Source organism: Telopea speciosissima, chromosome 3 (genome assembly GCF_018873765.1).
Source record: "Telopea speciosissima isolate NSW1024214 ecotype Mountain lineage chromosome 3, Tspe_v1, whole genome shotgun sequence".
NCBI lineage: Eukaryota > Viridiplantae > Streptophyta > Magnoliopsida > Proteales > Proteaceae > Telopea > Telopea speciosissima.
This window is the reverse complement of record NC_057918.1, coordinates 30,729,581-30,853,260: the sequence shown is the minus strand read 5'-3', so window position 1 is coordinate 30,853,260 and position 123,680 is coordinate 30,729,581. Positions and strand designations below refer to the sequence as shown.

The 123,680-nt window shown below is 40.0% G+C and overlaps 4 protein-coding genes across 8 annotated transcripts in view; 2 read left to right on the top strand and 2 right to left on the bottom strand.

The window, feature by feature from the left end:
- The first annotated feature begins 2,162 nt into the window (after window positions 1-2,162).
- Window positions 2,163-58,583, top strand: LOC122654484. Of its 3 annotated transcripts, XM_043848591.1 has the most exons (15): window positions 2,163-2,390; window positions 16,716-16,843; window positions 17,063-17,195; window positions 19,269-19,425; window positions 19,521-19,599; window positions 28,204-28,244; window positions 34,326-34,442; window positions 34,620-34,700; window positions 42,067-42,129; window positions 42,247-42,298; window positions 51,088-51,162; window positions 56,971-57,018; window positions 57,562-57,597; window positions 57,698-57,772; window positions 58,273-58,583. In XM_043848591.1, the coding sequence occupies exons 1-15, from the start codon at window positions 2,231-2,233 to the stop codon at window positions 58,345-58,347; spliced, it is 1,320 nt and encodes a 439-aa protein (XP_043704526.1). In that variant the 5' UTR covers window positions 2,163-2,230; the 3' UTR covers window positions 58,348-58,583. The 3 variants fall into 3 exon arrangements, with proteins under 3 accessions (XP_043704526.1, XP_043704528.1, XP_043704527.1); XM_043848593.1 differs by lacking the exon at window positions 51,088-51,162; XM_043848592.1 differs by lacking the exon at window positions 56,971-57,018.
- A 4,891-nt stretch (window positions 58,584-63,474) lies between these two features.
- On the bottom strand, window positions 63,475-66,081 carry LOC122654485 (bifunctional protein FolD 1, mitochondrial). Of its 3 annotated transcripts, none has more exons than XM_043848594.1 (5): window positions 65,850-66,081; window positions 65,179-65,498; window positions 64,394-64,630; window positions 64,110-64,277; window positions 63,475-63,781 (listed from the first exon to the last, which is right to left on the bottom strand). In XM_043848594.1, exons 1-5 carry the CDS (start codon window positions 66,031-66,033, stop codon window positions 63,611-63,613), a joined length of 1,080 nt encoding a protein of 359 aa, XP_043704529.1. In that variant the 5' UTR covers window positions 66,034-66,081; the 3' UTR covers window positions 63,475-63,610. The 3 variants fall into 3 exon arrangements, with proteins under 3 accessions (XP_043704529.1, XP_043704530.1, XP_043704531.1); XM_043848595.1 differs by having other exon boundaries at window positions 65,179-65,495; XM_043848596.1 differs by having other exon boundaries at window positions 63,657-63,797.
- A 10,821-nt stretch (window positions 66,082-76,902) lies between these two features.
- LOC122655068 (uncharacterized mitochondrial protein AtMg00810-like) lies at window positions 76,903-77,457 on the bottom strand. The gene has a single exon (XM_043849309.1). It carries the CDS (start codon window positions 77,455-77,457, stop codon window positions 76,903-76,905), a length of 555 nt encoding a protein of 184 aa, XP_043705244.1.
- Window positions 77,458-122,804: 45,347 nt separating this feature from the next.
- The window catches only part of LOC122655067 (protein SCARECROW-like), a 2,604-nt gene continuing 1,728 nt past the window's right edge, over window positions 122,805-123,680 (top strand). The window contains exon 1 of the mRNA XM_043849308.1: window positions 122,805-123,680. This exon is cut by the window's right edge and continues 1,087 nt beyond it. Coding sequence (XP_043705243.1) covers window positions 122,819-123,680 — 862 coding nt within the window. The 5' untranslated portion in view covers window positions 122,805-122,818.

Sequence of the window (123,680 nt, the reverse complement as noted above, 5' to 3'; positions counted from 1 at the left end):
GCGGCCTCACCCGAGCGCGGCCTCCTCACCCAGCGCGGCCTCCTCACCGGGCGCGGCCTCACCCAGCGCGGCCTCACCCAGGCGTGGCCTCCTCACCGGGCGCGGCCTCACCCGGCGCGGCCTCACCCAGGCGCGGCCTCACCCGGCGCGGCCTCCTCACCGGCGCGGCCTCACCCAGCGCGGCCTCCTCACCCAGGCGCGGCCTCACCCAGGCGCGGCCTCCTCACCAGGGAGCGGCCTCACCCAGGCCACGGCCTCCTCACCAGGGCGCGGCCTCACTCAGGCGCGGCCACCACTTGGGCGAGGCCTCACCTAGGCGCAGCCCACACATCCAGCGCAGCCTCACCCAGCGCGGCCCGCACCCAGCACAACATCGTGGGCACGTGAGGTGGGGGCCACCCATCTACGATCCGATCGTATCGCTAAGACTCATGTCACTACCAGGACTCTAGACCGCCGCTTAGAGGTCACGTCATCCAGACGGATTCAAGCACCAAGGACGTTATCACCACACGCGGGTATCTATCCACCAAGGATCCTGATGCCACCAGGACACTCCCTCCCATGGGGAGATGGCCAATCAGGATAGAGCCCCGTTACCCAGGGCCTCTATCCACTCAACAGCACAATCGCCATCAAACGGGGACTCTCCACACCGCCATATGCTACTATCAAAGGCAAGGTACGCAACCCCATCAAGGGACATCTAAACGCATACTGAATAATCACTATTCATCTATTTGCGCCAGGAGATCTAACTTTGGCATCGGAGAGCCCTAGGCCGGGACCACACCGGTTCTCTCTGTTGACCCCTTTGGTCCACTTGCAGGTGACGGCACTCGCAGGACCGCTCGACGATTTCTTGACGCAACAGGCCCATAGGCCAACTACAAACTAAGGGGGAAGACTAAGACAAGCCAACAGTAGCCTACAACTACCAAGGGGGGATGGGGAGAGAGAGGACATGCCTTTTTGGCACAAATATGCAACCAGAAGAGTCGATCCTTTGACCTCCAGAGGGACATGCACTCCAACTGGCAAGCCACCAATCAATCGACCAAGCAGTTGTTTGTAGAGGTTTAAATGAACAAGAATTGCAACTATTGTCTTTTTTGAAGATTCCAATTGCCAAAGTAAAACAAGATAAGATGTCTCCCGTTAAATGGATAGCTATTAAGGATCATTTCTTCATGCTAAATGTAGATGGGGCACCTAAAGGTAATCCTGGTCTACGTGGAGGAGGAGGTTGTTTGACAAATAGAAATTATTAATTTTACTTCATCTTTTCCCATTACTATGGCACTTGTACCAATAATGTGGTTGGACTAAGGGCAAATCTGGATGGTATTAGATATTGTATCTCTTTGGGCATTACCAGGTTTGCTATTATTTCAAATTATAAAGACACCGTTCAGCCTATTTCTACCTGAAATAATATTCATTGAAGGGCTTGGTATTGGTGGACTTTTTGAACAAGTTGTTGCAACATATTTTGATTTATGTTCATCATTCAATATGTGAGACCAATAGAGTGACAGATGCTTGAGCTAACATTGCTATCAGGGATCAGAGTTTCATACTAATGTTTGTTACACTGAAGTCAACTTTTTTCTAGAGCACTCTATCAATCATGCGATATGGTATGAGAAGTTAAGAGTTCCTTTTATTAGGTTTAAATAGTTGTATGTGAGGATGGTCTACAAAGCCTTCTTTGCTTCCTTTTATTTTTCTTTTGTATTGGGAGGGTGTTAGGTTTATTTTCAGGTATGATTTTTGTTTTATGTGTAGGCTGGGCGAGGGGGAATCAGAAAATGCATTGGACATGGGAGGGAGAAGCGGTAATTTAAGGATTTAGAATTAATAGGGGAGAAAGAGAGATAGAAGTTTGTTTTTTTGGGAAATCTGAAAAGAAGTTTGGGGCAGTAGAGTTTGAGCAAGTATTTTTTTTTTGTTTGGTAAAGGAGTTTGAGCAAGTATAGGACAACAGACAACTAGAGGACGGTGATGGTAATTAGCCCAAGGAAAAAAGTGGGTTGGATTTGGCCTTTCGGTGAGTTGAGTATATTATAGACGTGGATCCTTCCATCGTTGAAACTCTCGCATAGGATATTCGCATTCTTCTCGGACGAAGCAATCTTACTTGTTAGAGAGGGAAAGGAAAGGAACGAGTAGAAAATAGATCGATCTATATTGTTTCAGGAGTTCACTGCAATACTATTATACCCCGTCAATGGCTTGCACAGAGGGATTGGTGCCGATCACGAGGACCTTTTTGGCACGTTACTACGACAAGTATCCTCTCCCAGTTTTACCGGAGGATGTATTTCGTTTGTCTACCCAGCTTCGTGAGATGACGAACGACTTGCAGAAGGAATTTCCCCTCACTGAAGGTGAACTCTTTTATTTCCCCCATTTTGTTTCTCATTAGACTGTCCATTCTTGAATCTTCCGATCATTATAATTCTGCTGTTCTCGATAAATCTAGAAAATTTCATATGTTAGAATTTCTGAAACCAACTGGGTTCGCGGAAGGGCTCGTTGCCATTTACGAGTTCCCTTTTTAGATTAACTGTGTAAAGATGTTACACGCACGTTTCTGGGACAACCGAGAGGTATGTCCTCTTGCACACAGCACACCACTGTTTTGAGGAGGGGTTGTTTATCAATTTATGCCGGTGCGGGAGTGTTGATGTACTTCTGCAGGAGGGTACCTCTATATGTGCAACGCAACAAAAAACGATTGAAGCATCATATATGGTCCCCACCCCCACAAAAAGAAGGTCAAAATTTTGGACTAAAACCCGGATTTTCATGAGAAGGAATTGTAGCTGTTTGTAGTTTGGGCTATACACCAAAACTAACCTACCTTTTGTTGACATTGAATTCTTTTTATATGATATCAAGCATCAATCACTAAAAACCCTAGGAGTCAATGAGAAATCAGTGACTTGGAGTTTCCAGGTTTCAGTCGGGAAGGAGAATAGTGATTGGAAACAAGTCTCTCAAAACGAAGATGAATTAGGAGGCCTGTTGAGCTTTGACAGAGATTTTAGTCCGTGAGAAACAATTGGCATTGTTGCTGCTAGAATCTGAACTGCCACGTATGGGGGTGACCTGCACACCACAAACTAAGAGTTGAACAAGAGAGATGGTCGGAGGTGGCTCCGAAGTGGACTCTCCGATGCTAAAGTCAGTAATCCGAGCAACTATAGTGTGAGCTGGGAACTGAGCGAGTAGTTAGGTGAGAGTAATAAATGCGATTAGGCATCCCGTTACCTTGTACAATACCCTTCTATTTATAGGACATATGGCGGTAGAATTGGGTATCTTGTTGAAGAAGAAAGGTAAGTTCCCCCGTGGAAGGTCCCTTGTCACAATGGCGGTTATGTGATGAGAGAATTCAAGCTTCGATGGATGACAACAGTGTTCACCTCAATCTTCCACTTTGACTGGACCTTGTGCCACCTGTCAATCATCCGCAAGTGGACTGTTTTTATGCATATTAGACACAAAGTGTGACCTTGCTCCGTTTGTTTTGGGTTTCCGGTTCTTTTGTAAATTCCGGATTCATCAGATACAATCCATTTTGGGTTGGGTTATGTATGTGTTGGGCCTTCATTCCAATGTGTTTTCATTGTAATGGGCCTATATTATGGGTAGAATCTAGGCCTAAGCAATTAGTTATTTAGTTGTTTTTATTTAAAGAGTCTTATTGTTTGGAGAACTCCTTTACCTTGCGTGAGGGAGTATCCTTTTGAGCTTGGGTTTCCTAATTGAGTTGTTATTGTGGGTAGACAGTTACCTAAACTGTTAGAGAGTTTTTTCATTTGAAAACATAGTTTGTAAGGACTTGCCCAATGATTTTGATGAATGGAGTTATTGGCTTTGTCTTTTTGCTGCTGAAATAGTATGCATGCTGTGAGAGACAGTGAGGTGTGAGAAGATCCGTTGATTGGAGGGATTCTGATCCAGGCCATTGGTGCGAATCAAGGTCATATCCTTTCTATACTCAAGTAAGTTGCTGTTTACTTCCTCTATTGAATGAACTTACTGGAATTTATTTGAATCTGTGATTTGGGAAGAATATCATCTACTTCAGTTGCTGTTTATCTGCGAATATTACTGAATTTAAAAGTACAGCAGAATCCTATTGCGAAGACCTGGCAGCAGCACTGTTTTTGACAGAATCGACATCCCCTATAAAAGGGAATCTGTCCATCAGATTCCAATTCTATTTCAGGGTACCAAAGGGCTGCTCAATTGGGCCCTTCAACCTTGGTTTGGTGGACATCAGATCTACAGATCTACTGCTATTCAAAATCTCCTTAAAGTTTGGTTTTTGAGTTCAGATTCTAAAGTTTTAAAGTCTGTAAGCAGTCAACCCTTGGATCATTGCAGTACTTTGGGAACTTGATATACTATTGGACTACTACATCTCCTCAGAATTTGAGCCCTGTTCATGAGGGATGATTTTGACCTTTTTACATCACCAAAATTCTGGTTTTTAGGGTTTCTTCAAATCATGTTAAGGGGTGATTAATCTGAAACCTAGTGTTCAGCCTATCCATCCCCCACCAGAGAGATAAGAGGTTGACTCCTTGAAGTTGTATATCATTGCTTGGTTTGTTTAAATGGAAAACTTTCCTCCAAAAAACTCATCTTCCATTTATAAATTTATTTTTTTTCCATATGTTATTTTTTTGATTGTACATTATAAAGAATCATATTTAGGCATGGTTGAATGAGGAAAAAGAACTGTATGGAAAACAGTATCTTCTCATTGCTGGGCAAGGAATAGTCCAAAAGACCTCTTCATGGGATAAAGAGGGTAGCTTATGTCATGACGGCAGTAAACAAGAAGAGGGGGGGGGGGTGAGGGACCATAGTTATCAAGGTGTTGCCATGGCGTCCAGATTCCTTGGACGCCTTGGGCGCCATGGCAGGCGCCTTGCCGCCATAGCGGTGTCGCCTTGATTTTTTATCCTCTAAAGCGCCATGGCCGCCTTCCCACCTTGATAACTATGTGAGGGACAACAGAGGGCTGAAGTGACCTCAGTAGAGGACAATATGGAAAACAATGTATTTCTTTGTTAGAGGATCTTAGAAGAACAGAAAGGCAATGCCTACAAGGAGAAAACTTTATATAGCCTTCACAGCTTGAAGAGAAAGAAAATGTACTAGTTGGGTCCAAACATTTACACTTTAAGCCCCTTGGGAGACAAAGTTGTCTAACAAATAAAGATCCAACAAAGATTTTCGGTGGAGTGGTATCACTTGCAGAAAAACTGGGTATAGCTGTATAGGGATTTATCAATATGGTTTTCAAATTCTACCCATTATAAATTTTTTATTTTAAATTCTCTCTCATTCCTGTCCTGCCAAATGTTCCTATTAATAGTGTCAGGTATCAGCAACTGCAATCTTATGCCTCTGGCCTGCATAAATGTATTAGACCCTATCTTGAAGAAGAGAGTGAGTCTCTGAGAGCAACCCATCTTGTAATCGTAGACTTTGACATTTGAACAGGAAAAAAATTCCTGAGAAAATGGGCCCAAATATGGTAAATGAGGGACAGTTCCAGGGTCCTGGTGACAGAATATAGTCATATACAGACAATTGGAAGCATGTAGCCCCTCAAAATGAATGATCAATAGTCAGAATGGTATCTTTAATTGTTTATATGGTGTACAGGATGAAAAATTGTATTTTGGATGGACATTTTATTAAGATTATTAGTCAGCATGGCTTTAAGGTGGAACATTCAACTGATTCAAGAAACCCCAATAAAGTTGTATTCGTTCAGATTTCTACAAGTGATGCAGGACAGCCTAGGGTTTTAAACATCTAGGGTTGAATACAGAGAAGAGGTGGTGGGGGAAAGAGTTATTATGACCAATAAGTGTCTAAAGGAATAGAAGAAACTAGAGAAGAAAGAAGTAAGGTGCTGCTATGGGGTTGTGAATTGTACCTGTGGGAAGTAATTTTTAACAAAGATAATGGCATAAGAGAATAGCGACAGATAAGTATGGAAACAAAATCAGCAGCAGAACACCAGGAAAACTTGACTGCAACCAAGAGGAAGTTTACTGGAGGGTTTTCTAACATTCAAAATATAAACTCTCCCTTCAATTCCGAATATCAAGCTCTGTATAAAGACACAAGGTTTTAAACGAAAAGGAAAGAAAATAAATAGAAAGAATTACTTAGTACTACAATTACAAAGTAATGACCCATTACTTTGAATCCAGTTACAAATTTAGCTACTCCGGTGAGTGCTTTCCAAATCACGAAAATATAAAATGGATAATGTCCTATTTACCCAAGCTTCCACAAATAAAATTCTGTCACGATATGATCACCTCCAAGTAAATTGCCGATTACTTCTCTGAAATAGCTTTGTTTTAGTCTTTTGAAAGACCTTGGTCTTGTTGGAAAGCTAACTGTGATTAAGCTTTCAAATGGCACCCAAATCGTGCCAACATGAGAAGTTTTGCCCTCCCAAAAATAGAACCAAAGATTGGTGATGGAAATAACGTATATAATTATAGTTGTCATGGCCTCTAGGTGACCCAAGGCGTTGGAGGGGGCCTAGACACAATGCAACAAGGTGAACATGGCGCCTACACAACGCCTGGTTTACAACTGTAGTGAGAGTGATGCAAACCCGAGAGGGTAAGCAAGCCAAGATCGAATCTGGAAGAGAACAGGGGTAGGTGTTGGACAGCTTGGGTCAGATTTGGTTTAGTTCTGATCCTGCTATGTTGGTGTTTGAATGATGAAGGTGGTAATGGTGCAAATGGTGATGGATGATGAATGATGAATGATGAATATTGAAGACAATAGGATAACTTTGGCAAGCTAGAGTCCCACTAGTTGCCCAGCCATAGGAGTCCCACCTAGGCCCGCTGTAGGAATCTCACCTAAGCCCTCTTGAGTCACACAAAAAAAATTCAGATTGTTTGCTTTAAAAATTCATTGGTGCCTTTGAGAGCAGCCCATGGTTTGCATTATATAGGAGTGGGGGAGGCTTTAAAAGCCTTGAGTACATCAAGTAGCATTAAAGTAGACTCTTAGAATTCAAAACCCCTTTGGAATTCCCCATACATAGATATACCAAATCCTAGACATGGAAAACTACACTTAAGACCTAAAAACTAAAACCAATAAAACATTAAAGACATAATACATGAATCTAGGAATATGAAAAGATTAACACTAGACTCTAGACTAATACTTAGAAAAATTAATAGACTAACTAACAGCTAGGAATAGGAAAAGGCTTATAAATATGCATAAGAAATATGAAGATAAGCTACTACTAAGCCTAATCCCTTATGCCTTCCTTGTACCCCATTTTAGGCCCATTATAGTGGCCCATTACAAAGAAAACACATGGAATCAAAGGCCCAATGCATACATAACCCCACCCAAGGCTTACTTCCAATAAAATAAGCCCATTATGTGACTTATCTGCATCAGAGAGCACCTGTTAGAGAACCAGAACCGAGAGATGGCAGAGAAGGAGGTGAGGAGAAGAATGAGATGGTGAAGGGAAGAGAACTGTCGAATATGACAGCCTCCCTCACATTGTCTGTATTTATAATAATACAATAAGAGGGAGAATTCCTAATCATGATAGGATTCCAAGTTACGATAGGAAAAGAAAAATAAAATAAAACTAGGACTAGAAAGAACAACTCAAACTAGGACTAGGAAACTAAGACAGACTCATACTCAAAATAGGAGAATCACATGAGGAGGAGAGGAATCTCGAGAATTGAGATATCCTCTTCTCCCCTGGACTCGATATACTTCAACACTCCCCCTCAAGCTGGAGTGTATAAATCACCTAGGCTTGGAACAACTTCGACGAAAAGCAGGTCTAAACAACGCCTTTGTAAACATATCACCAAGTTGATTGGTAGTAGAGACAAATGGAGTAAAGACCAACTTCTTCATAACAACATCTCGAACCAAGTGACAATCAATCTAATGTGCTTTGTCCTCTTATGAAAGATAGGGTTACTTGCAATATAGATAGCTGCTTGATTGTCGCAAAACATTTGCATAGGCTGATTGATGGGAAATCCTAATTCCTGAAGTAAGTATTTTACCCACATCAATTCAGCTGTAGTGTGTGCCATCGCTCGATATTCGGCTTCAACACTGGATCGAGCAACGGTGGTTTGTTTCTCGCTTTTCCAGGTGACCAATTTGCCACCCACAAAGGTACTATAACTAGTAGTACAACGTTTATCACCATCAACACTAGCCCAATCAGCATCAGAGAACCCAACCAAATTAGCATTTCGATTAGGACGATAAATAAGGCCTTTACGAGGAGCACTCTTCAGATATCGCAACACACGACAAGCAGCATCCCAATGAATTTTCTTTCGACGCTGCATAAATTGACTAATAACTTCAACGACAAAAGATATATCAGGGCGAGTGACTGTATGATAAATAACTTTGCCGACTAATCTTCTATATCGATGAACATTTGAAAAATCCTCACTCTCAACGGACCCAAGTTTTTTGATGAGGGTCCATGGGAGTATCTACTGGTTTGGAAGCAAGCATTCCAATGTCAGTCAAAAGATCAAGGACATATTTTCTTTGAGATAAGCTAACACCCTTCTTGCTTCGCAAAACCTCAATACCAAGAAAATATTTGAGAACGCATAGACTACCATCACCACTACCTTTGAATTCTGACAGCGAACAAAAACAGAATGGTCAGAATAACACAAGGAGAATCCAACCTGAGTGACAATGGAGTTGAACTTATCAAACCACGTTCTTGGAGATTGTTTCAACCCATAAATTACCTTACCCCTAAGCGACATACCCTGGAGTGGAAGTTGCTCCATATAAACCTCCTCTTGAAGATCACCATAGAGAAAAGCATTTTTGATATCCATTTGATATAAGGGCCAATCAAAGTTAACAACCAGAGAAATGAGGATACGAACAAAGTTCAGACGAGCAATTAGAGAAAAATTCTGAAAGTAATCCACACCATATGTTTGAGTATAGCCTTTAGCAACTAAGCATGCCTTCAACCGCTCAACAGAACCATCCAGAATGTATTTGATAGTATAAACCCATCGTGAAACCAGAGTCAGTATTTCGAGATAATAAAGCATCCATCTCGGTATCCATGGCAGCCTTCCAACCAGGGTGAGAGAATGCCTCATGGTGGGTGTGAGGGATAAAGTTAGTAGATAAAGCAAAAGCAAGGGGTTGATAATGGGAAAGAAGGTGAGAAATGGAAACAAAGTGCTCAATAGGATAGACAGTTAAGGTTTTGTGGAGTTTGTGAGTACAAGAGCGAGTACATTTACGAACAGCAATGGGTAAGTTGATGAAGCCTTCAATATCAGAGTTAGATTAAGTGTCGGGCTGATCGGTGTTCGCTGTAGTTGTAGGCAAAGCCGTAACATCAGAAACAATAGGGGATGGATTAGGTACAGTTGGCAAAATAGTGGAGGCCGGTATAGGAGCAATGGTAGAGGGTATGGTTGGTGGTTGATGACGACGACGGTGATAGACTTGAATTGGTTTAGAGAGGGGAACGGTGACAGGTAGTGGTGGACCTAGAAGATCTTCATTGTGCATTGTGGATGGTATTGGACTAGGAGAAAAATATGGAGTATTTTCAAAAAATGTAACATCAACACTAATAAATTGTTTATTTGAAATGGGATCAAAGCATTTATACCCTTTTCGAGTACGAGAGTAACCAAGAAATAGACATTTTATGGATCGAGGAGATAATTTATCCATGGAGGGATGAAGGATGTGCACACACAGCCAAAAATACGTGGTGGAGAGGGAAATATAGGGCGATCAGGATAAAGAATAGAAAAAGGAATTTGATTATGTAAAGCTTGAGGATGGTATGATTAATAAGATAACACACGGTGAGGATAACATCACACCAAAACGTTTGGTGACATTCATGTGGAGCATAATGGATCGGACAACCTCTAATAAGTGCTGATTTTTGCGTTCAGCCACACCATTTTGTTGTGGAGTGTAAGAGCAGCTAGTTTGGTGAATAATACCATGGGTTAGGCAAAAATCTGAAATTTAAGTTTGAGTGTACTCGAGGGTGTTATCGGAACGAATTTTTTTTTTATGGATGTAGCAAATTAATTCTTTTTTTCTTGATAAAAATTTTTAAATACAGCAAGAAATTGAGTCCGGTCTTTTAAATAAACCCAAGTGGATCGAGAATAATCGTCCACAAAACTTACAAAATAAGAAAATCTAACCTATTACGGACTCGACACGGACCCAAATGTCAGATTGAACTAAAGAAAACAATGAAGAACTTCTAGGTAAAGTACAAACAGGAAAGGAGGCACAATGATGTTTGCCCAGTTCACAAGCTTCACATTCAAGATGTGATGTGGACTTGCAACTAGGAACCATTAGTTGGAGTTTAGGTATGGATGCGTGACCAAGGCGTAGATGCCATTGCATAGGGGATGGTATGGTAGTGGATGTAGCAGCAGTGGAAGGTCGGGTGCCATCTAGGTAATATAGCCCATTACAACTTATCACACTCAAGCCCTCTACTAATCATCTTCTTTGTCTGAAGGTCATGTAAAACGCAATAAGAAGGATAAAAAGTGACAGAACACTTAAGGGACTTAGTAAGTTGATGAACTGATAAATAATTTAAAGATAATTTAGGAACATGAAGAACAAGAGAGAAAGACATGGAGGATGTTGGAGAAATAGTTCCATGAACAATTATTTGAGTAGAGGATCCATCAGCAAGGATAACTTTGGAATAGGTTTGAACAGAATTTATGGAAGAGAATAAACTTGACTTATCAGTCATGTGACATGAAGCACTCGAATCAATAAGCCATGAAGTAGGAGAAGGGAAAAAGGCAGTATTACCTTTATAGGCTAGAGTGGCGGTAGAGACAGATGCAACTTCAAGTTGTTGGAGGCGTTTGACTAGCTGGTTGTAATCATCCCGAGACACAGATGATGAAGTAGTTGAACGCTGGTTCATTTCACTAGTAGGTTTCTCATTAGCAGTGTCAGTTGTAGCAGCATTGGCTAGTTCATTCTCCCACCTCAGGTTTTACATGCTTGGCCCAACAAGTGTCTACTGTGTGATTTGGTTTGCCACAATAAGTGCACTGGCGGGAAGATTTGTCAATAGGTTGATCCTGTACCTCATCCACCAGAGCCACGACCACGTCCTCGTCCATGATTTGCAACAAAGGCTGTGTCGTCCTTGGTAGTATTATTAGGCTTGGATGGATTAGCCAAACGGTTAATACAAGAGGAAACTTCATTGAGAGAAGGAACCTTCTCTCCTACAAGCAACTGACTTTTCACAGACTGATAGTTAGGATGTAGTCCAGCTAGAAATTTTGCACATGGAACTCAGCTCTTTGTTGCTTTAATTGATCCAGATTAGTAGCTAGAGGTTGGTGTATCTGCAGTTCTTCAACCATGCCCTTATAACTTGCAAAATACTCATTCAAGGTTTTATCTCCTTGTTGGAAGGGTAAAGAATTTTTCATAATGATCATACATACGGGAGATATTCCTTTCTTGAGAGATGCTTTCACGTAAGTCATTCTAGACATTCTTAGCAAGGGTGTGAAACATCACATTGGGGGCAATAACAGGTTCAACACTGTTTCATAACCATATTTTGATAATAGAATTTTCATGCATCCACTCATCATGACCTGTGATTGTGGTAGGATCCTTAGGATCACGATCAAGAGGATCATCTGTAATGTATTTTAGTTTGCCCTTGGCATGTATGTAAGCTTGTACTGCCTGGGCCCATAATAAGTAATTTGAAACTCCGGAGAGTTTAGTAGTAGTTGTCTGTACTTGGATATTGTCCATTGGTGGTTTGAGATCGGCCATCAAACCAGATTAGGTTAATAGCAACAGCAATGTTGATTGGCTCGTAGATAGAACCAGACTAGGGGTGAAATAACCCACAAACTGCAGCAGTATGTGCATGAATAACAAGATTAGGTTCTGATAACCTAAATCAGTAGCAGCAGCTGTACCAATAATAACCAGTGCAGTAGCAGCACTCTCGGCAGAAGTAAAATCAGGGTTCAAGGACCCAAATATGCAGAATCAGCACTCTCGGCAGGAGTAAAAATAGGGTTTATGAACCCAAGTATGCAGAACTTAAGGAACCAGAAGTAGGGGACATTAATCCCAACTCAGATCAGCAGAATTAGATTGCCGAGTGGTATTCTTGGAGAAGAATAACAGAATTTAATAATTTACCAGGAAATTGGATCGATTGGAGAAGAGAAGAAACCCTGCGATGGTGCTGTAGAATAAATAAACTGATATCTCTTGGAATAAATTTCAATCTTCAATAAGTATCCATTGAATGGATAGGGAAAATAAGCAATCCTCAAGAAGAAATCGCAGAAGTGGTCTTCAAAAGTACCGCAGGCTGAGAAGGATCTTCTCCAATCGTTCTTACATCTAGATATATAAGAGAACCCTAGTTTTCAATTGAAAACTCCATCTAGGGTTTAAATTGTATTAATATGCAGCATAAGGTGCTGCACCCCTTTAAGAGAAGCTGAGTGAAGAAACCGTCAAACCAGAATCGCAGATGAACAACCAGTTTAAAGGTTGTGCTCTGATACCATGTAGTGAGAGCACCTGTTTGAGAACCAGAACCGAGAGATGGGAGAGAAGAAGGTAAGCAGAAGAATGAGATGGTGAAGGGAAGAGAACTGTCGAATATGACAGCCTCCCTCACATTGTTTGTATTTATAATAATAGATTACAATAAGAGGGGGAATTCCTAATCATGTTAGGAATTCCTAATCATGATAGGATTCCAAGTTACAATAGGAAAATAAAAATAAAATAGAACTAGGACTAGAAATAACAACTCAAACTAGGACTAGGAAACTAAGACAGACTCATACTCAAAATAGGAGAGTCAAGACAGACTCATACTCAAAATAGGAGAGGAATCTTGAGAATCGAGATATCCTTTTCTCCCATGAATTCGATATACTTCAACAACAACTATGAATAGCTCAACATCTTCTGAAGCTTGAGATGCTCTTGCATCAATCGAGAGGCCCTAGATGCAGCATCTGTATGGAATAATTAGTAGTCAGCTACTCTCTCCTCATTGTGTAATGTTAAACTCAAAAATAGCTGGAAACACATTATTGAAAGCCTTCCTCTACACCAAATATTATCCCAAAAGCTGGTGTGGATCCAATTATCAATCTCTCTTTAATCTCTTGTCAAAAAATTTCCTTTTGGTTCTCTGTGATCTCCATCAAACTAGCTCACCTTTGATTCTCACTGGGGAGTCTCCCAATTACATTGGGGACTTTGCTGCAAACACAGTCCTCCACAGGTTTTCTTCTTCTCCAAACCTCCACAACTTTTGAGAGAAAAGCTTTGTTAATATCCCCAACACTGAGAAATCCTATGTCCCTTTTGATTTTGGTGTGTAAAGCTTTTTATTTTTATCTTTCATACAAAGTCTTTACAGCTCTTTCAATTTTCACAATATGATAATTAGCGCCATCTTTCCAACATGCTCAAAGGAAATTAGTCTGAAAATTGATCCCCTCCAGATTGAATGCTCCCTTATTGATGCAGATTAGTCATCTAAAGGGCTTTTTTTATATTGGAAATAAGCCTTGGGTTGGGTTGTGTTGGTGTTGGGTGTTTAATCCCATGGATTTACTTTGTAATTAACCAATTTAATGAGCCTAAAATATGGCTAGAAAGTAGGAAAACGGGATTTGCATCATTAGTTTAATTAGAGTCCTGTTTTGAGTCTGTTTCTTGCATTATTTTAGTTTCCTAGTCAATTTATGCTACCTTATTAGTTAAGGATTGTGTTAGGTCTTTCATTTTTAGTGTTTGAGTCTATTTTTGAGTCTTCTATGTAAGTTTATAAGGGGCTTCAGCCTTGTACACGAATTTGATTAATGCGATTGAAAAAAGAAATATAGCTTTGTGGTTTGCTCTGTGAGAGAGTATGGTGAGAAACCAAAATACGGTGAGAGGCCGTGGGTGAGAGACCTCAGAGAGAGTGGGATACTCGATCCAATCCTATCCTTTTTCTATTTTCTTCTTTGTTTATATTACAATCAATTTTATTGTGTGATCTGCTCAGTTGTTGCCTAGTTTTTTGAAGACCAAATCAGCATTAAACTTTGTTCAAGAAGATCCTCCCTTGGGCTAGGTCCTTCGTGATCCAGCCTTACATTACCTATTCTGGATCTCTTGCGTAAGATATTCCAGCTTTGGAAGGGCAAGCTCCTTTCCTATGCCAGGCCGTCTTGTGCTGATCAGTTCTGTGATTCAGTCCTCCTGAATTTACTGGTCCGGTATTTTCGGTTTCCCGCAGTCCGTCACTCAAAGTTGGAGTCCCTCATGCATGACTGACCCTCATAGTCAGAGGTAGAGGGTAATAATGATGAAGGGCTAAACTGCCCAAACTGAGCATACCCAACATAGTGACTATAGTCGGAAGCGGTGCTCCCCATGCCATATCCATATGACGTTGCACATTACTGCTCCCCATGCATACCACTCTCCTCCATACTCATGCCTTCGAGAGTGTCAGGCAAGCTCCTGACATTGACGTCCATGGACTTGGTGCTATCATGCTCTTCGTCAAGTGGTGGTATGAATCGGCAACGTGGGCCTCTCGAGAAGCCTGCACTTCTGGGGGCACATGTATTGTGATCCTCATCTACTTGGCATGAGTGAACTGAGTCTCGTCTGTGAAGTGCACCAGCTCCGGCTCCTGGTAGTGGTACCTCTCATGCCATCACCATCACCACTGGAATGCGACCAATTGGGGTCCTCATCATCCCCGCCAGCCTGAGAGTCGAAAGGTCGGGGTGTCTGTGAATGAACATGGCCCTCGCGAGACGACATATACTCGTCGGCACCCATCTGACTAGCTATCTCACGGTTGGGCCTACCCCTAGCCTGGTCCATTACAAGGTTACCTCGATCCTTTAGCCACTGGTATAGGGAATCTTCCTCATCATTTGAGTTAACTTGGAAAATGTTGGCAAGTTCGATTTGATCGTTATCACCCTCCATGGCTTGACATATGTACTGCATCTTCAATCTCATTCTATAATGCACACACACCAAATGCTCCAGTCATTTATGACCCAATCAGTTCCGCCTTTTGGAGTGGATGAGTGAGATTGTACTCCAATTGCGCTTGCATCCGGAGGTGGAACAAGTTTGAGAAAGTACCTTGATTGCTATCTTTTTTCAAGTTAGGTACGTCTTTCCCATAGAGCACCCACCATTTGCTTGCATTAGAATATTAAGGTTATTCGTAGGTATATGAATTCAATGGAGACAAGATTACAAACAATGCAGTGGACCTAGCAGGGTATGCTGATTCTCTAGCAGTCACTGCGGCTCAACTACTGAAGCTCCCAAGAGCATCCCAGAAGTTCTTTATCTAGAGTCATTTCAAACATGCCTTGCAGTAGTACATAATTGATTAATTACGTTCCTTATAAACTAGTGACTTCCACGTCTCACGCGATCCTATTTGACTTACTTTTTGGAAGTTACATTCTTCTCTTAATACTTGTTTTACCGTCTCTTCTTCCCCCTTTTAATTTCTGAATTCAGTAAACTATTCACTCATAAATACAAGCTAGCATTTTGTAAATTGTAACACCAGAATAATCCCTCTTTATTGAAAACTGCATTAAACTTTTGAATCTATTTATTTCTTAGTTTTCCTCAAATCTTTATTCAGATCCTGGTCTGACGTGCGGTCCCAGCCTTGTCATCTTTTAGATTCCTGATGCAGGGAAGTTCATAACATACTCCTGTAAGAAGAATAAAGGCAAACAGGGCTTAGTCTGCTTCTGCATCAGATTTATACAATTTCGTTTTTTTAAATATGGTGGCAAGGTCAAAGAGAGCATATAGTCTGTGATTTTTTTTCAATGGACAGAAGTTAGGGAGGGGATCATCTGTTTCTTCTTTGCAAAAAGGAATAGAAAAAAAAGAAAAAAGAAAAAAGAAAATTTGATATAAATCGCATCTCTATTTTGGGTTTGACCATGTAGTGATAATCGATTATCTGGATCTGGTGTTGCTTTTCATCTAAGATCTATCTAACGAGTTATGTGTCATTAAATTCTTGAATGATAACAAGTTGACAATTCTATTGAGGTATTTAAATATCATTGGGAGCCTGTCAGCGTGATAGTACTCTATTGATGGTCATTTTTTTTCCTATATGAAGGCCATGTTTGACTAAACTTCACTGGATTTTTGGTTCTATCCCATGAATGGATTTCGATAAAAGGCGATATGCTTGGGTGGATTTTTCTGAAGGATTATGAAATTAGGGTGGGGGAGCCCCATTTTGGAATCTTCCTTAATGTAGATTCTAGGCTTTTGACTTATTTGCCTGCTTATATTCAAATCCAAAATCTTTAATTATTCAGGGATTTTAAAAAATGGATTCTGTGTTCTCCTCAGAATCTCATGTTATGAGAATCAGAGGTTAAAATAATGTGGCCTAGGTGTATGCATGTATCATCCATTTACTAACATGATCACACATTTTAACTTAAAACTTTCAACTGTTTTGTCTTGATGTTTTTAGTTTATTTAGCAATTTTGACAGGGTATACATAATTAAATATATACACTTTTTGATCTTCTAGCTGAAAGTGTCTTGGCACGTGAAGCTGATTGTCCTCCTCCCCACAAAATTGATCAGAACATGTGGAAGAATAGGGAACATATTGAAGAATTACTTTTGTTACTGGAGAAATCTCATTGGCCTAGAGTGGTAAAGTGTACTCCCTTAATATCCTCTTGTAAATTACATTTCTATTTCAACTTACAAGTGGGGAATATTACATCATCAGTCATGCTTTCCTGCAGTAATTCTTATTATTGGCCATGATGGTTGATGTCTTAATATTCTACTCTTGTAGCCTCTTCATCTTGTGAATTACTTTTCGTTTGTGAAATGTATCTTTGTTATACTTTTGTATCATTAATGCAGCTTCAACAGCAGTGTACACCTGAGGACATGGAAACTGCTATTGTTCTTGAAGATCTAAAAACTAAATTGCATAATTCTTTGAAGATATTGGAGTCATTCCAATCCAAAAATGCGGAAAGTGTATTCAACACAGGTTTGTCCATTATTTCTCAACTTCAATGCACATTTAACAAGTTTATCAGAATTCAAGTAATGAAAGGTGGTAAGGCAACGATTGTTGTGCCACCCCAGAGTCAATGGTACTCCTTTTGAACCATTGATAGTTAATGCATTCCATTGTAGCCTCTGTTGTTATGTGGGAAGAAGGAACAAATGTTAAAATCCACGTAATGCAGTGCTAACCTCAAACCGGTGTATGCCAGTGGGCAGTGGGAGATTAGCTTGTGACAGGTTCGCAGGTATAGGGTAGAACCAGATTGATAGAAAACCAGATAACTTGAGGAACTGAAACTGATATACAACTGTGGGAAAGGAAGAAATAAAAGAAAAGGAGGATATGATCAGGAATCATTACCTGATCTGCAGGGTTGGAATCACCACCAAGGATTTCCTGATATTATTTATTAGGAACCTACTGAATCACCACAGAACCAGAGTTTAAAGATTAACTCTCAACTTTCTATTATTAACACAAGTCACAGACTAGAAACTTTCCTAAATTCCTTATCTTGAAAATCGAGGAATCTGAAAATAGAAACTTTCTAGAGCTTCTAGAGTTTCTAAAATCAGATTCAACAGTTCTTTAACAAATCAAAAAAATCCTAATTAGTTACTCAATATGGACCCATTCTAACCTAAATCTTACAGAAAACTAAAAGGGCGTACCCAATGCACGAGGCTCCCGCTACTGCAGGACCTGGGTGGGGACATATGTATGGAGCCAACTAGAAATTAGAAACTAACACCGAATCCCGTATAGAACTCAAGGTGGTAAATGGGAAGGTTTGGTAGAACTGAGCCAGACACTAACTCAATAACATGCTTTATGTCCCTCATCGGTGGTAGCTCGTCGGGTAATCATCAGGTCTTAAGTCTACAAAATCAGAAAGTAATCCCCTTATAGGTTTGTGGAAATTAGTTTCGATTACAGGCACAGCTTCCTTAGTAGATGATGCAAATGTCAAGCCCATTTCTTCACTGGTGGCTAAGAACTTTTAATGAGGTAAGGTTAGTAGGTTTTGCTCTGTACGCTGCCCCTTACTTGTACTTACTCCGTCACGCTGTGTCTTGCCTTGTGGACCTTCTTTGGTGGGTTGTTTCTTGACTACAAACTTCAAAATCTGTTGTCGTTTGGCTTGGGCAGCTCTAAGCTTTGGCTTCATCATGGGTACATTGAGTGGATTCAGCACTAAGGGTTTTCCCTTAAAGTCAAAGAATCACTGATTTTTGGTGCCTCCTACCATCACATTATTATCATACATCCAAGGCTGTCTAAGTACAACATCGGTCAACACCATAGGTACGACGTCGCACCAAATATCTTCCTCATAACTTGAAACTTCAAAGGCACAAAACACTGTTGGTTAACTTCCAAAGTATCATTATTAAGGTTGGATACCTTGTACGGTAGAGTATGTGGTTCCAACTTCAGCTTTCCTTTAATGATGAAGGCTTGTGACACCACATTGACACACTCCCGCTGTCCACAATGACTTTTGTCATTGACGGTCCACTAGTCATCAAGGTATAAATGATACAATGGCATCGCCAATCTTCACCTTTAGCTTCTGCGGCCAGAATTCGAGTGACAATGTTAATCTCATAGAGATCATCATCAGTACCACCATCTTGAGTGTCCTCTCCCTCAAGGGCAGCATTAACAGCCATTCATCATCCAACTGTGGTTCACAAACAAGCATTTCAGAATTGGATTCAATGGCTGCAATGATTGAATTGGACTTGCCTCGTTGCGGACAGAATTTGGCATAATGACCGTACCCATTGCAATGATAGCACTCCGTAGCACTTCTATCAACCAAGGACATTACCCTTTTCCTGTGTCTTACAGTTGCATGTCCACTGGATTGTATTATTTTCCTCTTCTGGTCTACTGTTCCTCAGATTTCTTTTAAATGGCTTCCAAGGAGTTATCTATGTTCTTACTTCTGGTATATGATAGGGTTTCTGAAAGCGGTTAAAGTGCTAGAGGCAATCGCTGAGATAGTTTCTTGACAATTGATCAGGTGATATGTGAATATATTTGCAGTTATGACCTACGTGCCACAAGATTTTCGAGGTACAATAATTAGACAGCAGAGAGAACGTTCAGAGAGGAATAAGCAAGCTGAGGTTGATGCACTGGTTAATGCTGGTGGAAGTATACGTGATCGATATGCTCTGCTATGGAATCAACAAATGGAAAGGTGAGGTTTCATAGTTCCTATTTACTAATGATGGAGCAGTCGTGAATGGGTTTACAAATGGAACTTTTGATTGTTAACGGTAGTTCTTTTTCCAGACGAAGACAATTATCCCAGCTTGGTTCTGCCACTGGTATTTACAAGACGTTGGTGAAGTACTTGGTTGGAGTACCACAGGTATGCTCTTCGGCGAATTTTTTGGGCTTCCCTGTTTTCACATTTCTTTCGTTCCTTGCCTTATTCCTTTACTGTCTGATGACTTATCATTATTCAGTAATATTGCCACATTACAGTTTTGCATAGTCTTGTCCGTTTTGTCCTTTGCAAAACTCTGTGATTCTTATGTACGCACCTGCTCCTTCATGCTAACTTTCAACTTTCTCTGACTGACTTTTGTTTAGTTGTGTTATCAGTGACTTATAAGCAGAAACTTTCAGAGTGTTTTTTTTTTGGGGTGGGGGGTTGAATAAAAAATTCATTACGAAAAAAAGAAGGGATACAAGAAGCCTCTAAAAGGGGAAATGAAGAAAATTACAGGAGAGCCAATTCAAACTAAGCAAAACCCAACCGTCAAAGGGAAGGGACAGAGGACTAAAGTAAGGAGAGGGACAAGCCCCAGGATACAACAATTAACCTGTGCCTTGGGGAGTCAGCTACACTATGGGGAGGCACAAAAGATAACTTGGTGCTAACATTAAAAGAGATGAACTTCCAAATCTTATCAAAGGATCGAGAGTTGGAGGACCATCTTCTGAGGTTTAATTTCTGTATGGTGGATTTTTTTTTTCTGTACTTCTGAAACGAAAGGAAAAAAGATCCTATGTTATGTGGATATGTTACTTGTGTTGCTTCCTTAATGTTAGCCTAACACTAGTAGTAGACCTTGTATCTGTTTTAGTTATCCTTTGCTAACGACACTCTGATATCAGTTGTAAACTTTTGTTGATTTTGGAAAGATTGAAAGATCCAATAGCTGCGGTTAATAGGCCTCGAGAAAGTTTTCCTATTTATATAATTTTTTGGGGTAAGAGATTGCTGCCTGGTCGTGTAGCCCCTGACAAGCGTGGGGACCAATGAGAGCACGTGCAGGGGCATCAAGATGGATGGGATTTTTGCTTTCCCGGGGGTGGGACAGTAATTGCGTGTGCTTCTGTGTCTGGGGGCAGGATCCACACGACCAGGTAGCCTTCTTTTTCCCATTTTTTATGAATAAAATTATCCTAGCTTATCTAACAAGAGGATAAGCAAGAAAGGTTCTCAAATAAAAAAGAAGGAAATTTGAGCTGGGTTTCAATTCAGGGATTTAAGTAATGAGGTGATTTGGATTCACTTTCTAAGTGATGCAGCCATGGTCGAAATGTCTGGGTTGTCTCCATTAGGGTTATTATATAGAGGAAAACTATCAGAGTATAATATATGGTTGTTAAGGACGTAAGGTAGTTGGCTTGGAGGGAGTTGATAAAACTTGAAGGTTAGGGTTTAGGAACAAAACAGTGCAGGCTTGGTAGTATTAGCATGTCGGGAGATTCAACATCTAGAATAGTTCCACAGCAGGAAAATTATGAACAGAATAATCTAGCTATTTGTTGACCGTGAGCCTGAGGTTGAGAGCATTCATTGGGGTTTTCCAAGCTGGAGCCTTAGCAAATGGAATATCTGTGCTCAAGATATATATATATATATTTTTTTGGGGGGGGGGGGGCGAGGCGTTGTATTGACATCTGAATCTGATGCCATTTGAGTTCTTAGATGTGTAAGTTGTCAGATTCATCATCATGCTTTTGAGCTTTTCTAGTAAGATCCTTAGTCTCCATTGTAGTTCTAACAATGGAGGAAAACAGTCTGGTTGTTAGTGGATCAGAATTTTTGGTATTCCTTTTCGTGGATGGTTGTGTCGTTTATTGGGGGCTATTGGTAGTGTTTGTGGGATCTTTATTAGATCTGATCCTGAATTGCTAAGACCTGGGACTGCATGGCTAGAATGAGAATTTTATTGGGTTAGACTGGTCAACAAAGGGAATGACGGATTATGTTGAACCTGACCCATGTTTGGTTGCTGTGGATGATTTTTATATGGGACTCTCTCAGTGGGCTTATCTGCGTATATCTGACCAAACCCATTCAGGGGGTTCTTCTGATCTTGGAAATGGGATTTCTTGCAATCCCAGATCCATCCATAACAAAAACAGATGGGATTCTGGTCATGCAGCTTCTTTGGAGGGTGCATTGACTGTTACTGCTCCTATGCAACCTTTTTTTTTTGGGTGAATAAATAATCATTACCAAAGAGAAAAGAGGGAAGATACAGGGGGGTCCCCAAAGGGGAAAAGAGAGAAAAAAACTAAAGCAACCAAACAACATTGCACTAGCCTATCAAAGGATGGGGCCAGCGGGCTGCAAGAGAGAGGGGCAAACCCTAGGAGACAACAATGAACCTGTTCCTTGGGGAGTCCCTTCCATGAAGCAAGGTACTAAAACTCGGAACTCGGTCCCTGGAAAAACCGAGTAGAGTCGAGATCTCGCCGAGTTGGTGCATTTTTTTTTCAGACTCGAAGCCTCAACTCGGTGGGTTTTAGACCTAGTTTGGGTCTGAAACTTGGTATTCAACCTATTTTAGGCCATTTAAACACAATGGCACTATCAGATTTCCCAAAAACAGAGTCCAAATATGAGTTTCACTTCGGACCCAAAGTTGGTAGATCGTCCAAAGTTGTGTAACATATCTTAAAATGACATGAATCTACCAAGGATTAAACAAATTTTTTGAAAAAAATAGATTTGAGAAAAAATAATTTACTTTTGAAAAATCCTTCAAATTTGTGATGAATCTTGAAGATGTGTAGTTGAATCTTCAAATGTGCAGCTGAATCACCTCTCCCGAAGTTCATGTCTTAAAATCCATCCAAAAAATGAAGAAAGAGTAGTTTTGGGAAGAAGAGAGCTTATTTGGGGGTTTTGGACAGAACTCGCCGAGATATGGCGAATTCTGTCGAGTTAGGTAGGTTATTAAAGTGGTAGATGGGCAAAAATGTGGGTCAAACCGAGATATCGACCCGAGACGAGGTAATTTTGAATATCGCCTCCCATCTCGACTTGGGTTCTCAAAAAACCGAGAAACTAGGCGAGATCTCGCCGAGTCGAGACGAGTTTTAGAACTATGCCATGAAGGAGGGGGAGCAGGGAGAGCTTAGAGCTAATTTTAACGAGGATGGCATTCTGAATCTTATCATAGGAACTGGAGTTGGATGTCCATCTGCGAAGATTGCGTTCCTTCCAAATATGGTTGATAGTGGCACCAAAAGCAAGCTTGTCAGCTGAATCACAAAGAGATTTTTCTGTAAATGCTATCCACCCAAATCCACTCTCTCTGAATGGGAAGGATTATTCTATTGGCAGGCCATCATCTATCGAGGACTCTCTTCCACATAGAGGAGAAGGGTAGGTGAAGAAAAGGTGGTCGACGTCTCCAACTCCATTCCAACATATGAAACATGAGGGGGGAACCTGAATCTGGAGGTGAATGAGGAAAGACTGCGTTGGGAGGCAGTTGGATAGAGCTCGCCAAATAGTGAAGCTATGGTAGGGGATGTGGCCTTTGAACCAAATTATCTTTCGCCAATGGGATGGATGTCCTTGAGATCTGACGAAGTCTCAAGTAGAGGAGGAGGTGACCTAAGGAAGAAGGGACCCAAACAACATTATCTCCTCAAACAGCCTGAACAGGGAGGAGGGGAGGCAAGGCATTTCAAATATCTAAAAGAGGGGAGGGGGGAAAATCTCCATTAGAGATAATGATAACTACTGTGGAGTCCTTGCCCATGCCAGAGGAATAAACAGCTTGAGCATCTGCCATTGAAAGAGAACACCCATAGGAATGAGCCAGAGCGAGGTGGATAGGCCATCGATAATCTTGGAGGAGAAAGAGACCTACCCTTTAAAATCCTGCGCCAAACCCAAGAAGCTTCAGAGGGGGCGACTGTCCATAGAGAGTCCTTTCTGTACCTCAATCAGGGTTGAAGATGATTGCTCACCTAGTCTTCAGGTCAAGTACAATCCCTTGGACAACCCAAATAACACGTGCCACTCAGTGATTCTTTTCGATGTGGTTGGCACTCATTTTTACATACCGTACTTAGTGACTGGTCAACGAATTAAGGGAGTTTGAGATTGTGGTGTAGATCTGCCTGGGACATTAGGTTGGGACCCATCCTTGCTCATAATGGGCTGAACCAACTGCATGATGGAAATGGGCCTAATGTGTCTATCCTATGGTGGTCCAGCCCTTGAATCGGGGACGTCAGCCCAAAACCGAGACAACTCGGAGATTTCTGTTAGTTCCGACCGAGATTTAGTTCCATGGGTAGAAGGCAGAACACCCATCGGTTTTAGGAGGAATTTTGGTTAACTCATGAATATCATCGTTAGTGAGCCACATTGATGGGCCTTTTGAGAGCTTGATTTTTTAATGAGTGTGATTCAGGATTCAGCTGGGGACCAGTTTAACAGAGAAGGGAGAGCACCAGGGAACTCCCAGAATCTTGTCACTGTCGTGAGAGAGAGAGAGAGAGAGAGAGAGAGAGAGGACAAATTATCTTTCGATATTCAGTAACATGTCAAATTTATGTTCTTAATGATTGCTTTTGCTAATCTTTTTTTGTTATCTAAATATGAGCATTTTAAGTTTATAACTCCATAACTGAGAGAGCAGGAGTAGATATTTTTGTGTTAGGTTGGAAAACCAGGAATAGTGAACGCTGAGTTGGTAAGTTTAAGGAGAAGTTAGGGTTTATGGGGGGGAGTTCGATAATTTAACATACTGCTGACTTAGTGAGTTATTGAAGTCGGATTGAATAAATATTCATGAAAAACTTGGCTGAAACCGAGTCATCCCACAATTTAAGCCTGGATGAGTTTCTGCAACTCTTTACCAGGTTTTGAACAAAATTGAATCATTACCCAAGTCCAAACCTGGTTTCCCAACCGTGATTTTCTGGAAACTTTGAAAATAATCGTTGTTGTTTATGTTGCATAACCCCAAAAATTTCTAGATAGATCTGTAGAATTCATTATCGACCTTACCATATCCAAAAGTGTTATTCTTTCTGCCGGTCCACTTTTATATGGAGTTCTAGTAGCCATAAACTGGAGTACAAACTCCATTCTCTTTCGAATAATAACTGATCAGACGTTGTTCGCTACCGTTCCATCTAAAAGCTCGAACTGTTAGGGAAGGGCAGCATCAATGTATACGTCAACACTCCCCCGCATGTGCAGGCCAAGATCCCATGCTCCTTGCACGTGGAGCTCACGTGGCATTTACTTCGCGTGACACCAAGGGAGAAGAAATGTCGGGAAAACTCTTCCGATGCACTTCCCAGGAGTTGAACACTTGACCTTCCTGCTCTGATACCATGTTCGCTACTGTTTCACCTAAAAGCTCGAATTGTTAGGGAAGGGTAGCATCGATGTATACATCAACTGATGTATATTCTCTTCTTTCATCTGATTAAAAAGAGCGTCCCAGTGCACGAGGCTCCCACTACTGCAGGGTGTGGGAGGGGCAAATGTACGCAGCCTTACCCCATGCTTCGCAGGAGAGGTTGTTTCCAAGTTTTGAACCTGCAACCAACAGGTTGCAATAGCGCCACTTAACCGTTGCGCCAAGGCTCGACCACTCTTCTTTTATCTGATTGCGTCACCTTAATTGATTGGGTGTGAGGTTCCTAGAATGGAGGACAAGAAACAAATTCCTGGTTTGTTCACTAATATTGCCACATGACATGTTGTATGGGGCCGAAATTTTGTGGATAGGTAGACTCCAAGGTCCCCTGCTCACATGTCAAGTTTCAGCCCAAACAGGGTTTTCCAGTGGCAAAACAAAGCATCGAAGAATTAGGAGAGATCCAATAGTGGTTGGAGTACTAGTAGGCGTGCATGGACATACTCGGGAATTAGGATGCATGCCAATACACGGGAGGATATTTGATTGGATTAGGCTCTAAAATTTGACATGTAGCTAATCCAGACCATGTCCTTTTATTTAATTGTCAAAATGGCCACATCACCTTTCCACATGGTGCAAATAGGTAAGCTAGACGAAGTATTCTTCATATACCTGCTAGACTAGTGGGATTTTTCAATTCAACTAATACTCTTGGAATTTCGCACAATCTCAGATTTGTGCAGATCAAATAGATATATTCAAAATGAGAGATCATTTTCAAAGATGGTAAAGTATCTACAACCTCCTTTAGCCATCAATTTATGTTACAAATAGGAGTAATGACCAGTTATAATAAGTTTGTAGTCGTTTGTGCTTTTCCTTGGTGGAAAGAATCTTCTTGTCTCTTATCTTTTCTTATTTATAATTTGAGGGATTATTTGAGAAAAAAAATTGCATACAACTTTGAAATCTTGAGGCTTCAGAAGGCTGGGCTGATTGGTCTTGGGCTTGCCCAGCCTTGCTTTCATCTTTAAATCAGAAGAACATACAATTTGATTTTAGTTATCTCAGAAGGCCTACCTTTAGAAATATAAAATCTATGAACCAGGGAGAAGAAAAACCGATTACACTGTTTGAGTATAAGAATGGTTAGAGAAATAGAGAAGAGGAAGAGGAAGGAATCACAAGAGATGAAGTATGAAGAAGAATGTGAAGTTTGCCTAGCATATTTCGCATGTTAAGGGGTGGCTAGACTTATTTTAAGAAAAAGCGCTTATTGAGAGAGCAAAAAGGATCTTCACATGGTCTTTATTGGCCTAGAGAAAGCTTATGATAGAGTTCCTAGGGATTTAACCTGGCATGTGCTAAAGATGAGAAATGTTTCAAGTATGTGGACTTAATTAAAGACATGCATGATGGTGTGACTAGTGTTAGAACTGTAAGGGGTCAAGATAGTGAATTCCCAATTACAGTTGGGTTACACCAAGGCTCAGCCTTGAGCCCTTATCTGTATGCGCTTATCATGGATGAGTTAACCAGAGGCCTCCAAGGTGAGGTTCCTTGGTGGATGTTTTGGTGATGAAATTGTTTTGGTGGATGAGACAAAGGCTGGAATTAATACCAAACTGGAGCTATGAAGATCAACCTTGGGATCAAAAGGTTTTAAGATAAGTAGAAGGAAGACGAAGTATATGGTTGGCAACTTTAGCAACTCCGGTACGGATTATGAGGGGGTAAAAATTGATGAGATGGAGATCCCACAAAGTTACCATTTCAGGTATCTAGGATCAGTCATTAGTAAAGAAGGTGATACAGAAGACGATGTCTCTCAAAGGATTAGAGTAGGTTGGATGAAGTGGAAAGGTGCATCCGGAGTGTTGTATGATCGATGGATCCGCTTAAAGCTTAAACGAAAATTTTACAGGACAGTCATAAGACCGGCTATGATGTATGGCGCGGAGTGTTGGGCTGTCAAGAAGTGTCATATAGATAAACTAAGTGTAGCAGAGATGAGGATGTTGAGATGGATGAGTGGTATAACAAGGAAGGATAAAAAAAAGAATGATATTGTTAGAGGCATAGAGCTGGTCTGGGAGTAGCCCTGATTCAAGATAAGGTATGAGAAAGTCAGCTGAGGTGGCATGGCCATGTTCAACGGATGCCTTCGGATGCTCCGGTTCGGAAGAGTGACTCAATTCTGATTGAAGGTTCTAAAAGAGCTAGGGGCAGACTTAAAATGATCCTAGGAGAAGTGGTGAGGAAAGATATGCTTAATTTAGGTCTTGCTCCAAGTATGACGTGGAATAGAGCTGTTTGGAGGGAAAGGATCCGCGTTGCTGGCCCCAGTTACTGTGTATAAGACTGATTTGTTGTTGCGTTCCATTTCTTTTCCTTTATCTTTTTATCTTGTCTTAGCTAGGATCCATGTAGCTGACCCCATTTAGTTGGGATAAGGCTGAGTAGTTGTTGTTGTTGTATTGAATAAGGGTTTTTTTAACCACTTATTTACAATGAAATATGTTTGGGAACTTGCCAAAATGAGTGTTTTTTTTGGGGTTCCATTAAAGCTCATGCTCTTTTCCCTCTCTGTTAAAAAACTTTCAACTTCCCATGGCTTGCTAAAAAAGAAGAAGCAGAAACTTGGTTTATTAAAAAAAATATATGAGTTTGCCAAACAACTCAAATAAGTGGTTTTCTTCTTTTTCCATCTATAAGCACAATAAAGACTTATTTAAACCCGTCAGACAGCCACTAATTATCATCACATTATGAGAGGACTAAAATGCTCCTATCAACTTCAATTTTCCACATAAAATAACAGCATCACTTATGTAACACTGATTGCTGGGCCTTTGACTTGACCTGATTCCCAACTAATGATTCCTAATTAAATATTACTGATAATTTGTAAGAAAAGTAGCTCCCTTAGCATATCCCACACCTGAGTAAAAGAGATAAAATAGGATTTGTTTCCATGCTTCACATACATCACTTGTGCTTCTCATCGTTTTTCAAGTTTCAATCACATTCTCTTCTCTACTATTGATTGCCTCATGGGGTGGACCCTCAAGGGCTTGAAGACTCTTCAGAAGGCATATGCATTTTGTTGTCTCTTATTATGGACAATGAATAAAGATACTTTAACTTGGTTAAGCATCTAGGATTCTGTTTTCTCTATGTATATTTTCATCTGCTATCTTGTACTGGTCTGAAAAAGATGTGAACATATTTGCTTTTATAATTTGTTTTATTAGGCTTTTATGTAGTTTTTATCAATTGTTTTGCTCTTGCTTTGTCATTCCCGTTTTACTTTCTCCTGGTTCTTTTATATCATGCAGGTTTTACTAGACTTTATACGACAAATAAATGACGACCAAGGGTAATTTCGCCCTTTAGCTTTCATGATCTTGATCTGTTTTACTATTAGTAATTTATTTGTTTCCTTTCAGATTTTTTAAACATGAAAATGATTATTGTTTTCCCTTTTGTTGGTTTCACTCATAAATTTTTTAACTTATTCATCTTAATCCTTAAAGTACTTTTGCATTTGCACTTAAACTCACCTTAATCTGCCTTGCTGGAAGTACCAATATGATGCATCTCCAGATGAAATATTTTTCAAAGTAAAATAATGTCAATAGGAGGTGTTACAATGAAGAGGCTATGATTATTTGTTTTATGACAATGCTACTTATAAGGACTTTTTGTCTTTTTTACCCATAAATAAGTAAACTTGATGCAGATTCAGCACCAAAATAACCTTGTTTTATTAGAAATAAGTCTAGGGTTGGGTTCTATACATGTTGGGCCTTTGATCCCATGGGTTTTCAATGTAATATGTCACTTTTATGGATCTAAAATATGGGTAATAGGGTTACATACGGGATTAGATGTTTTAGTTCCATACTTAGTTTTATTTTGGTGTTTTTGTTCTTAAATGGAACCGGTTCTACCAGTGGTTCACTTTAAGTGACTTTAGTAGTTTTTCTTTTAAGTGTTTAGTTGGGCTGGATTAGGACTTTGTTTTGAGTCTATTTCAGTTTCGTAGTCAGTTTAGGTTACTTAATAGGTTAAGGATTGGGTTAGGCTTTTCCTTTTTAGTGTAGGAGTCTATTTTTGAGTTTTTTATATAAGGTTGTAAGGGGGCAAGTTTTGAACACGAATTTTGATATTAATGAAAAACTTTTTGCTGCTCTTCTTCTCCGTTGAAGATTTTTGCCTTGTGTTTGATCAAGGCTAGTGGGATTGGTGTTTGATCCGATCGACATCTTGCGGTGGGAAGCCTGGGTGATTCGTGTGAAGGAATCGGTGTTCGATCTGATTAACACCTTGTGGTGGGAAGCCCAAGTGATTTGTTTTGGTTCTCTTGGCATCCCCATTATTGTTCTACAGTCAAGCAATCTGATCTCTAGGTTCTCTTCATCAACTATCGGAACACATATTTCAAAGGTTTTGTTTGTGACATTGGATGAGTGGACTGATGATGAAATTGACCCTATGGTTGAGATTGGCGGTAATTCTTCTGCTTACAAAATCTATGATTTATTACTCCCATCCCTAACCTAATATATTTGGGTTCCCATTGTTCTCTTGGTTTCCTCATATGATTTATTTCCCATTGTTCTCTTGGTTTTACCCTAAAACTGATTCACCTTTTGATAAAAGATCCTGGTTTGGTTCCTAGTTTGACTATTGAAACCTAGGACTACATTAAAACTCAAGCAATGAAATAAATTAAAATTAAATAGCATCAAACATCAGATTTTTTTTACTTAAAAAGTGATGCAATTCACATCGCTTGGAAGAAGTTTTTTTGGATTTGGGTTTGGATCAGTTTTTTTGGGTCAAGTTGAAATCAAGGTTCAACAAGTTAGGCTTAAATTTAAGTCTCCAATGGGTTATATCTTATATGGTCATGGACTAAGTAATTTTGAGTTTTCTTTTGTAATGGGTCCATTCTATAAGCCCTAATATCAGGGATTTAAGGCCTATACGGAATTAAGTAGTTAGTTTCTATTTTCATCGTTTCTAATTCCATGTAATGAGTTACTTCCTGTGTAAGATCAAGGTTCAAGAAGTCTGTTTCAACCAAGGTTGAAACCGAAATATTTCGTAAAACCACCAAATTTCGGTTGGAACTTTGCACATTTCGCTGGTCAAATGACCATATTTTTGCCCGAAACCTTATGGAGAACCTAATTAAGCATCCCTAAACGCAATGGAACCTTTGCATTGTTAAAAAACACACTCAAAATATTAGTTTGTTTTTGTACCCTAGGTTGGCAGTGTACCTTGCCTGTATATTTCTCAAAGATAGCCTATGCTACACATAATTTTGTACTATAACATACAAAAATAAATGTATACAACCAAAATTATGCAATTATAATTCACAAATGGAGAAAAATATTTAATATTATTAAATGTCGAAATGTTACAACATCAAAAGGGTACAGTCAACAACATCAAAGGTGAATACTCAAAAGACCCCTACAAAGTCTCCTACTCAAAATGTTACAACCTCATAAGTTTGAATCTTACACAAATCTTGCTCAAATGCAGGAAATCCTTCTTGTAGATGCATTGTAGTAGTACCCAATACTTTATTCCACCAAATGTAGGTGACTTGGCAAAAAATATAAAATCTGGTATTTTTGATTTCCTCCTCCCCTCTAACAGGCAAAACCACTCTAGACCAAATCGAAACCGGAATTTGGATTGAAACACTGGTTTTTGTACCGAAAACGAGTTGAAACCGAAATTTCGGTCTCAAAACCCTGCATTCTTTCTGAGTTGCACTTAGTTTCGTTTCAAACTTTGTTGAAACCAAAATATTTCGTGAAATCTCAGTGGTTCCAACCGAGATTTTGAACTAGGGTTAAAATAGGTATTAAGTAGAAGTTTCTAATTTTGTTACTTTCTATTTGCATGTAGTAGCAATGGATCCTCTAGAAGTATCCATCCTAGGTTCTATTTTATTTGTAATAGCTAAGGATCCTTTTTAAAAGGGTTTCTTTTTTGTGTTTGCTTGGCAGCCAAGTAGTAAGGAGAGTTTCTATTCTTGTAATCAGTTCATTGTTTATTATAAAGAGCAAAGGGCACACCTGGCCCACAGATTTGATGTTCTGGAAAAAGAACTCTAGTGTGTCAGTGTGTGCACTGTAGTGATTCAGTTGCAGGCTTGCAGCCAAAGTGGTGAAGCTTTGGAGGGAGGGTGTTGGAACTTGGAACCCAACCGCAGGCTTTGGTGGTGAAGCCAAGCCATATCTTTCTCTTCTCCTTTTCTTCATCTTTCTTTTCTGTTCTGCAGTCATTCCAGCAGTTATTCTCTCTCTACGGTAGTTTCTTCTTGGGTGATTTTTAAACTTATTTTGTGTTTAATGTAATCCTAACTTGTTGCTTTTAAAGTTGTCATCTTCTATTAATTTACATACTGTTTCTGGTCTTTCGATTGGAGTTGTTTTCCTTTTCTAAGTTTGAAACTTCAGCCTGTTATTTCAGAGAATTTAACCATCAAATTAGACTGGATTTTGGATATGTGATTACCTTCCCCTTCTGCTCCATTTGACCCAAACTTGAGCACCATCGTACTGATGGATTGAGGGTTATGTTAGTTTTCTTTTCTATTTTCTGTCCATGTGCGTTTTTCCTAATCTAACTATCACTTTGCTTTGATATTTTTACCTCGTACTCAACCCATTAATACCTCTAACAAATGTTAGTTTGTTAGAGTCCACAACGATTGACTGCAAGCTGAAAATGAAACTCATTGGAAAGCACCCCTTTGGTAGCTGCTGCAAGGCCCCAATGCCAAGGCCATAAGTCCATAACAGACCTATTTTTGATGTTCATCAGACAGTGACTATGGTAAGAATGAAGAGATTAGCAGAATTAGAAATAAAGTTTGTGATCAACAGAACTAATTGAACCTAAGAGACCACAGAAAATCTTCTTTGACATTTAAAGAGCACATTGAATAGCTATCAAAGAGTAGATATTCTTTTTCTTTTCTTACTCTTTCGTCAATTCCTTCAATTTTTGGTCTTTTGCATCGTCAAATAACTTTGGAACTGCAATATGATTTTGTTTGATTCAATCTTTTGTTTCATCTCCTTCAGAACTGTTTTCAGTTCGATCTTTTCTGATCATTTGAGTTGCAGTTCCAGTTTGCCAACGATCCCTTATCTGGGTTGCTTCTCCAGCGATGGTTATATGGATGGATTTAGTTTTGAAGGAGGTTGGGAAGGGCGTGATGGCTGTGGCAGCCATGGTGAGAGAGGGGTAGAGTGATGGCTTCTTTGCTTATGGTTTGATCAATCTATGGTGACTGGGTTATGCTTGATTTTGGTTTTGAAACAGGCAGGGAGGCTAGTGACAGCCATGTGCAGCCATGCTGTAGATCGAAGAACGAAGAACAAAAGGGTCAAACTCTGTTCACTCAGCTACTGTTCATTTGAACAGTGTTGGGGGGCCCAATATCAACAACTGGCTTGGATGAGATGCTGCCAATATTCGTTAGGATATTATCTATTAGTTTTATTTCAGTAGTTTTTATTTTCTTGCATTGTTATTGAGTCAATAGCTAGAGTTTTTATTTTTCCAGCAAGTTTCTATTTTTATGTTAGGGCTTTTTTCTTTCCCAGTTTTATTGGCAGCTAAGCACCTCCTTATGCTACTGGGAGTTGCTAATTTTGTAATGACTATGTTAATCATTATAAATAAAGAGAATGGGCTCCTATTGCCTTCGATTTGATGGATTAGAAAAAAAAGGTTTGGTTTGTAAACCATGAGAGCTGTGAGATACAGCAAAGGAGAGAGTCCTTGAGGTATATGAGAGATGGATCAAGGCCATAGGTGAGAGGCCTTGGTCATGTTCCTCCCCCCCAATCTTCCTTTTCTCTTTTCCACTAATTCCTTGTTTCTATTTTCATTACCCTGCAATAAGCCCAACCTTTGAATAATCGAGGCACTGCTTTCCATCACTATTATTGCTGAGAGATCCCTTGAAGACTACCCCATCGAGTGTCCCAGAAGGTGGTCCTTGAAAGTGCAAACTGCAACCTTGCGGCTTAGCTTAGCTGTCCGGGAGATTATTGTTGCTGACTTCAAGCTTATGAAACTCCAGATCCGACCCTCAGTTACAGCCCATATTTTGATAGCAATATACCCAGCCTACCCTCCTTCGATGGTGATTGCAGCCTGATCCAATGGCTGGATATGGCTGTGCGCTGTAAGTTGCTATTTTGGATTTCTAGTTTCTAATTCTGAGACTCCCTTGTAACTTTTAATCCAGCCATCAGAATTTGCTGAGCTTTTGAAGTGTTAATCAGTCATAAGATCTCTACCCTCGACTGGGGGATCAGTTCCATCTGAGATTCCTACTTGCTAAATTTGAATCAGTTGCTATTTCTGGGGTTTATTCATTCCCTGTTCTGCCGATAGCACAACCTGTTATATTGTTCAGTTTCTCGGTGACCGAATATCATCTTAGAAGTGTGTTTCAGGCACTGAACTGTCTTGTGTGTGAAGGATCCTTTTGGTAGCCAATTATTTTGGGTGATCTTTATTATCTTGCTGCTGGAACCAAGTGATAAAGGCTACTGCTTTGTTAGTACCTATGATCCAACTCTAGGTTTGGACATCAGTACCCTATTCCTACATTAAGCCATTGCAAAAAGGTTGGATTGACTTCATGAAAAAAAGGAGGGGATTGATTTATTAAGCTCCTCCTATTTCTAAAGGTTAAAGCTTAGTAATAGTAAATGCATGGCTTTACTTTCTGTCCAAAAAATGTGCAAATAATGCTAACCCTCTCCCTAAGAGAGAATCTCCAGTTGATTGTCAATGGTCCACCATTTGGAGCACCATTTCAACTATATGGCCCACCATCTATTGAATTTCTGTATATTCAACAATTCACTAAACTACTAAAGTTGAGGTCTTGAGAAGTTTTCAAAGCTTTATCTCAGTGTGGGAATATCAAATGCTGAAACATACCACATATGCTCCTGTTGTAGCTGGCCGACGATTCTAATCCCCAGGAAAAACTACCTTAGAAGAAGACCAGGGTTTTCTCTAAAAGGGATTTGGGATTTGTGATGGTGGAACAAATTCGTTGAAAGGGGTTAAGCTCACCTTTCCGGTGTGGGGATTGTGGGAGATGGAGAAGAAATAAAATTGACGAAAATGAGCTTATTTCACTTTTGCTTAGTTTGGGGGGGAAAGGAATATAACGGTTAATTGAGAGTAGTTTCAGTCCAGAAAATGTGGGGTTGGTGCTAACATTCTCCTCAAGTTGGGGAGGTCAACATTGTGTGTGTGAGAGTTGGAAAAGCAGGGGCAGCAGTAACAATCTAATCCCTCCATCAATTGGTGGATTGCTTTCATTAATTGTAATCAAGCTTGTGCTTTTAATTATGTGATGCATGTGACATGATCCTGAAAACCATTTTGTATTTAGACCCATGGAAGAGCAACGTGAACGCTACGGACCGTCTTTATACAGTCTTACAACCATGGTGCTATCCATTCGACTGTTTCTTCATCTCGTATGGGGCCGGTTTGAAGCTCGAAAACTGTGAGTTGCACTTCTTGCTTGTTAGTTTGGAGAATTGTCCTTCTTGGTGCTTGAATTCTTTTGATACATCTTTGTAATAAAAGGAAAACTAATGTTACTCGTCATCCTCCTACTTGCTATCAAGCATTAATGTTTCTCTTTCTCTTTGTCCCTTTTGTTTTGTGTTTGGTTGAACAGACAGAAGGACGAAGTTTCTGTTTTGGAACAAGCAGTGCATGTTTACACTTCGGAGCTGGAAAGATTCATTAAATTTATTGGGTATCTTATCTGCTTATTAATGTTATTTTTGTTGATTTCTCACTTGGAGCGCCTGCTGTCTGCTTCCAACCTTCATTAAATGTTTACTTTATTAAGCCAGTGCTGTTTATGTTGTTGTTCACCCTTTAAAATTCTTTGTGAATATCTATAGTTTGTCTGATTAGGATTCAACCACCTTTGGGTTGGGGTGTTCCATAAATTATTTCAAGTTCTCATCCAACTTTCTTTCTCTTATATACGTCTGATGCTTCAGAAGACACGGTGTTTTTCATTTTAATATTTGCAAGTTATTGTCCCAGCATTTGGCATATCAGAAAAAAGTTGAAAAGATAGTAATAATCTGAAATACAGAAACTTAGAAAGAGCGCTTGCTAGAGTTAGTCATGTACCTCCGTGGTTGCATTTTTAGATAATCTATTGGTGGATTCAAGGCTCAAAAACTCGTCTAGAACAGCCGTCTTGACCCGGTCGAGTTTTTCGAAATCTCGAGATCTCGCAGAGACGATGCATTTTTTTTGGGGGGGGGTTTCGGAACTATGTTTCTGTGGGAAAATGGCCATAGTTGGCTCCGAAACTTTAAGAGAAGGTTTTTTTAGCCTTAATAAACATATTTGAAGCTTCAAATTGAAAAAAAAACAACACCCAATTTGGTGTTTTGGATTTGCACCCTTGGTTGGCAGTAAAGGCCGAACCCTTAATGTAATATTGCCTATTCTACACATTGTTTGAAAGTAAAACAAGTAAATTTTGCAATAATGGATGTAGACACATAATCTTGAAAAGAAATAGTTAAAGACTTGCAAGTTTCTACTACAAACTACATTACTTACTACAGTGAATAATAAGTCAATAATACATAAGTCATCCACTCATACGGACATAGACACCTTGCTTCCAACTACCAAGTACCAACTACCATGTACGAAGTACAATGAACAATAATACATAAGTCTCCCAAGTCCCAAGTCCCAACAAGTGACTGCCTACTTGCCTAGTGATATGAACTATGACCTGGTGGATCCCAGTAGCAAGGAGTGATGATGTGGCCAAAAAGTGAAAAAATCAAGATTTCCCCCTTTTCCAGACCAAAACAGCAGCTTCTATGTTGAAATATGTCAAAATCTCGAAATGAAGCTCGAGTTTGTGCCTTTTTATAAAAGGCATTGTTGCAGTTTACCAAAATCTCGGTCGAGTTTTTTGAAACTTTGCATTTTTCTATTTCGTATGGTATTTCGTCTCGACCAGCTCGAGTTTCTCGAGTTTTTCGAGATCTTGCCGAAATCTCGGCGAGTTTTTGAACTATGGGTGGATTCACTTGGTAACTTGGGGCTTTTGAGAGAACAACAAAGAAGTGAAAAACAAGGTAAGTTGAAACGAGACAAGAAAATTGGGGAGCTTGTGATTTCTCTCTTTCTTAACTTTATATTACAGAGATATATCTCTTGTTTGTTTCCTATAAGAGTCTTGTTGCGTTGACGAATTGAAAATGGGATGCTTTCATCTCCTTTTGTAGCGTTCTGCTGCACGTGTCAACTACTAAGGTGAGGAGGAATAGTGACAAAGACTATTTGGGAGCCGTCGGGTAGGATACAATAATGTATGACATGATGTAGCCTGTAATACAATCTCTTCTATGAGATCTGACTCCATTTCTATCAGTGATAAAATCCAAAAATCCTTGTTCACAACTTCACATTATCATATGCTTTCCACAAATCCACCCCCTGCTCTCCACTCTGTCTCTATAGTACTGACATGAAGAATTTCAATTTCTTATCCTCAACATAAGCATCCTGAGAGGGGAGATGAATAGATGATGGCATCCAGATTTCGTCCATCTTCTGAATATTGCTTTGGCTATCATCGTGCATATCGAATCACTTAGCTAGTAGATGTTCGCTACCGTTTCACCTAAAAGCTTGAACTGTAAGGGAAGGGCAATGTAAATGTATACATCAACATTCCCTTGCACGTGCATGCTGAAGACCTTTGCACGTGACACAAACATGTGCCCACACATGACACCGAGGTAGAAGAAATGTCGGGAGAACTCTTCCGATGCACTTCCTAGCATAGTTATCAAGGCTTCGCTTAGACGTTGCCAAGGCGATGCCATGGCGTCCAGACTCCTTGGTCGCCTTGGATGCCTTAGGTGCCTAGGCGGGTACCTTGCCGCCATGGCGGTGTCGCCTTGATTTTTTACTGTTGTAATATGGGTACAGGGGTAGAATTGTCCATAAGGGGTATTTTAGTCTTGTACTCATTCCAGAACATTCTTATTCATATTATAAATAAAGTTGGCCTGTGTCTCATTGACACAAGTCATTCTCCCAAATCCCAAGATTGATTTCATCATGGTATCAGAGCCAAGAGGAATCGACCTAGGGATTCGAGTCCTAATGCTTGAAAACACAACCGCCATTCTTCAGGTCGCAACACCACTACCACCGTAGCACCACCACCACCACTTCCGTCTCCACCCCCCCTTCCGCCTCTCTCTCTCTCTCGCCTCTTTCCCTCTCGCGAGAAACACTGCCACCACCGCCACTAGCCCCCTTCGTCCCCACCACCTTCCGCCTCCTCACAGCCCGGCCCCTCTTTGTCGGTTTTTAGGGGTCACCTTTCCCTATTTTCCGCCTTCTCTTTCCCTTAGGGGTGAGTTTATCCTACTCCATCTGGCAAACCTCTAGTCAAGTGTGACTACTGTGGCAAGGAGCATCATACAAAGGATAGGTGTTGGAAGCTACATGGTCGCCCATCGGAGTCTCGTGGGCATGGTTAGCCTCGGTCTGGAGGCAGTGCTGCATCACTGATGACGATTCTTCTGATGCACCTCTCTCTTCTGATGAGCTAACCAACCTGCGTTGTTTGATGCCTAGGTTGGAATCTCGGACTTCAGCATCTCGGCCCATGCCAGTGTTGCCTCTACCACTTCTGCCTCTCCCTCTGATGGTCCTGCCCTCCTACTTCAGGTATTTGGTTTTGTGGTCATAGCTCCTTCGTCAACCTTGTTCCATGGATTATTGACTCTGGAGCTACAGTCTACAGATCACATGACCGGTTCCCCTTCTTATTTTTTCCCATTATTCTCCTTTGGCTGGTAATGATAAAGTGAGGGTTGCTAATGGTTTCTTGTCTCCCATTTCTGGGAAAGGCCTTGTTAAATATTCTTCTTCCCTTCCCTTATCTTCAGTTTTTCATGTTCCTAATTTTTCTACTAATTTATTGTTTATTAGTAGTATTACTCGTGATTTGAATTGCAAGGTCATTTTTGCCCCGTCTCGAAGTGTGTTTTAGGACTTGGAAACGGGCAGTACGATTGCATGTGGTAAGATGGAAGGTGGCCTGTACCTGTTAAAGCAGCCTCTTACTGCGTTATCCACTATGGCTTCTCTTCCAGGATCTTCTTCTAAGGCACTTGCTAATTTGCATACTTGGCATCGACGATTGGGACACCCCCCTTTAAGAACTCTTTCTAGTTTATTTCCCGGTTTTTCTAAGTCTTGTAATTTGGACAATTTTCACTGTGATGCTCGCATTCTGGCCAAGAAAACCAAAAGTACTTATCCTATTTCAGATAATCGTAGTTTAATTCCTTTCAGCTTAATACATTCTGATGTGTGGGGCCCTGCCTGTGTGGTTTCCTCTCTTGATTTTCGTTGGTTTGTGACATTTATAGATTGTTATAGTCGTACTACTTGGGTTTATTTAATGCAACAAAAAAGTGAGGTGTTCCAAATATTTCAGCATTTCCACAATATGGTTCGTACTCAATTTGATGCCAAAATCAGAATTTTTCTCTCTGATAATGGCACTGAGTACTCTGTTGGGCCCTTTCAGTCTTATTTTGCTGCCCATGGCATTATTCACCAAACCTCCTGTGTTGATACTCCTCAAAATGGAGTTGCAGAACGCAAAAACCGTCACCTTCTTGAGGTTGCTCGGTCATTAATGTTCTCTATGAATGTGTCTGTTCGTTTATGGGGGGATGCTGTTACAACTGCAACATTTCTTATTAATCAGATGCCCTCACATGTCCTGAGTAACAAAAGCCCCTTGGAAACTCTCCTTGGTTCTGTCACTTTTCCTATTCCTCCCAAGGTTTTTGGGTGTGTTGCTTTTGTTCGCAACCATCATGTCCATGGGAAATTAGATCCTCGGGGCCTTTGTTGTGTTTTTCTAAAATACTCTGCTACCCAAAAGGGTTATAAATGTTATCATCTGGCTTCCCGGAAAATTTTTGTGTCCATGGATGTTGTTTTTTAGGAATCTGTTCCCTTCTACCTTGTCCCTCTTGAGGGGGAGTCTGTTCATAATGAAGGGGTCCTTTAGTGTATTCCTCCTATAGGGTTACCCTGGGAAGAAGAGGAAGTTCTTGAAGAAGGGGTTACTAGCAGGAACAAGATCAAAGCCAAAGTGTGATTTCTTCTCATGAAAAAACTTCTGTGGTTCTTGTTCAAGGGGAGACTCCTGTGTCAGTAGAAACCACAGTTCAGCCAGTATAGGAGAATAAGATTCAGGAAGATAAGCAAATTAAAGTGTTTGTCAGGAAGAGGAAACAAGAGCAGTACAGGCCTACTACCATCTCTCCTACTCAATTGACTGACACGATTCCAGATGCTATTGACCCTGTTCCTTCTGGTAAGCAACTCTCTATTTCTGTGAGTGATCCTACTCTTGACCTTCCTATTGCTGTTAGGAAAGGTAAACGTAGTTGTACTCATCATCCTATCTCTAATGTGGTCTCCTATGACTCTTTGTCTCCTAGTTTCCAGACATTTCTTGCTTCCCTGTCCCTGTTTCTCTTCCTAACTCTTGGCAGGAGGCAATTGCACACTTGGACTGGAAAGAAGCTATGGAGGAAGAGATGAGAGCCCTAGGCAAAAATAACACGTGGAATCTGGTTCAGCTACCACCCGGAAAGAAGCTATAGGGTGTAAATGGGTTTTTGTAGTAAAACATAAGGCTGATGGAAGCATTGAGAGATATAAACCCAGGCTGGTTGCTAGAGGCTTTACCCAGACGTATGGGATAGATTACCAGGAGATGTTTGCTCCAGTGGCCAAGATGAATATTGTGAGAGTGCTCCTGTCTTATGCAGTGAATTAGGGATGGGACTTATTTCAGCTTGATGTAAAAAATGCATTCTGGCATGGTGAATTGGCCGAAGAAGTCTACATGGATATTCCATCCGATTTTGATTCTCAGAAGACTCAGTGAAAGGTGTGCAAACTCAATCGAGCTCTCTATGGGTTAAAGCAATCCCCTAGGGTGTGGTTTGGTAGGTTCCATAAAGCATTGGTCTCCATTGGGTTCAAGCAGAGCAATGCAGATCACACATTATGTATTAAGAAGACTACCACATATATAACTATGTTGATCGTGTATGTGGATGACATAGTTATCACAGGTAGTAGCCAGGAGGAGATTGAGTTATTGAAGAAATTTATGGGCACTGAATTTGAGATCAAGGATCTGGGTAAACTCAAGTACTTCCTAGGTATTGAGGTTGCCTATTCTAACAAAGGAATCTCTCTATCTCAAAGGAAGTATACCATGGATTTATTATCTGAGACAGATATGTTTGGATGTAAGCCAGCTGAAACTCCTGTAGAGCCTAATTGTCACCTCAAGTCAAAAGAAGGAGAACCAGTGAATAGGGAGCAATACCAGAGATTAGTGGGAAGACTTATTTATTTGTCCCATACTCGTCCAAATATTGCCTTCGCAATAAGTCTGGTAAGCCAGTACATGCATGACCCCTATTCTACCCATTTGGAAGCTGTTTACAGAATTTTGAGGTACTTGAAGGCTGCGCCTGGGAGTGGGATATCGATTTCACCTCATAGTCACATGAAGGTTGAAACCTATACAGATGCTGATTGGGCTGGGTCATCCGATGACAGGCGTTCAACTTCTGGCTACTGTACTTATGTAGGAGGAAACCTTGTCACCTAGAGAAGCAAGAAACAAACCATTGTGGCTCGTTCTAGTCCAAAGGCTGAGTTTCGGGCGATGGCCCAGGGTATCTGTGAGGCTTTTTGCTTCTAAGGGTTGTTACAAGACCTTGGAATTGAGGTTGAGATGCCAATGCGACTATACTTTGACAGTAAATCTGCAATCAACATTGCTCACAACCCTGTTCATCATGATCGAACAAAGCATGTGGAGATAGACCGTCATTTCATCAAGGAGAAGCTTGACAGTGGTCAGATGTGTATATCCTTTGTTCCTTCAGATGATCAGCTTGCAGATGTTCTTACCAAAGGATTAAGTCTTAAGTTATTCAATTCTATTGTTAGCAAGTTGGGCGTGATTAATATCTATGCACCAACTTGAGGGGGAGTGTTGTAATATGGGTACAAGGGTAGAATTGTCCATAGGGGTATTTTGGTCTTGTACTCATTCCAGAACATTCTTATTCATATTATAAATAAAGCTGGCTTGTGTCTCATTGGCACAAGTCATTCTCCCAATTCCCAAGATTGATTTCATCATTTACCCTCTAAAACGCCATGCCGCCTAGGAAGGAATCGAACACTCGACCTCCCTGCTCTGATACCATGTTCGCTACCGTTTCTCCTAAAAGCTTGAACTGTTAGGAAAAGGCAGCGTAAATGTATGCATCAACAGCCTGATGTCTTTTATGGATAAACATTCATCCTTCTTTGGGAGCCACGGCTGTGGTAGTGAATTTCATACGCTTGGTCGATACTACATCTCTCATTAGATTCCTCAGTCCATTCATGCCCTCGGCTATAACCACCACTTACGAGTTCCTGGAAGAAGACTATTGTGAATCCATTGGTGTTGGAAGCCTCGTCTCCATACACCTCAAACACAGGCTCTAATTTTCGTTTTGAATCTCCTCTTTCCTTTCCATCCTTAAGTTTGCAAATTTTCTAGCCCAGTCTTATCAAACTTGCAAATCCTCAACTACAGGCTAATTAACTTGTTCTTTTTAATAACTCATCTCAACTGAACTAAGCCTTGAGTCCCAACTAAATTGGAAGTCGGAACATGAACCTTGTCTGGAATGCTCATCCTCAATGTTATTGGCTGATATAGAGCCCTCCAGAGATACTAGCATCTTGGGGGAACATGTGTTTATCAGTTAGGCATCAGCTGTGTGATATTTTTCTGGATCGTTGTCAGAGGTTTGATGAAGCTCACTGACAAATTTATTCTTATTTAGAAAACAAAAGGGATTCTATTGCCTTTTACAGCATTCTGTATTGATATTGTGTTTATTTTTTAGCCCATCCTATAAATCAGAGGGCGTGCATGTTTGTGGAGCCATAAAATAACCCTGCTTCAGGATGTGTTACTTTTTCCCCTTTTGTGCTGATAAGAAACAGTTCTGTAGGGACGTCTTTGCAAATTCCCCCTTCCTAATTTCAGCAGAGGATGCAGGTACTGCAGAAGCAAGGCAAGTTCCAACTCATTCTGTAGCTTAATCCACTTGTTTCCACTTGGACATGGTTTGAGGATGTAGTGGTTATTATATTTTGGTTCTATGGTTTTTCAAGTTGAAGTTTTTGTACAGGAAAGCTGATGATTACAGGGAGATCATCATTCCAGCGGGGAGAACACATGAGGTTTGATTCTTAGCTAGATATGTTTTGCTATTAGGACATTGTTCATGTTTTTATTTTCATATGTAGAATTATAGAAACTATCTGGTTAATTGGGTTGTTGATATGAAAAAGGGTGCTTTGTAATTATAAAGCGCAACCTAATTAATCAGCTTGTGTATTCAAAAATGGGCTGTTGCTTCAATGGCTGAGTGGTCGTTAAACCTGCATATCTCATATTGATCCTTTCCAGAGCACCTAAAACATTATTAAGTTCTGGCATCAGATGACTTTGTTTCTATATACTTGTATGAATATAAAGTAGTCTGAAAATAATGCATGAATGGAAGCTGGTGAAATGGAAATGAGACACGGGATATCTTTATAATTTCTAAGCGATATCTATGTTCATTTGATTAACATTGAGTTATTATAGCTACCTCAACTTGTTTTCTTTTCTTCCTTTTGTGATTCATCTTGAGAATAGGACAGCTAACTCAACCAAGCCTTATCCCAAGTAAATCGCTTTTTCTGCAAAATTCCTATTTCATTCATAGTTAAAAAATTCGCCGAAATCTCGGCAAAATTTCACTAATTTCGACATTGCCGAGATGAAACAGAAGGCAAAACCCAGAATCGACACTGTTTCGGTCGAAATTTCGGTGTTTTGCCGAAATTTCAACTTTGTGTTGTGTCGTTTCGATGAAATGACTTTTTCACTCTACTTAAATTTCGACCCGAACTTGACTGTCTTGCCTATTTCGCCTGCGGAAAGAGAAAACCCCTTATTTTCTTTGATTTAGGCCACCTTACCTCATCAATCTGCTGGAATAAGCTGTCAAGGGTTGCCACATCACTCCACATTCATCGGTTGCTGCATATTGGTGAAGATTTGACCACATTCAACAGATATAGGTAATGAACTTCCCAAAAATGATTTTTTTTGCAAAAAATATGATAAATGCGTGAAAGTTGGTGATGATATTTTTATATGTCACCGGAGCTTGATCTATGGCCTCACGGTGTTGGAATTTTTTTTCTGTATATATATATATATATATATATATATATATATAAAACAAACAAACAACTCAACCTTATCTCAACTAAATGGGGTCGGCTACATGGATCCTTGCCCTCCAATCAGCTCTATTCAAGGTCATACTTGATACAAGGCCTAAGCTATTCATGTCTTTCCTTACCACTTCTCCTAGGGTCATTTTAGGTCTGCCCCTTGCTCTTTTAGTTCCTGCAGTCTGAATCAAACCACTCCTCCGTACTGGAGCATCCCAAGGCCTACGTTGTACATGGCCATGCCACTTCATATGACTCTTTTCGTAGCTTATCATATATAATGGCTACTCCCAAACATAGTTACCAAGGCGGGAAGGCGACCATGGCGTTTTAGACTGGCAAAAATCAAGGCGACACCGCCATGGTGGCAAGGAGCCCAAGGAGCCTAGACGCCATGGCGTCGACTAGATAACTATGCTCCCCAAAAAAAAGGTCATACCCAGTGCACAAGGCTCGTCATTCCTTACTTTATCCTCCCTAGTTTTGCCACACATCCATCTCAGCATCCTCATCTCTGCTACACTTAGTTTATCCATATGACGTTTCTTAATTGCCTGATAGTCCGCACCAATACATCATAGCTGGTCGTATGACTGTCCTATAAATTTTCCTTTGATCTTTGAAGGAATACGACGATCATGCACCACTCCAGACGCACCTCTCCACCTCATCCATCCTATTTCAATTCTCTGTGAAATATCATCCTCTATATCACCTTCTTCATTTATGGGTGTGATGCAGCTCCAAGAAGGAAGAAGAAGAAGAAGAAGAAGCTCTGAACTTAGGGATTGAATAGGGAGCCATAGATTAGGATTATTATTTTCCATACTTAGTTTATTTTCCTGTTTTTAGATTGGACTGGTTTAGAATTGGTTGCATCCAATTGGTTCAATTGGTCTAATTTACGTGAAGTGTTCCTATTGGTTAATAGGTCCTTATATCCTATTGGCTAATATGGAATCTTCTTTTAAATTAGTTGTTTTAAGTTAGATTCTTTTATTTAAGTTAATAGGGGTAACTAAGTCTTTTCGGGGTTTTAAATTAGTAATTTTATTTTAATTAGGTTCCTTCCACGATTTTAAGTGAGGAGGTAGTTAGATTGTATTAGGAATTGGCCTTTGGCCTTTAATTATAAAAGGACAAATCGTGGGAGGCTCCCCCACATTGAAATTTGAATTAAAAAGACTGTTTTCTGCTGCTGGCCGACTGCTGCTGCTGTTCTGCTCCTTCGAGTGTGCATCCTTGTGGATTTCAAGGTGGAAAGGGTGGGTGGATTCCTACGACTCCTTACGCCGTGACGGTTGGGAGGACCTCTTTCTGAAGGTGACTTCATCCTTCATCATTCAAGCTGCTGCCGGTGGATTCCAGTGGTAAGTTTGAGTTTTAATTATGTTTTTCTTATTCCTTTTCCTTCCCCATTCGATCCCCCTTAATTTTTCTGTTTTACTTTCGTAAACCCTAGTGTTCTAAATTCTGTCCAGCCATAGCCTATCACCCAAATCCCTTCAAACTTCAGATACTGCATCACTACATTAACCCCTCCACTCGATCCTGACTGCTGCCCCCATCCCTAGTTCAAAAACCTAGAATCCCCTCATCCCCCCATAGACCTAAAAACCCTAAAATTCCAGAATCAGTACTTCTAACCATCAAAACCCTCCCATATTTGGATCGAGCCTTCCCCTCCCTGTTTGGTAAACTCGACCTTAGTCCCAGCCCTTAGATCCCACTCAAAACCCTAGTTTTGGTAATTTTTCTTAATTTCTAAAACTCGAAACCCTAACCCTAAATCTGCAGAATTATAAAACCTAATCAAATCCGAATTTTTTTTATATCAAATTAATCCCCTAGACCTGCTGATCATTACCATGTATCACATTCATCCCTAACCGTAGCCTAAACCCTAGATTAGCCTTAAACAACCCAAACTGCCTAGCCAAACCAGCAGCCTTGTTTGGTGATCCTATTACCTTGGTTCCTAGTGGGAATACTCCTACCTAGGACTACATTATTTTGGTATCAGAGCCATGGATGAACATGGCCATCCGGTACTGCCACAACCACCCGACCCCATGGCAGCAATGTTAGAGATGTTTCAGAAATTTACTGCTGATCAAAAGGCTACAACTAATGCAATCATGACTAGATTGCAACACTTGGAAGGACAGAGAATCCCCCCTGATAGGGACTGCAACCTGCCCATAGAAGAAGATAGGTACCAACTCCATTCAGTGATACAGAGATTGCCTGACAGAGATGGGAGCCCTAAAGATGACTACAGGGGTTATAGAGATAGACACATAGGTCACAGGGACAGACTTAGGATTGACCGAGATGACATGGATGATAGAGATTATTATAGAGATCGTCGGGACAGACCTAGATATGCCCGTGAACCTTCTCGGGAACACAGAGATCACCACCGAGGCTACAGAGACAGAGATAGAGAAGACCGGGATAGAGGCAGAGGTCGGCAACCTACTTTTGAGGAGTATATGAGGTCCTACTTCACTGGAGACCAGGGTACTAATCGGCGCTACATAGGCAATCAAAAGGTGAAGCATGAGCTGAAGGAATTCGATGGTCACTCTGACCCCCAGGTATTTTATGACTGGCTTACTGCAATAGAAGATTATTTCGATTGGTATGACCTGTCTGAAGAGGAGAAAATGAAGTTAGTCCGCGCTAAACTTGTCGGACCAGCACGTGAGTGGTGGAGAACCGCTGAAAGAGAGATGGACTTTAATGGTACTGCACCCCGCACTTGGGAAGACATGAAATATGACCTGAGTAAGCAATACTTGCCAAGGCACTTTAGGTCTCAGTTGCAGGATCAATTCAACTCCCTCAGCCAAGGGACCATGACTGTGACTGAGTACATGAGGAAATTCGATGCTCTTTCTTCTCGCACTGGCATTAGGGAGGAGGGCATCCAAATGCTTTCCCGATTCAGGTTAGGTCTGTCAAGTGAGATCAACAGGACAATTGGGTTGGTTGATGTTGCAGACGCTCGAGATTGTTTTGAGAAGGCCTTGAAAGCAGAGGAGTTATTAACTTCAAGTAAACAGCCGGGTTCCACTTCCAAGCCGGCCTACATCAACAATAGCACCTCAAAACAAGGTTCCTCTATAGGCAGCACCTCTCGCCCTGCTGTTCCCCCACGTGTGGATGATAATGGCAAGGCTTCTATGGGCCGAAATGACCCCTTCACTTGTTATTACTGTCAAGACAAGGGGCATATTGCTAGGGACTGCCCACACAAGAAGAAGCCTATCAACGTGGCTGAAAAAGAAGAAGTTCAAGGTGAAGATGAAGAACCAGGCGTAGTTCATATTCATGCACTCCCTTCTGATGATGAATATGATGTGGCTAATTATTTGGATGATGATGATTTACAAGGTGTTCATGTAGTACGTCAAGAGACTGCTGCCCAGCCAGAATTGCAGCCTTCTTCATCCACCAAAGAGCTGCTGTCCGCATACAAGCTTGAACAATCTGCTGAAGATGAACTCAAGAAACTTGATCCTGATTTGGAAGACCATTCTGTGATCTCCAGCCATTCATCGGGGATGAATGCTTTCAAGATGGGGAGAGTTGATGTAGCTCCAAGAAGGAAGAAGAAGAAGAAGAAGCCCTGAACTTAAGGCTTGAATAGGGAGCCATAGATTAGGATTATTATTTTCCATATTTAGTTTATTTTCCTGTTTTTAGATTGAACCGGTTTAGAATTGGTTGCATCCAATTGGTTCAATTGGTCTAATTTAAGTGAAGTGTTCCTATTGGTTAATAGGTCCTTATATCCTATTTGCTAATATGGAATCTTCTTTTAAATTAGTTGTTTTAAGTTAGATTCTTTTATTTAAGTTAATAGGGGTAACTAAGTCTTTTCGGGGTTTTAAATTAGTAATTTTATTTTAATTAGGTCCCTTCCACGATTTTAAGTGAGGAGGTAGTTAGATTGTATTAGGAATTGGCCTTTGGCCTTTAATTATAAAAGGACAAATCGTGGGAGGCTCCCCCACATTGAAATTTGAATTAAAAAGACTGTTTTCTGCTGCTGGCCGACTGCTGCTGCTGTTCTGCTCCTTTGAGTGTGCATCCTTGTGGATTTCAAGGTGGAAAGGGTGGGTGGATTCCTGCGACTCCTTACGCCGTGACGGCTGGGAGGATCTCTCTCTGAAGGTGGCTTCATCCTTCATCATTCAAGCTACTGCCGGTGGATTCCAGTGGTAAGTTTGAGTTTTAATTCTGTTTTTCTTATTCCTTCTCCTTCCCCATTCGATCCCCCTTTATTTTTCTGTTTTACTTTCATAAACCCTAGTGTTCTAAATTCTGTCCAGCCATAGCCTATCACCCAAATCCCTTCAAACTTCAGATACAGCATCACTACATTAACCCCTCCACTCGATCCTGACTGTTGCCCCCATCCCTAGTTCAAAACCCTAGAATCCCCTCATCCCCCATAAACCTAAAAACCCTAAAATTCCAGAATCAGTACTTCTAACCATCAAAACCCTCCCATATTTGGATCGAGCCTTCCCCTCCCTGTTTGGTAAACTCGACCTTAGTCCCAGCCCTTAGATCCCACTCAAAACCCTAGTTTTGGTAATTTTTCTTAATTTCTAAAACCCGAAACCCTAACCCTAAATCTGCAGAATTATAAAACCTAATCAAATCCTTTTTTTTTTTATATCAAATTAATCCCCTAGACCTGCTGATCATTACCATGTATCACATTCATCCCTAACCGTAGCCTAAACTCTAGATTAGCCCTAAACAACCCAAACTGCCTAGCCAAACCAGCAGCCTTTTTTGGTGATCCTATTACCTTGGTTCCTAGTGGGAATACTCCTACCTAGGACTACATTAGGGTGAGCCCAAATACCTAAAATAATCACTTTGCGGAATTTTTCATCAATTTTACCATCTCATTATCCGTCCTAGTGTAACTGAAGTTACACACCATATATTCCGTCTTTGTTCTACTTGTCTTGAAACCTTTTGATTCCAAGGTTGATCTCCATATCTCCAACTAAACGTTTATCTTTGCTTTCGTCTCATCCACCTAAACAATATCATCAACAAAAAGCAATAAAGCATACACCAAGGAACCTCATCTTCAATGTCCTTGGTTAAATCATCCATGATAAGTGCAAACAAGTAAGGGCTTAAAGTTGATCCTTGATGTTACCCAATCGTTTTTGGGAATTCACTACTTTGACCCCCACGGCTCTTGCACTAGTCACCACACCATCATACATATCTTTAATTATGTCCACGTATTACTTGAAACACTTCTCGTCTCTAGTACGTGGCGGATTAACTCTTTAGGACTCTCATAAGCTTTTTCTAGGTCATTAAAGACCATGTGGAGATCCCTCATGCAAACTCTAGTTCTTTCCATGAGCCTCCTAAGTAAGTAAATAGCTTTTGTCGTGGATTTTCCTGCCATAAAACCAAATTAGTTCTCCGTAATATTAATTTCTTATCTAAGGTGGGTTTCAATAACCCTCTCCCATGATTCATAGTACGACTCATTAGTTTTATGCCTCTATAGTTATTGTAGCTTTGAATATCACATTTATTTTTGTAAATCGGAACGACAATGTTTTTCCTCCATTCATCTGACATTTTCCTTAGGCTCATAATCTTGTTAAACAGTTTGTCTAACGAAGATCAACTACATATTCGAAAGCTCTTCCATACTTCTATTGGGACCTCATCTGGGCCTGGTGCCTTGCCTACATTCATCTTTCTTTAAGCTTCTTTAAATTTGAAACCTTAATTTTTTTATATATATCTATGCCATGTGGTGTCTTGTTGAGTAATGCAATCTTCTAGTCCACTATTATTCCAAGTGTTTGCATTTAGTAGGCTGTAGAAATAATCTGTCCATCCCTCCTTAATGTCCTCATCCCTTAGTAGCATCCTACCATCTTCACTTTTAATACACGAACATGGTCGAAATCTCTACTCTTCTTTTTCCTCATTTTAGCTATCCTCTAGATCGATTTTTCCCCTTTCTTTGTGTTCATATTGTTATATCGATCTTCAAATTTCTTCGCCGTTGCTTTCCCCACAATCTTCTTTGCTTCATTTCTGGCAAATTTATGCCTTTTTAGATCCTCTTCATCCTTAGTCATTTGCAATGTTGTAAAACTAGCTTTCTTAGTCTTAATGGGTGTCTAAACTTCATTTTCTCACCACCACGTCTCCCTAGTGGAATGACGTTTTCCTTTCGATTCCCCCAGGGTATCTTTAGCAACCTTCTTAATACAAGTCGTCATCTCGTTCCACATCATATTAGTGTCTCCCTAATAGTCCTACTTTCTTAGTTTGACCATTTTTTCAGTAAATGAATTCAAGGTATCTTTTTTTAAGCTCCACCACCTTATCCAAGGACAAACAATCTCCCCTTTCTTACGATTTTGTGAACTGAGGCAGATATCCATGACCACTAAATATAGAATTGACCCATTATAATAGAAAGTTCAAAAATACTAAATTCATGGTCTATATAACCCATTTGGCATTCAAAATTAAGCCTAACTTGACCCAATCTTGAACCATTGGTTTCGTTTGACCCAATAAACTGTACCATGAGTGCAGAGATCTTCGTAGATCTGGAGGAACCAGGTGAAAACAAGGCACCGGTCATCCACCAACACCGTCCTTTCACCACCAGTCCAGATCAGAGGGCGACACACAGATCCAGACTGTGAAGAGACAGATCCTGGCCGCACTTAGCCTGAAACTGCCAGCAGAAGCTAAAAACAGAGAAAAGAAAAGATCTCTGCAAAATGGGAGGTGAGGTTGAAGAAAAGAAACAATCGACCAGAGGCCACCACTGGGCATTCAAAATTTAAGCCTAACTTGACCCAATCTTGAACCATAGGTTTAATTTGATCCAAGAAACTGTACCAAACCCAAAACAACAGCCCCATCTTCTCTTCTGTCTAAAATTCCTCATCACAAGGCAACTGAGATTGTTTGACCTGCTTTCATATGCCAAAGCCTCTCATGTTTGTTCTGCTGTTTGGGGGGGAGGGGTTGGTTTGGATCCGGGGCCCATGGCCACTTTCCTGCTGACATTTTTACCCTTCCGAAATGGAGTAGACTATTAGGGGCGTTGGGCAATGGTGTAAGAAACATAGCCTAAAGACTCAAATATAGGGTTTTGGTGATTGTTTTGGTAATTGTTTGCCGTTGAGACAGCAAAAGATATGGGAAAAAGGAGGAGGAAAATCCGATTCATCATCCGTTAATTGTATGAGAAGTATAAAACATGCATTATACCAAGGTTAATATTTACTTTCTTAAAACACGGACAGTGGGTGAGAGAGAGAAGATCCCCAGTGGAGCTATCTATGAATCAACAACCTTTGTGGTGCTTCTTTGAAGTGAGAAGCTATAAGATTTTTCATTCTTCCATGCCATATCCAGCTTTTGTATTTGGTTTAAAGCTGATGGTGTAGGGTGGGATCTCTTGCATTGTCATTTTGAGTACAATTTTTTGGATTAATGAAGTCATTAGAAAATTTCCTTATGCTCCCTGTATAACTCAAATACACTTGAATAAATAGTTAAATACAAAGTTCAGATCAAAATCAACTTTATAAAATATAATCATTTAATATCTTCCTGTTGGCTACCACATCCTGACCTATTTCCAGTGTTCAAATAAAATGTTGTTTGCATCTTTCTTCATCAAATATTTAAATTTCAGTTTATGTTTCCAGGTCTCATTGACTGTCGAATCTGTGAACTCATATATTGCTTGGGATTTCTCATTGACACAAGGAAAAATGAATATGGTATTGTTATCTAAACCTTTTTATTAAGGTATTTTAATCACAAAATGTGGCTGCATGTATCGACCTCAGGTTGAATTGATGTTTCAATTTCTCATACATTCAGCCATTGAAGTTAAGGTTTGCATGCATAGAATGCCTTGGTTTCTGATAACAACTATTTGCTTGTGTACTCTAGAATTCCCTGCATTATATCTTCACAATATTAGAGTTGACATATAAAAGCACATCTCACTGTAGAATCTTTTTCGCTATCGCATGAAATAATCCTTCATCAGCAGGTACAGAAAAAAGGATAATGTCTTGCTATTATGTACTTAGCATCCCTCCTCACTCCCTCTTTTACCCTTTTTCTATATGGGGTTGGGAGGAATGATTATTCAGTCTCTTTATACTTTTCCAGAACTAGTTGAGGTTAATATCTATGCCATTCCATCATTTTGGTAGTGTAGAGATTCAGAATGCACCAATGCAGGTGCTGGTAAGCTTACAACAATTAGATGGGTATTCTGATGCAGTTGCACATCAATGGCTGGTCCGGCTTGACCCAGTCTGGAATCCCAGGCCGAGAAGAACCAGGTCCAAACCTGGATTCTGTTCCTATAAGGGTTTAAGAGTTTGTCAATTGATATTATCCTTTTTTTTATTCTATTTGGTCAGTCATTGTGTTTGAATCAAGCTGGAGTTGAGTTTGATTCAAACTCTACCTGAGTCATAGATTCTGAATAGGTTTAATTTCTGTTCACAAGTCTTAAATGAAAAAAAAAAAAAAAAAAAAGAATAAAATGTTTAGAGTGTTTCTTGTTTAAAAATTTAAATGACTACTGTTTTAGAACCAACAGGTTTAAAGGGTGACGGTTATTGCATTAAAAATAACCTTATTTTTCATTTGGCCTCTCCCTCCACTGCTTGAAATCTATTAAATGAGTTGCGGTAACCATTGCAAGGTGTGAGCATCATAAAATCAATTAAAAATCATTACCTAATATGGAAGGATGGACAAAGGATTTGGGACGGTCCCAAAATGGAAGTCCAATCTTTGTGTGATAGTGGAAGTAAAAAAAATGAGCTCTTGGTTCCTGTACAGCCCAAATTTTGTGAACAGGTTGTCCCCAAGGTCCTCTTGCTCACATGCTATATTTCAGCCTAAACTGAGTTTGCCAATTGGCAAATAGAGCTTTAAAAAATTTAGGATTATGGGAGAGTGCATAGTAGTGGTCGGTGTACCATATGCATTCATGAACTTGCATGGTGAGGAGGCATGGACATACAAGGGGGTATTTGATTTAATTTGAGGATGTAATTTGACACATGGCTAGTCCAGTCCGTGTCCTCTCTATCCAATTATTTGAACTGTGGGGTAGTGTCAAGGTAGTGAATTCCCACTTACAATTGGGTTACATCAAGGATCAGCTTTAAGCTCTTATTTGTTTGTGCTTATCATGGATGATTTAACTAGAGACATTCAAGATGAGGTTCTTTGGTATCATAAAAAAAAAAGAGATGAGGTTCTTTGGTGTATGCTTTTTTGTTGATGGTATTGTTTTGGTGGATGAGACAAAAGCAGGGATTAACACCAATTTAGAGGTATGGAGATCAACCTTGGGCATGTTCAACGGAGACCTTTGGATGCTCCAGAATGGAGGAGTGATTTGATTCAGATTGAAGGAACTAAAAGAGCCAGAGGTAGACCTAAAATGACCCTAATAGCAGTGGTGAGTGAAATAGTACCAAAACCTTTGATAATCAGAATGAGAGAGATGGGAGAAGAGAAGATGAAGAGAATGGAGAGAATCGAAGTGGGAGAGAAAGTCGGGCATTAGAGAAATAGGCAACAATTTATTTTATAGGCTCTCTTAGTAACAACCATAGTTGTCACAGCGTCTAGGCGACCCAAGGCGTTCAAGAGGGTAAAAAAGCAAGTCAACACCAAGTAGGCGAGCAAGGCGTCCAAGGCGCCCAAGTCGACCAAGCCTGGAAAGTCTAATTACACTAGGAAAGACAATGAAACATTAGCTAAACTACCATGACATAATCCTTAGATATAATCGCACAGTATAGAGATCCTTGGACACCATAGTGGTCGAGGCGGCAAAGCGACCCAAGGCGTTGGAGGGGTGTCTAAGCGCCCACCTAGGCGTCGCCTAGGCGACCAAGGTGCCCCCAAGTGTTATTTTTTATTTCCCCTTTTTCTAACATTATTTAGTATGCTACAATAATTAGTATGCTTCAATGTATACCTTATATAATCAAAAATCAACATTAAGCCTTCTCAAATCATAAAGAAATCAACATTAAGCCACATTAAGTCACATCAAGTCATCAAAAATCAATATTAAGCCACATTAAGTCATCAAAAACCAACATAGCACTAGAAGACAATAGAACTGAAGAAGCAAGCTATTGGGAGTTTGAAACAATCAAATATACATTTGGTTTATACTAGTCTCACATTTGGTTTATACTGTTCTTAGAAAATATGATCTTATCTATAAGTAATTAAATTGTTCTCGATTTAGAGAAATGTTCTTGTTCTCTAAGAAGTTTGACTAGTCAGATGATTTTATTTTTACATGAAACTTTTAGTATTTGGTAGAACACAAAACCAACTTTCCAACAAATTCCAAATTGCTTAAATCTGATATATATTGAAGAAGTTATGTTCCGGTCAATCCTTATTTGGTATGCGCGAATGCTGTCAAAATCGTGCTGAATGAAAATGTCTTTAGATATCAAAACAAATGAATATTTTACCGCACTTTTGGTTATTAGCAATGTTTACCCTATTAAGATTTATAAAATATTTAGATTTGAGAAAAACCCCAGCATTAGAAAGTTGAAAATTTTACCTACCGTTGAAAATCCAGTTTTTTGTTCTTAAACTGGGGGGTTGACTTTTTATCCTTTTGGAATTTGATTTTTTAACTATTTTTATTGGATTCAAATAGGGGGTATTTGCTTATTTATGAATAATATCTTAAGTAATAAATATGGGCCAATACCGTCTATACCAATAAAAACCATTGCAAGGTGCCTTGCAATAAGGCGGAGGTCGCCTAGGCCGCAATAAAACCGCCTGGACGCCTAGGCGGCGACTTGACAACTATGTTGGACACCCATGGACCCCCAACCAAGATATACTCTAATACTCCCCCTCAAGCTGGAGTGTATATATCTCCCATACCCAGCTTGGAACAACTACCAAGAAACGCAAGTTGAAACAGTGCTTTTGTGAACATATCACCAAGTTGATCGTTGGAGTTGAAAAACAGAGTTCATGGGTTGTTGCATAACTGAATTTCTCACATAGTGAAAATCAACCTCAATATGCTTGGTCCTCTCACGAACAACTAGATTACTAGCAGTATAAATTGCAACTTGATTATCACAATACATCTTTATTGGTTTAGGAACCGGGAACCCCCATTCTTGTAGGAGACTTCAACCACATCAACTTTGTTGTAGTATGAGCCCTAGCTCTATATTCAGCCTCTGCACTCGATCTAGCCATAGTAGTTTGCTTCTTATTCCTTCAAGAAACAACATCAGTGTAACCATTACAACAATAAATAACACCTGTTCCAGGAGCACCTTTAAATCATCTCAGAATGCGTGACAAGCAGCATCCCAATGGGCATATTAGGACTCCTTAAATTGACTGATGACTCCTACAGCAAAATAAATATCTGGACGAGTGACAGTCAAATAAATAAGCTTCCTAACAAGCCTTCTATACTGATGTTTATCTACGACTATTGTCATTACAGACCCCAAGTTTCAAATTAGGATCCACAAGATTATCAACAGGATTACAGCCTAACATACCAATTTTAGATAGAAGATCTAGAACGTACTTCCTCTTAGACAAATTGATGCCCATTTTGCAGCAAATCACTTCAATTCCCAAAAAATATTTGAGCATCCCTAGATCCTTCATCTGAAAGTGCTGGAGGAGATATGCCTTGACATCTTCAATGCTAGAAGAATCATTACCTGAAATTATAATGTAATCAACGTACACAACAAGAACGACGACCTTGTCCCCCGGCGATGAATGAACATAGAGTGATCAGAGAAGCACTAAGTGAATCCATAACTACCGATTACTTTGCTAAACTTGTCAAATTAGGCATGAGGAGACTGTTTTAACCCATAAATAGCCTTGCGAAGATGACATACCTTAGATGCATTTCCCCCTTGAGCAACATACCCCGGAGGTTGCTTCCATATACACTTCTTCAGATCACCATAAAGTAAAGCATTTTTAATATCTAGCTGAAACAGAGGCCAATCAAGATTCATTGCCAAGGAGATGAGAACACGTACAGAATTAAAAAAGTGCCAATGGAGAGAAGGTCTCAAAATAGTCGACGCCAATATGAAATTCTTGGAGTTTAATCCAGCCATAGACTTGGCAAAATGAAATTCTTTGAATTTTTTAGACTTTCAAAACCAGAATATAGTATTGATACTGGTTAGTTATTAAAGGTGCTTTGATACCATGAAATAGTACCAAAACCTTTGATAACCAGAGGGAGAGAGATGAGAGAAGAAGAAGAGAATGAAGAGAACTGAAGTAGGAGTTTAGGCTAGGCGATAGAGAGATAAATTCCCTATCGCAGGCAGCAGTCTATTATATAGGCTGACTCTTAGTAACAACCTACTTGGAGTCAAAGTCTTAATTACAAAGACAAAGTAAAGTAGAAATAATAGTCCTACCTAGCCTAGCATGTCTAATTACAATAGGAAAGACAATGAAACATTAGCTAAACTACTTAGACTTGGACATAATTCCACGGCACAGAGGTCCATGGACCCCCAACCGAGACATACTCTAACAGTGAGGAAAGACATGTATAGGTTAGGCCTTGTATCAAGTATGGCTTCAAATAGAGCTGATTGAGTGGGCAAGGATCCATGTAGCCGACCCCATTTAGTTGGGATAAGGCTGAGTTGTTGTTGTTGTTGCCATATCATCTGTCCATGTGGCACAAAGATATTTGAACCACCCAGGAAGCCTTTTCTAGGGGATCACAACAATGCCTTTTTGCCTAATTCTCTTTCCCCCCAAAAAAAAAAAAAAAAAAAATTTATACTCAAATGACCAGTGTAAAAAATGATTAAAAAATGTTTTAATAAAGATTATACAGCTTGTTTATAATACTATAGAAATGTGATGTCATAGCTTGTTCCAAATTATGATCCTAAGTTTATCGTTCCTCTGTACTGCATCAGGCCCGTCATAATATGTATTGGCCTGTACTGAAGGAAATCAGTATTTTAATTGGTGCATAAAAGTTTCAGCAAATGATTAAAAACGGTTATACCTCATTAACAAATGAATAACCGAAATAATATTAAGCAAATTGAATGGGAAAACATTGCCTATTGAAGTGCATTTTCAGAATGAAATATCAGCTTAACTTGGCAAGAAGAATCCTGTGATGCCACAGGATGCCCCCTCTGTTACCTTTAAATAGATAAAAGGTATGCAATCAACAATGGCTTCCTTCATGATTCTCCAGGTTTTGTAGGAAATTGCTTTTGCTAGACGGCTAAGCTGAGAGCAATTTCCTTATATTTGTACCTTATGACATTCTTCTAGTATCAACGAGTACATGATAAATTTTATTGTTGGAAATGCCTGATTTAATGAATTATATGCATTTATTTTTTGGAATTTCTTAGGCACCACATACATGTCATTATCTTCTGCATGCATTTGATGTATTCAGTGGTATGTTAGTTTATTATATTGGACATCATAAACTCTCTCTGGATAGTAAATGGATTTGCACTGTTATTGGACAGGATATCGGCTTCAGTGTGGAGTATATTAGTTCTTCCGAGGAACGAACGGTTGGTGGTTTCGTGAAGTAGATGCTAGTATTGTAGATACAGACTAATTCCTAATTTATTAGTTTATTTTATTAGGAATGCTACAGCAGCCACACACACACACGTGTAATTGATATCCAAGGAAATTTGTCCACAATTTGACTTCTTTCTGTCAGTGAAAATCTTCGTACAACTTACATGTTTTCCCCCTTCAGATCAGAATATTTCATAATCTAGCCAAAAATTATCCACTATTTGACTTTTTCTTTTTAATATTTCATGTTGCCTTGTTCAACTGTTTTGATACTAAATCTTTGCTTAAATGTATCGACTTCTAAAACAACTAAGATAGAAATTACTCAAGATGGTCTCAAAATTGTAACTCCTAGAATTGACGACTCATCTCCAAAATTCTGATTTCTGCCTTCAAATCCCCTCAATCGTTGAGTTTCCATTGGAACATATTGATTGCTCCTCTTGGTTACATTGTATGTTACTTTCATAGCTTGAATTCTATTGTTCTTTTCACTCATTTGAATCGTGTGATGGATGATAATCCTACAGCTGATCTTGCCTTACCGGCGTTGTGAATCTGACCAAGTGAGTTCATACTTATTCACTCCCTGTTGTTAATCACATCATGTCTTTTATGGTTGGTGCAATGATCTTAATATCGTTGCAACTATTGTGATGTTCACAGGGGAACTTCTGTACATGCATGGCGGGACGCTACAAACTCATCTGGGATAACTCTTACTCGGCTTTCTTCAAGAAGGTACTCTAGGTTTTCTCCCCCCACCCCCTCTACTATATTTGCTAGTCCATGTTTAAAGGTGATCAGAGACTGATCTAATGCTGTCTGATGTTTTACATGCCTTTATTTTTTTGGGGTTGGGGGAAGGTGGGGATGATATGCCTACATTTTTCTTTGCAGAAGTATTAGGTGAAGAAAATAAGTTAATATTGGAGAAATAACGATCATTTAAATGGATGGGAATTTGGGAAAAGATTAAGCAATTGACATAATTATGTTTGGGGATAGCAATAAGTACACTGCCTATGTACGGTAGCCTAGCGGGAGGCACCAATGGGGGAGCGGGATTGGGATATCATACAGGAGGGGCAGGGGGTAATTTCAAGAGAGAGAGGGGGGGGGGGGGAAGAGAGATGGACACGGTGGGCGCTAGGTTGCGGTACACCAGCAGTGCCCCCAGCCTTTTCCCATATGTTTGATTTGCTTCCTTCTTTTTCTTACTTTTGTCCTTTCCTGGACAGGGACTGCGTTACAAAGTAGATTCCATACCACCAGTTGCAGATCCAGCAGTGTCTGTGGGTGAGGCAAAAGAATGAGGAGCTTTTCCAGGGATGCCTACATGTCAACAGTGTGTCCCAGATTGAAGGCTCTGATGATTCATGTCATTCATTGTATTATTAATATTATTTTTGCATGATTTACAACTGCGTTCAAAGAAATCATTCTCATACCTGCATTTTGGTATTAATTTTGGACGAAGAACCTTTTACTTGTACTATAATTGTTTTGTCTATATTCCTGACGCCCAATGTAATCAGTTTCTTAATTTTTCGTTAAGATAACTCAATTGGGTATTGTGACCTGACCACCAAACTATTCCCGTTGGTTCTAGTTTATTTTATGCTATGAAAGCAGTATGTTCTATTCTCAACCATTGGAAATGGAATCGATAGAGATGCTGTTTAGGTGTTTCTCGGAAGCTTGATAATTTGAAAAAATCCCCCATGTACTCAAGGATGTCCAGTCGAAATTCTGTCTATATACCATAATGAAGTAAATCTGTTGTGCTGTTTATTGACATGAATGTGCTAGTCTCAAATTTCATGGGAGAGAATCCTCAGCTCAACGAATGTGCTGAAGCCAAATTTTATCACATTCCTTTGTTTGTGGGTCTATTCTTTTCCTTTTAATTCCCCTCCCCTTCCTCTCTTGCTTCTTCTGGGCACTATAGCTGTTGTCGCTTAATGCACAATTCATGTTTGTTTACGCAAAGCAGTCTCTGTATTAACATTGCTGCTATGGCCATTTTTTCTTCAAGCACACATGCTTAAGAAAATTTAGAGTGTTCACATCTCTTGCCGAGCGGACTTCATGGGATAGGAAAATAATTAAATAGTACTTATATTACCTATTTACTCACCTGCCCTTGCAATGGGGGAAATTGTTTATTGACTGGGACGATCAGAAGGAACCATTGAAGACCGAAAATAAAAATGAAGGGAAAAAGGTGGGCAAGTAATCGCGGTGTATAAGGGGATCAGGATCGTCTCCAGGGAGCCCAGCGCCCAGGGCGCATCCAGCGGTTGAGCTGTGCCGCACACATCTCGGCGCACGCCTAGGGATGTGTACAGCACAGCACAACGGCTCGATGCACCTTGGGTGTGCTAGGCTCCCTGGAGACGAGCTAAATTCTGTATACGCACCCTTATAGGCTCTCCCTCCTCTCATATAATGATGCCAATGTCTATCCCTCTCTAAAAAATGAATTGTGAAAAATAAACTTATGATGCGGATAAGTTTTTGTTGCATGTTGAATTTATACAGTTCTATTGCCCTTTACAACATAGGTTACCCCATAGTAAATGTGTGTAATTCATAATAGTTACATTGTCCTCCAAGCAATCTGATGAAACCGAATTGAGCCTAGAATATTTGATAAGCCTATCTACAGGTTCAAGATAATATCTAGGTTGTTTAAGAATTATTACAGAAACAAGTTTTGTACTGAGCTGAGAAATGTCAAATAACCAAGTATAAAACTGATAAGGCCAAGGATGCTGCTCCGGACATGTAAGCCATTCTGCAATCTCCTTCGAATCCGTCCACACAATCACTTCTTGTCCTGCCAATGGAAGTGCCTTTTGGAGCCCTTCTTGGATTCCTCGCAATTCTGCTTCTTGTGCGGATCCTACATAGCCATAGTTCATAGAGCAAGCAACAAAGTTTTGGTTATTCATAATGAGGCACCCCCATCCCCATGCTTAGTTAATGGGCAATAGCTTCCATCCGAAACTATTAGACATGCCTCAGGTTTAGCCAAACTCAGATATGAAGATTGAGCAAGTGGCGGGGAATAATCAACAGTGTGGTCATTAGAGGCAGGGTTAGGATGTGTCAAAACCCCATAATTACAAAGGTTTAGATCATGAACCCATCTCAAAATATTCTGTAAGACCAACGACGGATTGACTTGGTTCCCCAAAAAAAAGCACCTGATTCCGATGGGTCCAAATGAAATATAAAATGATGGCCACCATACTTGGAATGAGAGTAATATGGGAGCTTGAAGTACCCCCCGCCTGTACAAGGTTAGTCAAAGCCTCAATAAAATTATTGCCCATAAGATTTTCGGTCCTAAGGCCAAGTGGAATGGCAGACCAAATTCTCTTAGAAACCTCATAGGAGAAAAACAGATGCCAGGGGGTCTCTGGTGCAATTTGGCACAGTGGGCACAGCTTATCCCCATCATTTTTCAAAAACAATTTGGATTTGGTGGGTACCCCCTCATTGAGTACTCTCCATAAGAAAAGTGGAAACCTGGGAGGTATTTTCAATTTTCAAATCTGAGTCCACAGGCAGTGGGTGGGTGGAACCACAGTAGGTGAGAAAGTATACTTGAGAGCAGAGGCAATGTGTTTTATTGTGAGCTTCCCTGTTTTAGTAATGGGTGAAAAAATGTGATCAATGAAGGGGTGAACAGAGATTGGGATGGATGTAATATTTTGCACAATGGATGAAGGGGAAATCGAATTTAGCAAGGGTGCATTCCATGATCTATTGTTCAAAAGTTCATTAACAGTACTAAAGAGAGGATTCCTTGGAACAACTTGGTTTAGGGTAGTAAAGGAGGGTGAAGGGATCCATGGGTCATCCCAGATATTGATTGAGGATCCAGTACCAATTTGCCATCGGACCATTTTCTTGAGGGTTGAGAGAACAGTACGTATACTGTTCCAAGTCCAAGTTCCTGGTCGAGAAGGTGTCCTAGGATTGAGAAGAGAATGATTGGGGAAATATTTACCTTTAAGAATTTGGGCCCAAAGGGAGTGAGGTTCATTCAGTAACCGCCAAGATAACTTTACAATAAGAGCACGATTATGGTCCCAATGAGAGCGAAGCCCCAGCCCACCTTTACTTTTATGGTGGCAAGTAGAGTCCCAAGATATAAGTGATAGACCTCTGCCTGGTACTGATTTACCCTTCCAAAAGGTAGAACTTACAGAATCAAGCTTTGAGCAAACAGTTTTTGGAAAAAGAAGGTAAGACATATGGAAAGTGGGTATAGAATGGAGAACCGATTTGATGAGAGTGAGGCGACTAGCTTGGGACAGAAACTTGGTTTTCTAGTCAGCCAATTTTGATTGTACCCGGTTTAAAATGGGTGCCAAACATTTAGTTTTGGACCTTGTAGGGAATAAGGTAGTGGCCAGGTATTTGGATTCCTCCCCCATCACTTTCATGTCCAAAGCCTTGTAGATCTCCTTTCGACCCGTGGGGAAGTATTTTTGCTGAAAAAAATGCTACTTTTTTGCATGTTAAGTTGTTGGCCTGACAGAGATTCAAAAAGATTAATGATGGCTTTAAGAGTGTGGACATCCTCTAGGTTGGCCCGGCAGAAAAGAAGGGTATCATCAGCAAAAAAGAGATGGGTAATTTCAGGTCCATGTCTTGAGATTTTTATACCTTTAAACAAGTTGAGTTGTCTGTAAGTGTGCAACAGCCGAGATAGGCATTCCATAGTAAGAAGAAAAAGGTAAGGACTAAGTGGGCATCCTTGTCTAAGACCTCTTGTCGGTTGAAAATAGTCAAAGGAACTGCCATTAAGTTTGATGGAAAAAGAACATTGTAGTAAGGTGGAAAGAAGACGAATCCAATGAGTGTCAAATCCCAAGAATTGAAACAGCTGAAATAGAAAACTCCATTCAACTCTATCATAAGCCTTAGACATGTCAAGTTTGTGTGCTAGAAAGCTAGGACCTTTTCTTTTGTTTTGCATAAAATGAAAGATCTGGTGGGCAATAATATTATTGTCAGGACCCTTAACAAAAGCATATTGGTTGGGGGAAATAAACAAGGAGAGAATAGGCCTTAGGCGGGTGGCAAGGAGTTTAGTGAGAATTTTATATGAGACATTACAAAGACTAATTGGTCTATAGTCTTCAAGCTTCAGAGATGAGTTGGTCTTTGGTATCAAAGCAAGAAGGGTATGGTTAACCCCCACTGGTAGGTGGTAGGGAAAAGAAATCCTGAACAAAACAATAAATGTCCGATGCAATAAAATCCCAACAGTGATGGTAGAAACCAGCCGATAAGCCATCAAACCCTGGAGCCTTAAAAGCTGCAATATTAAACACTACAGACTTTATTTCCTCAATAGTCGGAGCCATGCCCAAGAGGTGAGTGTAGTGGTTTGAGGTAGAGGCGTGACAAGACATTCCACAAAAGAAGGATATAGAGGATTAGAGGTCATAATGGATTGAAACTGGGAAGCAAAGAGATGTGCCATTTCCGGGGGGTTAGAGATGACCTTGCCTGTGGGGTCTCTTAGAGTAATTCATGTATTGTTCATATAGGTACGTATGAATTAAGATAAAAAGGTTTTTGAGGAATTTTACCATAATTCACGCATTTTCTAAAGCTGCGTATTATTATTTTTTTTAAATCTAAAGTACAAATCCCCCAATTTCTTTGCCCCTTCTTCCTCTTCTCAGCATAAGACTTCATAACATTTCTCTACTGCCCAACTATCAATCTCGATCTGCCAGCAACTCTCTTCTTCTCCATCTCTGATGGCCATTGCAGCTGCCCAGAGAGCTCCACAATTGCCCCTCTGACCAGCAGCCATTTGTGTACTAAAACCAACTTCATATGTTCCTAGTGCCTCTGAGTTAATACAAGGTAAAAGATTCTACATTAACTGTTTAGTTTTACTCCACCGAAAGAATTTTTTTGGTTTTTGTTTCAGCTAAATGCACTTCTTTAGAAAAGTGAAGGAGTAGCGAAGGTTAATATTTGATCTCTGCATCTCTGCAAATTGAAAATTCATTTTTCTGTAGTAGTTCATTTGATATACATTTTCTGAAACCGGATTCGTGTTTGTTATTGAATACTCTCTAAAATTTTATAAGCTTTAGTTACTTGAAACACTAAACTGCAGATAAGGAGTTACATATGATGCTTGCAAGTTTTGTGTTAGCGTGTAAGGATTTACATATACATTTCATAGACTTGGGATTTCCTAATACGGCCTGTGTAAACAAACCCTGGTATTTTGTATCTGATATTCATCATAGCAAAAGAAAACAAACTTTCAGGTTGTTGCAGTGTCTGCATTGTATAGTTTTGTAACAACCACTCTCCCCCCCCCCCCCCCCCCAAAAAAAAAAAGAAAAAAACATACAAACACCCCTTCTGTTGAAAGAAGAAGAAAACCAATTGTTTTAGAAGAGATTTAAATTGGATGTTCAAAGGAGAGAATATAGTTACAATTGTAGTGACAGGATGGGTGAAACCTACCCAAACTGAAAATTTCAGAGTATCAGACAACTCCAAAAACTCTCTAGAGCAGTCAATAAGAGGCTAACCAAATACGTATGTGCGTTTGGCAGAATCAAGAGTGTTGCCAAGTAGCATCGCAATTGTCATGGGTCCCACTCCTCCAGGTACAGGGGTAATAGCAGACACCACCTTCACTGCTTCATCATAGCAAACATCTCCTGCAAGCCGGTAACCATGCTCACTATCGTGGTCCTGCCATTATTCATAGCTGCAGATATGTTATATCTGACACCACATATATTCATGTATGCATTCAAATAGCTTATTGAAGCAATGATTGAAATGTAAGATACATTTTGGAACTTTCAAGTTTCAATTAGTAGGAAAGACATATTCCAGTGTATAAAAAAAGGCTGCTGCTGAGAAACCTGATCCAAAAGTATTGCAACTTTCACTAAGTAAAGCCAGAGGAGGATAGACACATTCCAATGCATTGAGGCTGCTGAGACCTCTGACCTCCAAATGCATGCAACAGAAACCCTTGGTTCAAGATAAAAATAGGCTGGGAGGGAGTCTTTACCTCAACTGGGTTTGTGCCCACATCAATAACAACTGCTCCTGGCTTTAGCCAACTGCCTCGGACTAGGTTGGCCACCCCTACAGCAGAGACCACAATGTCGGCCTCCCGAGTAATCTCTTCAGGATTCTTTGTGAAAGCATGTAAAAGAGTAACTGTTGCATGGTGCCTCTGGTTGAATTTTTTTTTTTTTTTGGGGGGGGGGGGGCGAGGAGGGAGGGTTGGAGTTAACACTTTTTGAGAATGACTAAAACCTTGAAACAATTAATTAAACAAAATGTTATTACCTGCAGTAGCAAAGAAATAGGTAATCCAACAACATTACTCCTCCCGATCACTGCAGCTTTCTTCCCCATGATTTCCACACCAGACCTCACCAACAACTCAATGCAACCTTTTGGAGTGCAAGGGATGAACAGAGGCTCCCTTCCCCTCATGGCAAGATTCCCAATATTCAGGGGATGGAAACCATCCACATCTTTTTCTAGGCTCACTGCATTCAAAATTTTCTCCTCGTCCATATGCTGCTTCCAGAACCATGTGTTAGCCATCCATAACTAGACAAGGGATTGATTACCAGTGCCAAGATGTCTGCATAGTTAACCTCAACCTACAAATGCTTTGGAACACCTCACGCCAGAGGTCAGGATCCACCATTCTCGGTGGATACAAGCAAGAGAGATTCTTCTTCTAGGCCAAAACTTGATTCAGATGATCCTAAGCATTTGGATCCATCTGATTCCTTTTTTACAGTGAAGAAAAAATATTCAATGATCCAAAAAAACCAGATTGTTATATGACCACCACCTGCCAAAGATTTAACAGCCCTACTTTTAGTGCTGCTATCCACCGGAATGTGAAGGTACTAGGCCTGGATGCAGACTTCTAGCATAAGCATTCCAAAGGAATCAAAATAAAATTGCCCTAGAATCCATTATTCATCAAGAAAAGCTTAAAGTAGTTTAATTCACACTATCAAAGAACCAAATCCTTTACTTCCATATATAATTGGAAAAAATTTAACGAAAAAGGAGCCCAACAATATAGATATACCACAGTTTCAGAAAATTACTTGAGGTAGAGGAAGTTGCACAAGAATTCCATGAACTGATGGATTGTCATTAAAGTTTAGCACGGCATTGAGAACTTCATCTTCCCCACAGTCATCAGAAAGTTCTTCTAAGAGAGACGTGATCCCAACTTCCTCACAAGCTGTTATTTTGTTACGGACATAAGTCTGAGAGTCCCTTCTTTGACCAACCAAAACAACAGCCAACCCAGGAACCTTTCCAATGGAGTGCTTCATTCTTCTTACTTCACCAGCTATTCCTGATCTTATCTCGTCTGCAATTGACTTCCCATCAATCACTGCAGCAATCTGATCACTACCTTCTGCATATCACATTTCAAATAGATGTTTATAGCAATTATTCAAGAAAAAGCTTTTGACTTGAACATTAGATCCCCACAAGCAGTTCACGTTTCAGAACCCGAAGAATCTAGGTATTAGTTGTGAGATTATTACTAGAGCGTGATAAATAAGTTAATTTGGATCTATTTTTTCTTAACCTTTGGAATCTTTTAGGTTTAATAAACCTCCCCCCATCCCCAACCAAAAATAAAAATCCATCAGCATCATTCTTGAGGAAAAACAATAAAAAGTGAGGTCGGCGTTGTTAACAGCATATCAAACCAGATTTGTCAAAAAAATTTATTAGCAGGATATGCAAAGAAGAGCTTTACCGCCGTTCCGCCGGAGTGGAAGATGATGGTTTGTCGTCTCAGTTGGATTGGAAGACCAAATGTCAGGGAGGTCTAGGTCGAGGAGGGAAGGAGCTTTGGTGACTCGGAATGCCCTTGATTTTAATGCTGTTGATGAAGAAAAGGGCTTCTTTCTTAACAGTCGCCCTACCACCATTCCCTGCATCTTTTTTTGATTCTTCCTCTCCTCTTCCTCCTCAATTTACTTGCTTCCCTCTTATGCTTTCGCTCAGCCACACAGCATTGAGATTCATTGTCATCACCTCTGCCCTATCTCAACCTCAACAAGCCAAATAGCCAATACAGCGATGTACGAATATCTGGATCAGAAGCTCAGAGCAGAGGGCAGGCTTGAAGCTAGGTAGTTGTGTCAACTGGTCCGGTTCTGAGCTATCGATCTAGTTTTCTAGCGGTTTCGGTTCTAAAGGGTCAAAACCAGATCTGGACGAATAAACTCATCGGTTCCAAATCTGAAATCTAGGACCATCAACTAATGGGTGGTTCGGTTTCGATTCTGAATTGGGTCCAAACATGTCCTTGTTGAGTAGTCAGTCAAATGTAAAACATTTTTCCTTTTGGAACTAGAAATCTCAAGCAAGCTAGAATCTTTTAAAAGCAATTCATTAACTATTGGTGTTTGTCCTCTATGTGCAACAAATATAAGAGGGGTAGAATACTAGAATTTGAGGGGTCAAGTGTCTTGCTTAGTCTTGGGTCATGTTCTAATAGCAGCTGGACAACAATTGTATAATAAAAGTCACTTTAACTGTAAGTTAAAATAGCAAAGATCATCTTTTAACATTTTAAAACAGAAAAATTGGTGCAAGACAAGTTCAAGTGTATGCATTTCTTTCGGTTCCAACGGTTCCGGGGACCAGACCAGATTTGGACTAAAAAGCTATTGGGTGGGTCGGTTCTGGTTCCTAATGGGACGATTATGGTCTGGTTATCGGTTCTGGTCCAAAATTGACACCCCTATAGCTAGGGGTATCAAACCGTCTATTTGGATCGGTTTTGGTCTAAGAATGAGAGAACAAAACCAAGGAAATTTGGTTTTTGATCAGTTGGTTTTAATTCGATACGATTTTGATTTTATTTCGATTTTTCAATATCAGGTTATTACTGGTTTAGATTGAGTTATTATCAAGCTTGAACCCCAATAAAATATTACATCCATAACTTGTAGTGAGGAAAGATTCCGTAAAATACTTTAAATCATCTTCCTCAAACAAATAAATAATTAAGATTAGTTGTTGGAATTTTTAATTTTTATAAATTAAAGACTCAAAATATGATATTATTTTATAAAAGGTATGTCATTTGCAAACAATTGATGGTGATGTATCTTCCTCTCCTATATAAAGAGAGGAGGTCGTGCCCATTTCTATAACCTTTTTTTAAGTAATACCAAATTTTGTGTTCTTTTTCACTATAGTCTATCAATGTCAATGAGTAGTGAGTATAGCATTTGGTTGATTCAAGAACGATGTAAATCGATCCTCTCCTAAAACTAGCTTGAAACTCACGTAAACTCCAAGTTTTGAAAAAATTATACGTACCTTTCCACTTTTACAAATTTATAACAAATAGATCAACTCCATTAGTTGATCCACGTTAGCAGGTTTGAGTTTACTATGGGCCTGCATGATAACAGAATCCCGCTTGATAACTTTACGAGAAACAGTTTCTAGAATTTTGTTGTTCTGAGAAACAGAAAAGCATCTAAAAATCGCTTGATAACGAAGTGTTTTTTGTGACTGTTTTTGAAAACATAAATCAAAATTTATACTCCCTGGAAGACTTTTGACAGAACATGTTGGACATGTTCTGTCGTTTCTTGGTTGAAAATTGGAAAAGTGTGCCTGATAAAAACTCCTATATTCGTTTACTATGCTCTTTTTTAAAATTGGAAAAGTGTGCCAAACATATCATTTTGTTAATTTTATTTATTTTTTTTTAAAAAGAAAGGGTTTTACTTGTTACCAAGAACAGGTTTACCAAGCGGGTCAAAAATGGTTTATCAGCACAGAAAATGAAAAAACTATTTTACTGTTTCTCAGCACATAACCAAAACAGAAACACCCGTAAGGTTATCAAGCGGGCACTATGTCTCTGTTTTTTTGTTCCTCGGAACAAAAAAATAAGAGAAATCCATTTGTTAACACCGATTCATTTTTTTGTTCCTGGGAATGAACCGGAACAAAAAAGTTGTTGAGAAATAAAAATAAAAAAAACAGAAACTCCAATTTGAAGCTTCTTTGTCCCAGAAATAAAAGGAAGACATAAGGGGGGAATTGCTCTTTAATGAGCATATGATTAATTTGATGGGCAAAGCAGTAATTTCATGTTCAAAATAAAACACCACTTCCAATGCAACTTCAACCACCACCACCACCACCATCGACACCGCCACCACCTCCACTACTACTGCCACCTCTACCACCACCACCTTCACCTCCACCACCTCCGCCCCCGCCACCACTACCTCCACCAGCACCACCACCACCACCAGCACCACTACCTCCACCACCGCCACCGCCACCTCTGCCACCATCGACGTCGTCACTACCACTACTATTGCCACCTCTACTACCACCACCACAACCACCGCCACCACTACCTCCACCACCGTTGCCACCACCACCACCACCGCAGGCGGAAGTAGAGGATGTCAATTCAAACAAAAGTGTTATCATGTAAGCTCTATATGGCCAAACTACTCTTGAAGAAGGGCAAACATACCGATTTACCCTTCTTTGCAAAACCCCCAAATCGAAAGTGAAATTAGTTTTAGGGTTGACACTTATTCGTTGCAAACCCTTCCATCTCCGACGAAGGCATTGAACCACCAACGAACTGCTATCCTCCAAGCCGAACAATCCACCTCTTATTCTTTCCCTGTTCTTGTTGCTACTCTGAATCGTCTTCTCCTAATCTGGCTTTGGTGATATTTTACTACAACAAGTTCTTGAACGGAAAGTGAAAGCTGTGGACTTGTATGCGTTTACCATGCTTGGTACTGTACTTTTCTTCTTAAGAAAATGAGTTATAACCAGTAAAGAACCACTTCCTAGATATAGATCTGTTTTTTTTTTGGGAGTTACAAAAAACCTTATTTACACTCACAGAATGGATGATTTATGTCAAATACTACAGCCCCAAGAACAAACAAAAGAAACGTTCTCAGTCCCACTTTCCTTGATTAAGGCAGCAGCATCCTCTTCTGCAGTCCCTCCAATTTCTCATTTAAGAATAATGACTTGAGTCTGAGGATCAGTGAGGAACAATATAGATTTGTTTTCTATAGTTGTTAGATACATTACAGAGGGAGAGAATGTCTTGGAGAGGTCGTCTACCTTTGATGATGCTGAACTTAAATCTTTGAGCAGTGTACTAAGATCTTGACAGGGAAAATTATCAAGATCTTGAAGACCATGGAAATAAGATGAAGCTGTTGTAGATGCTGGTTATGCTTTTGGGGTATTGGTTAATGGGTTTTGCCATGAGAACAGATTGGAACAATGTGTGTAAGTTCCTAACAGAGAAGTTACTGGTTCAAGAAGTCTCAAAAAGCTTTGATCAGCCTTATGAGGTTGATGAAGAATAATATATTTACTAAAATTTCCTTACCTTAAACTTTTTTTCTGATACTCCCTTACTTTTAAACTTTTACATCTCCTTCTACCTTCATGTTTTTAAATACCCATAATGCCTTTCTTTTTCACCTAGTAACATGTTAATCGATTTAACATACCATTCTTCGTCTATTTTTTTTTTACTATTTTTGTCATTAAAATAGTTAAAAACTCAAAGCACCCACCCACATCTTCTCTCTCTGTTTTTTACTCCATTTGATTTTTTTTTTCTTCAATTTTTTTATTTAATTAATTTTTTATTCAACATTTCATCCTCGATCATCGTTTTTCTTCGAATAGATCGACCTATTTCAATTCTTTTCCTTCATCTTTTTTGTTTTTTCTCCACACGTGGAAGATACTAAATCAAGCTCAACACCGTTGGATTTAGTATCTTCAACATGTGGAGCTCTCTACAGTGCACTTTTAAGGAATTGGAGAAGTTTTTTTGTTTTTTTTTTTTTTCCATTTCTTTTAATCCATATTAGGTAAGCATTGAAAGGGTACATCCAATCAATGTGACTCTACTGTGTCCAATCTTTTTTTAATCTCTAACATGACATTTTTCATGGTGAGATCGAATTTCATTCGGGTGAGTTTTCTGCATTCATCTCTTTTTTTTTTATTTTTTACAAAGAAACTTATATTACTTGAGCAACAACTCCAGAAGATACATAAAGGGGAAAAGAACAAGTAGTAGTGTCATACTACAAAAAGTTAAATACAAAAAGGAGAGGAATATTATAGTTCCAACCAAAAGAAGATCTTCTTTGAATACCGAAAGAAGCACGTACAGGCATCAGCAACTTTGAATTCCCTTTTCGATATGTATGAATGAACGTAACATGTCCAAAAAACTGAACCATGTTATTAGGCAAAACCATATATGGATTTTGAGAAGAGAGAAAGATAAAGAAAGAATAAACAAAGACATTGAAACGTTCTCTCTGTTGAAGGGTTAGTTTATTCATTTTGGAATAGTTGCGATATATGTTTAAATTCCTTTCTATGACTATTACATGTGCCCATATGTTTGAAGAAGAAAAAAATAGGGTGGTTGCTTTGTCTTGTGCCTTTTGTCTTGGATGACCACCGTTGAGATTTTAACCTTGTAGTTGGAGTTTTTGTAGTTGTTGGGTCTCTATGACGGTTGGGATTTGGTTAATTTGCTTTCTCTCATGAATTTAAACTATTTAAGGACCAAGAGATACTTTTTTTTGAAAAAGTTTATGATGATTTCATTTTATGGAATATGATAGTGTAAGCCCATTTATGAGATAAAACTATATTATTTTAGAGCAACAGATCTCTACTTGGTCACATGGTTTCTACACAAGCGTTTGAGTCAATGGGTGAGCATTCCTGGGTATCTACCCAGGGGGCAGAGGCATCATCTCACGGTGCCTGTGAGAGGGCGTAGGAAACACCACCAAGTAGAGATATTTTTTCCATTATTTTATTGTTTGGGTAAAATTGAACTTTAGTTTTGAGTTATTTGTCAATGTCTATATAGTTGATGATCATTATTATATGATCTATATGGATTGGTTGATGATCATTAATAGTCATGAATGTGGATTTGTAGGAAAATATTGTGAGGATATGTTATTGGATTTCAACATCTAAGTCAAATTATTAAAATTGGGATTTGAGTTCATCCCTAGCCCATTTGAATCCAACCAGTGGTCACATGGTGATTAGGAAGAGACCCAAACTGATATAAATTATGATGCAAAGACTTTATTGCCTAGTCAGAAATTTATTTATTTTGTATATCGATGTATTGAATCATATTAATTGAAATTATGACCAACAACTCATCTTAATGGCCTGAGTTAGCCAATAATTGTTGTCTTGATTTTTCATATTTTATATGAATTGTGCTACATGTATACAACATCATATGTTGTGATTACAGAACTAAGTTGACTGATTAGATGACTGTGTTTATAGGGTGTCAATATATGATTGGATTAAGATTAATCCAAGTATTGGCAAATAAAAGCCAAGTGATCAAATTGGTTGGTCAAATCAGTTTACTATTCAGTCCTAGCATACATGCACGTCCACCTCTCAACCACAGGTGTGGCCAGGTCTATCAGACAGTACACAATCACTCTATAAATCACACACTTCTATGTGCAAGAAATATAAAGCATGCACAGTATGCAAGATTTATATGATTCAACCAAAATGCCTATGCCCACGAAGGAATACACTATCAGGATTTTGTATATTCCTCAATATACAACTCAAGTTGTGTAAGTGCTACAACGGTTCAAGAACTCCAATCCCTGCTACAGTTTGTGCAACAACATAAACAAGAGCAACTACCACTTCTCCAGACAAGTACCCACATGAATGGAGTAACAATATATCAACAACAATCAATATAAAGTAAATCCCCATTTACAGTGCTCAAAAGTGAGTCTCAATTAAATCTAGGGTTTCAACACATAAACCACCTAAAAAATAAAAAATAGGGATTTATAATGATAAATTACATCTTGCAGTGTAATCCCACACTAATGCCTTTGAAGAGTTATTAATATGTTGCACACATCCCCATGTGAATGCAAATCGAGAGAAACACAAATATATAATTTTTTAGCAAAATCAAGCTCTCTGGAAGTTTTTCACGTTTTTTTTTCTCTCTCTTCACAAATATATTAGTGGCTTTCAAAAGGGATCTAAAACGAGAAAGTTATGACAATTTCAGTGAAACCCTACAAATTGGGGGCAATTCGGTCATTTTGAGAAAGTTTTGTGATGTTTAGAAGTGTAATGAGCATGTCGGGTGAGCCATAGACCATCAGATATTGGTCTAAAGTGTGCACATTCAATTTTGGCCCTTAGATCGCGACCTTTCAATCATTAATTAGCATGAGGCTTGTGAGCCAATCAAACAAAACCTTAAAAAGGCTTATGATGCACTGACAATGCATGGAATCGGTGAACCACTATGGAGTTGTGCGGCATACTGAATTTCAATGCGGGGCGAATAACAAATATCATTTTGGAATCTTCTCCGCTGGTGTCTTATACACGTGACACACACAATAACCATGAGATACAATGTAGTGGGGCTATATTGTACTCGATACACCCAATCAACTAGAATTCATGCACGAGAATCTTTCTCGTCGTCGCAACCGTGCTTAAGCGAAGCACTCTAATCCAAGTCTTTGATTCGTAATCCTCTGACGTGGCACAATTCAAGCCATTGAATCTTCAATTCAGTGTATGTTGCAGCACTATACCTTAGTACGATAGACCTACTTAGAGCACCTAAATTGGAATCTAAATCATAAAAACATTATTTTAACGAATTTTTTAGTATTCCAAAGAAGAGAGCAGAGAATAAAGCGTCCAAAACAACTTAAGCTACCGGAACCAACTCATATTGTAGGAAAAATTTCTAGAAAACTCCCCAGACTTGTCTAATCTCATTCAACCTCTCTCAATTCGTTTTTATTTTCGTGCTTCAACACAAAAACCTCTGTAACTTCTTTGTTCGATATCGAAACAACTTTTATGCCATTAGACTTTCGAAAATTGTTTCAAATCTACACAGGGATTTGGGCAAACTAAAGCCTTACTCATTGGGGTTCATTGCCTATAACCTCAAATCTACACAGGGATCCTTTCGGGGATAATGAACTTCAATAAATAAGGCTTTAGTTTGCCCAGATCCCTGTGTAGATTTGAGGTTATGGGCAAAGAAGGTGTATGCACAAAGGTGGTGATTAGAGGTCAGTCTCTTTCTATTTAGACCATTCTTAGTACGCCTATATTCCTGTGTAGATTTGAGTCGACTTTTGTTTCATATATTTATGGCAAAAATTTTCATGCATGGTCGTGTATGTACACGACCTGCATTAAATGTAGTCAAATTAGCATTTATGCCCATCTGAAATGTCATAAAAACCCTTAGACCCCCTATTTGATGGACTTGATGGGAGAATCTCCCGTGTATGAATACCTTCCCCTATATTTATTTCTTACAACTAATAGAATAAAATATATTTATGTATCTCTTACTACACAGTACTTGTATGCTTTTGTGACATGTAATATTCCTTGCTCCCCCCCCCCCCTTAATTTAGATTGAACAAAACTTGAATAGGAATAAAAAGAAATAAGTGGGCCATAAGAATCATCTAGAGGAATAGGAAATGGGTCTCTCTCTGTGAAGAGAAACTGGATCAAAGGAAAACGGTGCAGAGAGAGAGAGAAATTGCCATTTCCGCAGCTCTCTCCTCCTCGATCAAAGGAAAAAGGTGTAGAGAGAGAGAGAGAGAGAGAGAGAGAGAGAGACATTGCTATTTCCGCAGCATTCTCCTCCATGCTCTCCTTGTGTCTCCTCCAACCGGACTAGGATCCTCTACAGTACTAGTGGGTTGGCGGTGCACATCAGACGGCATAGCAGAGGCTAGGTGGCACACATGGCCTCTGCTGTGCTGCTAGATGTGTACCGTCGCCCCACTAGTACTATAGAGGATTTTAATACCCTCCAACCTCCCTAGAATGGGAGTTGGGATCAGGTTCTCCTACGAGAACGCCTTGCAGGCGTACAGATGGAATCGATCATATGGGTCCCAGTTGAGGTGGATTCCATCTTTACGCCTATGAGGCGTTCTCATATGTTTTCGTACCAGAACAGGATCCCGCCCCCTAGAAAGTAGTAAAAAGTTAAGATAAGGGTGTTAAATTGGGGAAAAATCCTCTCTCGTGCTTGCATCTACCAGTGTGGTGCAGTGCGTGCCTTGGAACTCGACATGTGGAAGACGTGACATCTAACGGTGCTGAAATTGAGAAGAAAGAAAGAAAGAAAGAAAAAACTAGGTCAATCGAGATCGCATCGTTAAATGAAGTATCATGCCGTTTCACTGATACGATATCGACTATGTATCAATATCGATCACCTTCAAAACCACGCAAATAGAATGTAAACGGATCGGATTCTGCTCGAATACTAATCGGATGCGATTGGATCTAGATAAATCCTAGCCGAATACGGATACCTCTAAACGGATTCAGATACGGATCGAATTTGGATTTTCAACCTTTCATGTACATCTCTGCCTTGTGTAATCCGGACCTTCCTCCTCCTAATGGATACAATTCTCTTTTTCCCTTTTTTTTTGGGGATAATTTCTTAGATCCGCTAGATGAAAACGGAAATTACAACATAAGTAGGTTTTAAATTTATTTTACATCCACTACTTTTCATTTTGAAAAGATTTACTTAATCCCCAAAATTAGTTAGTACTCATCCAAAATAAAAGCAAACTTTCAAAATTGTCCTAACCTCATTTATCGAAAAGTAAAAAATTATTTCAATCACATTGCGAAAACAACAACCGTGAAGTCTACAAAAAAAGGGAAAGATTGTGATAAAGTGGGATGAGAAGATTACGGAAAGTGGTAATACCTATTACGGTATTATGGTGATGGAGGATTTTAAAATTTAAACTGGTAATACCTATTACGGTATTACCCAAAAAAGATGAAAACATACTTTATAGCGTCATAGTCCAAAGGTAATGGAATTAAAAACAAAGAAAATGGAATACCAAAATTCGAGATCATAAAAAAAAATTAAAAATAAAAAAAAAAAAATCGAACGTCAAGTCTCCATATAACGGTGAATGTGATCTCAATTCACTGCAAAGCGGGAAAGGGTATCGAAAGGATATTTGGAACATATTAAAATCCTGGGAGGGGTTTGTGAACCCTACGATGGTAGGTGAACGGTCTTCTATGGGTAGATGGAAACTTAGTCTTAAAAGGAAAGCTTAATTTTTACCAAAAAAAAAAATAAAATAGAAACTTAATTTCAATTATTATATTACTATTTTTCAGAATTTCTCTACAAATATTATTGGGTGAAACGTGAAAAAAGACACTTTGCAAATTTTTTAAAATAATTTTTTATTTTTGATAAATGAGGTTGGGGCAATTTTGGAAGTTTGTTTTTATTTTTTCTTTATACTAACCAACTTTGTGGATTAAATAAATCTTTTTGAAATGGTAAGTAGTGGATGTAAAACTAATATGAAGCCTACTTATTTTGTAATTTTCGTTCTTATTTAGTGGATCTAAGAAATTTTTTCTTTTTTTTTTGATAAAACAATTTTCTTTTTCGCATATTCTAAAACATGTTGAATCTTGAAAAACCCTCAAGAATATTATTTACTTAATTTTTTATTATTAAGTATTTAAATTTTTTTTGAATGAATATTTATCGGAGTATTCAGATTTTTTTTTTTCGAATATCTCTAAACGAATACAGATATCCTTAAATGAATACAAATGCAAATCGAATTCAAATTTTTAAATATCCATTTACATCCATGCATGCAATATCGATACGGGCGATATTCTAACCATCTATTTAAAAAAAAAAAACCAGAAATATTCTGACTGCATGCAGTGTCACGTGCGAAGAAGTTGTGGACGAAGCAAAAAGACATTCAACTTTTACACGGCAACAAAAGACAGAGCATACCCGTTTTCCTTGGGGAGTGTGTCAGCCGCGCCCAATGGATGATGTGAGGATTCCAAACTCCGTTCGATACTTCGATATTAAAAAGACAGACAGGGAGAGACGACGGCGAAGAGCCGAACGGTGAGAAAAGGTCAGAATAAGATTTAAAAAAATGCACAAATAATAATAATAAAAAGTAAAAAAGCTGACATTTGAAAGCAAAATGTCAAACACTACATCGCAATTTGGGAAACTGCGTTTGACAGGTCCTCGACGACTCACAGTAACAAAACTACAAAAAACAATAACATAGGCAACGCCGCTGACACTTTCCGTAGATGACGATACAGACAAATTAAAATAAAAAATTACGTCAGAGAAAGGGCGCAGGAGGGTAAATATTCATCGGTTCCAAACGCAAAGAAGAAGGAGGAAGAAAAAGCGAAAAGCAAAAGTAAGGAAAAAATGAGACAGGTTTAACGTGGTTCGATCTTCATTGATACTAAAGTGTAATTTGATTTTTGATTTTTTGTGATTTTTTAGTGCAAGTATATATAACAATTACAAGAGATGAGAGAGCTCATTAGGATATAAAGAGAGACATATTGTAATACACAATTTTCATGTACGAAGGATTCAAAAAATCTTTAGCAATCTTGAACAGGAATCCATATCACATATGATGAAAATCAATATCATATGTGATGAAGAGAGAGAGAGAGAGTGTATCGTCCTATTACACCCCCTCAAGGTGGAGATTTGGGAATCTGAATCTTCAACTTGTCCCTTAGAAACAGAAAACAGGGCCGTTCCAAGAGCTTTAGTAAATGTGTCAGTCAATTGATCTTTAGTAGAGATAAATTGAACCTGAAGCTGCTTCTTGATCACACAATCACGAACAAAATGGAAATCAATTTCTACATGCTTTGTGCGAGTATGAAAATAGGATTCGTCGAAAGATAAGTTGTTCTAATGTTATCACACCATAATATGGGAGCACCAGCAAGAGGATACCGAGTTCACCGAACAGGGATTCAAGCCATATTAGTTCAGCTGAAGCATTAGCCAAAGCTTTGTATTCGGCATCTGTGGAAGACCTAGCCACAGTTTTCTGCTTTCGTGACGTCCAAGAAACAAGATTGGGGCTAAGAAAAATTGCAAATTCCCCAATGGATTTACGATCAAGGCCATCACCTGCCCAGTCTGCATCCAAGAAGGCCTGTAAGGAACGGGAGGGGGACCGCTCAATAAGTAAACCATGAGTACTTGTCTGTTTAAGGTAGCGAAGTATGCGTTTCACCATCTGCCAATGATTTGTAGTATGGGCATGCATGAATTGACAAGCTCGATTTAAAGCAGAGGAGACATCCGGACGTGTTAAAGTAACATATTGGAGAGCACCCACTACCGATATATACTCAATGGGATTTGATAGGAGAGCACCCCCTGCCTGAGTCGTAGCCATAGGAGTCTACACTGGTTTGCAATCAATCATGCCAGCACGTTTTAGCAAATTAAAGATGTAACGAGATTGAGAGAGATGAAGCTCCTTGGAATGACGGGTGGCTTGAACACCAAGGAAAAAAATGCAGATCGCAGAGAGATCTTTAATGGAAAACTCGCCAGAAAGCTGTTGCAATAGGGAAGAGATCATAGATGGGTCACTGTTGGTAACCAAAATGTCATCTGTGTATATCAAGATGCAGCTGACATGAGCCCCTTTATTGCGAATAAAAAGAGATGTATCAGTCCTAGAACCATGAAAGCCAAGAGAAATCGGAAAGTAAGATAGGCGACGAAACTAGGCCCTGGGCGCTTGTTTAAGGCCATAAATAGAGCGATGAAGGCGGTACACATGATTCGGATGATTAGAGCTAGTGAAACCTGGCGGTTGGGACATATAAACTACTTCTTCTAACCGCACATAAAGAAATGTATTACTGACTTCTAACTGGCGTACAGGCCAACCCTGGGAGATTGCGATGGAGAGAACACATCGAATGGTTATGGGCTTAGTGACAGGGCTGAAAGTCTAGCCATAATCAAGACCGTGTTGCTGATGAAAGCCCTTAGCAATGAGGTGCGCTTTATAGTGTTCAAGGGACCTATCAGCCTTCCTTTTGATGCGATACACCCACTTACATTCAATTAAATCCATGTTTGGTATTCATGGAACCAAAGACCAAGTCCCATTACGAAGCAAAGCATTGAACTCTTCTGCCATGGCAACACGCCACTCAGGGGCCTTATTAGCCTGCAAAAAATAAGTAGGCTCAGAAGTATCATTAGTAGCAACCATAGCAAGAGGGCGTCGATGAAGCTATAAAGACTGAGAAGGAAGCTGTGGAGAGGCAGAGAGCGTTGGGATAGCAGTGGTAGTGGCGGTGTAGATGTCACTCAGAAGGCGAGTCTGTCTGGGCGGAGATGGTGGGGAGGCCGTGGGTATGGGTGGAGACGGTGTAGGGGAGGTCTGTGGGGTGGCAGTTTTAGGGCTTGGTATATCTGGTAGAGGGGTAATGTGTGTTGGCACTGGTAAGGGCACACCGTGGTGAGGTGGGATCCAAACGGGGGCAACAACCCATGGAGAGGATGTAATGGGGGAAGAAAGTGGAGGAGGTCCCAAAATGCTAGTAGAAAGAGGAAACGAACTCTCATCAAAACGAACATGTCTAGCTATGAAGATACGATTAGAATGAATGTGAAGACAATGATAAGTAGTGTGAGAGGGACTATTGTTAAATCCGTGCCCAAAATCCAGTTTAAAACTCGGTCTGACCACCGGTCTGGTTTGAACCTTTTATGTAGAACCGGAAGCGGAGTACGCTTGTGAACTGTGGACCATGATACTCAAGCCATCCCACAAGATTGTTGACCGTGACTCTGGAGAAGTCATCGAGGATAGGTACATCGACAGAGGTAGGGGAAAGTTTATCTTCGAGGGTGCATTCCTAGCATTTCCTTATTTCGAGGATCCGCCCGGCCCTCGCCCGGTGTACCCGTTCTCACTTACAGATGATTGGGAGTAAGTTAATATCCTAATAACTCATGAGTATAAATACTAGAATGGGCTTAGGACCTGATGTTCATTCTAATCATATTATGGGCCTAGTAGTATAATGGGCCCAATAACTTAAAATTGACCTAAAGACCTAAGACAACCAAACATGACTTAAGACTAAAGTGAGGTAAATAGGGGTCAATCCACTATTCACCTCACAATAGAAAACCTAAATCGTGGAGAGGAAAGGAGAGAAGGAAAGAAAGAAGAAGAAGAAAAAGAAGAAGAAAAAGAAGAAGAAGAAGAAGAAAGAAGGAACGAAAGGTAGAAGAAGAAGAAGGAAGAGAGGTGGAACCCAAGCTTGCTCTCCTACATTGGTGAGCATTCTCTCTCTCTCTCTCTCTCTCACCTCCTAATTTATAGACCTAGGGTTTGGACTTATGAGCCATGAGTGCTTCATCTACCCTAATGGAAAGGCCATTAATGGCTAATCTTTGAAGCTTAGTTATAAAGACACCTAATCCTACCTTGAACCCCCCTTTCACCCTTTCTCCATTTATGAACCCTAAGTTGGGGATTCACCTCCATTTATGGGTTTCACCAACCCTCATGGAAGACCATAGAGGTGTGGTTTGTGGGTTGTTAAATAACATTGATTAAAGACCCTTTCAAAACCCCAATACCCAAACCCATGAGTTTCCTTTCCATATGTATTTAATGGAGGAAAACCTAATCGATCATGGGGTTTACAAACCCATGTTGGGTGTGTGCTATGGCACCTTGGTTGGGGTTGTTCTCATGGCCAAAGAGACCCTAAAAACCCCTAAGAATACCCCATTTTAGCCCAAGACTTTGGGGCTGCAAAACCATTCTCGAATGGCATGAACAGAAGACGGCACATGGACAGGCACATGCAAGTGCCAGTCCCCGAGAAACTAGATCTCCGGTGGGAAGTCCGAGAGGGACAAGCACATGGACAGGCACATGCAAGTGCCGGTCCCGAGAAAGATCTACCGGTGTGAGGTCCGAGAGGGACAGGCACATGGACAGGCACATGCAAGTGCCGTCCCGAGAACCTAGATCTGCGGTGGGAAAGTCCGAGAGGGACAGGCACATGGACAGGCACATGGACAGCACATGATATAGCCTTGTATGTGCCGGTCCCCTATTTTAGCCTTGTTTGATAACTTATGTGGCCCAACTCTTCTAGCCCTAAGGCACTAATCTCTCCCCACGTTGTACACTCTCTTTAGGTTGACTGACCTGGCTCGGGGGCGTATTAGTACGTGGGACAGTGTACTTGGCATCGAACGCCGATTTGAAGAGCTCCGCATCGACGATTGACTCGAGAATCAAGGTGAGTGAGTTAAGCAAACGTCTTAATTTATGGAATGTTTGTGTGTCATGTCTTGCGAATGTCATTCATGCATGTGTGCTATAATATATAATTATTAGTAAGATATAGGACGATATAAATGTTTAGATGTTGATAGGACTTTACATTCTTGTCTTGCGATATTATTTATTTTCTTGTACTATGGTGCGAATGGTGTTGGATTTAGTTATGGGACTTGGGTGCGGTTGGTGCTGGACTGAGGATTCCATAATATGGACTCACTCATGGCATGTAGATCTAGGGCTTGGAGCGGGATCCAAGTGCCGGTGGGTCGGGCTTGAGATTGCCGTACTTGAAATTGCATTAGAGTTGTCCATTGCATTAGGTGGAAACGGGATGGTGACCGACCGATGCCTTGGTATTCACATCTCGTACTTGTATACGTGCGTATGGGCTAGAGGGGCGAGAGGATAGCCGGCCGACCGTATTTCGGTATCTATGGACTCGGCCTCGGCCTATGCACATGCGTACCTCACTCATACAATAGGTGAATGCTTGGCTAGGATAAATGTTTACCCAGTACTATGACCCTTACCGACAGGGGGTTAGGTGTCGGTCAAATCCGTGGGTTCCGATCGTTATTCGGGTATACCCACCCGGGAAGTTCGGGCGCCAACCGTATTTTGGGCCGAACGCCAGGGCGGATTTGACTCGGGGTTTGCGTATATCTCTTGGTGGAGACCGATGCAAGAGGCTTCGGCGCGACTCGGGTTTGTCATCGCGTATACCATCCGTTTATGGTACCGATGTCGGGATGCTACCTAAGGTGTTGCTATAGTACTATACCTGACTTAGTTGTGTGTTAGGTGGATAACAATAAAACTATACATCATCATTCATTCATGTAGCATGATTGTAAATTGTATGTGATGTACGGTCTACCTTGGTGGTATGGGACACCTTGGTATCCGTCCATCATGTATGGTTTGCGATCAACCCCATTCATTATTATTATTGTGTATGCTTGTGTGGCTTAGCCACTCATTGGGCTCGATTGGAGCTCACTCCTCGAGAAACATATTTTTAGTTGATGCGGTACATTCGAGCAGAGTGGCACGAGTACGAGACTCCCGAGGTGGTTACGTTGATTGGTGGGCTCCGGAGATCGTGGGGCATGGACCAGAGTGTTGTTTGCGATGTGTGTTCCTTGGCGGAACGTGACTTATGGCGGTGGCCATCTTTTGATGCACTTGATTATTCATTTTGAATTATAGGTGTATTCTTTTGATTCCTTTCATGATAGATGTATTATTTATATAGTAGGTAATACATAAGTCCTGATTAGAACGAATTGTACTTGAAGGGGTAAACTTGAATAGATAATATTTTATATGTTATCACCTAGCTTCTGCTAACTCTGATGTTATTAATATTAATCCTTTCCTTTTTACCTATTATCTGTCGTTGTGAATGAGTTAGTCTTGGGTACTGCATCAGTGATTCTGGTGGTTGGAGAGCGTAGTTGTATGCTCCGGTTGCATTTCCCGTGGTTCAGGGATGGGGGTGTGACAGTTTGGTATCAGAGCGTGATGCTCTACCTCATGGACTAACTCAGTGTTCACACGACCCGATTTACTCTAAATTAGGGTTAAATATTAAAAGCCTTAACCACAAACAAGAATCAGTACAACAAGGGAGAATATATAAATTTTGCTGATAGAACAATGCTTTGATAATACAAATAAAGGTAGGAGACTTCCATAGAACATAAACCAGTTTAGAAATGAAGAAATGAAGAAAAGATGAGAAACTACACATTAAACCCTAGGAGTTACAAAAAAAAAAAAAAAAAAAAAAAGGATATATACTAAGGTTTATGAGGGTAAAGTCATGAACAATGATGTAAAATATAATGATAATTGGGATTAGCCTAACCATAAAAAGCTAGCTATCGGTGAGAGACTCTCCGCAGGACTTGTTACGTAGGCTAATGATTAGGGGGAAATTATCTTTCATTTTTCTCGTAGCCTCAGTGACTGGCCCGGGCTTTCTTTGGGAACCACCTAGAAATTTTGAGTATTGGTCCTAAGTACCCTTGGTTAAGCCTATGGCCCCACATGTCTCTCAGGAGAGCCATTTTTTTTGGACTTGTTGGTAAATCTACCGGGAATGCTGGGATTGGCTTGGTGTATGGGCCTGGTACGTTCAGGGACCTTGTCCAGTAGGAAACCCTAGATTTGTGTCTAGATTCTGAAGGGACGGTGAAAATATATATATATATATATATATATATATATATATATATGCTCTGATACCGATAGGTTTCTCAGGATACCAAATAAAATATGCGATAATGAAATAAATATGCAAGTGAAAACTTGAAAGAGGTCAGTGGAAATAAAACTTGTGTGTGCTTAGCGAGTCTTGCATGCCCTTAATTTGGGCGGTCGTGGCACTCGGAGGGGTAACCTCGGCGGTCTACGTTTTGCGGTGTAGCCTGCTTGTGCTGGAAGGCGGTGAGCCGCCAATATTTGAAGATAAAAGATAAAATCTTGAATTTTATATTACTTGGAGAATTTGAATTACACTCTTGATATACAGGACTCTTGAAGAAAGCTTGAAGATAACTATTCACTTACGGGTTTACTTGAAGGAAACTTGAAGCTGAGATAAAGGCTTAAACTTGCGATTCTGAGACTTGACAACACTTGATAGAACTTAGTTACTGACTTGAAGAACACTTGATGAAATAAACTTGAAGTTACACTTGAAGAAATAAAATTAAAAATGCTTGAAGTAACTTGGTGTAAGAACTTGAAGAGCAGCTACGGCAATGCTGCGTGCTTTCTATTTTCTCTTGAGAGATTCTCCTGCTTCTCTATGGAGAAGAAGAGGGGTCTTATAGAGCTTTGGAGGCTTTGATCGCTTTACTTTTCCACCGAAAGCAAACCTTATCTTGAAGGCATCTTTGGTAGAGCGTAGAAGCAAGTGGGCGTGGGCCCGAGTCTTGACTTTGGAGGCGGGCGCCAAGCGATTTTGGTCCGTAGTGCTACGAAAAAGTCAATTTTACTATTCACCACTTTGTTGGTAGAACTTGGAATCTTTGAAAAAACTTCAAAAACACAGAGGCATTCCACGTGTCGAAACTCTTGTTTTCCTCATTGGTTTGGTTTAGATGGTTCCTTTGTATTTGAATGGGCCCAGTGGTGGCTTGACTATCTAGGACCAGAGATAGTGGCGGACACGACTTTTGATCTGACCACGTGTCATTTGCTGAGCCATTTTTATGATGTCGTCATGGTGACGATTCTCAATATCGGGGTTTGGAGACTAACCCATGGGCTTAAAGGCCCACTCTTTTTGATGTTTGGCTTACGGACCTTCGGTGGACCTTGTTGAAGAAGAATTTGGTGATGAGGTCAGCCCATCATTTGGATCTTGGGCATATTGACCTTCATGGAGGTGGGGTCAATGGACCCAACATGAACCCAGTTTCTTCTTTTTCTTCTTGATGTCGGGGCGGCCAGTGGGCCTCGATCTCGGCTGTTTGGCTTTTAGCTTGAGGCGTCTCTATTCTTGGATTTGTCCGATCCTTGATGAGGGCCGCTTGAGTTTTGGCTTTTGTGAGGGATTGAGTAAGGGCCTCGGGGTACACCTTCTCGGATCACACTTGTCCCACCACTTGACTCCGAAGTTTCTTTGTAGAAAAGGGTAGAGCAATCGGGGCCTTGGATTGTCCAATTGCATACTCCCAATAAGCGATCCAAGCCAGGCGGCAATGGATGAAGAACCTCGGGAGATCACGGTTGTTCGGGAATTTGTTCGGTGTCTTTGGCAATAAATGCTTAAAGCATCGAACACTTGATCGGCAAAATGTCACTAATTGGCCCAAAGGCGGCCCACAGAGGGAACCAATTTGGAATTGGGCTGGAGAACTTGAAGTCGAAACAAAAGAACCAGGAATGTTGGTTCTTGCTATTTTGAAACAGGAAAGCATGGTGCCAAGCATCCATGTAGTCAAAATAGTGGTATTCCTGGGGCTGGTAGTTTTGAGAGAACCTCTTTGTAGAGAGGGGATGTGTACCCCAATCTTTTGAACTGATAATTTGTAAAATGGTTCTTGAAGTATGGGTAACCGGACTAGGATCAATTTTGTCGAAATTTTGTTTGATACGTATAGAATCCGTATCAACTAGGATGAACTCATAGAATTCTTGACTTTTTGAACTATTTGGGGAATAGAAATCCCAACCTTGGAAAAAAGCCCTTCTTGCTACTTCCACAGGCGTGTTGCGGCCTTTAGTGATGGTCATCAAGGGCAAAAATGTCTTGATGGGCTTGTTTGAGGATATACTTGACTCTTGGGTAAGTTTTGGGAAGAAAGCTGGTTTGGACACTGTTGTGGAGGAGCTTGGTCTAGAGAGTCATTGAGATGACCTTGTGTTAGGAACTATTTGAGTGGGTGACTAGCCACGACTTGGGTGAAGGAACACTTTCAACTCTGTTTTGGAAGGGGACATTTTGATTAGTTGATTTGAAGAAGTAGGTTTGGCATAGGAACCCTTTGATTTTATGCTTGGTTTGGGGGCTCCTTTGGAGCCATGATAATAAACTGTTTTAGGACCACGCAGAATTCACGGGTCAAGAAATCGGGAATAGAATTCATTTCTCCTTTTATGTAAGTTATGTCAAAATCAAAACTCGATAAAAGGGCTTGCCATCTTGCAAAAATCTGTTTTGAAGCAATATTTTGAACATCATTTTTCAAAACTTGTTTCTTTGCTCGCAATCAACTCTTACTAAAAATTTCTTGTTTAGAAGATCGCTTTGAAATTTCTGGATGCAAAGAACTACTTGAAAGGATTTCTTTTTAATGGTACTATAATTTTTGGGGTTCCAAACTCCTGAAGCAAAGTGGACTAATTGTTCTTTATCATCTTGGACTTGTTTAAGGATACCTCCGTACCCAAGTTCGAGGCATCGATCTCAACTATCTTGAAAAGTGCGGGATCGCAAGTTTTAGACAAGGGATTTTCTTGACTAATTTTTTAATATCTTGAAGCTGCTTTTGTATGGTTTGAAGTCCATGGGCTTGGTTTTTTCTTGAGCCTAGAGTAAAGATCTTTACATAATTGGCTAATTTGAGGGATGAAATCTCTGACGTAATTTAGGCTTCCTAGGAACCTCTGTAATTGTTTTTTGTCTAGGATTTGATCAGGGAATTTATCTGCAAAAGCTATAGATCTTTCTATAGGGATGACTTGGTTTTGGTAAATGTAATGCCCTAAGAATCTAACCTTGGTTTGGAATAACTCCATCTTTTTCTGGGAAAGAACTAAACCACTGTTTTTCATGGTGTGGAAGAAACTCCTAAGATGTTTGAAGTGTTGTTCAATGGATTTGGAAAAGACTAGAACATCATCAATATAGACTATTATGAACTGGCCGTATGGGTTTAGGATGTCGTTTTGGAATTCACTAGGGGCATTTTTTAAACCAAAGGGCATTACGTTCCATTCATAATGCCCAAATGGTGTGGTGAAAGCCGTTTTGTAACGGTCTTCTTTGTGGATTTGGATTTGCCAATATCCAGACTTGAGGTCAAACTTTGAGAAGATTGTGGCTTGGTAAAGTCTTTGAAGTAATTCTTTTTTATTTGGTATAGGATATCTAATCCATTGTAATGCTTCATTTAGAGGTTTGTAGTTTATGACAAGTCTGGGTGTTCCTCTTTCTATTTCAGCGTTCTTATTAACGTAGAAAGCCGCACAGCTCCAGGGTGACTTGCTTTTACTGATTAGATTTTTATTAAGGAGGTCTTGAATTTCTTTTTTACAAACTTCTTGTAGTTCTTGGGTCATTTGAATAGGTCTGGCTTTTGTAGGGATATCCTTATCTGAAAAGCTTGGTTCATAGGGAAGATGAACAATGTGCCTATGTCTGTGCCAAAAGGCATCAGGAAACTCTGAACAGAGTTCCTTCTCAATTTGGGCCTTGGTATTAGAAATTTGTTTTTGAACCGTTCTTTCTTGGAGTTTTTGTTCAATAGTCCTATGGTTGACTTCTTGTTTTAGATATTGTAGATGTTTTTGTTTACTTTGAATTTGACTTATAGTTGTCTGCTCTGAAATGGCTACTGTTTTGAGCAGGTCTATTTCTTTTGTTCTGGCTTGTTCAAAGAACTGGAAATGGACTTGTTTACCTAGGATAGTTGTTGTAATTCCTTGATCCGAAACAGTGAAAGGTTTTATGAGTTCTAGGAAAGGTTGTCCTAGAATAACTTCAGTGTTAAGGTCTTTTACTAATATGAAAACTTGTTTTAAGCAAACTCCTTGGTTGCAGATGTGAACGTCTGATAATTTATAATTTACGTTTAGTCTTGAGCCATTTGCTCCTGTTAATTTTTGAGTTGTCTTTTCAAAATATTGGGTTGGGACTAACCCTTCTTGTATGCGATTCATTTGTGCTCCTGAGTCAACCAGGGCTATAGTGCTTGATCTTATGGGCTGATGATATGACAATAGTAATATTGACATACCATTGTTGGCATTTGACTTTGTTAATAATATCAACAAAATCTTCATTCTTGTTTGGTAAAGTTTGTATCTTGTTGTCTTCTTCTTCTTCTAATTCGATTTTTTGCTGAAACTTCTTTAAACTTGCTATGTCTGCTTTTATATTTTTTATTTCAGTCTTTAGATCATTTGTAGTAGCTTCTAAACTGGCAATTTTAACTTGATCCGGATTTTGAGAAGAAGTAGGAGTTTTGTCAAACTTCTTATAAATATTCTTTATGTTATAAGGGGTTGCCTTGGTTTGGGGTTTTGTTGATGAGACCTGTTGTAAGAGTTCTTGGGCATGTTGGAGGTATAAAGTCTTGGTATGTTTATCTTTGATTTGATCAACAAAGTTGAGAAATTCTTCTGGTTTGTTAAAGGTTTTAAGTCCTGAACTTGATTGTATCATGTTTATAGATTTTGATGATTCTGAATCATCACAATTCTTGCAGAAAACTCCTTGGCTACAATTACAAGGAGAAGCCTGTTCATCACTATCACTGTTTGACTCAATTTGGTTTAACTCATTTTCTTGGGTTTCTGTTTCACTCTCGGGCTGTTTTGACCCAAATCGGCTAAGAGTTGGATTTTGGTATCATCGGGCATTATGAGTGAGTTGATCTTTTTGCTAGTCTACGATGTTTTGGCTATGTGGCCTGGTTTTACCACATTGTAACAACCAGTCTTGGTGTTTTGAGTTGGTCTTGATTTTTGGAAAGTTCTTTTGTAAGGTCTCTGTTTCTTTGGGCTAGATTTATTTTCTAAATTTTTATCTGGTTCTTTTCTTGTCTTGTACTTACTTGAATATCTATTTTTCCTGTTATGCCTATGGCTTTTATGTTTCTTTTGAGCAGTGATTTTTGAATCGAAACCAAACTGTTCACAGAATCCCCCTAATTCTTGTTTGTAGGATTTTGATTCTTTTCTAATTTGTTTTCTAAGTTTGATATCTGTACATAAGGCTAATCCTTCCTTGTGTACTAGGCTTATGAGATCACCATAGGTGAGGGTTTGATAGGGTATTTCCCCATTGTTTTCTTCTCTTAATTTTTGTTTGAGTTTTTCCGAAAATAAACTGGGTAACCCAGTAAGGAATTTTTCTTTCCAACAGGGGAGATTTGCATCTTCCCTAGTCAGGACCTTGGTCATGAATGTGTCTTTATACCATTTGAAATCGTGTAATTTTTTACATTTGAGGTTTGATAATTGTTCAGAAGACCTATCCTTGAGTCTTGTGGGATCTCCTAAAAAATACTTGGTTATACTAAAAATTAGAGTGTTTACAGCATCTTCAACTGGTTGGTCTCCTATCATAATTGGTAGACCTTGTTCATTAGTTTGAATGGCATTTAGTATGGATTCTTTTTCGGTTGGTGAGAACATTATCCCACCAACCTTTAAGTTGACACTAAACCCGAGAAATGATTATTTACGCTGTATGGCTTGATCGGTATGTTCTTGATCCGATGAGCATTGCTCACCATGGTCATTTCTTGGAGTTTGTTAGCGATTGTAATCGACATACCATCTATGTTCCATTCATAGATGGTACCACTTTTAATTTGCTGGAAAATTCCCTTCTTTGTTCAATTTGAAGATGCGGGTATGTTGGTCTTGGATAATAGTTATTGTTCATGTAAGGGCTAGTAATAGCATTTACTTGTTCTTGCTCCTCTTCATCACTGGATGATTCGAGAGGAAGCCATTTGTTGGATGTTTGCCACATTGGAAGCAGAGCTTCCTTGTGTTTCCTTTTGAGGTGTATCAGGGACAATCAAATTTTGCAATCTTGTGGAAATTTGGCTTACTAGATCTCTGTTTTCTTGAGTATTTAAGTTTTTTAAACTTTTGTTTGAAATCGTGAAAGGTTTGAACAGAGTTGTTGTTGTTGTTGAGGAAGTACTAGCTTGATTTAGAGACGTTGGTTCAATAGGAGTGTCTTTTTGAACTAAGTTCTCTATTCTAATTAGTTGACTTCCTATGGTCTGTAAATACTGGTTTGTGTAATTTGTTTGTTCAATAATTTTCTTGGACCCATCAGAAACACCTTCAATGGATCTAAAAGGTGTTGCCAAGATTTCTGTGTTGTTAATTTTTAATTTAACATTTGAACCAGGAGGGTGTATTGTCTCTATGGTCTTGTCATCGCCAATTTCAGGTGTGGTACACCTTCTTGCGGCATTGATGTTTGAAAAGGGATAAGGAATGTTGTTATTACTTGTATAGATGTCTAAATATGTAAAGAACATAACATCTACTTTGATGGTTCTCATTTTGTCATACCGAGGTTCTTGATTTCTTGTTGTTTTTCTTTCGAGAAGTAGCTAAAAAACCATTCTCTTTTTCGAGCGTTCTGGGTGAATTGAAATCTATTACGAGTTTGGGTTTGTCTATCTCATAGTCTTCTACTGTTATGACAGCAACTCTTGCTTCGTGTTGCATGTCAGTTTGAGTTGGTGAAGCTGGTTCATTTGAAGGAGAAGACTTGTTAGACTGCTGTTCATAAATTCCTTGGGTGACATTCTTTTGTTAATTTGAGTTTGTAATCCTAGAATATGTAAGGACCTTATTTGTTCTTGTAACCTTTGATTTTCTAAGTGGAGACTTGTTAGAGAACTAGAGGTTGAAGCTCTACTTGGGACTTGGCTGAGTTTTTCAAACTCTTCGAGGATTTGGTTTTATTTGTTTATCTTTCCTCGGAATGTTATAGTAACCATTCCGTCCTGATCTTGGTTTATAGATTCAACGTCCTTTGTTGGGTTCAACAAGTGACTGCGGGCAGGTGCTGGAGACACCATTTTGTCGGAAACTTAATGTCTTTCCACTCACTTTGTTTTAGGGTGATGTTCTTGAATGGACAAAGTCCGTTTCTATGAACGTGGTTTGTCCTTTGATAGTTCTTCTTAGAGCCTTGGGTCTTAAAGTTCTCATGGCCTTGTACTGGATTCTATGGATTATAGCAATTGGTATAGAACCTTGTTTCATCTTGTAACCACTTGTAAGGATGTTAACTTTTAAGGTATCCAGAAGATTTGCATCATTTAAGGATAAGTTTATGTCTGGGTAACAATTGAAATAAACTGGGCCTTTGTGAAGACTTGTTTCTATCATCCCTAGAAGGGAATCATCAAATTGCGAGGAACCTTTGATCCACGAGAGCAAGCGGGAGGGCTACGTTGAGCCCTTCCTGTGCGGGGTTTGATGGCTACTTGTATAAGTCCTATATGGATATAATTAAAATCCTTTTTTAACTTGTTAAGATTTGAAGGGTCTAAGAGTTGGATCTCTTCCATATCCGGAGAGTAATTGATAGTTTGTTCTACGGTCTTGATAGTTTGGTGAAACTATACCATTCTTGTTTGTAAACTTCTTTGGTTGGGACCTTAGGTAAGGTCCGGTTTTGAAGGACTGATCAAGGTCACTTGTTAGAACTTCATTACTAATTATTTGACTTGGCGAACTGAAGTCGCCGACTAGTCTCGAAGACATGGTTCTACTAAGTCTACTCATAGTTATCGGAACATATCCCCCTAACTAAGGTATACTTCCATCCACCAAAGGGTGAAGGAGATCTTAGTTGCTAATTAACCGCAAACTGGGTCTTACCTCTTGCCCAACGGCCCTAAAAGCCAACTAGTACTCACTAGCAACTCCCGAGAGGACTGCGGAAAGTAAAATAGAAAAGGAGAGAAGATCTTAGAACTAAGGGTAGCCTAAATAGAGTTAGGCTCTGATAACAGATAAAATCGGCTACCCTATTTCTATTTAGGCTACCCTTAGTTCTAAGATCTTCTCTCCTTTTCTATTTTACTTTCCTAGCAGTCCTCCGGGAGTTGCGTTAGAGTATTAGTTGGCTTTTAGGGCTTGGGCAAGAGGTAAGACCCAGCTTATGTTAATTAGCAACTAAGATCTCCTTCACCCTTTGGTGGATGGAAGTATACCTTAGTTAGGGGATATGTTCCGATAACTATGAGTAGACTTAGTAGAACCATGTCTTCGAGACTAGTCGGCGACTTCAGTTCGCCAAGTCAAATAATTAGTAATGAAGTTCTAACAAGTGACCTTGATCAGTCCCTTCAAAACTGGACCTTACCTAAGGTCCCAACCAAAGAAGTTTACAAACAAGAATGGTATAGTTTCACCGAAACTATCAAGACAGAGAACAAACTATCAATTACTCTCCGATATGGAAGAGATCCAACTCTTAGACCCTTCAAATCTTAACAAGTTAAAAAAGGATTTTAATTATATCCATATAGGACTTATACAAGTAGCCATCAAACCCCTCGCACAGGAAGGGCTCAACGTAGCCCTCCCGCTTGCTCTCGTGGATCAAAGGTTCCTGCACTTGATGATTCCCTTCTAGGGATGATAGAAACAAGTCTTCACAAAGGCCCAGCTTTATTTCAATTGTTACCCGTACATAAACTTATCCTTAAATGATGCAAATCTTCCTGGATACCTTAAAAGTTAACATCCTTACAAGTGGTTACAAGATGAAACAAGGTTCTATACCAATTGCTATAATCCATAGAATCCAAAGATAAGGCCATGAGAACTTTAAGACCCAAGGCTCTAAGAAGAACTATCAAAGGACAAACCACGTTCATAGAAACGGACTTTGTCCATTCAAGAACAAGCTTCACCCTAAAACAAAGGAGTCGAAAGACATTAAGTTTCCGACAAAATGGTGTCTCCAGCACCTTGCCCGAGTCACTTGTTGAACCCAACAAAGGACGTTGAATCTATAAACCAAGATCGTGACGGAATGGTTACTATAACATTCCGAGGAAAGATAAACAAATAAAACCAAATCCTCAAGAGTTTGAAAACTCACCAAGTCCCAAGTAGAGCTTCAACCTCTAGTTCTCTAACAAGTCTCCACTTAGAAAATCAAAGGTTACAAGAACAAATAAGGTCCTTACATATTCTAGGATTACAAACTCAAATTAACAAGAATGTCACCCAAGGAATTTATGAACAAAAGCTAACAAGTCTTCTCTTCAAATGAACCACTTCACCAACTCAAACCGACATGCAACACGAAGCAAGAGTTGTCATCATAACAAGAGAAGACTATGAGATAGACAAACCCAAACTCGTAATAGATTTCAATTCACCCAGAACGCTGAAAAAAGAGAATGGTTTTTTAGCTACTTCTCAAAGAAAAACAACAAGAAATCAAGAACCTCTGGTATGACAAAATGAGAACCATCAAAGTAGATGTTATGTTCTTTACATATTTAGACATCTATACAAGTAATAACAACATTCCTTATCCCTTTTCAAACATCAATGCCAAAGAAGAAGGTGTACCACACCGAAATTGGCCGATGACAAGACCATAGAGACAATACACCCTCCTGGTTCAAATGTTAAATTAAAAATTAACAACACGAAATCTTGGCAACACCTTTTAGATCCATTGAAGGTGTTTCGATGGGTCCAAGAAAATTATTGAACAAACAAATTACACAAACCAAGATTTACAAACCATAGGAAGTCAACTAATTAGAATAGAGAACTTAGTTCAAAAAGACACTCCTATTGAACCAACGCTCTAAATCAAGCTAGTACTTCCTCAACAACAACAACAACTCGCTCAAACCTTTCACGATTTCAACAAGAGTTTAAAAACTTAAATACTCAAGAAAACAGAGATCTAGTAAGCCAAATTTCCACAAGATTGCAAAATTTGATTGTCCCCGATACACCTCAAAAGGAAACACAAGGAAGCTCGCTCCAATGTGGCAAACATCCAACAAATGGCTTCCCCGAATCATCCAAAGGATGAAGAGGAGCAAGAACAAGTAAATGCTATTACTAGCCCATATATGAACAATAACTATTATCCAAGACCAACATACCCAGATCTTCAAATTGAACAAAGAAGGAATTTTCCCAAGCAAATTACCAAAGTGGTACCATCTATGAATGGAACATAGATGGTATGTCGATTATAATCGCTAACAAACTCCAAGAAATGACCATGGTGAGCAATGCTCATCGGATCAAGAACATACCGATCAAGCCATAGCGTAAATAATCATTTCTGGGTTTACAGTCAACTTAAAGGTTGGTGGGATAATGTTCTCAGCCCAACCTAAAAAGAATCCATACTAAATGCCATTCAAACTAATGAACAAGGTCTACCAATTATGATAGGAGACCAACCAGAAGATGTCAGAAACACTCTAATTTTTAGTATAACCAAGTATTTTTTAGAGATCCCACAAGACTCAAGGATAGGTCTTCCGAACAATTATCAAACCTCAAATGTAAAAATTACACGATTTCAAATGGTATAAAGACACATTCATGACCAAGGTCCCGACTAGGAAGATGCAAATCTCCCGTTGGAAAGAAAATTCCTTATCAAGTTACCCACTTATTTTCTAAAACTCAAACAAAAATTAAGAGAAGAAAACAATGGGGAAATACCCTATCAAACCCTCACCTATGGTGATCTCATAAGCCTAGTACACAAGGAAGGATTAGCCTTATGTACGTATATCAAACTTAGAAAACAAATTAGAAAAGAATCAAAATCCTACAAACAAGAATTAGGGGATTCTCGAATGCTTGGTTTCGATTCAAAATCACCGCTCAAAAGAAACATAAAAGCCATAGGCATAACAGAAAAATAGATATTCAAGTAAGTACAAGACAAGAAAAGAACCAGATATAAAATTTAGAAAATAAATCTAGCCCAAAGAAACAGAGACCTTACAAAAGAACTTTCCAAAATCAAGACCAACTCAAAACACCAAGACGTTGTTACAACTGTGGTAAACCAGGCCACATAGCCAAATATCGTAGACTAGCAAAAAGATCAACTCACTCATAATGCCCGATGATACCAAAATCCAACTCTTAGCCGATTTGGGTCAAAACAGCCCGAGAGTGAAACAGAAACCCAAGAAAATGAGTTAAACCAAATTGAGTCAAACAAGGATAGTGATGAACAGCTTCTCCTTGTAATTGTAGCCAAGGAGTTTTCTCAGAAAAATTGTGATGATTCGTAATCATCAAAATCTATAAACATGATACAATCAAGTTCAGACTTAAAACCTTTAACAAACCGTAAGAATTTCTCAACTTTGTTGATCAAATCAAAGATAAACATACCAAGACTTTATACCTCCAACATGCCCAAGAACTCTTACAACAGTCTCATCAACAAAACCCCAAACCAAGGCAACCCCTTATAACATAAAGAATATTTATAAGAAGTTTGACAAAACTCCTACTTCTTCTCAAAATCCGATCAAGTTAAAATTGCCAGCTTAGAAGCTACTACAAATGATCTAAAGACTGAAATAAAAATATAAAAGCAGCATATAGCAAGTTTAAAGAAGTTTCAAGAAAAATCGAATTAGAAGAAGAAGAAGACAACAAGATACAAACTTTACCAAACAAGAATGAAGATTTTGTTGATATTATTAACAAAGTCAAATGCCAACAATGGTATGTCAATATTACTATTGTCATATCATCAGCCCATAAGATCGCACTATAGCCCTGGTTGACTCAGAGCACAAATGAATCGCATACAAGAAGGGTTAGTCCCAACCCAATATTTTGAAAAGACAACTCAAAAATTAACAGAGCAAATGGCTCAAGACTAAACGTAAATTATAAATTATCGACGCTCACATCTCGCAACCAAGGAGTTTGCTTAAAACAAGTTTTCATATTAGTAAAAGACCTTAACACCGGTTATTCTAGGACAACCTTTCCTAGAACTCATAAAACCTTTCACCTTTTCGGATCAAGGAATTACAACAACTATCCTAGGTAAACAAGTCCATTTCCAGCTTCTTTGAACAAGCCGTAACAAAAGAAATAGACCTGCTCAAAACAAAGAGCCATTTCAGAAAGCGCATAACTATAAGTCAAATTCAAAGTAAACAAAAACATCTACAATATCTAAAACAAGAAGTCAACCATAGGACTATTGAACAAAAACTCCAAGAAAGAACGGTTCAAAAACAAATTTCTAATACCAAGGCCCAAATTGAGAAGGAACTCGTCGTAGTTTCCGATGCCTTTGGCACGTATATAGGCACATTGTTCATCTTCCCTATGAACCAAGCTTTTCAGATAAGGATATCCCTACAAAAGCCGAACCTATTCAAATGACCCAAGAACTACAAGAAGTTTGTAAAAAGAAATTCAAGACCTCCTTAATAAAAATCTAATCAAGAAAAGCAAGTCACCTTGAGTCATGCGGCTTTCACGTTAATAAAAACGCTAAATAGAAAGAGGAACACCCGTACTTGTCATAAACTACAAACCTCTAAATGAAGCATTACAATGGATTAGATATCCTATACCAAATAAAAAAGAATTACTTCAAAGACTTTACCAAGCCACAATCTTCTCAAAGTTTGACCTCAAGTCTGGATATTGGCAAATCCAAATCCACAAAGAAGACCGTTACAAAACGGCTTTCACCACACCATTTGGGCATTATGAATGGAACGTAATGCCCTTTGGTTTAAAAAATGCCCCTAGTGAATTCCAAAACATTATGAACGACATCCTAAACCCATACGGCCAGTTCATAATAGTCTATATTGATGATGTTCTAGTCTTTTCCAAATCCATTGAACAACACTTCAAACATCTTAGGAGTTTCTTCCACACCATGAAAACAAAGGGTTTAGTTCTTTCCGTAAAAGATGGAGTTATTCCAAACCAAGGTTAGATTCTTAGGGCATTACATTTACCAAAACCAAGTCATCCCTATAGAAAGATCTATAGCTTTTGCAGATAAATTCCCGATCAAATCCTAGACAAAAACAATTACAGAGGTTCCTAGGAAGCCTAAATTACGTCGTAGATTTCATCCCTCAAATTAGCCAATTATGTAAAGATCTTTACTCTAGGCTCAAGAAAACCAAGCCCATGGACTTCAAACCATACAAAAGCAATCAAGATATTAAAAATTAGTCAAGGAAATCCCTTGTCTAAAACTTGCGATCCTGCACTTTTCAAGATAGTTGAGATCGATGCCTCAACTTGGGTACGGAGGTATCCTTAAACAAGTCCAAGATGATAAAGAACAATTAGTCCAATTTGCTTCAGGAGTTTGGAACCCAAATAAGAAAATTATAGTACCATTAAAAAGAAATCCTTTCAGAGTTCTTTGCATCCAAAAATTTCAAAGCGATCTTCTAAACAAGAAATTTTTAGTAAGAGTTGATTGAGCAAAAAAACAAGTTTTGAAAAATGATGTTCAAAATATTGCTTCAAAACAGATTTTTGCAAGATGGCAAGCCCTTTTATCGAGTTTTGATTTTGACATAACTTACATAAAAGGAGAAATGAATTCTATTCCCGATTTCTTGACCCGTGAATTCTTGCAGGTCCTAAAACAGCTTATTATCATGGCTCCAAAGGAGCCCCCAAACCAAGCATAAAATCAAAGGGTTCCTATGCCAAACCTACTTCTTCAAATCAACTAATCAAAATGTCCCCTTCCAAAACAAAGAGTTGAAAGTGTTCCTTCACCCAAGTCGTGGCTAGTCACCCACTCAAATAGTTCCTAACACAAGGTCATCTCAACGCTCTCTAGACCAAGCTCCTCCACAACAAGTTGTCCAAACCAGCTTTCTTCCCAAAACTTACCCAAGAGTCAAGATATCCTCAAACAAGCCCATCAAGACATTTTTGCCCTTGATGACCAGTCACTAAAGGCCGCAACACGCCCGTGGAAGTAGCAAGAAGGGCTTTTTTCCAAGGTTGGGATTTCTATTCCCAAATAGTTCAAAAAGTCAAGAATTCTATGAGTTCATCCTAGTTGATACGGATTCTATACGTATCAAACAAAATTTCGACAAAATTGATCCTAGTCCGTTACCCATACTTCAAGAACCATTTTACAAATTATCGCTCAAAAGATTGGGGTACACATCCCCTCTCTACAAAGAGGTTCTCTCAAAACTACTACCCAGGAATACCACTATTTTGACTACATGGATGCTTGGCACCATGCTTTCCTGTTTCAAAATAGCAAGAACCAACATTCCCGGTTCTTTTGTTTCGACTTCAAGTTCTCCACCCAATTCCAAATTGGTTCCCTACGGGCCGCTTTGGGCCAATTAGTGACATTTTGCCGATCAAGTGTTCGATGCTTTAAGCATTTATTGCCAAAGACACCGAACAAATTCCTCAACAACCAGATCTCCCGAGGTTCTTCATCCATTGCCGCCTGGCTTGGATCGCTTATTGGGAGTATGCAATTGACAATCCAAGGCCCCGATTGCTCTACCCTTTTCTACAAAGAAACTTCGTAGTCAAGTGGTGGGACAAGTGTGATCCGAGAAGGTGTACCCCGAGGCCCTTACTCAATCCCTCACAAAAGCCAAAACTCAAGCGGCCCTCACTGAAGGATCGGACAAATCCAGTAACAGTAGACGCCTCAAGCTAAAAGCCAAACAAGCTGAGATCGAGGCCCAGCTGGCTGCCCTCGATACTAAGAAGAAAAAGAAGAAACCAGTTCAGTGTTGGGTCCATTGACCCCACCTCCATGAAGGTCAATATGCCCAAGATCCAAATGATGGGCGGACCTCATCACCAACGCTTCTTCAACAAGGTCCACCAAGGTCCGTAAGCCAAACATCAAAAAGAGTGGGCCTTTAAGCCCATGGGTTAGTCTCCAAACCCCGATATTGGAGAATCGTCACCATGACGACATCATAAAAATGGCTCAAGAAATGACACGTGGCTGTATCAAAAGTCGTGTCCCCCACTATCTCTCGGTCCTAGATAGTCAAGCCACCACTGGGCCCATTCAAATACAAAGGAACCATCTAAACCAAACCAATGAGGAAAACAGTGTTTCGACACGTGGAATGCCTCGGTGCGGTTTTTGAAGCTTTTTTCAAAGATTCCAAGTTCTACCAACAAAGTGGTGAATAGTAAAATTGACTTTTTACCGTAGCACTACGGACCAAAATCGCTTGCGCCCGCCTCCAAAGTCAAGACTCTGGGCCCACGCCCACATGCTTCTACGCTCTACCAAAGATGCCTTCAAGATAAGGTTTGCTTTCGGTGGAAAAGTAAAGCGATCAAAGCCTCCAAAGCTCTATAAGACCCCTCTTCTTCTCCATAGAGAAGGAGGAGAATCTCTGAAGAGAAAAATAGAAAGCACGCAGCATTGCTGTAGCTCAGCTCTTCAAGTTCTTACACCAAGTTACTTCAAGCATTTTTAATTTTATTTCTTCAAGTGTAACTTCAAGTTTATTTCATCAAGTGTTCTTCAAGCTGTAACTAAGTTCCATCAAGTGTTCGTCAAGTCTGTAACTGCAAGTTTAAGCCTTTATCTCAGGCTTCAAGTTTCCTTCAAGTAAACCCGTAAGTGAATAGTTATCTTCAAGCTTTCTTCAAGAGTCCTGTATATCAAGAGTGTAATTCAAATTCTCCAAGTAATATAAAATTCAAGATTTTATCTTTTATCTTCAAATATTGGCCGGCTCAGCCGCCTTCAAGCACAGCAGAAGGCTACCTGCAAAACGGTAGACCGCCGAGGTTACCCCTCCGAGTGCCACGACCGGCCCAAATTAAGGGCATGCAGCACCTGCTAAGCACACACAAGTTTTATTTCCGCTGACCTCTTTCAAGTTTTCACTTGCATATTTATTTCATTACTGCATATTTTATTTGGTATCCTGAGAAACCTACTGGTATCAGAGCCTAACTCTATTTAGGCTACCCTTAGTTCTAAGATCTTCTCTCCTTTTCTATTTTACTTTCCGGCAGTCCTCTGGGAGTTGCGTTGCGAGTATTAGTTGGCTTTTAGGGCCGTTGGGCAAGAGGTAAGACCCAGTTTGCGGTTAATTAGCAACTAAGATCTCCTTCACCCTTTGGTGGATGGAAGTATACCTTAGTTAGGGGGATATGTTCCGATAACTATGAGTAGACTTAGTAGAACCATGTCTTCGAGACTAGTCGGCGACTTCAGTTCGCCAAGTCAAATAATTAGTAATGAAGTTCTAACAAGTGACCTTGATCAGTCCCTTCAAAACTGGACCTTACCTAAGGTCCCAACCAAAGAAGTTTACAAACAAGAATGGTATAGTTTCACTGAAACTATCAAGACCGTAGAACAAACTATCAATTACTCTCCAGATATGGAAGAGATCCAACTCTTAGACCCTTCAAATCTTAACAAGTTAAAAAAGGATTTTAATTATATCCATATAGGACTTATACAAGTAGCCATCAAACCCCTGCACAGGGAAGGGCTCAACGTAGCCCTCCTGCTTGCTCTCAGGGATCAAAGGTTCCTGCAATTTGATGATTCCCTTCTAGGGATGATAGAAACAAGTCTTCACAAAGGCCCAGTTTATTTCAATTGTTACCCAGACATAAACTTATCCTTAAATGATGCAAATCTTCTGGATACCTTAAAAGTTAACATCCTTACAAGTGGTTACAAGATGAAACAAGGTTCTATACCAATTGCTATAATCCATAGAATCCAAGTACAAGGCCATGAGAACTTTAAGACCCAAGGCTCTAAGAAGAACTATCAAAGGACAAACCACGTTCATAGAAACGGACTTTGTCCATTCAAGAACAGTTCACCCTAAAACAGTGAGCTGGAAAGACATTAAGTTTCCGACAAAATGGTGTCTCCAGGCACCTTGCCCAGAGTCACTTGTTGAACCCAACAGTGACGTTGAATCTATAAACCAAGATCAGGACGGAATGGTTACTATAACATTCCAGAGGAAAGATAAACAAATAAAACCAAATCCTGAAGAGTTTGAAAAACTCAGCCAAGTCCCAAGTAGAGCTTCAACCTCTAGTTCTCTAACAAGTCTCCACTTAGAAAATCAAAGGTTACAAGAACAAATAAGGTCCTTACATATTCTAGGATTACAAACTCAAATTAACAGTAATGTCACCCAAGGAATTTATGAACAGCAGTCTAACAAGTCTTCTCCTTCAAATGAACCAGCTTCACCAACTCAAACTGACATGCAACACGAAGCAAGAGTTGCTGTCATAACAGTAGAAGACTATGAGATAGACAAACCCAAACTCAGAATAGATTTCAATTCACCCAGGAACGCTGAAAAAGAGAATGGTTTTTTAGCTACTTCTCGAAAGAAAAACAACAAGAAATCAAGAACCTCGGTATGACAAAATGAGAACCATCAAAGTAGATGTTATGTTCTTTACATATTTAGACATCTATACAAGTAATAACAACATTCCTTATCCCTTTTCAAACATCAATGCCAGCAAGAAGGTGTACCACACCTGGAAATTGGCTGATGACAAGACCATAGAGACAATACACCCTCCTGGTTCAAATGTTAAATTAAAAATTAACAACACAGAAATCTTGGCAACACCTTTTAGATCCATTGAAGGTGTTTCTGATGGGTCCAAGAAAATTATTGAACAAACAAATTACACAAACCAATATTTACAAACCATAGGAAGTCAACTAATTAGAATAGAGAACTTAGTTCAAAAAGACACTCCTATTGAACCAACGTCTCTAAATCAAGCTAGTACTTCCTCAACAACAACAACAACTCTGTTCAAACCTTTCACGATTTCAAACAAAAGTTTAAAAAACTTAAATACTCAAGAAAACAGAGATCTAGTAAGCCAAATTTCCACAAGATTGCAAAATTTGATTGTCCCTGATACACCTCAAAAGGAAACACAAGGAAGCTCTGCTTCCAATGTGGCAAACATCCAACAAATGGCTTCCTCTGAATCATCCAGTGATGAAGAGGAGCAAGAACAAGTAAATGCTATTACTAGCCCTTACATGAACAATAACTATTATCCAAGACCAACATACCCAGATCTTCAAATTGAACAAAGAAGGGAATTTTCCCAGGCAAATTACCAAAGTGGTACCATCTATGAATGGAACATAGATGGTATGTCAGATTACAATCTGGCTAACAAACTCCAAGAAATGACCATGGTGAGCAATGCTCATCGGATCAAGAACATACCTGATCAAGCCATAGCAGAAATAATCATTTCTGGGTTTACAGGTCAACTTAAAGGTTGGTGGGATAATGTTCTCAGCCCAACTGAAAAAGAATCCATACTAAATGCCATTCAAACTAATGAACAAGGTCTACCAATTATGATAGGAGACCAACCAGTTGAAGATGTCGTAAACACTCTAATTTTTAGTATAACCAAGTATTTTTTAGGAGATCCCACAAGACTCAAGGATAGGTCTTCTGAACAATTATCAAACCTCAAATGTAAAAAATTACACGATTTCAAATGGTATAAAGACACATTCATGACCAAGGTCCTGACTAGGGAAGATGCAAATCTCCCCTGTTGGAAAGAAAATTCCTTCTTGGGTTACCCAGTTTATTTTCGGAAAAACTCAAACAAAAATTAAGAGAAGAAAACAATGGGAAATACCCTATCAAACCCTCACCTATGGTGATCTCATAAGCCTAGTACACAAGGAAGGATTAGCCTTATGTACGGATATCAAACTTAGAAAACAAATTAGAAAAGAATCAAAATCCTACAAACAAGAATTAGGGGATTACGTGAGCAGTTTGGTTTCGATTCAAAATCACTTCAAAAGAAACATAAAAGCCATAGGCATAACAGGAAAAATAGATATTCAAGTAAGTACAAGACAAGAAAAGAACCGGATAAAAATTTAGAAAATAAATCTAGCCCAAAGAAAGAGACCTTACAAAAGAACTTTCCAAAAATCAAGACCAACTCAAAACACCAAGAAGTTGTTACAAGCGTGGTAAACCAGGCCACATAGCCAAATCATAGAGACTAGCAAAAAGATCAACTCACTCATAATGCCTGATGATACCAAAATCCAACTCTTAGCCGATTTGGGTCAAAACAGTTCCGAGAGTGAAACAGAAACCCAAGAAAATGAGTTAAACCAAATTGAGTCAAACAGTGATAGTGATGAACAGGCTTCTCCTTGTAATTTGTAGCCAAGGAGTTTTCTACGCAAGAATTGTGATGATTCGAATCATCAAAATCTATAAACATGATACAATCAAGTTCGGACTTAAAACCTTTAACAAACCGAGAAGAATTTCTCAACTTTGTTGATCAAATCAAAGATAAACATACCAAGACTTTATACCTCCAACATGCCCAAGAACTCTTACAACAGGTCTCATCAACAAAACCCCAAACCAAGGCAACCCCTTATAACATAAAGAATATTTATAAGAAGTTTGACAAAACTCCTACTTCTTCTCAAAATCCGGATCAAGTTAAAATTGCCAGTTTAGAAGCTACTACAAATGATCTAAAGACTGAAATAAAAAATATAAAAGCAGACATAGCAAGTTTAAAGAAGTTTCAGCAAAAAATCGAATTAGAAGAAGAAGAAGACAACAGTATACAAACTTTACCAAACAGTAATGAAGATTTTGTTGATATTATTAACAAAGTCAAATGCCAACAATGGTATGTCAATATTACTATTGTCATATCATCAGCCCATAAGATCGACACTATAGCCCTGGTTGACTCAGGAGCACAAATGAATCGTAACAAGAAGGGTTAGTCCCAACCCAATATTTTGAAAAGACAACTCAAAAATTAACAGGAGCAAATGGCTCAAGACTAAACGTAAATTATAAATTATCGACGCGTTCACATCCGCAACCAAGGAGTTTGCTTAAAACAAGTTTTCATATTAGTAAAAGACCTTAACACAAGTTATTCTAGGACAACCTTTCCTAGAACTCATAAAACCTTTCACTGTTTCGGATCAAGGAATTACAACAACTATCCTAGGTAAACAAGTCCATTTCCAGTTCTTTGAACAAGCCAGAACAAAAGAAATAGACCTGCTCAAAACAGTAGCCATTTCAGAGCAGACAACTATAAGTCAAATTCAAAGTAAACAAAAACATCTACAATATCTAAAACAAGAAGTCAACCATAGGACTATTGAACAAAAACTCCAAGAAAGAACGGTTCAAAAACAAATTTCTAATACCAAGGCCCAAATTGAGAAGGAACTCGTTGAGTTTCTGATGCCTTTTGGCACAGACATAGGCACATTGTTCATATCTTCCCTATGAACCAAGCTTTTCAGATAAGGATATCCCTACAAAAGCCAGACCTATTCAAATGACCCAAGAACTACAAGAAGTTTGTAAAAAAGAAATTCAAGACCTCCTTAATAAAAATCTAATCGGTAAAAGCAAGTCACCCTGGAGCAGGCTTTCTACGTTAATAAGAACGCTGAAATAGAAAGAGGAACACCCAGACTTGTCATAAACTACAAACCTCTAAATGAAGCATTACAATGGATTAGATATCCTATACCAAATAAAAAAGAATTACTTCAAAGACTTTACCAAGCCACAATCTTCTCAAAGTTTGACCTCAAGTCTGGATATTGGCAAATCCAAATCCACAAAGAAGACCGTTACAAAACGGCTTTCACCACACCATTTGGGCATTATGAATGGAACGTAATGCCCTTTGGTTTAAAAAAATGCCCCTAGTGAATTCCAAAACATTATGAACGACATCCTAAACCCATACGGCCAGTTCATAATAGTCTATATTGATGATGTTCTAGTCTTTTCCAAATCCATTGAACAACACTTCAAACATCTTAGGAGTTTCTTCCACACCATGAAAAACAGTGGTTTAGTTCTTTCCCAGAAAAAGATGGAGTTATTCCAAACCAAGGTTAGATTCTTAGGGCATTACATTTACCAAAACCAAGTCATCCCTATAGAAAGATCTATAGCTTTTGCAGATAAATTCCCTGATCAAATCCTAGACAAAAAACAATTACAGAGGTTCCTAGGAAGCCTAAATTACGTCAGAGATTTCATCCCTCAAATTAGCCAATTATGTAAAGATCTTTACTCTAGGCTCAAGAAAAAACCAAGCCCATGGACTTCAAACCATACAAAAGCAGTTCAAGATATTAAAAAATTAGTCAAGGAAATCCCTTGTCTAAAACTTGCAGATCCTGCACTTTTCAAGATAGTTGAGACTGATGCCTCTGAACTTGGGTACGGAGGTATCCTTAAACAAGTCCAAGATGATAAAGAACAATTAGTCCAGTTTGCTTCAGGGAGTTTGGAACCCAGCCCAGCAAAATTATAGTACCATTAAAAAAGAAATCCTTTCAGTAGTTCTTTGCATCCAGAAATTTCAAAGCGATCTTCTAAACAAGAAATTTTTAGTAAGAGTTGATTGCAGTGCAGCAAAACAAGTTTTGAAAAATGATGTTCAAAATATTGCTTCAAAACAGATTTTTGCAAGATGGCAAGCCCTTTTATCGAGTTTTGATTTTGACATAACTTACATAAAAGGAGAAATGAATTCTATTCCTGATTTCTTGACCCGTGAATTCTTGCAGGGTCCTAAAACAGTTTCTATTATCATGGCTCCAAAGGAGCCCCCCAAACCAAGCATAAAATCAAAGGGTTCCTATGCCAAACCTACTTCTTCAAATCAACTAATCAAAATGTCCCCTTCCAAAACAGTAGTTGAAAGTGTTCCCTTCACCCAAGTCGTGGCTAGTCAGTCCACTCAAATAGTTCCTAACACAAGGTCATCTCAACAGCTCTCTAGACCAAGCTCCTCCACAACAGTGTCCAAACCAGTTTCTTCCCAAAACTTACCCAAGAGTCGATATATCCTCAAACAAGCCCATCAAGACATTTTTGCCCTTGATGACCAGTTCACTAAAGGCCGCAACACGCTGTGGAAGTAGCAAGAAGGGCTTTTTCCAAGGTTGGGATTTCTATTCCCCAAATAGTTCAAAAAGTCAAGAATTCTATGAGTTCATCCTAGTTGATACGGATTCTATACGTATCAAACAAAATTTCGACAAAATTGATCCTAGTCTGGTTACCCATACTTCAGTAACCATTTTACAAATTATCAGTTCAAAAGATTGGGGTACACATCCCCTCTCTACAAAGAGGTTCTCTCAAAACTACCAGCCCCAGGAATACCACTATTTTGACTACATGGATGCTTGGCACCATGCTTTCCTGTTTCAAAATAGCAAGAACCAACATTCCTGGTTCTTTTGTTTCGACTTCAAGTTCTCCAGCCCAATTCCAAATTGGTTCCCTCGTTGGTGGGCCGCCTTTGGGCCAATTAGTGACATTTTGCCAGATCAAGTGTTCGATGCTTTAAGCATTTATTGCCGACACCGAACAAATTCTGAACAACCGATCTCCGAGGTTCTTCATCCATTGCCGTCCTGGCTTGGATCGTTTATTGGGAGTATGCAATTGGACAATCCGAAGGCCCCGATTGCTCTACCCCTTTTCTACAAAGAAACTTCAGAGTCAAGTGGTGGGACAAGTGTGATCTGAGAAGGTGTACCCCTGAGGCCCTTACTCAATCCCTCACAAAAGCCAAAACTCAAGCGGCCCTCACTCAAGGATCGGACAAATCCGATGTGATGAGACGCCTCAAGCTAAAAGCCAAACAAGTGAGATCGAGGCCCACGGCTGCCCTCGATCTGAAGAAGAAAAAGAAGAAACCAGTTCAAGTGTTGGGTCCATTGACCCCCACCTCCATGAAGGTCAATATGCCCAAGATCCAAATGATGGGTGGACCTCATCGCCAACAGTTCTCTTCAACAAGGTCCACCGGAAGGTCCGTAAGCCAAACATCAAAAAGAGTGGGCCTTTAAGCCCATGGGTTAGTCTCCAAACCACGATATTGGAGAATCGTCACCATGACGACATCATAAAAATGGCTCAAGCCAAATGACACGTGGTGTATCAAAAGTCGTGTCCCAGTCACTATCTCCGGTCCTAGATAGTCAAGCCACCACCGGGCCCATTCAAATACAGTGAACCATCTAAACCAAACCAATGAGGAAAACAGTGTTTCGACACGTGGAATGCCTCGGTGCGGTTTTTGAAGCTTTTTTCAAAGATTCCAAGTTCTACCAACAAAGTGGTGAATAGTAAAATTGACTTTTTATCTGTAGCACTACGGACCAAAACGCTTGGCGCCTCTCGCCTCCAAAGTCAAGACTCGGGCCCACGCCCACTTGCTTCTACGCTCTACCAAAGATGCCTTCAAGATAAGGTTTGCTTTCGGTGGAAAAGTAAAGCGATCAAAGCCTCCAAAGCTCTATAAGACCCCTCTTCTTCTCCATAGAGAAGCGAGGAGAATCTCCGAAGAGAAAAATAGAAAGCACGCGCATTGCGTAGCTCGACTCTTCAAGTTCTTACACCAAGTTACTTCAAGCATTTTTAATTTTATTTCTTCAAGTGTAACTTCAAGTTTATTTCATCAAGTGTTCTTCAAGCTGTAACTAAGTTCTATCAAGTGTTCGTCAAGTCTGTAACTGCAAGTTTAAGCCTTTATCTCAGGCTTCAAGTTTCCTTCAAGTAAACCCGTAAGTGAATAGTTATCTTCAAGCTTTCTTCAAGAGTCCTGTATATCAAGAGTGTAATTCAAATTCTCCAAGTAATATAAAATTCAAGATTTTATCTTTTATCTTCAAATATTGGCCGGCTCACGCCTTCAAGCACAGTAAGGCTACCTGCAAAACGGTAGACCGCCGAGGTTACCCCTCCGAGTGCCACGACGACCGGCCCAAATTAAGGGCATGCAGCACCTGCTAAGCACACACAAGTTTTATTTCCGCTGACCTCTTTCAAGTTTTCACTTGCATATTTATTTCATTACTGCATATTTTATTTGGTATCCTGAGAAACCTACTGGTATCATATATATATATATATATATATATATATATATATATATATATATATATATATATATAGGCACGTAGTTGAATCTCGATATGTCTATACACCCACGAACCGATGGATATCTAGAAAGGATAATTTAGGACGGATGCTAGGAGGTATGGATTATATCATGTAGTTGGAAGAGAATGATAGATCTAGCAATTTAAGTTGATGAACAGTATTATATCGGATGTTAGTGTAGCCAAGTGCAGTCAAGAACAAAAAGGAACTGGAACTGAAGGATTCGACAAAACTTTGCTCAACAATAGATATAAGTGGAGTAATGGGTCCCTAAATGTCCCCTCCGTTATTGGGAGTGAACAGTAGGGATTCCATCAATATTCCAATTTATTCTAAAGCTAAGTTAGGTATTGGAGGATCGGAAGTGAAAGTCCTCATAGAAAAAGCCAGGTAAGCAAAGTAGTACAGCCTTGTGTCATTCAACCCAAAATTTTAGGAGTACAGATATTGGACGAAGTATATGGAAATAGTTGCATCTCTCTATTTCTAGAAGTATAAGCTCAGAGTTTGATTTTCACTGGGTCCTTATATACACTAGACTTTATATTAACTAAACCGGAATTGATTTATACCATTATGTAAGGTGGATACTATTAGAGGACAAATCAATACAACTTAGTTTAAGCTAAATAACTAAGCAGTCCCGGAGCGGAAGTTGAGCATAGTTTTAACCCCTCTATCCGGCACTATCCAATACCATTTAAGCAAAGCCGGTGTGGTGGCAGATGCACTTAGTAGGAAATCACAAACCCTTCCTTGCCAGCTCTAACTGATCAATGAGAGGCTTATAGAGGAAGCCAGGAAGAATGGGGTGGAAGTGTTAATTGATGATGCTACTATGTTATTTGCCGCTCGACAATACAACCCTCATTGGCGGAGAAGATTAAGGAAGTCCAACATACCGATGCGGAGTTACGAGAATTGATAGATGACATTCAGGAAGAGATGCGGGAGGAATCGATTTTACCTTATACGGAAATAACATCCTTCGGTTCAAGGATAGGTTATGTGTACCCAATGGTGAGCGAGTTAAGGTGGCATGGAGAGGCAATGACCATATGGACTATTGTAATCACTTCCTATTCCCGAACGAGAGTGGAAATACATCATTATGGATTTTATCACTAAATTGCCCAGGTATAGCTAAATGTATTGATGCTTGTTTGGGTCATTGTTGACCTAAGCTTAGCAAGTTAGCACATTTATCCTAATAAAGGAGATCTATCCAATGGACAAGTTGAATAAGCTATACATGGATAATGTGACTCACTTACATGGAGATCCAGTGGATATCATTTCTAATCGTGATCCTGAGTTTGCATTGAAGTCCTGTGGCGGTTTTCAGAAGGCTATGGGTACACTGCTGAATTTTAGCACGGTTCTCCATCCACAAACTAATGGTAAGTCAGAGAGGACTATTCGGACCCTAGAGGACGTGCTCAGGGCTTGTGTCATTGATATGAAGGGTAGTCAGGATGAGCACATCTCACTCGTAGTGTTTGTTTACAACAACGGCTACCAAACTACTATAGGTATGACACCGTTCAAAGCACGATGACAATAGAAATTTCCTGAACACCACTATATTGGGAGGAAGCTGATTAGCAAAGAATATTAGGGTCTGAATTGATACAAGCCACTTGTGGAAAAGTAGATTTGATAAGGGACCGAATCATGGCGACTTAATCTAAATGGAAGAGCTATGCCGATTATGTTTTCTTGCAGTATCGCCAACTAAGGGAGTAATTTGTTTCGACAAAGAGGGCAAAGGTGTTAATGTATTTTACGTAATGATGTGAGAAAGTACACCCCTACATTGATATTGTCAAGACTAAAAAGCCACATCAGCTTGTCATGGACTGACACATAAAGAGCTACCTGAAGAGAACTTTGATTATAAGGACAGCAATCCTCACAATCGAACTGTAACTTTTGATAAAGTTTGGTGGGGCAATCTCATTGATTAAAGGGGCATCTCGTTAATGAGAAGGTGAAGTGCAGTCGAAGTATCCTCACCTATGCAGATACCTAGGTACGTCTCAATTTCGAGGACGAAATTCTTATAAGGTGGGGAGGATGTTAAATCCGTGCCCAAAATCCAGTTTAAAACTCGGTCTGACCACCGGTCTGGTTTGAACCTTTTATGTAGAACCGGAAGCGGAGTACGCTTGTGAACTGTGGACCATGATACTCAAGCCATCCCACAAGATTGTTGACCGTGACTCTGGAGAAGTCATCGAGGATAGGTACATCGACAGAGGTAGGGGAAAGTTTATCTTCGAGGGTGCATTCCTAGCATTTCCTTATTTCGAGGATCCGCCCGGCCCTCGCCCGGTGTACCCGTTCTCACTTACAGATGATTGGGAGTAAGTTAATATCCTAATAACTCATGAGTATAAATACTAGAATGGGCTTAGGACCTGATGTTCATTCTAATCATATTATGGGCCTAGTAGTATAATGGGCCCAATAACTTAAAATTGACCTAAAGACCTAAGACAACCAAACATGACTTAAGACTAAAGTGAGGTAAATAGGGGTCAATCCACTATTCACCTCACAATAGAAAACCTAAATCGTGGAGAGGAAAGGAGAGAAGGAAAGAAAGAAGAAGAAGAAAAAGAAGAAGAAAAAGAAGAAGAAGAAGAAGAAAGAAAGAAGGAACGAAAGGTAGAAGAAGAAGAAGGAAGAGAGGTGGAACCCAAGCTTGCTCTCCTACATTGGTGAGCATTCTCTCTCTCTCTCTCTCTCACCTCCTAATTTATAGACCTAGGGTTTGGACTTATGAGCCATGAGTGCTTCATCTACCCTAATGGAAAGGCCATTAATGGCTAATCTTTGAAGCTTAGTTATAAAGACACCTAATCCTACCTTGAACCCCCTTTCACCCTTTCTCCATTTATGAACCCTAAGTTGGGGATTCACCTCCATTTATGGGTTTCACCAACCCTCATGGAAGACCATAGAGGTGTGGTTTGTGGGTTGTTAAATAACATTGATTAAAGACCCTTTCAAAACCCCAATACCCAAACCCATGAGTTTCCTTTCCATATGTATTTAATGGAGGAAAACCTAATCGATCATGGGGTTTACAAACCCATGTTGGGTGTGTGCTATGGCACCTTGGTTGGGGTTGTTCTCATGGCCAAAGAGACCCCTAAAAACCCCTAAGAATACCCCATTTTAGCCCAAGACTTTGGGGCTGCAAAACCATTCTCGGAATGGCATGAACAGTAAGACTGGCACATGGACAGGCACATGCAAGTGCCAGTCCCGAGAAACTAGATCTCGGTGGGAAGTCCGAGAGGGACAAGCACATGGACGGCACATGCAAGTGCCGGTCCCGAGAAAGATCTACCGGTGTGAGGTCCGAGAGGGGCAGGCACATGGACAGGCACATGCAAGTGCCAGTCCCGAGAGAACCTAGATCTGCTGGTGGGAAAGTCCGAGAGGACAGGCACATGGGCAGGCACATGGACGAGCACATGATATAGCCTTGCTGTATGTGCCGGTCCCCTATTTTAGCCTTGTTTGATAACTTATGTGGCCCAACTCTTCTAGCCCTAAGGCACTAATCTCTCCCCACGTTGTACACTCTCTTTAGGTTGGCCTGACCTGGCTCGGGCGTATTAGTACGTGGGGCGTGTACTTGGCATCGAACGCCCGATTTGAAGAGCTCCGTCGCGATTGATTGAGAATCAAGGTGAGTGAGTTAAGCAAGCGTCTTAATTTATGGAATGTTTGTGTGTCATGTCTTGCGAATGTCATTCATGCATGTGTGCTATAATATATAATTATTAGTAAGATATAGGGCGATATAAATGTTTAGATGTTGATAGGACTTTACATTCTTGTCTTGCGATATTATTTATTTTCTTGCACTATGGTGCGAATGGTGTTGGATTTAGTTATGGGACTTGGGTGCGGTTGGTCTTTGGACACGAGGATTCCATAATATGGACTCACTCATGGCATGTAGATCTAGGGCTTGAGCGGGATCAAGTGCCGGTGGGTCTTGGGCTTGAGATTGCCGTACTTGAAATTGCATTAGAGTTGTCCATTGCATTAGGTGGAAACGGGATGGTGACCGACCGCGCCTTCGGTATTCACATCTCGTACTTGTATACGTACGTATGGGCTAGAGGGGCGAGAGGATAGCCGGCCGACCGTATTTGGTATCTATGGACTCGGCCTCGGCCTATGCACATGCGTACCTCACTCATACAATAGGTGAATGCTTGGCTAGGATAAATGTTTACCCAGTACTATGACCCTTACCGGAGGGGTTAGGTGTCGGTCAAATCCGTGGGTTCCGACCGTTATTGGTATACCCACCGGGAAGTTCGGGCGAACCGTATTTTGGGCCGAACGCCGGGCGGGATTTGACTCGGGGTTTGCGTATATCTCTTGGTGGAGACCGTGCAATGAGGCTTCAGTAGCGACTCGGGTTTGTCATCGCCGGTATACCATCCGTTTATGGTACCGATGTCGGGGATGCTACCTAAGGTGTTGCTATAGTACTATACCTGACTTAGTTGTGTGTTAGGTGGATAACAATAAAACTATACATCATCATTCATTCATGTAGCATGATTGTAAATTGTATGTGATGTACGGTCTACCTTGGTGGTATGGGACACCTTGGTATCCGTCCATCATGTATGGTTTGCAGTCAACCCCATTCATTATTATTATTGTGTATGCTTGTGTGGCTTAGCCACTCATTGGGCTCAGTTGGAGCTCACTCCTCGAGGAAACATATTTTTAGTTGATGCAGGTACATTCGAAGCGAGTGGCCGATGCGAGACTCCCGAGGCTGGTTACGTTGATTGGTGGGCTCCGGAGATCGTGGGGCATGGACCAGTGTTGCTTGCGATGTGTGTTCCTTGGCGGGGCGATGACTTATGGCGGTGGCCATCTTTTGATGCACTTGATTATTCATTTTGAATTATAGGTGTATTCTTTTGATTCCTTTCATGATAGATGTATTATTTATATAGTAGGTAATACATAAGTCCTGATTAGAACGAATTGTACTTGAAGGGGTAAACTTGAATAGATAATATTTTATATGTTATCACCTAGCTTCTGCTAACTCTGATGTTATTAATATTAATCCTTTCCTTTTTACCTATTATCTGTCGTTGTGAATGAGTTAGTCTTGGGTACTGCATCAGTGATTCTGGTGGTTGGAGAGCGTAGTTGTATGCTCCGGTTGCATTTCCCGTGGTTCAGGGATGGGGGTGTGACAACTATAGCCAAGAAAAACACATGGCATTGAGCGAAAGTCCATCTTATGGTTGTTATACGGGCGTAAATAAGGAAAACACAAGCAACCAAAAACTTTGAGAAATTTGTAATCAGGTAGTTTATGAAAAACAAGTTGGAAGGGGGAGACCCCGCTAGAGACAACCGAAGGCATTCTATTGATTAAATATACAGTAGTTTCAAAAGCATACGGACTCACCTCTGCTGAAATCGTCCGTGAGTCCGCTCATGCTGTCTTGGTTGAAATCTGATTTTAACCTCGAGGGCCTAGCATGGGACCCTTCTATGCATGCTTTAACGATTGTTTTTGTATTCCTAGGCTACCCAACTCGATGGATAGCAGGCAGCCCAGGTGAGATTCATGCCAACCACACACGGCGACGCCCGTGTTAGGTGAGTGGGTTCTAGGTGATTTGTTGGGCTTGAATATATATTTAATATGAAATCTTAAGCATGCTATTATATATTTATAAGCATTGTGCGCATTGCATTATTATCCAGATGTGATCTGTTATGAATGTGATAATATGCTCACTATTGTATCGGGCTATGGTGTCTGGTGTGCCGGTACCAGAACCCCAATTTATTTAAATTATCAAAACTCCTATATGTCATCCTGATCTGTATGTGCCGTGCCGTGCTGGTACTCGGGTACTAGATGGAATGGGACGTTGACGCACCCGGAATACCTATCGGGACGATAGGACTTGCATATAGTATATCTTCGGCTAGGATGCTTGTTCCCTTATGCTACGACCCTTGCCAACAAGGGTTTATGTGTTGGATAGTCTGAGCACCTGTGGTCTGTGGAGGTGGGAGAGGCCAGGACAGGGGTAGTGATGGTTATTGGGGTCTGCCACTGGGTGGTCATAATGGCTTCTACCGGCGTAGGTCCCCTCGTGATAATTGAGGTTTCACTGGGGCGATAGGATAAGTGACCCTCAGTGTCTCCCAAGTTATCACAGTAGCATACACTTGACCGATAGAATTATGTGCTAGGTAGAAAATGAATCTAACATTAGCATGCATCATTCTGCTTGGTATTGTTTGTGTGATGTATGCGCATTCCCCTTTGCTCCCTCACTAGTTAGTGTAGCTAACCCCGTTGTGCAACCTCTTTTTAGCTGTTATGCAGGAGGAACTACTTAGATGAGCACCGTTGGATGTGAATCAAGTGGAGCCGGTGACTGTGACTTGGATGTAGATGTACACCTAGATTGGTGCCCTTGTGGTAATTATTTATCATTTAATTTTCTGTCTTCATTTCCACATTCATGTATAAACTATGTGTTTAATTAGAGGAGATATTGAATGGTTACATTTATGAACAGTGTACTATGTGTTATCATTAGAGAATTGATGCTCCATAATTTCACATGATTTAATTCAATTTCACTTCCTCTAACTCTGTATTTGGAACGACTTATTCCATATTGGTACGTTTCTTTCTGTTATCAATATGTGGTGACAGGGTGGACTGTGGCTCAGGACACTGTATCTGTGATCCTGGTAGGTAGTGGGATGACACGGGTTGTCCCAGTCACCCCCTATGTGGCAGTATATATATTACATCGGGATGGGGGCGTGACAAGTAAGGTTAGAGAAGAGATCTAGGATAGCCTTAATGGTTAAGAAGTCTTCTTTGGTTGCCCTGCAGAAGATTAGTGTATCATCAGCAAAGAGAAGGTGGTGAATTTCAAGGGCACTGCATGCCACTTTGATTTCATGAAACAAGTTAAGTTCCTGATAAGTAGTGAGGAGATGAAATAAGACTTCCATAGTGAAAAGAAACAGATAGGGACTAAGGGGACAGCCCTGTCTAAGTCCTCGGTGAGGTTTGAGATATCCAAAAGCTCCTCCAGCAATTTTGAAAGAAAAGGAAGTAGAAGAAATTAGGGAATGCACAATGGTGGTCCAATCAGGACTGAACCCAAGAAACAGAGCCAGCTTAGTCAATAGAGACCACGCCACCCTGTCATAGGCTTTAGACATGTCAATCTTAATAGCAGCATAGCCAGTTCTACCTAGGGTTGTAAACGGATCGAATTCGGTCGGATAGTGGCATTATCATATTCGTATCCGATTATATTCGGACAGATTCGGATAATATCCTATCGGTTTTCGGACGGATTCGGATAATTTTCGAATAGTGATTTTTTGAATATAGGTTCTCCTAAATGGATATGAATACAGATCGAATACGATTTTTTGACTATCCGTTGACATATTTACCGTTTTTATGATGAGGGTTAAGGTTGAGACTTGAGAGTTCAGTAACTACCTTTTCTTCTACTCTTCTTAGTCTTTTATTCTTTTACGTTTTTCACTTTTGATTTTTTAATAGATATGTAATTTCATGTATCACATTGCATAAAACAATATAGATAAACCAATAGCAAATCTAGAAAAAGAATCACATTATCTTAACTTATAAATTTATAAAAATAAGATAACACAATCCAATAAGGTAACTTAAAAGGATAGACAAACATAGAGTTATATTTCAGATATTTTATTACCGTCGAACTGCTAAGCAAATCGGATAATAATCGATCGGATAGGGGGATTAGATAGGAGGATTATCATATTCGTATCTGATTAGTTTCGGACGGATTTGGATTCTCCTAAACGGATACGAATGCGGATCAAATACGGATTTACGAATATCCATTTACATCCCTAGTTATACCTTTGACATGGTTTATATAGAAAAAGATTTCATGGGCCATTATGATATTATCTATAATTTGGCGACCGGGTAGGAAAGTTGATTGATAAGGTGATATGAAATGGGATAATAGTGGGCGTAAACGGTTAGCAATGATTTTAGCAATTAGTTTATAGGAGACATTATACAAGCTGATCAGCCAAAAATCAGCCGGAAGAGAAGCATTCTCCTTTTTGGGTATCATGCAGTAAAGTGTACGATTACATCCAAGGGGAAGTGATTTAGAAGAGAAAAAAGAGTAGACAAAGTGGAAGATATCATTTTGAATAAGTTCCCAAAATTTATGGTAAAAACAGGCCTGAAATCCATCTGGTCTAGGGGCTTTATAAGCACCAATAGAAAACAGAGCCTTTTTAATTTCAGTGATTGAAGGAGGGGAAGTCATAGAAGAGGCAATGGATGGGGTAAGGACTAGAGGGAAAAGACACTCAATAAAGGAAGCATCAAGGGGATCTGTGGTTTGAAATAACCCTTCAATGTGATCAGAAAACAATTGGGCCATGGCACTAGGCTCATCAATCCTCTCCCCAAAGATCAATGTGTAAGAAAAGTATTCTCCTCTTATGAATATTAGTTCTAGCCACTGAATGATAAAATCTGGTATTTCTATCCCCATCATTAATAAAAGCATATCTAGATTTTTTAAAGCAAAATTTTTCTTCAACCTCAGCAATCCACAAAAGTTTGGATTTCAGAGAAAGAAAACTAGCTTCAGTATCGGGTGTAGGATGTAAGGTCTCAAGATGATCAGCCTGGGCTAGGTAATGCTCTTTTAGAGTTTGAATTCTGCCAAACACAGTCTTATTCCAATGGGCAGGGATTCTACCAAACGATTGGAGTTGGCAATGAAGATTTGTTTTAGGCAAGTTGTTCCATTTGTTTGTGCAAAAAGAAAGAAACTCAGGGTGATGAACCCAAGCCTCCTGATAGTGAAAGAGTTTGAAGTACGAAGCCTTGGGTTTGTCGAGTTTTAAAAAGATTGGGTTCTCATCGAAGCGGGCTGAGTAATTTGGAAAGGGAGGAATGAGGCAAAACAATTAACCGGCAGCAGTCAAGGCATTCCTTGATCGGATGGGGGGTTTGTTTATTGGTTCAAGTAAAATGAGAGCCCACGAGGGGTAGGTCTTCCAAAGAGTGTTTCTCAATGAGTTGCGAAGGTGAGTACCAGAAGTGTGGGGGACAAAAGGTGCTCCGCCCAATGTATCGAGAGGCTGATAACACCTCATTCAGTCTCCAATAATAATAAACAGGTAATGGAGAGTAAAAATAAATTCATTTAGGGTATTCCAAAGATTAAGACGAGGTAAGGGTTGGGGGGCAAAAAGATCCTGCCATTTACAGTCAGGTCCATATGTATATGCCAATTGAAAGCACAAAAATGATCGTGTCGAATCGAAATAGAGAAACTAACGAAGCGAGTTCCAAGAAGCCAAAATCCCCTTTTAAACCCCGAGAGCCACGACTATTAACAAAACAAATAGTAGAATAATTTCGAGTCAGGAAGCTAAATTAACAGAAGATTCAGTCAAACATTTCGTTCATAAAGAAAAACAATATCAGGTTTGAGTTTTTGCAGGTGTTGAGTGAGACAATGTTTAGTAAACGAGCTATGCAAACCTCTAACATTCCAAGCAAGAATAGACATGATATTCAAAGAAAACGATTCCACAAATGGAAAAATGAAAGAGAAAAAAAACCTGCGAGGAATAAAACACCTTTGTCTAGCCTTACGGTCAAGCAAGAACCAACAAACAGCAAAGGAAAGGAGCAAAATAAAATAAACTCAGAAGAAGTCGGTCAAGCAAGAACCAACAAACAACAAAGGAAAGGAGCAAAATAAAATAAACTCAGAAGAAGTCCAAACAACAGCGAAACTTAAAAAAGAAGTGGTCAGAACTTACCTGTTCAGAATTCGTTGCATCAGGCTCAGTGATGAAAAAATTACAATGCAGGGGTTCCGATGAGGCAGGGATCTGGGCAGACTCAGAGGCAGAAGGAGAGAGCTCGGTTAACCATTCCTTGAGAAGAGAGATGAGAGCACGCAGATCAGAGGACGAGAGCAAAGTCTGAGACAAAGAGGACTTGAGGGCAGCAAACTCAGAAGCAATAGGGCTAGTCCAGTGCGGCTGCTCCAACTTCTGTTTCTTGCAAACAGGGGGAGGACCCAAAGGAGAGACAAAAGAGATGGAATGCATCTGACTAGTCGTGAACAACTGGGTGGTAGAGCCAAAACCATGCAGGGACATCCCAGTGAAAGCAGAAGACTGGGCACTGAAGTCCATGAGAGGAGGAGCAGGAATTGAGAACTGGAACTGAGGTAGGGGAGAGGCCGGTGAGATCCACTGAAAATCTTCAGCCACGGATAGTAAGGAGGGTAACGGAAGGTGTCCCGACTTCGAGAGGGGAGGCAACACCGTAGTCTCAAAATGAGAAGGACTACCAAAATCAGCAGGCAGCAGTATAGAGGAGCTGGCAAGATCTACAACAGGAGTGGTTCCATGCACAGGGTCAGGGGGAGGAGACCCATTGGTCGAGATGTCCATGTCAAAGGAAGCAAGAGAGGCAGTAGCCAACGCGGTAGGTAGATGGATCAACCCTGGTGACTGGTTTACCAGGAGGGGAGGCGTGATGGCATCATTGAAAAACCTCAGAGGTGGGAGAGGCTGGCCTTGATTTCCTCGAACATAAGGACAGTGGGATAGATTGTGGTAAATACGACCACAGCAAAAGCAAATGAACATAAGCTCATATTGAATCCTGATCGGGTGCTGGGAGCCACCAATATCAACAATTGTAGAAGAAACAACAACCGGTTTCTGCTTATCAATCTCTATTTTGACCCCTGCTGAGGAGGGGGGTAGTCCAAGATCGACAGTGTTGAAAGAAAACTCCAACGGTTTGCCCACCTCCCTAAGGGACCATTTAAGAGAAGCAGCATTGAGGCAGTCAGGGGTAACATCAAACACATAGATCCAGATCGGCATAGGGACCCACTCAAACACATAGAAGGGGTCATCCATAGAATGTTTGACCAAATGTAACAGACACTGTTCATTCCACCAGGGTGCATGGTCCATCAGAGTATTGCACTGCGACGAAAAGTAGCACTGCACTGAGAAATTTCCTTTGTTGAAGCACTTGATAGATAGAGCGCCAAAAGGTTCCCACAGATCTCCCAAAAATTTACAGAAAATACCCTTAGGAGGTTTTGGGAAACCAATCACGTATCCATGGAAGCAGTGTTCAGAGAGCTCTTGACGAGTCAGATTCTAGGACAGAGGAGCCTTTGACCGAGATACCCAAGTGGAGTAGGATGGAGATCTTTCCTCGGCAAAGCAAAAATCTCGTCGCTCAGAACGACGGAGTGGAGTAGAGTGCCTTGAACTAGAGCCCCGGGAAGACATAGTAGTAGGGTACCTGAGAAAGAAAGACAAAAAATAAACGAGATCAAAGGGAAGGAGAAAACCAAGTTGTCGTTGGGAAAAAAGAGGGCAAGCAGAGGATGTCACTAAGGCTAGCAATGAAGGAGAAAAAGAAACGCTCACCACTGGAGAGCAGCAAGAAGGAGAATATGTCACATTAACAGCGGCGAAAGGCGAGACAACGTCGCACTAACAACGGCGAAGGACGAGACAAAGGAGAGAAGGGGAAGGGAGGAGGAGAAGGTGAAGGGAGATGGGAGGATGAGAAGGGGGGAAAGCGAGTCACCCAGCACCGAAGAGCGAACCCAGAAGAAAGCACCAAAGCCTGATAGCAATGAATCCCGTCAAGGTAAGGGGGAAAGAGGGGAGAGAGGGAACAGGAAACGCCTCAAGATGCGAAAGCACTAAAGGCACAGGGACTATCGAACGGTGGACAGAGGAAGGGTGGTGGGTGGGGCAGAAAGCACGGGGATTCGTGAAAGGCTCCTTACTTCAGCTATTGACATTTAGTTTGACATTTAGTTCATTGTTCACATTTTTTTTCATCCAAGTCATACTTACACTTGTCCCTAAAAGGTATTGGATGTTTATGGCATCAACCGTGGGGAAATTTCAAAACATTCCCCACCATAATTTGTCATCACCAAAAAGGGGAGATTTTTTAAGAATTGTCTATTTGATTTTTGGTGATAACTAAAACATGAGAATGTGTTTGTTCATAATGGATTATTTATCCCTAGTTATGTAGTGTGCAAGTATGTAAAAAGGTTTGTGGTAATGGCTCTTTGGTTGGTCAAGATTCTTGACCTTCCATCTTTGGCAGCACGTGACAACTCAATGATGATTATGTGCCTTGTGTAAGACCAAGTTTTGTTGGAGATGTTCCATTCTAATAGTAGGTCAAGTGCTTCAAAGGATATACAAATCATGGACCTTATTCGAAGACATCTCTTGACTTAGGATTTGCTATATGTTTTGTATAAAATCCTATGTAAAGTGATTCTCACACCATGGATACTTAGGACATAGCCAAAAGACCAAAATTAATTTGCAACGATATGCCTTGACTTAGGACCTTTTGATAGACTAGCTTCGGGATTTAAAAGTTTGATTTAAGGCATACTGAAAAAATATTGGAATCTATGCTAGTCAAAATACAAATAAATAGGTAACCAGTTGCTTCACCAGTTCGCCGATTGAAACCGGCTACTTACTATCCAAGAGCTCTGAGGAGAAACCAGCCGGTCACTTCACGGGCTTGCTAGTAACAACCGACTACAAATCTCTAGAGATCTAACCCTTGCCGGCTCTTGTACTGGCAATAGCCGGAGGTCATCCGGTCACTTGGGCGGTCCATTGATGTCAATCCAGTTACTGTTCAAGTGGCTATACGGCTATATATAGTAACATTCACTAACATTTGGATGACTAGCTAAAGATACCAATCGACCAATTAGACATTTTTTTCCATTAGAACTTGTATTGATAAGGGCTTTTTAGCCCCCTTGAAGCATTATTTAAGAACTTTGTTGGGGTCATTTGGCAAGACACTTAGTGCATGAAATTAATTGAACATTCTTTAAGTTCCCGTAGTGCCCCTCTTGTGAGAATCACTACTTGTGCTATTCATTTGTATACTCACCTTCGAAAGGTTTTGATTTGAGATTCATTTGTTTATCTTAGCTATTGAGCTTGTCAATCTTCTTTCATCTTTGTTGAGAGTGTTGTTTGAGTTATTAGTGGTGGAATTTGTGAAACCACAAAGCTGAGTGTGACTTAATCACTTGGGTTAGTGTTGAGCCCATAAAACCATTGTAAGAGTGTTGGAGATAGTAAAAAGCCAAGTGTGATCTTGGGAGTAGATCTAGGTAAGTTGTCGAACCACTGTAAATCTTGTGTGTCAATTGTTTCTATTTCTCTCCTTACCATTTTTATTTGCACACCATATTTCATTCAACCACTCTCTAAGAATTTTTATTTACCCAGTCCACCCCCTCTAGTGTTGCCACAATCCAACATTCAACACCCTACTCCTTATGGCTCATACTAGCAGCTCCTTTACCGGAACGAGATCTTCGACCCTTTTCAGCTGAAGAGGTATGAATTCAACTAGGAAAAGGGTTGGACCTTGGTTTATCAACATAGATCTCAATATGCCTCCCCCCTCCCCCCCTCCCCCACTTTTTTTGTAGGACCAGTTTTCTTGTAGGCTATGTTTGGTTGCAAGGGGATTTAAAGGGAAGGGAAGTAAAAATTTTCAAACCTTAAAAAGAAACTTTTGAAATAATTACCTCCACGTGATTGTAGAAACTACTTAAATTCCATATCATATTTAGTAATGATACATTTTACATGTAGTTTTTATTTTACTTTTTAAACCAAAGGGAATTGGATGCAAAGTAAAGTGAAATTTAATAACCAAATATCGAATGATTTGGAGTAACTGATATACTCACATGGGGTAATGATTACAAAAGTTTCCTATTTAAGTTTAAAAATTTCACTTCCCTTCTCTTTAATTCCCCTTGCATCCAAACAGAGCCGTAGTTACAGTAGAGAAATTCCTTCATGGATGAGAGTAGATGAAAGACTCCCTCCTTTGATTTTCTTAAGGTCATCTATGATGCAGCTTGTATCAGTGACATATCCAAAGGAGATCGCAGCTTCATAGTGTGTGACCATTATGGTTCTCCTTGTCTCGCCATAGCTAAACCATCTTATTTCATTTACCCCCTCTTTGGCAAAACTTTGGGGTTTGTTCTGCACTTTTCTACTCTATCTCAGAATGCTTGGACAAAATTGAGTAGAATCGAAAATCAAAGAGCTCATTTCCCTTATCATCAACCCCTCCAAGCCGACCCCTAGTATAGCGGCTCCAATCATCTCAGATATCAAGCACTTGGCTATTTATTTTGAAGAATGTATTTTCTCACATTTCTAAAGGCAAGCTATACCACTAACTACCTAGCCAGGTAAACGTTGTCTTTAGAGTGGATGACAACTTGGCCTATGTCCACTCCTTGGCTCTAAGAATTATGTAATTTAGCATCTCTGCTTCATCTATCTTCAATTATTCAATAAAATTCCCTTTTATCAAAATATAATTATTATTCACGTGCTTGTGTGTCCAAATTGCCTACCACCCCCTACACTCCTCATTATTTTTTTTGGGGGGGGGGGGGGTGGATGAGACTCCTCTGTAGTGCGACAAGGTGTGTAGCACACTTCCAACAGCCTACAGTGCCCAAGCATATAGGGGTGTAAATGAATAGCCGAAATCCGTTTCCGTATCCGTGTCCGTATCTATTTAACACTATCCGAATCCGTCCGAAAGCTAAACGAATGCGGATACAGATAGACTATAGCTATCCGAAAAAGCTATATTTACATGTAAACGGATAAAATATCCGATCCGTATCCATGTCCGTATCCGTTTAGCACTATTCGAATCCGTCCGATAACTAATCGGATGCGAATGCAGATATAGCACTATCCAAGCCAAATCCAGTCCATTTACATCCCTACAAGCATATAGCCAACACCCCGCCTGTGTGTTGGACTACGTACCTGAGCATTGCGGACCGTCGGATGTGCACTACACACCCTGTCGCTTGCTACAGAGGATCCAAAGAAGATAAAAGAACTATGTTCATTTTTTTTTTTTTTTTTTTTTTGGTAAACAAGAACTATGCTCCTCAAATAGGTAAATAGGAATTCTCAGATTTTTTTTGGAGGGGGGGGGGGGAACGGTAAGAACTATACTCAAATGCGTAAATAGGAATTGAAACAGGAAGACTTTATTACCCGAGTTTTACCCCCCAGATTCACCCAACCATCCCGCGAACACGTCAAACAGACCACGACGAACCAAACCCTAAACCGCACTGGCTGACAGGCAGAAAGGGAAAATGGGAAAAACCAAAAGGAAGAAGGGGAAGAGAAGAAAACAGCAAAAACTACAACAGTCTACAACAGTAACAACGTTCAACGTTCATCCATCCATCCATCTCCCCTGGCTGCCCAACTGCCCCTTATTACCGAAACAAAGTCGTCGACGCAGAAAAAATTCTTCGTCCAGCAACGGAGGATGGAATATGGACACTGGTGACTGGACAAATCCCAAACGCAAAAGTATCCAATCAGCTTTCAACCCAGAGTCCCAGACCCAGTACCCACCCCCACGGACCTTATCGGAACTCATTTGCGAATTATTAATTGATACCATTCATACTTACAGCCATACAAATCATGCATTCTCCGATGATTAGTAAAGGTTACCCACGAATCAACTCCATCTCCACCGCCACCACCTCAACCACCACTACCGGCGGTGACCGGTTCGGTCCATCAATTCCTCACTCAATTCTTTCTCGATTTTTGGGGCAGGAAGGGGGGTGGGGTGACAAACCGCAAACTGGCAATGGGAAAAACAGAAAGGCATCCGATCGATAGAAGGTCCACTCTAGGAGAACTAACTAAATAGTAAACTAAAGCCTAGGGGGTCGTGTTGGTCTGGCAGGGTGATTTGAGATTAGGTGGTGAGATGTGAGAAGAAATTAAGAAAAACTACCCGAGCCGAGCGCCCTTGTCTCACTCCCTCCACTGTTTTCTGCTTGGATTCCCTCGTACAAAAACCTGTGTACTGCCGCCCTCTACTACTACTACTACCCCCTCAAACTTAACAACAAAAACAACAACAACAGCAGCATAGCAGCAACGACGGGCTCACCATTATTCGCCTTCTTCTTATCATGGCTGCTTGCGTTCTGCTCGGCAGTGGGAATGGCAGTGGCTGTGGTAGCAGTAATAGCAGTGGCAGCGGTCGATTAGGTAGCGGCGCCGGCATTGACGACGACCGCCACCACCTCCCGGACGAAAAAATGGTGAGGAAGAGAACTGCGTCTGATCTGGATCTCCAAATCCGCGATTGTCAAAGATTCTCTCGACGGGCCCCCAATCCCTTGGCAGACATAGAAATCGACCGTTCTTCCATGGCTTTCCAGCACCCTAACATTATTGCCTCCGTGGAAAATAACAGCATCTCCAATCCCGTTTCCGTCCCCAACAACAACCAGTTCTCCGCTATGTTACCTTCCCCCACTGATTCCAATCTCATGTCAAGCGTTTCTGGGTTTTCTCCCAACCTTACCTACTACCTTGACGCCATTCACGCTATTCCGCCATCCACCGCGGCCGTATGTGGCTTCTCTGGTCTGCCCTTGTTCCCATCCGAACGAGACCGAAACAACGCCGGTGCTGCCACCACCAACACAGCCACTATCTCCGGCGGAGAAACTGGGCTCCTACTCCCTGCCCCTACCGGCCCTTCTCCCATGTACGGCGACCCCACAACCACAACTGCAACAGCTACGGCTTGGATCGATAGCATCGTAAAGGACCTACTCCACAGCTCCGCCGGTGTCTCTAATATTCCTCAGCTCATCCAAAACGTGAGAGAGATCATCTATCCTTGCAACCCAAACCTCGCTACTCTCCTTGAGCACAGGCTTCGCTCGTTGACGGAGCCAGCGGTTGCCGATAATCAAGTGCTCGAGAGGAGAAGGAAGGAGGCAATGTTTTGGCAGCGGCAGCAGCAGCAGCAGCAACAGATTC

What these genes read in the sequence shown, in the direction of transcription:
- LOC122654484 (XM_043848591.1), top strand. Translation starts at nt 2,231, where the DNA reads ATGGCTTGCACAGAGGGATTGGTGCCGATCACGAGGACCTTTTTGGCA. An exon ending in GGCGTTGTGAATCTGACCAA is followed by an intron (nt 57,598 to 57,697) that starts GTGAGTTCATAC and finishes TGATGTTCACAG; the next exon opens with GGGAACTTCTGTACATGCAT. An exon ending in ACTCGGCTTTCTTCAAGAAG is followed by an intron (nt 57,773 to 58,272) that starts GTACTCTAGGTT and finishes TTTCCTGGACAG; the next exon opens with GGACTGCGTTACAAAGTAGA.
- LOC122654485 (XM_043848594.1), bottom strand. Translation starts at nt 66,033, where the DNA reads ATGCAGGGAATGGTGGTAGGGCGACTGTTAAGAAAGAAGCCCTTTTCT. An exon ending in CTATTTCTTTGCTACTGCAG is followed by an intron (nt 64,278 to 64,393) that starts GTAATAACATTT and finishes AAATTCAACCAG; the next exon opens with AGGCACCATGCAACAGTTAC. An exon ending in TGGGCACAAACCCAGTTGAG is followed by an intron (nt 63,782 to 64,109) that starts GTAAAGACTCCC and finishes GAATAATGGCAG; the next exon opens with GACCACGATAGTGAGCATGG.
- LOC122655068 (XM_043849309.1), bottom strand. Translation starts at nt 77,457, where the DNA reads ATGGCTACGACTCAGGCAGGGGGTGCTCTCCTATCAAATCCCATTGAG.